The following is a 144,179-nucleotide window of genomic DNA, read 5'->3' as shown; positions in this document are numbered from 1 at the left end:
AACTACCATACACTGAGTGGCTTAAACAACAGAAATTTACTTCTCAGTTCTGGAGGCTAAAATTAGTCTCAGATCAAAGGGATGGCCAATCTGGTTCCTTGGTGAAGAGCTTCTCGTTGCCTTGCAGATGGCCACCTACTCATGGTCCTCACGTGGTGGTGAGAAAGAGCTCTGGTCTCTCTGTCTCTTAGAAGGCTTCCTCTGAAGATGTTACTTCCACCATGTAGGCTTCGCCCTTAAGACCTCATCTACTGTGAAGTGTGTAAACCTGGCGATTCACAGATTTATCCCCTGGGGATAAAAATATATGTTTATAAAAAATTAAAAAATTTTAAAAAAAGAAAGATAAAAACAAAACAAAAAAAAAAACAAAAAAAGACCTCATCTAAATCTAGTTACTTCCCAAAGGCCCCACCTCCAAATACCATCACACTGGGCAGGGATGTTTCACCGCGTGAAGGGGGTGGGGCAGGTGATCTAAGCCAGGTGATCTGACTTCTTCCCAAGTGTTCTTTCCATTGTTGCTCCTCACTCTCACTAGTCAAGGTTAAGAAGGAGCTGGTCTCCCTTGGAATCCTACCCTTACTTGCCCACATCTTTCCTGCCTTTCTTTTCTATCCCTTTTTTTCTCATTTTGCAAAACAAGAGGCTCAAGAGTCCAATGAAACAATTTCATCCATTTATTTTAACACGTATTCATTAGACACCTAGGGTCTGGGCTAGGGTCTAGAAGCACAGTGGTGAACAAAATAGGCAGGGCCGCCACCCTCATGGGCGAGGGAGATGAACAGTTTTAAAGTAGAATACACACATACAGGTAATTACTAACTGCAACAGTGGCAGAAATGAAAAGAACAAAGGAGAACGTAATTTAGAATTGGGGCACCAGGGAATACCTCTGAGAGGAAGTAACATTTAAGATGGTGCCTAAAGGCCACTAAGAGTGAAGAGGAATACAGCTGAACAAAGACCCGAAGTAGGAAGCACTGGGAAAGACCTGTGTGGAGAGAATACCATCACATAATAATGAGCACAGAGTAGTTTAGAGACAATGCTTGATGACTGAGAGGGATACAAGGTCTTGCTGGCCACAGGAAGGAGTCTGGATTTTATTCCAAAAGTAATAGGGAACCACGAAAGATTTTGAGCAGAGAATTAACATGATCTAATTTGTGTTTTAAATTTTTTTTTAAAGATTTTATTTATTTATTTGACAGAGATCACAAGCAGGCAGACAGGCAGGCAGAGAGAGAGGAGGAAGCAGACTCCCTGCGGAGAAGAGAACCAGACTCAGGGCTCGATCCCAGGACCCTGGGATCATGACCTGAGCCGAAGGCAGAGGTCTCAACCCACTGAGCCACCCAGGTGCCTCTGTGTTTTAAATTTTTAAAGATCAGGGCACCTGGGTGGCCCTGTCAGTTAAGCAGCCGACTCCTAGTTTCAATTCAGGTCATGATCTCAAGGTCCTGAGATGGGCTCTGCTCTAGCTCAGAAATCAAGGGGGAGTCTGCTTGAGAATTCTCTCTCCCTCTCCTGCTGTCCCTCCCCCTGCTTGCGTGTATGTGTGTGTGTGACATGCACACGTGCACGCTCTCTCTCATCAATCAATCAATTTTTAAATTTTTCAAAATCTGGGGTGCCTAGATGGCTCAGTTAGAAGAGCATGCGGCTCTTGATCTCAGGGTCAGCTGTTCTAGCCCCACATTGCCTGTAGTGAATACTTAAATAAATAAATAAAGTTTAAAAACAAATAAAATTTAAAAGATCACTGTGAAAGGGTACATGATGTGAGATTCCATTTCAGTGAAGTTCAAGAACAGGGGAAACTGATCTAGGATAATAAAAGTCAGAAGGGCTGTTCCTTATGGGGAGAGTAGTAAGACTGTGAGGGGCATAAAGAAACTTCTGGGGTCGTGGCTGCACAGGTGTATTCATTTATCAAAACTCACCAGAGGGGCATCTGGGTGGCTCAGTGGGTTAAAGCCTCTGCCTTCAGCTCAGGGCATGATCCCAGGGTCCTGGGATCGAGCCCCATGTTGGGCTCTCTGCTCCGCGGGGAGCCGCCTTCCTCCTTTCTCTGTCTGCCTCTCTGCCTACTTGTGATTTCTCTCTCTCTGTCAAATAAATAAAATCTTTGGGAAAAAAAAAAAAAACACAAAAAAAAACCCCTCACCAGAATGTTAGTATTTGTGTATTTCACTGCATGTACATGTTACCTTGATTAAAAAAATAAAGATCATTCTGGTTGCAGTTGCTTAAGTGAAGCAGTTGGGTCAAGGGCAAGTCCCTTCCCTGGCCTCAGTTCTTGAATTCAACCAAGAAAGAATTCAGAGCCAAACTCTTAAGCAAGCGTTTAATAGCAGTTTAAAGGAAGGTGCCCTCTGGAGATGGAAGAGCAGCAGGCCCAGAGGAGCGGCAGGACGGTTGGGGGGGTTCACTAAGTGGGGGGTCCAGATTGTCTTTCCTTTTTTTAAAGCAATCTCTCTATGCCCAACCTGGCCTTGACCTCACAATCTCTCAATATCAATATCAAGAGTCTTATTCTCTACAGACTCAGCCCGCCAGGCACACTTCTTTTTATGTTTAAATACATATGTCATAGCTAGGGCAATTCCTGACCAAGGTTGCAGCCAGTCATCTAAGGGACTCCTCCTACCACTCAGAAGTGGTAGTTTGGGGCCCTTATATGATCCTCCTCAGAAGCCTTCCCCTCCACCTCACTGTGAAGGGGTCAAAACAACAATCTAAACATATTATAATGAAGCTATAGGTTACTGTCAGAGCACTGGTCCTAGGGAAGACTGCATGCGTATCCCCTGGGGTCTGTGCCAGCTGTTTGGAACTTGGTTTCTGTCCTTTTATCAGTGGGATAGCACTTGTTCCCTGCCTACATCTAATTGCCTACTGTGTCACTGTCGGGGTCCAAACTACATAAAATTGAGGTTACAGACATTTTTTTTTTTTTTAAACCTGAGGCCTTGGGGCGTCTCGGTGGCTCAGTCCTTAAGCATCTGCCTTCAGCTCAGGTTATGATTCCAGGGTCCTGGGACTGAGCCCCACATGGAGCTCCCTGCTCATGGGGGAGCCCGCTTCTTCCTCTTGCTCTGCCCCTCCCCCCTGCTTATGTGCTGTCTCTCTCACCGTCTCCTCTGTCAAATAAATAAATCTTTAAAAAAATAAAAACTGAGGCCCAGAAAGATTGATAAATTAGTCTCCCAGGCCTCAAAGTACCATTTAGTTCTTTTAACACTACTGTGCTTGAAAAGCAAAAAGGAAGAGGGGTAAGTCAACTAATAAATATAAAGAAATGCCTTCTACATGGTTCCTGTGGAATATTTGCTCAATTATCAGGTATGCCCTAGTATCATATGTACTCTTGAGATTTTATTGCAGACTAAATCAAACATTTTGGCTTCTAAACAGAATATGTTAAGGTAAATTCAATGAGCGCCCGCCTGGAAGGTAAGGGCTGGGCTTCCCAGCTCTCTACCAAAGTGCCCATCAGTGGGGCTTCACAGCACATTAGAATCAGCTGGGCAGCTTTACAAATATTAACGTCTGGGGGGTGCCTGGATGGCTCAGTGGGTTAAAGCCTCTGCCTTCAGCTCAGGTCATGATCCCGGGATCCTGGGATCGAGCCCCAAGTCGGGCTCTCTGCTCAGCAGGGAGCTTGCTTCCTCCTCACTCTCTCTCTCTGCCTGCCTCTCTGCCTACTTGTGATCTCTCTCTGTCAAATAAATAAATAATCTTTAAAAAAAAAAACAAACAAATATTAACATCTGGATCCCACCCCCAGCCCCAGAGATTCCAATGTAATTAGTCTGAGGTTCAGCCTCAGCATTCAGATTTGTAACCACTGCAAGGCTGGAAGGTAACCAAGGTTGGAAACCAGTGCCTTCCCAGTTCCAACCTTCTATCTTTAAAATGACTCCCATCAAAAACTGACTGAGCGTTTTTGCATAACAAGGGCTCTAGAAACTGCCATTGCCATGTATTGGATTATGTAAAGAAAACTTTAAGACCTAACATTAAGATTTAGATTTTGGTACCTTCCCAATCCCCAAGTCTCAAATTGTTTCAGTGCTGACCTAGGCGGGGCCAGCTCTCCAGCCATCCACCCCCAGTCTTGGAGCCCTGAGACCAAGATTACATCTACCATCTCTGGATACAATCCTCTATGGTTCAGGACCCTATTCCCCTTGGAATATGGACCCTATTCCCCGCTTCCAGCTTGCTAGGTTAAAGTTTTTTGTCTCCCTTTTCCAGCTCTCTTAGGTCTAAGAGGGAAGGAATTAGTGAGGGAAGAACAAACCCTTCCTCCTCCCCCCCTTCTGACCTGGAAAGCTGGACGGCAGGGTAGGGGAACTGCAAATCCCAATGGAGGCAGTATAGACCAATCACATTCCACCCTCAGGCAAAGCAAAATCACCTCCTTTCTTCCTGGCGTGCGTGTGAGTGTGTGTGTGTGTGTGTGTTTGGTGTTTTAAGGTACATTAATGTTTGCCCCTACGTTCCACCCCCCACCCCAATCTCCCTCAACTTGTTCAGGATTTCTGAAATTGCCTCCTTTCCACCGTGTATGTACAGTGTCATTGCAAAACTCATTTTTTGATCACCTACTAAGTGCCAGGTGAAACATCTCCAAGTCCCGATGTTTAATTTAGAGCAAAGTGCTCTCTGTAAAACACGTTCAACTGTGCAACAGTACTTTTCTTCACTGGACAGTTTGAGAATTTGTATTATAAAATGGTGAGATCCTGGGTGGCTCAGTCCATTAAGCATCTGCCTTCACCTCAGGTCATGATTTTGGGGTCCTGGGATGGAGCCGGAAGTCGGGTTCCTTGCTCAGCGGGGGTCTGCTTCTTTCCCTCCCTTGTCCCTTCCCCGCTTGTTCTCTCTCTCAAAATCTTTTTAATATTCCTGCGACATAGGAATATTAAATGTTCTTTTGAATGTGTAAATATGGAGATAATGCAAACTTCCTAAATTAAAAAATTCAAGAATTACATGATTTCAGAGCTGGGGAGCTGAGTCAATTGCAAATATAATTGATACTTTAGCAGCTAAACAAAAATCACTTCACCGCAGGCCTTCGTTCTAATTAGTCTTGAAAAACGTGATGTTTGAATTGATGTGAGAGCTTCAGGAGCATAGATACTGTTTAAAACAAAATGAGCCTACGTTTGAATTTTCTGTACATGCGTCCACTTCCCCAACTGAACAGTGAGGACCTAAAACTCTGGAACCTGCCTCTCAGCACCCTCTTCCCCTCCCATCGCAGCACAGACCTTTTACGAGGTCCATGTTCAACAAACCTGTGTTGGATTTATAGTGCTTAGAGGAGACTGGTTCACTTCACATGGAAATTTATGAAGTCATGCGGTGGTTAAAAGAGGGCCTCTGGGAAATATATATGTAAGGGAAAATTATGAAGCGAGAATCAAACTGGTTATGCTGCCTGCTCTAGGCGGAGGGACACTATTTCTGGCAGACCGGGGTCCCCTGTGCCCAATGAGAGGCCATTGTCCCCTTTTCTTTCTTTCTTTCTTTCTTTCTTTTTTTTTTTAAAGATGTTATTTATTTATTTCACAGAGAAAGAGATCACAAGTAGGCAGAGAGGCAGGCAGAGAGAGGAGGAAGCACGCTTTCCGCTGAGCAGAGAGCCTGATGCGGGGCTGGATCCCAGGACCCTGAGATCATGACCTGAGCCGAAGGCAGAGGCTTTAACCCACTGAGCCACCCAGGCACCCCAATTGTCCCCTTTTCTATTACTTGCCTCGCCCAGTGCTAAGGGAGGGGAGGCCTGGAGGGAATAAAGATCATAATATACAGTCACCGACCAGGATTAATATTCTATAATGTTATATTATAGAATAATTATTATATTTAATATTATATAATAAATTATATTTACTATAACTATATAATTATATATTATATGTGACACATATTTATATATTATACTTATTATAATTAAAAGAATTATAATATTAGATAATATTAATATTCTATAATATAATATTCTATAATATTAATATTCTAGGGCCAAGGTCTTCAAACTGGAGGACTAGAAGATTTGTCAGGGGATATGTAGATCCATATGATCTAAGGAGATTGTATTCCATACCCTCAACTATAACCTTCGGTAGCCTAATTCAGGCTATCCTTACCTGTTTCCCTTTCATGACTGCATTTCTCTTACCTTACAAAGAAAAGTCACTGCCCACCTCTGTCCTGAGTACTACTGCCCTGTAACAATGTTCCCAGTGTATAGCTTCTAAAATGACACAGAAATGGACAATGAGAAATGACCCAATTTAATGTTTAACCAGGATGCCATAAGCCCTTCTTAGCCTCCTGCCTTTCCCAGACTTAAACATATTTCCGTTAAGAGTGGAACACTGATTTTTAAGTGGGGTGTCCTGGCCTTGGGATGTTCTGAAATCAGCGTGGACAATGGGAGCAGTGGCAATTCTTGTTTTGAAAGACCCGCGGATCCCCTTACCCAAGAATCCAACACTGCCACTGGATGCAATCAGCAAGAGGTTCTTTATTGTTACGCAGGCGCCTGCGGGTGGTCAGCAGCTCCTGCTAGCTGAGCACACCCGGCTGGGGTGGTGCCGGGTTTTTATAGACAGGTACAAACAAGTTTTGGGTGGAGCGCAACTGATTGGTTGACAGTTAGAACTTTTGAAAAAGGCATACGTGGAGTTTGCTGATTGGCTCTAAGGACCCACGCGCAGGAAGAGAGAGGCGGGAAGGGGGAACAAGCTGATTGGTTCTGAGGGCCTGCGCGCAGGAGGAGAGAGGCGGGAAAGGGGGAACAAGAAGGGGGAAGGTAGGAATGCCATCATGGCGTCTTCTATTATTTCTATAAGCCAAGTGGTTACAGAAGGGCAAAAGAGCAATTAATAACCTAATTTACGCCTAAAAGCCAGCGGTTCACAGAAAAGGAAACAAGCGGTTAGTTATCCTATCTTCTAGGGGAGGGGTCTTTCAGTTTAACCTAATTTCTTTCATCCTTCAACTGTTGTCCAAGAATGTACTGTTCATGAAGGAAAGTCTGGGAAAAGCAAAGAGAACTTCAGTTCTAGAATACTCTGGAACTATTGAAAGGCTTAAAATAGCTTTTATTATGAATTTAAGTTTTGTTTTGTTTTGTTTTGGGGGGCTTTTCTTTAAAAGAGGGAGAGAGAGGTGGGGGAAGGGGCAGAGAGTGAGAATCTTAAGCAGAGCCTGAGAAGTGGGGCTTGATCTTACAAGCCTGAGATCAGGACCTAAGGGGAAATCTAGAATCAGATGCTTAACCATCTAGAATCAGATGCTTAATCAACTGAGCCATCCAAGTGCACCTGAATTTAAGTTTTAAAAATGATCTTCGCCTATTACAGCATTAATCCCCAGGAAGAGTCATTACCTGGAAAGAAAATACCACTGAGTAGTATAGATTATTAAGGCCTATTCTTTTCTTTTATTTTTTTTAAGATTTTATTTACTCATTTGAGAGAGCATGAGCAGGGGAAGAGGCAGAGGGAGAAGCAGACTCCCCACTGAGCTAGGAGTCCACCTGTAGGGCTCGATCTCAAGACCTGGGGATCTTGACCTGAACCAAGGCAGCCGTTTACGGCTGAGCCATCCAGGTGCCCCAGGCTGATTCTTTTAAATATAAAACTAGGAAGTTTCTTTGAAGTACTGATTTTCTTTTTTATGTAAATACTCCACCCAATAACCCAGAGATCAAGAGTCACATGTTTTATTGACTGAACCAGACAGGTGCCCCTGGAATGCCAAATTTTTCAGGTTTTTGACGCTAGGTAAAATCCATAGACGAACATTTTATGTAATTTATTTGCAATTCCATGTGGATTATTAAATGCCATAGTTACCACATGTTTTATTAAATCAAATTAAAAATATTTCTTCCCTTACTACAGATCATCTGTCTAAGTTTCCTGTGTTGCATAAAAAGTCACTGTGAACCATGAACTTCATAGCTCTAAACAGCACACATTCATTATTGCAGTTTCTATGGGTCAGGAGTCCTGGAAGGGGTTAACTGAGTCTGCTACTCAGGGTCTTACAGCTGGCAGTCAAGGTGTAATTAGGGGCGTTGATCTCATTTGAGGCTTGGGGTCCTATTCCAAGCTTGCTGATTGTTGGCAGAATTGAGTTTGGCCTTTGTAGGACAGAGGTCCTAGCTTTCTTGCCGATGTCAGCTGCTCCTAAAGACCCCTGCAGTTCCCCGTCAGGGGACAAGCTCACAAACTCCCTCACCTCAAGAGAATCTCTCCAGTGCGCTAAACCAGCTTATAGAAGGTGACTAATCAAATAAGCAATTATTGCATTGTGTTCACAGGCAGGTGGGGGGGTAGGGATGACAGATACAGCAGGGCAGGAATAGTAGGGGATATCTTAGAATGTTCTGCCCACCCCACCATCTTTATCTCATCACCATTTTCTAAATGTTTAAATTTTCTGCCTTCTATTACCAAAAAACAAAATTATGTTTTACTGGCTAGAGCAGCTGATTAATTTCTAATATTATATCACTTCCTCTTTTTGCTAAAATACACAGGGAAAACGTGATGATGTGTCCAGAAATGATGTATCCACCCATCTGTAATTAATGGAATTGTTTCACAATCCTTACTTAACTATTCCTTAAAAACAATATCAGAAATCAAGATGTACACATAGATTTGCTGAGGAATGCCACGTCTTGATAAATAATATGATTTTAGGGGATGCCTAGGTGGCTCAATTAGTTAAGCGTCTGCCTTTGGCTTAGGTCCATGATCCCTGGGTCCTAAGATCAAGTCCCACGCCGAGCTCCTTGCTTAGCTGGTTAGCCTGCTTCTCCCTCTGCCTGCTGCGCCCCCTGCTTCTGCTCTCTCTCTCTGACAAATAAATAAAAATAAAATCTTATATATAACATAATTTAGCTGTACATATTGCATTATTGTAAATTAAGTAATAAAATCCTTAAATTAAGATCATGTTTTACCATTATAATAAAAATAGATTAATTTGTATTACATCAAAGTTGATTTAGTCTTTTTTTTTTAAGTTTATTCTTTTTTTTTTCTTTTTTAAGATTTTATTTATTTATTTGACAGAGATCACAAGCAGGCAGAGAAGCAGACAGAGAGAGAGGAAGGGAAGCAGGCTCCCTGCTGAGCAGAGAGACTGATGTGGGGCTCGATCCGAGGACCCTGAAATCATGACCTGAGCCAAAGGCAGAGGCTTCAACCCACTGAGCCACCCAGGCGCCCCTGATTTAGTATTATTTGCTTGCTTTTAATAACCTATTTAAATGATACATCCTTAGAAAATATTTTTCTTGATCAAATTTATCATTTCTGATTCAACATCTGACTTAAACCCACAAAGTTCAAGGGAGAATATCCTCTTTCAGAGAGTGATGTGTGTCCTAGAACAGATTTTGGCCACCTAGGTATTTTGCCAGTTACCTGCAGATGAAATTTAATCTTCATGTTAATTCTTCTTTTGTTAGAATATGGTAGATCAACTGCAATTTTAATTATCTACCTTATTTCTTTCCTTTACCGTTATCATCGAAATTTAAGTGACTTGTTAATTTAATTATTTAGTGAACTTGCAGTCCAACTAGTTTATATATTTTAAGATTTATTTATTTATTTTAGGGGAGGGAGGGAAAGGAAGAGAATCCTCAACAAGACTCCTGGCTGACTAGGGAGCTCAGTGCCGGGTTTGATCCCAGGACCTTGAGAACTCAACTTGGGCCAAAACCAAGAGCCAGAAGCTTAACTCACTGAGCCTCCCAGGTGTCCCTGTATATACACACACACACACACATATATATTTTTTTTATATACACACATATTTTTAAGTAATTGCTACACCCAATGTGAAGCTTGAACTCAGACCAGGAGATCGAGTCTCAATGCTCTTGTGACTGAGCTAGTCAGGTGCCCCAAACTAGCTTATATTTTAATTATAATTCCAACAGATGCTGTTAAGAGTTAGTCAGATGATTAGGTAGTCAGAGCCAGGGTTCCCGACGAGAAAATATGGAGTCAGGACAGCGAAAATAAAACAGCACTAATATCCTGTTTTGCAGCTCAGACAGGACAGCTCTAGCATTCTGCTTTGTAGGCTTTGCAGAAATGACTTCTGCAAAATGTCCTAAAATAAGGCAATTAATTACAAAGCATTTCCAATATCATGAGAAAGGGGCACCTGCCCCCTTGCTCCCTAAGACCCTAAATGTCAGCCAAAAAAAAAGACCGAGAGCCTGTTGACATTAACCTAATAGGTAGGCAGATATGTGACCAAAGCCCTGATTGACAGGTCTCTGCACACCCCAATTGCTTAAGATAGTTCTGCAAAAGAGCTCATAAAAACCCCTAAACTTAGAAACTTCAGGGGCAACTGTCTCAGGCCCCCCTCCCTCTCTGGGAGCTTTATACTATTGCTCAATAAACTTTGCTTTGCTGCCCACCATCCTTCACCTGGTCTATCTCTTCAAACTCCGAAGCTGCCTGACAACCAGGAGCATTAAAGGCAGAGAAATCCTGCAACAATGCTAGATTTCAAAATCCCACCTACCACAAAAAGTTTTCTCATGCTTTCCACATATATTTATTGAATGTCTTCTATTTGATGGATAAGTGATATATTCCCCATGTTCTCTGTGATCAGGAATTAAGTATTTCTTGTCCATGTTCACATCCTATTATGTATCATTATGTACTTGGTTGCTTTTATTTTTATTTATTTATTTAAGGAAGGCTCCATACCCAGAATGGAGCCCAATCCAGGGTTTGAACTCATGACCCTGAAATCAAGACCTGAGCTGAGATCAAGAGTCAAATACTTGGGTGCCTGGGTGGCTCAGTGGGTTAAGCTGCTGCCTTCGGCTCAGGTCATGATCTCAGGGTCCTGGGATCGAGGCCCGCATTGGGCTCTCTGCTCAGCAGGGAACCTGCTTCCCTTTCTCTCTGCCTGCTTCTCTGCCTGCTTGTGATCTCTGTCTGTCAAATAAATAAATAAAATCTTAAAAAAAAAAAAAAAAAAGATGGGGTGGGCGCCTGGATGACTCAGTTGGTTAAGCGTTTGACTCTTTTTTTTTTTTTTTAAGATTTTATTTATTTATTTGACAGACAGAGATCACAAGCAGGCAGAGAAGCAGGCAGAGAGAGGAGGGAGCAGGCTCTCCGCTGAGCAGAGAATCCGATGCGGGGCTCGATTCCAGGACCCTGGGATCATGACCTGAGCCCAAGGCAGAGGCTTTAGCCCACTGAGTCAGCCAGGCGCCCCTCAACCCATCTTTTTTAAAGTAAGTTCTATGCCCAATGTGAGGCCTGAACTCAGGACCCCAAGATCAAAAGTCACATGCTCTACCAACTGAGACAGCCAGGCATTCTGTGTCACATTATGTGTATAGTAGATACTTTGTAATCTTAATGAAATGATTAACTGAAGACCTAATACAAAAATAACCTTAACATCCTTAAAAAGCTTATCACCAAATAGGTAAGAAAATACAAATGCATGAGCAACTATTATAATGTTGGATGTGTAAAATATGAAATATTGCACCATTTCTATAGAAAGAGAAATATTCAAAAATGAAAATAAATGAAGATTTAAAAAAATATTTTATTTATTTATTTGTGAGAGAGAGAGAGAGAACATAAGCAGGGGGAGCAGCAGGCTCCCTACTGAGCAAGGACTCCGATGCAGGATTTGATACCAGGACATTGGGATCATGACCTGAGCTGAAGGCAGACACTTAATTGAAAATCCCTAAGTGAATATTTCAAGGCAGAATTAATATTAGTGCTTTCAGAGGGGATGGAGTAGCTGGGTGATGGGTAATAGGGAGAGCACGTTTTTGTGCTGAGCCTAGGTGTTATATGCAACTAATGAATCATTGAACACTACATCAAAAAATGATAGGGGAATGCTCCTACACTGTTGGTGGGAATGCAAGCTGGTGCAGCCACTCCAGAAAACAGTGTGGAGGTCCCTCAAAGAGTTGAATATAGACCAACCCTAGAACTTAGCAATTGTACTACTGGGTATTTACCCCAAAAATACAAATGTAGTAATACAAAGAGACACCTGCACCCCAATGTTTATAGCAGCAATGACCACAATACACAAACTATTGGAAAGAGCCCAGATGTCCACTGACAGATGAATGGATAAAGAAGGTGTAGTGTGTGTGTGTGTGTATATATATATATATATATATACACATATATATGAATATTATGTAGCCATCAAAAATTGAAATCTTGCCATTTGCAATGATGTGGAAAGAACTAGAGGGTATTATGCTAAGCAAAATAAGTCAGTCAGAAAAAGACAATTATCATATGATCTCACTAATATGTGGAATTTGAGAAACCAGGCAGAGGATCATAGCGGAAGAGAGGAAAAAATGAAATAAGATGAATCCAGAGAGGGAGACAAACCATAAGAGACTCTTAATCCCAGGAAACAAACAAGGTTGCTGGAGTGGAGGAGAGTGAAGGATTGGTGTGACTGGGTGATGGATAATGGGGCGGGTATGTGTTGTGGTGAGCACTGTGAATTATATAAGACTGATGAATCACAGACCTGTACCCCTGAATCAAATAATACATTATATGTTAATAATAAATTAATAGTAAAAATAAATTTAAAAATTTAACAAACTGGGCGCCTGGGTGGCTCAGTGGGTTAAAGCCTCTGCCTTCGGCTCAGGTCATGATCTCAGGGCCCTGGGATCAAGTCCCACATCGGGCTCTCTGCTCAGCAGGGAGCCTGCTTCCTCCTCTCTCAGCCTGTCTCTCTGCCTACTTGTGATCTGTCTCTGTCAAAGAAATAAATAAAATAAAAAAAAAATTTTTTAAATTTAACAAACTATAATAATAATAATAAAATGAACTAGTATTAGTGGCAAAGTAGATTTTAAAAATAGGGTCCAACAGGGACGCCTGGGTGGCTCAGTGGGTTAAGCCGCTGCCTTCGGCTCAGGTCATGATTCCAGGGTCCTGGGATCGAGTCCCACATCGGGTTCTCTGCTCAGCAGGGGGCCTGCTTCCCTTCCTCTCTCTCTGCCTGCCTCTCTGCCTACTTGTGATTTCTCTCTGTCAAATAAATAAATAAAATCTTTAAAAAAAAATAGGGTCCAACAAAGTTTCACATCAGACATATTTGATATCACATGAACTAATAAAATTAGGTAGAAATATCAAAGGGCTCCATACAAGAGGTGTAAGTGGTAAAGATATTTCCAAAAAAGATCACCTGGATTTCTGTCCATTTCTCAGTTCTTCAAGAGCTGGCCTAATAATTATGGCATCCCTTGATTTTACCTGGAGGACTTTTCTATGTCTTTGAGGTGAGCCTGTGCCCTCTTTGGAAACCTATAAGGCAAGTACAAAACTCCTTCACCAGTTCTTCCTCAAAGGGTTTATGCTATTAGCATAGAACCTCACTTACTAGTCTGAAGTTAGCTTGTTTTATTTACCACCTAACCCCTAAGAACTTTCTGCCACATGAAGCCCAGGACACATCATTAGACAAAAGCAGATCATTTTGATCTATACCATTATCTCTCAAGTATGGGCTAATAGTTGAGTGAATAAATACCAGTCAAGAGGCTTCCCATCATTAGGAATTGGGAATAACAGAAGAGAATACTACTCATCTTAGTCTCCCCTGTTGGGTTTCTGCCTCTTCCTTTGAGGCACTAGTACCATGACTTACTTGGCTATATGAAGTTATACAGTATTAATGATTATGAACTGTATGGTTCATTTAAAAAAAAAAATAGCCCGGGGCACCTGGGTGGCTCAGTGGGTTAAAGCCTCCACCTTCGGCTCAGGTCGTGATCTCAGAATTCTAGGATCGAGCCCCGCATTGGGCTCTCTGCTCAGCGGGGAGCCTGCATCCCCCCTCTCTCTTTCTGCCTGCCTCTCTGCCTACTTGTGATCTCTGTCAGTCAAAGATATAAATAAAATCTTAAAAAAAAAAAAATAGCCCAAGGGCACCTGGATGGCTCAGTCGTTAAGGATCTGCCTCCAGATCAGGTCATGATCCCAGGGTCTTGGAATTGAGTCCCACATCTGTCTCCATGCTCTGCAGCCTGCTTCTCCCTCTCTCATTCCCCCTCCTTGTGTTCCTTCTCTTTCTGTCAAATAAATAAATTAAAAAATCTTAAAAGAAAATAGCCCAGGGGCACCTGGGTGGCTCAGTGGGTTAAGCCTCTGCCTTGGGCTTAGGTCTTGATCTCAGGGTCCTGGAATCGAGCCCCGAATCAGGCTCTCTGCTCAGCAGGGAGCCTGCTTCCTCCCCTCTCTCTGTCTGCCTCTCTGCCTACTTGTGATCTCTCTCTCTTTCTCTGTCAAATAAATAAATAAATAAAACTAAAATTAAAAAAAAAAAAAAGAAATAAAGAAAATAGCCCAAGCAGTTTTCAATAAGAACAAAGCTGGAGGACTGCTACCATGATTTTAAAATTTACTATAAAATTACACAATAATATTCCATAGTATTGGTGAGAGACATATACATCCATGGAACAGAATAGAGTCCTGAAAGTAACCCACACAAAACCCACAATTGATTTTTGACAAAAGTGATGAATTAATTAACAGAGAAAGAGAATATTTTTAAAAGATTTTATTTATTTATTTGACAGAGAGAGAGGGAACACAAGCAGGGACAGTGAGAGAAGGAGAATCAGTCTTCCCACCAGCAGGGAGCCCAATGTGGGGCTCCATCCCAGGACCCTGGGATCATGACCTGACCTGAAGACAGACGCTTAAAGACGAGTCACCCAGGCGCCCCAAGATAGTATTTTCAAGAAGTGGTGATGGGGGCACCTGGGTGGTGCAGTTGGTAAAGTGTCTGCCTTCAACTCAGGTCATGACTTCGGGGTCCTGGGATTGAGCTGGCGATGAAGCCAGCGATGAAGCCCAAGATTAAGCTCCACATCAGGCTTCCTACTCAGCAGGGAGTCTGCTTCTCCCTCTGCCTGTGCCCCCACCCCATGCACATGTTCTCTTTCTCAAATAAATAAATAAATAAAGTGGTGATGTAGGGGTTCCTGGGTGGCTCAGTGGGTTAAGCCTCTGCCTTTGGCTCAGGTCATAATCCTAGAGTCTTGGGATTGAGCCCCACATGGGCTCTCTGCTCAGCAGGGAGCCTGCATCCTCCTCTCTCTCTGCCTGCCTCTCTGCCTACTTGTGATCTCTGTCTGTCAAGTAAATAAATAAAATCTTTTTAAAAAAATGTGGTGATGGAACAAATAGATACCCATAGGCCAAAAAATAGCAAAAGAAAAACAAAAAGCACCTTGACCCATACTTCATATACTTTTATACAAAAGCTAGTGCAAATGAAGTGGATTTAGTGTACACTTAAATTTAAAGTGTACAACTAAAAATCTTCAGGAAAAAAATGTAAGAAAATATTTGTGGCCTCAGGTTAAGCAAAGATTTCTTAGATATAATACCAACAACAAAATCCATAAAAGAAAAAAATGATAAATTGATCTTTAGTAACATTAAAAAGTTTTGCTCCATAAAGGGATCCAGTTAAAACCCCAAAAAACAACAACAAAAAAACCAAGAATATATAGCACGGATGGTGTTGGGAATAATAAATGGTGTTGGGAAAACTGGACAGCCACATGCAAAAGAATAAAAGTGGACCACTATTTTTTACCATATACAATTATCAATTCAAAATAGATTAACGACTTAAACGTAAAACATAAAACCATAAACTCCCTAGAAGAAAACATAGGGAGTAAGCTCCTAGACATCAGTCTTAGAGACGATTTTTTAGATTTGACACCAAAAGCTAACACAACTAAAGCAAAAATAAGCAAGTAGGACTATATCAAGCTAAAAACCTTCTGTATAGCAAAGAAAACCATCAATGAGATGAAAAGGTAATCTGTGGAATAGGAAAAAGTATTTGCAAATCACATAATCTGATAAGAGTTTAGTATCTGAAATATGTATTTTAAAAAATAAAAAAATGACACAATTCAAAAGAAAACAACCCTATTAAAAACTGGGCAGACGGGCAACTGGGTGGCTCAGTGGGTTAAGCCTCTGCCTTCGGCTTAGGTCATGATCTCAGGGTCCTGGGATCGAGCCCTGAATCAGGCTCTCTGCTCGGCAGGGAGCCTGCTTCCCCCTCTCTCTCTCTGCCTGCCTCTATGACTACTTATAATCTCTGTAAAATAAATACATAAAATCTTAAAAAAAAAAAACTGGGAAGAGGATCTGAATAGACATTTTTCCAAAAAAGACATACAGGTGGCCAAGAGGTACACGAAAAGGTGTTCAACATCACTAATCAACAGGGAAATGCAAATCAAAACCGCAATGAAATATTACCTCATACCTGTTAGAATGACAGTCATCAAAAAGCCATAAAAATTGTCGACAAGAATGTGGAGAAAAGGAATGCCTGGTTGGCTCAGTCAGTTAACGGTCTGCCTTCTGCTCTGGTCATGATCTCAAGGTCCTGAGATCAGTTCTGCATTGGGCTCCTTGCTCAGACTGCTCCTCCTTTTGCCTGGTGCTCCCCCTGCTTGTACTCTCTCTCTGACAAATAAATAAATACAATCTTTAAAAAAAAATGTGGAGAAAAGGAACCTTTGTGTACATTGTGGAAATGCAGCTATAATGGAACACATAATGGATGTTCCTCAAAAAAGTAAAAGTAGAACTAACAAATAATCCAGCAATTCTACTTCTGGATATTTATCCCAGAAAATGAAATCACTTTTTTGAAAGATATCTGCACACCTGTATTCATTACATCATTATTTACAGCAGCCAAGACATGGAAACAACCTAAGTGTCCATGGATGAATAAAATGTGAATATATCATATATGTGGACTATTACTCAGCCATAAAAAGGAAAGAAATTCTGCCATTTGCAACAACATGGCTGGACTTTGAGGCCATTGTGCTAAATGAAATAAGTCACATAAAAAAGATTAATATTGTATGATTTCACTTATATGTAGAATCTAAAATCCAACGAAACCCATAAAAACAGGGAACTGATTCATGGTTGCCAGAAGCAGGGGGTAGGTAATCAAAAGGCATAAACTTTCAGCTATAAGTTATGAGTTCTGGGGATGTAATATACAGCATGGAGACTATAGTTTAAAAAAAACTGTATTATAAAAAAAACTGTATTATATATTTGAAAATTGCTAGGAAAGTAAATCTAATAACTCATCACACATCATGAGAAATTTTATAACTATATGTGGTGAAATGTTAACTTATTCTGGTAATCATTTTGCAATATATGCATATATCAAATCCTTATGTTGAACACCTAAAACTGATACAATGTTATATGTCAATTATAGCTCAGTAGAAAAAAAGGGAAGAAAACAACCCAATACAAAGAACAAGACTGATAAATTAGTCTACATTAAAATTAAAGATTCATTAATGGTTTATCAAAAGACACTGTAAAAGAGGTGGACACATTCTGTGAAAGACTAGTTGGAAACTTTTTTTTTTTTTAAGATTTTATTTGTTTATTTGACAGAGAGAGATCACAAGTAGGCAGAGAGGCAGGCAGAGAGAGAGAGAGAGAAAGGAGGAAGCAGGCTCCCTGCTGAGCAGAGAGCCGGATTCAGGACTCGATTCCAGGACCCTGAGATCATGACCTGAGCCGATGGCAGAGGCTTAACCCACTGAGCCACCCATGTGCCCTCTTTTTTTTTTTTTTTAAGATTTATTTATTCATTTTGTTTTTTTTGTTTTTTTTTTTTTTTAAAGATTTTATTTATTTATTTATTTGACAGAGAGAAATCACAAGTACACTGAGAGGCAGGCAGAGAGAGAGAGAAGGAAGCAGGCTCCCTGCTGAGCAGAGAGCCCGATGCGGGACTCGATCCCAGGATCCTGAGATCATGACCTGAGCCGAAGGCAGCGGCCCAACCCACTGAGCCACCCAGGCACCCTATTTATTCATTTTGAAAGAGAGAGTTGGTGGTGGGTTCGGGGGGCTTGGGCAGAAGGAGAGAGAGAGGCAGAACCTTGAACAGACTTCCTGCTGAGGGTAGAGCCAGTGCAGGCCTTCATCTCCCAATCAAGATCATGACCTGAGTTGAAATCGAGTCAGACACTTAGGGGCACCTGGGTGGCTCAGTTAGTTGAGCGGCTGCCTTTAGCTCAGGTCATGATCCTGGGGTCCTAGGATTGAGCCCCATATGGGGCTCCCTCCTTGGCGGGGAGCCTGCTTCTCCCCTCTCCCTCTGCTACTCCTCCTGCTTGTGCTCTCCCTCTCTTAATCAAATAAATAAATAAAATCTTTAAAAAAAAAAAAAAAGAAGTTGGGCGCCTGGGTGGCTCAGTGGGTTAAGCTGCTGCCTTGGCTCAGGTCATGATCTCAGGGTCCTGGGATCGAGTCCCGAATCGGGCTCTCTGCTCAGCAGCGAGCCTGCTTCCTCCTCTCTCTCTCTGCCTGCCTCTCTGCCTACTTGTAATCTCTCTGTCAAATAAATAAATAAAATCTTTAAAAAAAAAAAAGTTGTGCTCTGATAAGTTAATTTGTATGTAGTAGTATATACTCTGATACAAATACTGACCTGTGCTTTAAAATATAACGCTTTATTACAGACCTAAGCTGTCCGTTTCTCTGATGGGTTTGAATAAAGTATTTCATTTTTTAAATGAGGGGGGAAAAAGAGGTTATTATGACTGGATGCTGGTCATTGTCTTCTGTTTGTCCTCCACTCCATTCTGTCACCTTGAATAAAATTTCCCAGGTTTCCAGGTGTGTAGCCACTTGTCTGTGTCTAGACAGTTGAATGGGAGAAATAGTAGTGTCATTTCCAGGACTGGCCTCTAAAAACTTTCAATAAATGTTACCTAATTTCCTTTGGTGTCCAAAAGCAGAGCTACAAGGCAGAAGGAATGAGGGACAGAAGGAAAGCTGATCCCCAAATCCATCTGATGAAGAGCAGCCACATAGAATGAAAAGTAAGTTTTGTTGCATTTGGCTGTTGAGATCTACAGATTACTATTACAGTAGTTAGTCTACCCTAACACAACTCTGACAGTGACTTTTTTACTGTGTTCTTTTAGGACCTTAAATCTTCTTAGTGTTGTCTTGAGGGATGCTGTTGTGGAAACTTGGGGAGTCTACTTCAATGAGAACAGCCTTCCTTTTATATATTTAAGATATGTAATGTATGACATACTAACACACACATTATATGATATGTAACACACATGATGAAGATTTCAAAGGGCACGAGAGATTTTATAGTTAAAAAAAAAATCCTTTATGTCTTTCAGTCTCCCATTTGCCCTCCCTAGGAGCAATTTCTGTTATCTATTTCCTGAGTGTAAGTGATAATTTATATACATATAAACATATGTACTGGTAAAATGTTTAACCAATTCCTCATTAATGGAAAATTGGTGCATTTCCAACCTTTTATCAATTTATAATAAGCAAGTATATCTACAAAATGGATTTCTAGAACTGGAATTGCCAGATTAGAAGGCATACGTATTTTACATTTTGATAAATAGGGCCCAACCACCTTCCATGGAGTTGTACCAACTTACATTTTTACTATTACTATACAAATGGGCCTGGCTTTTCGGATCCTTTCCAATGTAACATATGGTCAAATTTTAGTTCCTTACTACCTTGATATGTGAAAAATAGCATTTCATTGTAAATTCACGAATGAGGTTTTACATATTTCACGGGTTTTTTTCTTTCTTCCTTTCTCTTTCACATGTTTAAAAGCTATTTGCTTTCTTTTTTCAGTGAACTGAACTCTTCATTTTCAACTGGACTATCAGTCTTTTTGTTGTTGATTAGTGGGAATCCTTTAAATATTAAAGGAAATGTATCTATATTATATAATAGAGTTAAGATCATTCAATAGATAAATTCTGCTGCTAGAAACCAAAATTTGAAAATCACTATGCTACTTTTTTTTTGTTTAAAGATTTTATTTTTAAATCTCTACAGCCAACATGGAGCTTTGAACTCACAACCCCAAGACCGAGAGTTATATGTTGTATCAACTGTGCCAGCCAGGTGGCCTACTTTTTAACCTGGCTTTGCTAATATAAGCTTGCCCCCTCATCCTCTTGGGAATCTTTGTCACTTTGAGTCCCAACCAGTACTTGTGGTTGAAACTCTAGGACAGAGTTTCTCAACTGTGGCACTGCTGACAGTTTGGCTGGAAAATTCTTTGTTGTTGGGGGCTGCCCTCTATATTATAGAATGTTTAGCCGCATCACGGGCCTCTATCTGCTGGATGTCAGTAGTCCACCCTCCCGCCTCCACTGGGTTATGACAACCAAAAGATGTATTCAGATTGTCAAAAATCCTCTGGAGGATAGGCAGCAAAATTGCCCCAGTTGAGATCCTCTGGTCTAGGTCTTTATATTGCTGGTGGAAGGCAGTCTTACTGCCATTACTATTTGCTTTAGTCTGGACATCGACACATCCACCCCCATGGTGTTTGATAATGTATAGAACACTATGTTTGTATGGAAATACAACACTTGTGTGATAAACTAACCAAAAAGACAAAAAAAATATGCATGAAACCATGAAAGAATAACATCTACTAAACTTATGATTATACCTAGGACATTTTTTTAAAAAGAAGCAATGTATGGCAGGAAAGATGGCCACCACTTAGGCCTCACAGGGTGGCAGGAGCTTGATGAGATCTCCAGAACCCAGAGTGTAGCACTCAGGTTGCAGTTTCAAAAAATGATTCCTCTTACCTTTTAAAATTATTATTATTATTATTAATTTTAAATCATCATTATTACATTTATTAGTATATATTCTATAATTATTATTATATATTACATATATTATTATATGTTATATGTTTATTACTATATATTACTGTTTTATATATTATACTTATTAAATTAAATTATTTCCTTTTAATAATTAATTAAATAATTAATACATATAAATGCTCATCTTTTTCTTTTTTCTTTTTTTAAGGATTTTATTTATTTATTTGATAGACAGAGATTACAAGTAGGCAGAGAGTCAGGCAGAGAGAGAGGAAGGGAAGCAGGCTCCCTGCTGAGCAGAGAGCCCGATGAGATGAGATGCAGGGATGGATCCCAGGACCCTGGGATCATGACCTGAGCTGAAGGCAGAGGCTTTAATCCACTGAGCCATCCAGGTGCCCCAATGCTCATCTTTTTTTTTTTTTTTTAAAGATTTTATTTATTTGCCAGAGAGAGATCACAAGTAGGCAGAGAGGCAAGCAGAGAGAGAGGAAGGAGGCAGCAGGCTCCCTGCCGAGTAGAGAGCCCAATGCGGGACTCGATCCCAGAACCCTGAGATCATGACCCGAGCTGAAGGCAGATGCTCAACCCACTGAGCCACCCAGGCGCTCCCCAATGCTCATCTTTTTTTAAAAAAAGATTTTATTTATTTATTTGAGAGCAAGAGCACAAGAAGGGGGAGGGTCAGAGACAGAAGCAGATTCCCTGCTGAGCAGGGAGCCCAACTCAGGCACCCCGAGATCATGACCTGAGCCGAAGGCAGATGTTTACCTGACTAAGCCACCCAGGAGCCAAAAATGCTCATTTTAATACATGAAATTTTAGCAAAAGATATTTATTGATGCGTCCTCAACCCTTCCATCTATGCCTACCCCCTCTATCAGGGATGTTAAATTGTTAACATTTTGACATGTAACTTTCTATACCTTTTCCAAGCCTCTATAGCCCTATTTATCTATAATTTGTATATAGAAATATAGGGGTTTTAAAACTAATAAATAAGGGATCTTTATTAAACAATAAAAAGATCATAATGTACACATTTCTGTGCAACTGGTTTTGTCACAGCATGTCATAAACATTTCTCAAGATCAGTTATAGATCTCTTCAATGATTGCATAATATGCCATACTAGGTATACAACATAATTTGATCAACAGTTTTCCTAATGAAGACATCTGGATTGTTTTTTACTTTTTTTCCTGCAACATCAGTAACATAATAAACATTCTAGCATTCATAGTCTTATACTTTTATTTCATTAAGATAAATGGGATTTTGGATTGAAATGTATATGTTGGAGCACCTGGATGGCTCAGCCAGTTGAGCATTTTACTCTTGGTTTCTGCTCAGGTCATGAGATCAAGCCCTGCATCTGGCTCTGTGCTCATCTACTTCAGATTCTTTCTCCCTCTCCCTCCAGCTCTCTCTCTCTCTGTCTCAAATAAATAAATAAAATCTTTTAAAAAATGTATGTGTGTATTTATAATTTTAATAAATAATCCAGATTACTTTTCAAAACTATGATAGCAATGCATGTGTATGAGAGTTTATCAGTTTTCCTATAGGGTGGTAAGCAATAGATGGTAACAATAAAATATATTCTGTGTTTACCTACTAAGAGGTGGAAAATGGTACCTCATTGTTTTACATGCATATCTCTGACAACTGATAAATTTGAATATATTTAAATTTTTAGGTAGTCAAATGTATATATATATATATATATATATATATATATATATATTTAAAGATTTTGTTTATTTGACAGACAGAGATCACAAGTAGGCAAAGAGGCAGGCAGAGAAAGAGGAGGGGAAGCAGGCTCCTGCTGAGCAGAGAGCCCAATGTGGGGCTAGATCCCAGAACCCTGGGATCATGACCAAGTCAAAGCCAGAGGCTTTAACCCACTGAGCTACCCAAGCACCCCAATTTTTTTCTTTTTTAATTTAATTTTATTAAAAAAATTTTTTTTAAGGTTTTATTTATTTATTTGACAAAGAGAGGCAGTGAGAGAGGGAACACAAGCAGGGGGAAGCTGGAGAGGGAGAAGCAGGCTCACTGCTGAGCAGGGAGCCTGAAATGGGACTTAATCCTAGGATGCCAGATCATGACCTAAGCCCAAGGCAGATGCTTAACCGACTGAGCCACCCAGGTGCCCCAATTTTGTTTTTTTACTTAATTTTTTTGGTGGCTCATTCAGGGAAATATATACTTTATTTATTATTTTTTTTAAAGATCTATTTATTTATTTTAGAGAGAGGAAGTGTGAGTGGGAGGAGGGGCAGAGGAAGAGGGATAGAGAAACTTTAAGCAGAGTCCTCACTGAGTAAGGAGCCTGACTCAGGGCTCAATCTCAGGGCCCTAAGATCGTGATCTAAGCCAAAATCAAGAGTTAGATGCTTAACCAACTGAACCACCCAGGGGCCACTCTTATTGTATTTTTAATTTGGATCCTCAGTCCACCTATAATTTATTTTTTAATTCACTGTGAGGCAGGATTCTGTATTTTTCCACATTAATAAATAGTTTTGTCAATACTATTTTTGGGGGATGCCAGTTGCACAAGTGGGTTGAGCCTCTGCCCTCGGCTTGGGTCGTGATTTCAGGGTCCTGGGATCGAGCCCCACCTTGGGCTCCCTGTTCAGTAGGAAGCCTGCTTCCCCCGCCACCCGCTTTCTCTGCCTGCCTCTCTGCCTGCTTGTGATCTCTGTCTGTCAAATAAATAAATAAAATCTTTTTTCAAAAATATTTTAAAGGGGCGCCTGGGTGGCTCAGTGGGTTAAGCCTCTGCCTTCGGCTCAGGTCATGATCTCAGGGTCCTGGGATCGAGCCCCGCATCGGGTTCTCTGCTCAGCGGGAAGCCTGCTTCTACCTCTCTCTCTGCCTACTTGTGATCTCTATCTGTCAAATGAATAAATAAAATCTTTAAAAAAAAATATTTTAAAAAGACTCCTTTAAAAAAAAAAGATTTTATTTATTTAATTGACAGAGAGGTGGGGGGAACACAAGCAGGGGGAGTGGGAGAAGGTGAAACAGGTTTCCCGCTGAGGAGGGAGCCCGATGGGGGATTGGATCCCAGGACCCTGGGATCATGACATGAGCCAAAGGTAGACACTTAATAACTGAGCCACTTATGCGCCCCTGTCAATACCATCTTTTTAGAAGACACAGAGTTGGTACGAACTCCCCTAACAAATTGTAGTCATATGAGATTGATATTAAGGCTATAAAGCCAATTTATTTATTTATATAAATAGAACTGAACTCTTCAAACATTTTTTTCCCTAGTAGGAAATCCTATATTGGAAATGAAGTTACTGTTGAAGGCCGCTTAGGGGGCTTAGCACTAGAAAGCAAGTAAAGAATCTTAGTGACTAGCACTAGAAGTCTATGACAGCCTTTGGTAAAATAAACAATGTTTTGTCTTTGTCCCCTATTCCTGACGCAGAACACCCTTGTAATTGCCTGAGTGATAGGAGCTTCTTTTATTATTCATAATAAGCCCCTTTCTGTAACTTCTGAGTTCATTCTAATGAGGTAGCTCTTGGGGGGGCAGGGCAGTTCTGGGGGGATGGGACAGATAGCCTCAAGATGGGGCTTGTCACCACAGATACGAGTGATTAGCCTGTGGGAAATTTCAGTGCCACTTTAGGCCTCCGAAGACTGGGTCTGGGTGTGCTGGGGATTGAGCTCTATAAAAACTCTTGAACAGGGCACCTGGGTGGCTCAGTGGGTTAAGCTGCTGCCTTTGACTCAGGTAATGATCTTGGGGTCCTGGGATGGAGTCCCGCATTGGGTTCTCTGCCCAACAGGGAGCCTGCTTCCCTCTCTCTCTCTGCCTGCCTCTCTGTCTACTTGTGATCTCTCTCTGTCAAATAAATAAATCTTTAAAACAAAAACAAAAACAAAAAAAAACCCTCTTGAACAATTAGGAGACTGCTGAATTGGTGACCAGATTCACATCCTGAGAGGGTGGTGTCCTTCAGTTCCATAGGGGCAGGACCTCTGGTGCTCAGGACCTTTCCTCACCCTACCTTAAGTATCTCTTCACCTGGCTGTTCACTGATATTCTTTGTAAGGATACAGAGAAAATGTGTACTTTGTAAATGTAAGTAATGTGTCTTCCCCAGTTCTGTGAGCCATTCTAGCAAATTCTTGAACTTTAGGAGGGTACCATATGAACTCCCCACTTACAGTCAGTCAGTCAGAAGTACAGGACTTCTAAGACTTGTGTTTGGCATCTGATTGGGGGGCAGTCCTGTGAGACTGACTCCCGAAGCTGTGAGGTCTTTACTAACTCTGGATAGTTAGTGTCAGGATTGAGTTGAATTACTGAACACCCATGTGGTGCCTGAGGAATCAGAGAACTGGTTGTTGGTGCTGGAAAACACCCCACAGGCCAGTGCATCTGTGTCCTTCCTGTCAGACCAGGAGCCATCAACCTCATGTCATGTTCCACAAACTTTCTCACCTGAACTATGCTGGGGACAAACTGAATTTTCTTGCCTTGTTTCTTTCCCGTTTTATTTTTTCTTTTCGTTGCCTATATGGAAATAATATTTATTTACATTCTTAGTTTATTCTTTCATTCAATAAATATGTGTGCTAGTTACTCTCATAGAAAGTTGATGATACAGAGTGAACTGAATGAATAAAATTCCTGCTCTAGCTGGGGGAAACCATCTATAAAACATAGAGAAAAATAAGCTAACAAAGAAATAGAGGAATGTGCTTTATAATGTATTAAATAAGGAGTAGAGAGGACTTGTTTTAGGGAAGGAGGCACATGCAAAAATGTATGACATATGTGGCAGACATTTATGCACTTAAGTGCTTTCAGAGTTCTTTTCTTTCTTTCTTTTTTTTTTTTTTTAAGAGTTTATTTATTTATTTGACAGACCGAGATCACAAGTAGGCAGAGAGACAGGCAGAGAGAGGGCGGGAAGCAGGCTCCCTGCTGAGCAGAGAGACCAACGTGGGGCTCAATCCCAGGACCCTGTGATCATGACCTGAGCCGAAGGCAATGGCTTAACTCACTGAGCCACCCAGGCGCCCAGCCTCTCTAATTTTTCAACACACCAGTGATCATATTGATCACATAGCATTTCATAAATACCAGCAAGTGTCCTTGATGAACAATATATGTAAATGAATCAATAAGTAACAGATAGCCCATAAGCTTACAAATGTCTTTCTCAAAAAAGGCTAGGAATTTTTTCTCTATTTTGTTTAAAGGTAAACTGTTCTCTTTATTTTGTAGGGTTTTGTTGTTGTTGTCATTGTTAAGTAATCTCTACACCCAAGATGGGGCTCGGTGGCTCCCTTCGTTAAGCTGCTGCCTTCAGCTCAGGTCATGATCCCAGAGTCCTGGGATCCAGTCCCCATATTGGACTCCTTGCTCAGTGGGGAGCCTGCTTCTCCCTCTGCCTGCTGCTTCCTCATGCCTGTGCTGTCTCTCTCTCTCTAACAAATAAATAATACAAATCTTAAAAAAAAAAAAAAAGTCACATGCTTTGTTGACTGAACCACTCAGGTCCCGAAAATTTTTTCTCAATTTTGATGGGATAGTGACTCTCAACATTTCATATATTACTCCCACCAGTGTGGTTGAGAATCAATATATGAAATATTTTGTTGGTTAAGGAAGAGAAAGTGGGGGAGAGAATAGGGGCAAGATTGTCAGCCAGGAAAGGTGAGGTGCCTATATGATTAGGAATTGGGGAGAGTGTAGGAGGGAAGGAATGACCAGGATTCAGGTACCAAATGGTTAGAAGGCCTCAGTCTGAAGGAACATCTCAAATATGATTCCAAGGCTTCAAGAACAAAAGAGATAGTTTTCAGATATGAAAAGTGACTAGGAAGGAAAGTTTCTCAGTTTAATCTGAAATGCAACAACTTTTGGATCTAAAGATTTATTTTTATTTTTATTTATTTAATTTTTAAGATTCATTTAATTTGGGGGAGGAGAGTGGGGAGAGAGAGGGAGACAGAGAGGGAGGGGAATGGGAAGAGAGAGTGCACCAGGGGCCAGTGAGAACCAGTGCCAGTGAGCTACGGAGGGCCAGAGGAAGATAATCTCAGGCAGACTCCAGTTTAGTGGGGAACCCCAGGCAGGGCTCTGTCTCATGACCCTGAGATCATGACTGAGCAGAAACCAAGAGCCAGAGGCTTAACCAACTGAGCCACCCAGGCACCCCCAACTTTGGTTTTAGAGATACATTTTTATTTTCAACCTTTTTTTTTTTTTAAAGAATGAAGAAACAGGGGTCCTGGGGGGGCTCAGTTCTTAAGCATCTGCCCTCAGCTCACATCATGATCCCAGGGTCCTGGGATTGAGCCCCATGCTACCCCTTCTCCGTTCACAACTCCCCCTGCTCATGCTCTCTCTCTCTCTCAAATAAATAAAATTAAAAACAAAAAAACAAAAAAACAAAAAAAAAAACCCCAACAAGTTGCTTGCCAAAACTTTCACAGTTGGCTCAGTATAGGCAGGCCCCCATGGTTAAGGTATGGTTTACTATAAGCTTGGAGAAGTCCTTGAAGCCATTCTCATGCTGCACGCAGAGGCAGTTCTACCAAACATTGGCTCTAGATCAGTCATGTGTTACAGGAGTCCTAAGTTACGGCTAGATACGGAGTGACAGTGTTCTGGAATTTCAGGTAAAGTGTAAAGCAGAGGGGTTTCTAGTATGCAAGGAATTACTCTATTTTTTTATTCATTTATTTATGGGACTGCTATTTTGAGCTACTAGGTACTCCTCACTCCTCACTTTACATGTATCTCATTCAATTCTTACAACGCTAAAAACATGACCATTTTAGAGATGAGAATCTTGCATTTAGAAAGGCTAAACTGCTCAAGTTTGCAGGCAAGAATCTCAAATCCCAGGCCAAAGTCAGAAGAAGTATATATACCGGCGAAGTCAGGTTCATTCTGCTTCTTCGCATATCGCCCTCTTGACCCAATACACTCAGAGAAGGTAATTCACACACCTTTGGAGCCAAGGTGGGGCCAGAAAGCCGATAGGCTGATCTCCAACCCCGGTCAGAGGTTTTTCAGCGCGGATACAGGCCTTTAAGGCTTCGACCATTTACACCACCCTGCAAGTGATGGGGGTGGGGAGCAGTCAGCTAAAAACTGGAGCACGAGGAAAAAGGAGCAAAGAGGAGCTGTCAGAACCGCGTGAAGAGGGTGAGGAGTGAACTGTGTCTTTTATTCTCTACTCATGCTGTTAACAAGACTATCCAGCGTTATTTCACGAAGCTAATCCTTGGCCAGCTTCAGTCCTCATCGCCTCTCAGGAACTGTTTTAACCTCTTAGTTTAAACCTGGAAAAGCCCAAGGCAAGCAAGGTGTGCACTTCCGACTTCAGTGGAGACTCACAGTGTGAACCAAAACTTAAGCCATCCGGGCGACAGCGATTTGACGCCAGTTTTGAAAAGAAGTTGGGGAAATGGGCGGGTTTGGCTGCTAGACGCGCCTGCCGCAGAGGGGTGGGGCCGCGTTTCCTCCCAGCCCACGCCGCCTCCGCCCGCCACGTGACCCGCCGTGTTGTGGTCCGGCCCGCGTGGGTGGCGGGAGCGGCGGGAGGGCGGGGGCGAAGAGGACCGGGTCACGTGACGGGGTTTAAATCTCCCGCAGCCGGAGCCGCGGGGGCGCCACTGCCGCGAGTCGAGCGGGAGCAGAGGAGGCGAGGGAGGAGGGCCAGAGAGGCAGTTGGAAGATGGCGGACGAGGCGGCGCTCGCCCTTCAGCCCGGCGGCTCCCCCTCGGCGGTGGCGGCCGAGAGGGAGGCCGCGTCGCCGCCCGTCGGGGAGCCACTTCGCAAGAGACCACGGAAAGACTGTCCCGGCCTGGGGCGGAGCCCGGGCGAGCCCGGTGGGGCGGCCCCTGAACGTGAGGTGCCGGCGGCGACCGGGGGCTGCCCCGCGGCGGCGGCGGCTCTGTGGCGGGAGGCGGCGGCGTCGGCGGCGGCGGCGGGCGGGGAGCGGGAGGCCCAGGCGGCGACGGCCGGAGAAGGAGACAATGGGCCGGGCCTACAGGGCCTATCCCGGGAGCCGCCGCCGGCCGACGACTTCTACGACGACGACGACGACGACGACGAGGGCGAAGAGGAGGAAGAGGCGGCGGCGGCAGCGATTGGGTACCGAGGTGCGCAGGGCGCGGGCGGCAGGGACTGCGCATCCCCTCCTCCCTCTCTTGGGGCCCCTTCTGGTATGGGGTTGGGGGCGTTCTCTGAGGCGGGCTGGGGGCTCAGGTCTGGTTCTGTGGCGTCCCTTTCCCCACCACTGGCCTCGACTGTGCACCTCTCCGGCTGATGGCCGGGCTGCTCGAGCGGCTCGAGTACTCCCTCCTTCTGCTCCTTCTTTCCCTCCCTCCGCGGCCCGCCTGGGCGGCCTCGCGCTTTGCGCAGCCGCCGGGCGGCTAAGCTCCCGCAGTTGGTTTTAAAGTAAGTTTCCCTCTCCTCCTACTCTCTTTAGCATATTGCCTTTGTTTAACATCTTTCGCTTTTCCACACCCCTACCTGCACTGTTAAATCTGCAACTTTTGCTGGTCCTTTGCAGCAGCCTTAGTTGTCTTTGCAAACTGACACACCTGTGCAGTTCGTTTTTTTGTTTTTGTTTTTTTTTTCTTTTGTTTTTTTAGGATCTTTATTTTTAAACTTGGTTTAAATTTTAGGGAGCAGAGCTGTTTCTAAAGTCATAGTCTGCAAAATTTGAAAAGCATAGCTTTTTCTAAAAGACATTACCGTTCTTTGGTGCAGTTAATGCTGGGTTTGGAGCATGATGGTACTTTAAGACTATTTAATATAAATAGTACTTTTCCCCCTGATTATATACTTAGAATTTTTTAGATTAGGTGTAATTTTGTATGTTCATGTATATCCGTAACCCCGAAACATGAGTTGACATTTTTCTGGTATGCTAAAACACGTGTGTGTTGTGTATGTCATGTCCTGTCATCTTTGAGGGTTTTCATATTTTCAGTCTGAGGAGTTTCTGTCCTGGATGGGTGTTCGTCTTTATCAATAAATCCAGTCAGCAGGCCATTTGACTATACGTGTGCATTAAGGTCTAGGTTAGTAAATCGATCCTTGATTTCAGTAAACAGTTTAATATGGGAAACCACACAAAAATATCTTTGTACATCTAGTATTATATGAGAAGGGCATAGTCATAGGTTTGAATGACTTGTGAAGTTTTTGACAAGTTTCATGAATTCCTGTTTTGATCAGTAAATTCAGTGTAACTAGAACTTTTGTGTTTTTTGAATTATTTATTTGCTTTTTTAAATGATTTTATTTATTTATTTGACAGAGATCACAAGTGAGCAGAGAGCCCGATGTGGGGCTTGATCCCAGGACCCTGAGACCATGACCTGAGCCAAAAGTTAGAGGCTTTAACCCACTGAACCACCCAGGGACCCCAAGAACTTTTGTGGTTTTTTTTTTTTTTTTTTTTAAAGATTTTATTTATTTATTTGACAGACAGAGATCACAAGTAGGCAGAGAGGCAGGCAGAGAGAGAGGAGGAAGCAGGCTCCCTGCTGAGCAGAGAGCCCGATGCGGGACTCAATCCCAGACCCTGAGATCATGACCCGAGCGGAAGGCAGCGGCTCAACCCACTGAGCCACCCAGGCGCCCCAACTTTTGTGTTTTGATTAAGTATAATTATTTCTAGATTTTGATGAACTTAAAGTTTTATGATTGTGCACAGAATCTGTAAAGATGTGTATATACTGCTCCTTTGAATGGTGCAGGCTGACCCAGGAGGCATTTTTTAACCTAGGCACTATGAATGAATGTTCAGTGGTTTATTCAATCACTGCATCATAACTGTTACAGATCTTCATACATTTTAGATGCAGCTTGTTTAAGCAACCTCGAGTTACTTTGGGTTCTTTTGCAGATGACCTTCTTTTTGATGATGAAATAATCACCAATGGTTTTCATTCCTGTGAAAGTGATGAGGATGATAGAGCCTCACATGCAAGCTCTAGTGACTGGACTCCAAGGCCACGGATAGGTATGGTTTCAGAGCTTTAGAGAATGTACTCTGTGTATTTTTTAAAGTCAACTAAAAATAAAGTTTTCTGTACCCTTAAAACCTGGTGATGAGGTTTTTAGGTGTTTCCTGAGATTTAGTGTCCGCTTATGTTTCCGGGGAAAAGTCTAGTGCTTTGTTCCGTTTTTGTTTTTGAACAGCTAAATAAGCCCATGAAAGCTGGCATCTGGTATTTCTCAGGTTCTTCGCTCTCCTCCAGTTCTTCACTTGTACCCGCTCTGTGTGGGGTGTTTTTCTCCAGTTAGAGTATCTTGCTCTTTCTCAATTCAAATCTGTCCTTTTTTCTTTTTTTCATTAGTACTTACCACTTCTTTTTTTTTTTTTAAAGATTCCATTTATTTATTTGACAGAAATCACAAGTAGACAGAGAGGCAGGCAGAGAGAGAGAGAGGGAAGCAGGCTCCCTGCTGAGCAGAGAGCCCGATGCGGGACTCGATCCCAGGACCCTGAGATCATGACCCGAGCCGAAGGCAGCGGCTTAACCCACTGAGCCACCCAGGCGCCCCAGTACTTACCACTTCTTAATAGGCTCTGTATCTAACTTTTTTGTTTTAGTTCCTGTATATAGAATATAAGCTCCGTGGGAGCAGAGATTTTTGACTGTATGGTATAGCATTTTGTTGCTGTCTAGAAAAGTACCTGGCACACAGTTTGTGCTCAGTAAATGTTAAGTATGGATAAAATAGGAAGGTATTTTGATGGAGAGAACACTATCAAGATTTTTTTTAACTTTTTTTTTTTTAAAGATTTTATTTATTTATTTATTTGACGGAGATCACAAGTAGGCAGAGAGGCAGGTAGAGAGGGGGAAGCAGGCTCCTTGCTGAGCAGAGAGCCCAATGCAGGGCTCAATCCCAGGACCCGAGGAGCCGAAGGCAGAGGCCTAATCTACTGAGCCACCCAGGCGCCCCTACAGTATCAGATTTTTATACCAAAATATAACATGACCATCTTAATATGCTCTCAGTCTTTGAAAAAGTGTCTTGACTCTTTAAACGGTGGTACTTAGTTCCTCTTTAGTATCTGTAATACTCACTCTATTTTTGTTTTTTTCAAACTGGAAAACTGATCTAAGAAATTACAGGGTAAATTACTATCCAAAGCATCAGTATTGTGTCATTTTGGGAGATTGGTTAAGATCGAATTGAAGATTATTACTGGTGCCTTTCCTTTATTGAGTTGTAGAACTCTTTTGTACTTCTGTTATTAATTATTGTGTATTCTTCTAGATTTTAGCCATAGACATTTAATCCTGGTAGTTTTTTTTTTTTTTAATTCCATATTGTCCTAGAGGTTCTAGCCACTATAATAGATAAGAAAAATAAAGGACTCTGTATTAGAAAGACAGATAAAAGCTGTTACTGTTTGCAGTAGACAAGATCATCTAAGTAAAAATTGGATGGAAATGTCAAAAAAAAGCTACCAGAATTAAATGATTAGACCGAAGTTATAGGTTACGTGATCATTTAAAACTCAACTGTATTTCTTTATATTAGCAACAATCAGAATTTGAAATTTAAAAGTTGATATCATTGACCCTCTTATCATATAATGACCTTCTTTTTCTCTTAAAATCACGTTTTCTCTTAAAAGATCATTTAAAAAAAAATCTGTACTGTGTATATAGGTTGACTTCAAAGGGGCAAAGGTTCATTGGAGATGATTATAGTATTTACGGTATAAGACATGATTTTAGGTTAAACCAGGATGATAGTAATAAATAGAGAAAAAGTTGTTTTAAAATTAAATTTTGAGATAGAATTGGCAAATTTATTGGAAATGCCAGTCATCTCTTTTTATATCTTATCGAACTGTGATTTTTAATGTCTTCTTAATTAATTAATTTTATTTTTAAAAAAGATTTTATTTATTTATTTGACAGACAGAGATCACAAGTAGGCAGAGAGGCAGGAAGAGACAGAGTAGGAAGCGGGCTACCCGCTGAGCAGAGCTCTGATGCTGGGCTCCATCCCAGGACCCTGAGATCATGACCTGAGCCGAAGGCAGAGGCTTAACCCACTGAGCCACCCAGGCGTCCCTCTATTAAACATATTTTAAGGAAGACTTACGTGATTTAGTAACTGACAGTTCCTGACATTAAATAACTACTCAGTAAATGAAGGTAATTATTATCAGCATTTGAATAATTCTGAAAGTTTTTTGACCCAAATCAGGTTAACATACTAAATTTTTAAGTCTTACATGACAGATATTTATTTGAAAGAACATAATGATCTGAAGAGTGAATTTTGGTTTTATTTTTAAAAATAGGAGAAGAGAGTTTGGATTTAAGAGCTGTAAGAGCTGGCACATCTTTTAATTTGATCTCCTTAATTCTCATTGGGAGAGAGCACTAGCTCTAAAGAATGAATACCTATATGTTGCTTTCTTTTCTTATCTTGAAAAAAACTTTGAAGGTTGCTAATTCATTATTTTAGAAAATGAGATTTTTGAATTACTTGGCGGTGGATTATTTCTAATTCTTTTCCTTCTTGATGTAGGTCCATATACTTTCGTTCAGCAACATCTCATGATTGGCACAGATCCTCGTACAATTCTTAAAGATTTGCTACCAGAAACAATTCCTCCACCTGAACTGGATGATATGACACTGTGGCAGATTGTTATTAATATCCTTTCAGAACCACCAAAAAGAAAAAAAAGAAAAGATATTAATACAATTGAAGATGCTGTGAAATTACTGCAAGAATGCAAAAAAATAATAGTTCTGACAGGAGCTGGGGTATGTAAGATGTATAAAAAACACTAGTAAAAGAGGGATGTGTGATTTTTTTTCTTAGGCTTTTTTCAATTATAAGAAACATTTTTTTGTGTAGAAGAAATATAAAAAAATGTTATAGCAGTTGTTAAACTGGTTCATTTCTTTAAAAACCTCCAGCAACCATAGAAAAGACTTCTGTTTGTTAATACAGTAAGTGGAGTTAAGGCAAGGTTTTTACTTATTATTATACTACAGCTCCTAAAGGAGAGGCAGGGAATACTTTTGCGTTGCAGTGTGTTAGCCTCTGTCTGATGGAAAAATTGGGGCTTTTGTTCCATTTTTATGGGGAAATTAGGAACCAAATTGGTATCCATAAATAAGTAACTTAGTGTTGGGAAGGCAACAGGTTTCTACCTCCCCTTCATTTTAATTTATTTTTTTAAAAGATTTTATTTATTTATTAGACACAGAGAGAGAGATCACAAGTAGACAGACAGGCAGAGAGAGAGGGGGAAGCAGGCTCCCTGCTGAGCAGAGAGCCCTATGTGGGACTCGATCCCAGGATCCTGAGATCATGACCTGAGCAGAAGGCAGAGTCTTAACCCACTGAGCCACCCAGGCGCCCCCCTTCATTTTAATTTAAGGAGATATGATTGTGGTGGCATTAGCCCCACTTTGGGTTCACACTTAACTAGCTACCTAATGCTAGTGTGTGTTGAGAACGGAATATCTTACATGACCTAGGGCAAGCAACTAACTGTTGGAGTAAGATTTAGTCTTTTTGCCATTTTGAGTTAAGGAAGAGTGCTATTTTTTTTTTTTTTTTTTTAAAGATTTTATTTATTTATTTGACAGAGAGAAATCACAAGTAGATGGAGAGGCAGGCAGAGAGAGAGAGGGAAGCAGGCTTCTCCGCTGAGCAGAGAGCCCGATGCGGGACTCGATCCCAGGACTCTGAGATCATGACCTGAGCCGAAGGCAACGGCTTAACCCACTGAGCCACCCAGGCGCCCGGAAGAGTGCTATTTAATCATAAATAATTATCAAGAATAGTTCTACTTTGTTCCCAGATGTGATTTAGACAAGCTTATTTTACTCTGAGGTTAGAGTGGGGTCAATTGATAAAATTGTGAAACAAAAAATTAACTTTTGAAATTCCAATTTGAAATGTCAGTTAAGATTTAAAATATTATATGACCGAATTTTTAAAGAAAATATAGGAATTTAATATTGAAATAGTAGAACCTTGACCAGATGACAATTTTTATTTTTTCAAATACCTGACTGTGATAGAAAATCATGCCTGCTTTGTAGTTAAAATAATTTGAAATGGTTTACTCTGTCCTCAAATTGCAGTTGCTTTATGTCTTTAAACATAAACCTTTAAGTTTAAAATTTAGCCTGAAAAAAAAAATTAGCCTGATTTAAAATTCCTTACCCCATTATGAATGGAAAATGTGATGGATTTCATTATACTGGTTTTTTTGGTGTTTGTTTTATTTGAATTTGAAATTGTTCCCCAAAATAAATTTTAAAGTAAAATATTTTTCAGCTCTTACCTAATTATATGATGAACTAGCAATTATAAACATAAAGATAGAAGATTGAATTGTGCAAATTATGCCATGCATATTCCAGGTTTCTGTTTCTTGTGGAATACCTGACTTCAGGTCAAGAGATGGTATTTATGCTCGCCTTGCAATAGACTTCCCAGACCTTCCAGATCCTCAAGCAATGTTTGATATTGAATATTTCAGAAAAGATCCAAGACCATTCTTCAAGTTTGCAAAGGTACTATGAAGTTTTCTAGTTCTTTGACCTTTTCTCATGAAAATGTATTTTATTCACATTTAGGCTTCTTAAGTTTACCATTCATTGTCTAGTAAATTGGGTCCTAGGACTGGTGTAGAGTAAGGTCACTGAAATAAAATCATTTCAATCAGAATTTTCTTCTTCCCAGAAGGAGGGACTATCGTTTACTTTTCATTTTAGGATTGAGCTTATTTTTAAAGAGACTATTTCATATTTTTCAAGTTTGTGTTTTAGTAATGGCCTTTACATTGTTCAGGCTAATTTTAGAGGTCAGTAGAGTAGACCTATGAAAGTAAAATCACTGTTTTGATTTTTAATATTTTTTTATGGGTTATAAAGATTGTAATCTCTTGTATTTTTATGGTAGCCAAGTTTAACACATGAGGATGTGCCTCAAAAGTCTCTTTTTAGGGATGAAGATTCTTAGGTTGCATTTTAGTCAAGTTTGTTTTATTTTGCTCTAGAGTCTCTAGAGCTGCACTAATTCAGAATCCTTCATCTGTATGGGGTTGTTGAGTATACAAGTGTACTGAGATGTGACGTAAGTGTGGAAGATGTACCAGATTTTGGAAATACGTGGAAAAAAATAGAAAATAATATATATTTATATACACTGATTATATGTAGAAATGATAATGCTTTTGATATTGGGTCAAACATTATAATTTCATGTTTTTAATATGGTTACTAGGAAATTTTAAATTTTATACATGGCTCACGTATTTCTATTGGGGAGCTGTCCTGTAAAGTTTAAGTTTAAGTTATACCATGTCCAGGAGATTTTAGTCTGTAGAAAACTTTTATTTTTTATTCTATAGTGGTTTTATGGAAAGAAATTTTAGAATATTTAGAATTTAGAATAAATATTCTAAATTTAGAATTTAGAATATTTCTAAACTTCAGTATATTTGATAAGGGTCTTTTGTATTATTGACTAGTTTTTCATAAATCTAGAAATTAAATGAACCTGATTTTTAATTAAAGAGCACTTCTTTCAGACTTTCAAGGACTATTTATATAACTCAGAAAAGCTCTTATATTCCACTGCTAGTAGTAGGTACTACATGATTTTTGAAGAAGTGAAGTATCATTTAATTATAGGCTTCTTGAGTTGGACTTAGACACTCACATTATAATAGCTCTAGTTATTAAGAGATTAACACTTAGAGGGCCAGCAAGTAAATAGAAATTATCTTATATTTTATGATAAAAGTTGATTGACTGGTACATTTATATAATGCTCACTAGATTTTTGCTGTAAATTCTGTGTTCTGAGAAGAAACACGTTGCCCAAACTAACTTAAGTATATATTAAATGGCCTAGTAAAGTAGTAACCTGACACTTGGAAAAATGTGGTAACTGAGAATTGAAATAGCAAGGGTAAGAAACTTTAGTTGTCTGATGTACAGACTGGATACTCAGTTTGAGCTTAAACTAGCTTTGATAGGTAAGAATCTGTAGAAGCAATTCAGAATTACTCTGCTAAGGACAAATTATAGGAATTTTTAAAAATGAGCTTAACAGAAATCTAGACCATGCATAAGAGAAAGTAAGTGAGTTGTGGTAAAAATGGCAGCTGTTAATGTGTTATAATGTTTTTAATCACTTGTGTACATCTTTCATACCCCTGGGAGAAGAAAAGTTGTTGTTTTTTTTTTTTTAAAGATTTTATTTATTTATTTGACAGAGAGAGAGATCCCAAGTAGGCAGAGAGGCAGGCAGAGAGAGAGGGAGAAGCAGACTCCCTGCTGAGCTGAGAGCCTGATGTGGGGCTCGATCCCAGAACCCTGAGATCATGTCCTGAGCCGAAGGCAGAGGCTTAACCCACTGAGCCACCCAGGTGCCCCTGGGAGAAGAAAAATTTTGAGGGGCAGCATTTTTTTCTTCTATAAAAGTTTTAAGATTTTATATTTTTTTAGTTAATAAAGTGAAAAAAATTAAGTTTAGTCATTTATAAAGTGCATCCTTTCGCAGTTTTGTTTATATAAATTTAATTCTGCATGATTGCTTTGAGTTTTCATTTAAGTTACGGTAAGAGCCAAATACATTAATCTTTGTAACTGCTACTTGTATAGGATTATTATACTTTAATTCTCACACTGCCTAAATGAATGCTTTTAGTTGCTGAAGTAGCACTTAAAATTGATAGTAATGGTAATAGACTGAGTTAATTTTGGTCTAAAAAATGAATAGGAAAAAGCTTAAGCAGGAAATAAGGACAAAGAATGAAAGATCATATACAGAAATGGAGGGTGGGAAGGATATGTAAAACTTACACAGTATTTTACTAGATTCTCAAAATAGTACATAAATAAAATATTCATAACCTGAAGTTTTTTATCAGTTTCTCTAACTGGCCAGAAAGTTCATAAAGATGGCTGATGATTTTAGTTTGTTATGAGAAAGTAAATTTAATATGATACCATCAAAAAATATTACTGGTGAAATTTAGACATTTTGGAAGGAAGGAATTTCTACACATAAATTGAGGCAGTGATTATATATAATTATTGAGAAGGAAACATTTCATTTAGATGGGAAATTCCGACTGGCTCAGTAGAAAAGTTTCTCAATCTGTTGACATTTTGGGGTGGATAATTATTTGCTATCAGGAACTGTCCTATGCATTGTAGGCTGTCTAGCAGCATCCATGGCTTTCTCCCACTAAATGCTATTAATAACACTCTCCCTCCCAGTCATGGCAGTCAGAAAGCCTGCAAACATTATCAAGTGTCGCCTGTAAAATTGCTACCTGTTTGAGCACCATTGTATTACAGTGTGCCTACCTGTAGGTATCTCTTTGAATTCTTGTATATAAGAAAAATAGAGCCCAACATTAAAGCTGTGTAGCAGTGTTCTGAACCATTAGCCTCGTGCATAGTAAAGGTTAGGATTGATAATGAGTTGTGGTCATGGTTTTCAGGGGTCTAAAATAATTGACTGATAATTGTTTAAAAACGAGGGGTTATATTAAGAGTCAGGGTGAAACTGAGGATCTATAAATAACTTTCTGTTGTCAGAAAAGACTGTTCAGAGGGTGTAGATGCTATCCCAGGTGTAGATGCTACCCCATATTGAATTCAGTGAATATCCTTTACCCTAAAGTGATTAAAAGTCAAATAGTAGAGGGGGAAATATGAACTGAATTTTTAGGAACTTAATTCCAAACATCTTTGTATATATTCAAAAAATGATCACTTTGTTAATGTGCAAACATACCAGATTCTGTAGTTAGAAACTTAATCTCTTAAAACCAGCCCATCACCTTGCATCAAAAAATGTAAGCCCAAAAAAAAAAAAAAGCCAGAGTGCCATTTATCTGAAGATAATGTTAGTACTTAGGCTTTTGTAGGTCACTTATGTATAAACGCACCTATAGTTTTATACCCAAATGTATTTTTTAAAAATTTATTTATTGAATGCATATTTTTGTTATAAAACTGAGCTGTTTTGTCTGCTGCTCTGGATTTGTAGTCTTTTGCATTTAATTTTTTCTTTCAGATATTTGAATACTTTCTAATGGTCATAATGTTCATCCACTGGTGTACTATAATTCCACAAGTGTACATTTCGGGTGTTTCCTATTTTTCTTTTATTGTAAATAGTGTTGCTGTGATTGTCCTTCTTGGTATGTTCCCAGTGTTTCTAGGATAAATTCCTGAAACTGCAATTGCTGAAAGTCATGGTATGTTTTTTCTCACTGCTACCTGGAAAGGTGGAATAAAATATACTCCTATCAGAAGTGTATTAGAAGGCTGATTTAGCATGCCCCTGCCCCCTACATACCTAAGAAACCCTCCACAGTGCACTATTGGTATTAAAATACTTGAAAAAAATCACATGCACATGTGTGTTTGTGTGTGTGTGTTGTATATGTGGTTTAAAAAATTTTAACTGTATAAGACATGTTAGTTGGTTTCCCCAGTCAGTCTTCTCTACCTCCAGTCTCTTTAAAGTTACCATGGTAAGATATTTTCTTGGGTATCCTTCCAGGAAAAAAAGAGTAAACTTGGATGTGTATATAGAAGACATTATGATAAGTTTTCAATATTTTAAAAATAATTACTAACAGAATCACACATCCTCTTCTCTACCTTGCTTTTTTTCCTACTTAATATTCTTGGAAATAGTTTCATGATGGCACTTAACAGATATACATCATTTTTAAGAAAAGGCTGCATAGTATTATAATTGTACTACAATATACTTAATCAGTCTCCTATTAATGGATATCTAGAGTTGTTTTTAAGGCAATTAAAAATCTCAGTAGATAAAAATTAGCATCTTCTCATACTAGTGTTTTTGTGTATTAGTGTGGATGACTGCTTTTTACTCTTGGCCATGTGTATAACTTTGAATTGCCTATTTATTCTTAGCTGTTTTTTTCCATTGGGATGCTTTTCTTTCTCATACTTGTGGAGACGTCATGCATTCTTGAAGCGTGTTTTTAAGTTAGATAGTGATTGGAATTCAAGCTTGCAGCAGTTCCTTGAAGAGATGCAAAATACAGTACCTAGTAGTGGTGCTTATTAGCCTAAAAGAGAAATAAGCTTGATGTTGAGGGATCAAAATTGAAAAGGCAGCATGCATAATGATTAAGAACCACACTTTGTTTTCAGAACTTATTTGAATGACAGCTCTGCTACTTGTTCTTGTGACTTTTGGCAAGTTACTTGTGTGCTTTAGTTTGTTCATCTGCAAAATGGGGAATATATATGTCTATAATAGAGTCAGCAAACCTTTTCAGTATAGGGCCAGATAGTAAATGTGCTTTTCTTTGTGGACCATATAGAAACGCTGCTGTATTTCGTTTGCCTTTCCAACTGTTAAATTTTTTTTTTTTTGAGGATTTTATTTATTTATTTATTGGCGAGAGAGAGAGAGAGAGAGAGAGAGAAAGAAAGAAAGAGGGGGCCACGCTCACAAGTAGGGGGAGTGGCAGGCGGAGGGAGTAGCAGGCTCCCTGGCAGACTCAGTTCCATGTCCTGGGATCATGACCTGAGCCAAAGGCAGATGCTTAACTGACTGAGCTACCTAGGCATCCCACCTTTTCAGTGGGTTTTTACCTCTTCTATAGCATTATAATAAATAAAGGACTTCTGTTATGCCTGGTACATGCTAAAAATTCATAAAGTGGTAACTAATAGCTTAACTGATTGAAATTCTCTTGTGCTTGTTACTGGGTACATCTGCATGGAAGCAATGCATCTTTTTAATAGCATTTCAGCATTTGGTCCCAGTTCTTTCATTCTAATCTATAAGTACCCCTGTGGCAGTAACAGAGTGGCCTAGTTCACATGATTATTTTCCTAATAATGCTTCAGGATGTTGAGATTTGGGATGGTCTGTCTGAGAACAGACAGTTCCAACAAAGTTCACAGTTCCAACAAAGAAGATCAATTCATACTTTTGTGACTTTTTTTTTTTTTTTTTTAAGATCTATATATTTGAGAGAGGGATAGCAGAGGGAGAGGGAAAAGCAGACTCTCCACTGACCAGGGAGCCCAGGACCCCAAGATAATGACCTGAGCTGAAGTCACATGCGTAACTGATTTAGCCACCAAGGCCTCCCAGTCCGTACTTTTATCTGAAAGTTTTAGCCTCAGCCATTTGGCTTTTAGCAGACTTGATGTTAAGAATCTGTCCTAGGAGTAGTGTCCATTAAAAGCCCTCCCATGGTAATTTTTTTTTTCATTATTTCAGATTATATCCTTTAGTTCGAACACAGTATTTAATTTTTTTTTTTTTTAAGGATTTTATATATTTGACAGAGATCACAAGTAGTCAGAGGCAGGCAGAGAGAGAGAAAGGGAAGCAGGCTCCTTGCTGAGCAGAGCACCTGATGCAGGACTCCAGGACCCTGAGATCATGACCTGAGCCAAAGGCAGAGGCTTAACCCACTGAGCCACCCAGGCGCCCCTGAACACAGTATTTAAATCTTATGGTTCAGACATGGTCCACTATATATTCGGAAGAAAAGAGTTAAGAGTCAAGTCATTTAGGTCCTCACATAATAAAATGTAGGCTTATAATATTCGTAAGTTATCCCCAAATACAGAAATTGATTTGTAACTTTAAGGGCTAAACTACCCTGAACTCTCGTGGATTGGACATGAAGGGAAACTGTGGAGTGTAGAACTGAATCTGATGTCCTGCACATCTTTGTGCTTCTTACCTTCCTCTTTAAAAAGGGAATAGGGAGGGCACCTGGCGGGCTTAGTCAGTAGAGCATGATGAGTTCAAGTCACATGTTGGGCATGGATCCTACTTTAAAAGAAAAAAGAAAACACACACAAACACATATACATACATATATATAAATAGAGGAATAGGGGATGATAAGACACAGAAAAGTTCATTCCAGGAGGGTAAAGTCTTGGTACTCTTGCTCCCCAAACCTGCTCTCTAGGTAGTCATTTGTTCATGTTATGAGTTTGGCATGTTCTCATGTTCCTTATTAGAATCCATTTTTCTGTAGCCTCACATATCGTAATATTTGTTGTAAAAAAGTATATATTACATATATTAATATGTATATTTATATATATAAATTAGAATCCATTTTTCTGTAGCCTCACATATCGTAATATTTGTTGTAAAAAAGTATATATTACATATATTAATATGTATATTTATATATATAAGTATATATAAATAAGTTTTTAAGATTTTACTTATTTATCTGACACCAAGAGACAGTGAGACCAGGAACACGAGCAGGGGGAGTGGGAGAGGGAAAGTAGGTTTCCTGCCAAGCAAGGAGCCTGATGTGGGGCTTGAGCCCAGGACCCTGGCCTGGGATCATGACCCGAGCTGAAGGCAGATGCTTAATGACTATATATCTATATATCTATATATTTTATATATCTATATCTATATATATCTATATATTTTAAGATTTTACTTATTTATTTGACAGACTGAGATCACAAGCAGGCAGAGTCAGGCAGAGAGAGTGGGGAAGCAGGCCTTCTGCTGAGCAGAGAGCTGGATTCGGAGCTCTATCCCAGGACCCTGGGATCATGACCTGAGCTGAAGGCAGAAGCTTTAACCCTCTGAGCCACCCAGGTGTCCCCCTAAAAATATTTTTTAAAAAAATACTTTTAATAGCCATTTCCAGAGAGCTTAGTAAATAATTATGATGATTAATCCTTTAAATGTACTAGAACAAAGCATTCTGGGGAGAAAACAGTAGTTAGTATAGCATGTTGTAGTGGTTCAAAACATAATGTTAGCTTTCAGTTTTCTATAAACATAGCTTTAATAAGCCCTTCACCTGTTACTTCTTTCTATATGCATTGTCTGTTTCTTAAATTGCAAAGTTGTCAGTGAAATTCATGATAAAAATTTGGATGTGAGGCTGAATTTTGGGGTTTTGGTATAATATTTTCAGTAACATAGGAATATGTATATGGCGGTGGTTAGGAGATTTGCTTATTATTTTTGCCTAAAAGGTATCCCTGTAGAGAGTTTCTTAAGATTTGAAATACTAAGTAGGTGAAAAGTAAAGTCATCTATAATCTTATTAAAGTTTTTTGTATAACGTCAGAAGTTGAACATTTCCCCACCTCTGGTAATAGCTTCGTTGTATCCTTGACTTGGTGTTTGTGTGAATGTATCTATAGACATGTGCATATTAATTTCTATTTTTGCTTAATAACAAAACAACAAAACCAAAACTCTACACACTGGTGACTAACTTGCTTTTTTTCACATGTCATTGGACCATTTTCCAGGTCAGTACATCTAGACCTCTCACATTCATTTTAATGGCTGCATACTCCACTATTATGGATGTAATATATTTCTACAACCGGTCCCCTATTGACAGACCTACGGTTGTGTCTGATTTTTTGCTAGCATTGTAATAGGTTAGAGGCTGTAATGAATGGTAAGGAAGTAGGTAGCATTACTACTTTAAAGAAGAAAGTAGAGAAGAAACTTCCTTTGCCATAGTCACTTACTAAATGAAATTTAATAAAAACACTGTCAAAAGTTGAGAGGACCAAAATTGATACTTTTTCTCTGATCTTTTTGCCATGTGTATATCTGAATTCTTTGTTTTTAAAGAAGAAACAGCATTGAAGCATTATTTGGGGGGAAAAACACACACACAAAATCCAGCAACTCAGCATTCATGAGCAACTCTATACTATACCAGTATGTGCCTGTGCAGTGGAAGGAAAACAATTTTGGTAAGGAATTAAAACTTTAGCTTTAAACTTCCAACAGGTTGATATTTATAATGAATGATGAATAAACAACTTTTAATATTGTGTTGACAGTGCCTTTTAGTTTTTAAAAGAAGTCACCATATCTTTGATAGCTTTAATTTCAACTTAAACTTTTCTTTTTCCTTAAAAAAAAAAAAACAAAACCCTGAATTTGCAGCCAACAAAAAATTAGATAAATTCTCAGGTGTGTATTTCTTCTGACTTTTATTAAGATATCTGTTAACATTTATTAGAGATGCTTATGGGTTGACTTTTTTCTTCAAGGGGAAAGTTCACTAATAGCTGAGTTTTATACATATTACAGCAGCAATCCTTTTGTTGGTGTGTGTTGCAACCATCTAGATGCTTTGAGATGCTCATGTATTTTTAAATTTATTTATACATGGGGACTATCGTTGGTAGTTTTTTGGTTAAACCTAAACATGACAGGTGTTATACTTATTTCTTTACTGTAATCATTTTTTTGCCTTTTGCATTATATAGGAAATATATCCTGGACAGTTCCAACCATCTCTCTGTCACAAATTCATAGCCTTGTCAGATAAAGAAGGAAAACTACTTCGGAACTATACTCAGAACATAGATACACTGGAACAGGTTGCGGGAATCCAGAGGATAATTCAGTGTCATGGTTAGTAAACTTTAGAATGCTTTCTGTTATTTAATTAGTTTCATAGGAAAAAATAGGATTAGAAAGTAGGTTGCCATCCAGAAATAGATTAAGCTTTTTTATTAGTCATGTTATCAGTTTAGATAAATTTTAAAAAGTAGAATACAAAAAAATTTAACCAGAACTATTGGCCTTGATACTTAATTGTACAAATTAATTGTACAGATTAATGTCCTAATGTGTTTCAAAAGGTATAGCAGTTATATTCCATTAAATTCTTCTAAATAACCTCCTTTGATTATAAAAGTAATATTGACATATAAGAAAAACATGACCTCTTTAGTTTATGAAACTAAACAAATGGTTAGTTCAGATGTATAGAATTTAGAAATTAGAAGACTTTCATTTAATTGCGGGATAATTAAAGTAGGCGCAGTCCATTTTCTTATGTATCTAAACTGTTTTTGGGGTGCGTGGGTAGCTCAGTCGGTTAAGTGTCTGCTTTCAGCTCAGGTTGTGATAGCAGGGTGCTAGGATGGAGCCCTGCATGGGGCTCCCTGCTCAGCGGGGAGTCTATTTCTCTCCCTGCTTGTGCTCTCTCCCTCTTTCTGTCAAATGGATGAATAAAATCTTTAAAAAACAAAAACAAAAAACTTGTTTTTAATGTATAACTATTAATTAAGCTAACGTCAGACAATTATAGCCTTCCAACTCTAGAGTTTTAGCTCTGGAGGAATTGGTTTATTTTATTGAAAAGAATAGCTTTAGAAGGTATTACTATGTCAGCATCTCAATTGAGGACTGGATTGTCTGTATTTATTATGTGTAAGTATTTTAATTATTCATCCCTGAGAGTCCCCTGTGGAATCTTTTTTTTTTTTTTTTTTTAAAGATTTTATTTATTTATTTGACAGAGAGAAATCACAAGTAGATGGAGAGGCAGGCAGAGAGAGAGAGGGAAGCAGGCTCCCTGCCGAGCAGAGAGCCCGATGCGGGACTCGATCCCAGGACCCTGAGATCATGACCTGAGCCGAAGGCAGCGGCTTAACCCACTGAGCCACCCAGGCGCCCTCCCCTGTGGAATCTTAATTCTCTTTTCTGGGGTCAGACTTTATAATCTTTGTGGTATGTTTAAATAAATAGAAATGTAATTTACTAATGCATGTGTGTATTGGTTTTTAGGATCCTTTGCAACAGCATCTTGTCTGATTTGTAAATACAAAGTAGACTGTGAAGCTGTACGAGGAGATATTTTTAATCAGGTAATTTATCACCCATATTTTAGGAATTGTGCATATCTTTGGTCTCTTTTTTTGCCTCCACATTATTATTTTTTTCTTTTTTTCTGAAAGTGTGTAGTACAGAAAGATGCCAGGAAGATAATATCACCATTGGAAATGCTGATGAAATAAATATATAAGACCCTTTTAATCCCTTAAGTTGAAAACACTGCTCTATAATGTCTCTAAAATGATGAAATTGGTTGATTATCCAAGTTAAAATTAAAAACCCAAATCATACATGAGGTGTTGCTATATTAGAGTTTCTCTTACTTTCCCTTTTAGTGCCTGTCGTATTTTGAATTTTAAATTAGTTCATTAGTTCTTGGTATTCCTTTAAAACATTTTAAAACATTTAAAAAGTTACTCTACAAGCTATTTCATGTATGATTGCTGTCCTCCAAAAAAGAAGTACGGGAAAATAATGGCAGAGAAAACCATCAGACAAATTTTATGTGCTTAGCCACATATATAGTTAATCAGACATAATTATGAGTGGAGAAGAGCACATTAAAATGGAATCTCTGTCTTAAATTTTTTGAGAGGATTAAGTCATGTGTACATATATACAAGTGTTGGTTTTTCTTAATCTGTGGTGGACTCTTAAATATCAAATGTAGGTCTTCAAGGATATTACAATAGCTACATACTTAGACAGTAAGACCATTGTATTTCATTGTATGTTGGTAAAGTCATTGATGGGTGACATTGCCATTGAGGGTTGTATTCAGTTTTCCCTACTATTTATCCATAGTTTTTCCTCTTTGATAATTCCCCCCCGCCCCGGACTTAAACACATGGCTTATTTCATATGCTTCTACACTTCAGTTCGAAAATAAAAATGGGAATTTTATTCTTTAAGTTTTAAATTTTAATTCTGGTATAATTAATAGTATTTATATTAGTTTCACTACAATATAGTGATTCAGCTTTGATAATTTGGAAATGCATTCTTGGGAAGTGTGTAAGTGTAGATTATTTCTAACTTGAGTGCTTTTCCTTTTCCTGTCTCAACCAAAATCTGGAACCTGTAGGTGGTTCCTCGTTGTCCTAGATGCCCAGCAGATGAGCCACTTGCTATCATGAAACCAGAGATTGTCTTTTTTGGTGAAAATTTACCAGAGCAGTTTCATAGAGCCATGAAGTACGACAAAGATGAAGTTGATCTCCTCATTGTTATTGGGTCTTCCCTGAAAGTAAGACCAGTAGCACTTATTCCAAGTAAGTTGGTGATGACTTTTACAGCATATTTCTGTACAGACTGCCATAGGTTGTGGGTCTCTACAGTGGACCCCAATGATCTTATTCTCTCTGTGGGTTAAAGAGTGGTGAAGAGCCAAACTTTATTTCTTGGTGTTGTTCATATTTGTGGAGATTGGTTAATTTTTTGCTGCAGGGTTTGGGAAAGGGAAAAACTAAAACAAGGGGAAATAGCTTTTTCAGTGGAGTGTGTTTCTATTATGATAGGAGTTAGCTTCAGCTAATTTACATACACTTAGGAAACAGTCCTTAATCTGTGTGTTTCTAGTCTTAATTTGATTATAGTTGTTGATCGTTCAAATGTAGTTGATTTTTAGTTCCAATAAGTTTGTATGTTTAGTTAGAATTAAATGTAATCTAGAAGTGTAATATACTCCAGAGTATTTGGGGGCTCGATATTATTGGTCTGTTTTTATGAAAGTAACAGTCATGCCTTGGGGTATAGGAGTGGCTCAGTCAGTTGGGTGTCTGAACTGGGGTCCTAATGTCAGGGTCATATGGTCCTATGCTGGGCATGGTGCCTGCTAGGGATTCCCTCTCTCTCTCAAAAAAAAAAAAGTAACAGTCATGCCTTGTCATAATCATTGTATGTGGATCAACTTTACCCATAAGGGATTTTGTGTGTTTGAGAAAGCTCAAATATAATTTAAGTCCCTTTTACTCTCAGGAATATTTAACATTTGCTCTCATATTATCTCTTTTCTCCCTCTAACGAGGAAGCAAGGGGAGAGGAAGATAGAGTGACTAAATTCAGTCGCATGAGGTGTGCCCTAAAAGGTGAGGGGAAAAGAATATCAAACTTTTTTTTAAGATTTTAAAAAATTACTTATTTATTTGAGAGAGAGCAAATGCATGGACGTCTCCTCAGGGGTACCTAACACAGGCCTCAATCCTAGGACCCTGGAATGATGACCTTAGCCGAAGGCAGATGTTTAACCAACTGAGCCCCCTAGAAGCCCCCAGACTTTTTTTTTAGAGGATTTTATTTATTTATTTTAGAGTATATGCATGCAGGAGGAGCAGCAGGGGGAAGGAAGATGGAGGAGGAAAAGACTCCCTACTGTACTCCCACACTGAATGGGGAGCCCAAACATGGGCTGATCTCAGGACCCTGAGATCATGACCTGAGCTGAAACCAAGAGGATGTTTAACAGACTGAGCAACCCGACCGTCCCGAGAATATCAGACTCTTTCAGAGAATTAAATTAGAACTCTACATGAGCAATCATATAGGCAAGCCAGAGCAAACAGTTGGAAGACACTGAACCATGACACTGAACAGGAGTTCAGCTCTATAATTCTGCATTTTTTTCCTACCTGTATGTGATGGCTTTATCAGTTTCAGTCTTCCCAAAATAGCTGTGAAATTCTTTGACAGAATATAGGATAAAAAAAAATTTTTTTTTAAAGATTTTATTTATTTATTTGACAGAGACAGACCACAAGCAGGCAGAGAGACAGGCAGAGAGAGAGAGAGAGAGAGAGGGAAGCAGGCTCCCTGCTGAGCAGAGAGCCCGATGCGGGACTCTGTCCCAGGACCCTGAGATCATGACCTGAGCCGAAGGCAGCGGCTTAACCCACTGAGCCACCCAGATGCCCAGAATATAGGATAAAATTTAATGAATACCTTACTTTATTTTTTAGTTATTTTTTCTCTTTAAAGGTAAGCAGAGACATTCTTAAAAGCTTTCTGTGGGGCAGTATTAATAGTGTGTGGCTGATATCCAGAAGTTATTTTTAAACGATGTAAAACACAGGTATATAATGGTGGAAAATGGATTTGAATGAATTTCCACACGTTGTATCAGGAGCTGTTTTGATAGAGTAACCATCACTATGTGCCGAGAGCTCTTCTATGCACTTGACGAATTCTGACTACAACCTTGTGAGCAAGTACTGTTACCCATTATACAGTCAAGGAAATTGAGGTACACAGTAGAAAAGCCTGAGAAGATTGCTCAAAGTTAATCAGGTGATGGGAAACAGGACCTGAAATTTTACGAAGATGCTTAACTTCTCATCTCTTTATTTGATGGCTTGGTAGGAAATGTGATGGCTTGGCTAAATAGTAGTGGCTGGTTTCTTTTTTGGTAATGGGAGCATGTTAGATTTTGTATAGTGTTTTTATTGTGGCTTTATTAGCTCCCTTCCCTTTTTCTAATGCATTTTTCATCTCATTTTTAGGTTCCATACCCCATGAAGTGCCTCAGATATTAATAAATAGAGAACCTTTGCCTCATCTGCATTTTGATGTAGAGCTTCTTGGAGACTGTGATGTCATAATAAATGAATTATGTCATAGGTTAGGTGGTGAATATGCCAAACTTTGCTGCAACCCTGTAAAGCTTTCAGAAATTACTGAAAAACCTCCACGAACACAGAAAGAATTGGCTCATTTGTCAGAGTTGCCACCCACACCTCTTAATATTTCAGAAGACTCAAGTTCACCAGAAAGAACTTCACCACCACATTCTTCAGTGATTGTTAAACTTTTAGACCAAGCATCTAAGAGTAATGTTGATAATCCTGGTGTGTCCGAGTCAAATGATTGTATGGAAGAAAAATCACAGGAAGGACAGAATTCTACTAAGAACATTGAAAGCGTTACTGAACAGGTGGAAAGTCCAGATGTGAGGAATGTTGGCTCTAATACTGGGGAGAAAAATGAAAGAACTTTAGTTGCTGACTCGGTGAGGAAGTGCTGGCCAGCTAGACTTGCAAAGGAGCAGATTAGCAAACGGCTTGATGGTAAGGAAATGCTGTTGGAGGTATAATTATTTTATTTACCATTTTTTTTTTTAAGATTTTATTTATTTATTTGACAGATATCACAAGGCAGAGAGTCAGGCAGAGAGAGGGGGAAGCAGGCTCCCTGCTGAGCAGAGAGCCCGATGCGGGACCCCATCCCAGGACCCTGAGATCATGACCTGAGCCGAAGGCAGAGGCTTAACCCACTGAGCCACCTAGGCGCCCCTTATTTTTACCATTTTGAAGGTGTAATTATTTTAACAAAATATTTGCAAGAGATAAGCAATTTTGGCAGGTTAGTTGATAGAGGGTAGCTTTAGGCAGCTGGATATAACAGTTGTGTTTAGAGAAACTGTAAAGTTGAGAATTTAACCTAGAAAAAGGTTTAAACAGTGGTATCTTACAGTAGGGGAAGACAGTGTATTAATTAAAGTGTTCTCTGTATCTTGTGTTCCTCCAGGGAATGAGAAGGTAAGCATTGAATTGAGAAGAAAATTGGAAAATAAATTGTACTCTGCCATTGTCTGGTGAGCTTTAGCTGGTAGAACAGATGACTCAGATTTGGGTGGTTACCATAGGGCAGCTGCTTTATTTATATACATTATTTGATTTTAATATCATGAGGCAGGAACTATTACTATTTCTCTGCTTTTGGTGGGGAAACTGAGGACTATAGAGGTGTAAGGACCTTGTGCAATAACAGGACATGGAAGAGCCAGTTTGGATTCCAGGTCTGTCCTCAGAGCCTGTCCTCTGAATCACTATGCTGTATTGTCTCAGATCTGCAAAACATCTGATCCTTCTCCACAGAATATTAGGAATAGCATCTACCCAGTTTTTTGTTTTATATTGGTGACACAAAATAATTCGTTTCAGGTGTTTCACATGGTGATTATATACCTTGGGAAATGCTTACCATGATTAAGTGTAGAACTGCCACCATACAAAGTTAGTATGACACTCCACCCTCCCTTCTCTGGCAACCACAAGTTCTGTTTTTATGAGTCTTGCTTTTTAGATTCCACATGTAAGTGAAACTGTATGGTATTTGTCTTTTCTCTGACATACTTTACTTTGCACGATACCCTTTAGGTCTTCCAGGTCCATCTGTGTCGCAAATGGCAGGATTTTATTCTTCTTTATAGCTGAGTAATATTTCATTGTAACATCTACAACACATTTTCTTTCTTTCTTTTTTAAGATTTTATTTATTTATTTGACACAGAGATCACAAGTAGGCAGAGAGGCAGAGAGAGAGGAGGAAGCAGGCTCTCTGCTGAGCTCGATCCCAGGACCCTGGGATCATGACCTGAGCCAAAGGCAGAGGCTTTAACCCACTGAGCCACCCAGGCACCCCTACAACACATTTTCTTTATCTGTTTATCCACTTATCTGTTGATGGATATTTAGGTTGCTCCTGTATCTTGACTATTGTAAGTATTGCAGTGAATATAAGGGTACATATATCTTTTCAAATTAGTGTTTTTGCTTTTTTAAAGGAAAATACTCAGAAATTTTTATATCTAGTTTATTTTTTTTTTAAGGATCCTCTGTACTGTGTTCCGTAGTGGCTACACCAGTTACATTCCCACTAGCAGTTTGTGAGTTCCTTTTTCTTCATATTTGTGCCAGCAGTTTTCTTCTTTTTGATAATAGCCATTTTGACAGGTATTAGGTAATCTCATTGAGGGTTCAGTTTGTATTTTCCTGATGGTTAGTGATGTGTTTAGCACTTCATGTCTTTGGGAAAATGTCTGCTTGGGGCCTCTACCCATTTTTTTTTTTTTTAATTTTATTTTTAAGTAATCCCTTCACCCAGTGTGGGGCTCAGATTAACAACTCTGAGCTTAAGAGTCATGTTCTCCATGGACTGAGCTAGCCAGGCACCTCTATTTAGCACCTCTGCTGGTTTTTTTCATCCAGTGTTTCTGCTGCTGTTACAGGAGTTTTTTGTATAATCTGGATGTTAACCCTTTTGGGACACATCATTTGCTAAGTATCTTCTCTCAGTCCATAGGTTGTCCTTTTATTCCTTTGGTTTCCTTCACATGTAAAATTTTAGTTTGATATAGTCCCAATTACTTTTAGGTCTTTAATCCATTTTGTGTTTATTTTTGTATGTGGGGTGGGAAAGTGGTTGAGTTTATTTCTTTGTGTAGCTGTCTAGTTTTCCTAATAGCATTGATGGAATAGACTGTCTTTTCCCCATGGCATATTTTTGCCTTCTTTGTCACAGATTAATTGACCATATAAGTCTGGGCTTATTTCTGGACACTCTGTTCCATAGATTCGTGTCTTATTTTTGTGCTAAATTTGTACTGTTTTGATTACTGTATACCTTCATAGTACAGTTTGAAATCAGGGAGCATGATCCCCTCCAGTTTTTTCTTTGTCAAGGTTGCTTTGGCTATTCGGGGTCTTTGTAGTTCCATAAACACTTTAGGATTATTTGTTCCAGTTCTGAAAAATGCTGTTGGTGTTTTGATAGGAATTGGATTGAAATCAGAGATTTTTTTGGATAATGTGGACATTTTAATAATACTAATACCAATCCATGAACATAGTAGGTCTTTTACCTCCTTGGTTAAACTTATTTCTAGATCTTTTAAGTCTTTGATGCAGTTTTAAGTAGGATTGCTTAATTTCCCTTTCTGCTACTTTATTAGTGCATAGAAACATAACATATCTGTCCTGTTTTGACACATAAGACCTCTTTATCAAGTAGTATGTGAAAAATCCTAAAGTAAAAAAATATATATATTCTAACTTCAATGAAACAATCTTGTATAACTTTTTTTTTTTTTAAGGTTTTATTTATTCATTTGACAGCAAGAGAGAGACAACCAGAGCAGGAACACACAAGCAGAGGTAGTGGGAGAGGAGGGAGCAGAGATTTATTTAGGGCTTGATCCAGGATGCTGGGATCATGACCTGAGCCAAAGGCAAAGGCCCAATCCACTGAGCCCCGCAGGCACCTCAAATAAAATCTTTAAACAAAAATTTCAGGTTCACACCAAGGGGTGCTATTAACCTGGAACCCATAACGTAGGGGAGAGAGGAATTGTCTTCACCATCACAGGTCATATCTTAAAACTATGAATGCAAATTTGGGAGGAGGTTGGAAAAGAAAGATTAACGTCCAATGCTAGATCAGTGTTTCTCATACTTTGTCTAGGACTTAGGTAAAAATTGATTCAGTATGTGGGTGGTGGGGCTTGAGAATCTAAACTTTCTAATAAACTCTCAGGTGATGCCATTGCCTGCAAACTACACTTCTGAATAGGTGGTGAGGCCATTATGGAATTAAAGGTATTTGAAAATAATGAAGGTGCTTTGAAGGCATACCATGTGCTTTAGAGAAGTTCTTTTCAGTGAACACGAACTGAGGAATGTCGGCAGGCCTGGATATTTCATGTGATGAATTCTTGTTCAAAGGAGTTGGTTAAGTAACCTTTTTTGAATATGGTTCTGTGTAGTTATTCATACTTAGTTGATAGAGTTGTGAAAATTAATTTTCCAGATGAGGAAATGGAGGCAGAGAGATTGCCCAAATATGCAAAACAGAACTAAGATTTGCAGCCGGGAGTGAGTGCTTAGTTTTTGAAGAACACTATAGTAATAGCCTCTAGTATGGATATTCAGGTAAAAGGCAGAGCTGGAATCTATAATCGGACCAAATTAGTCTTAGAAAACTGGGAATAACTTCTCTTTTATTACTGTATTTCAGGTAACCAATATCTGTTCTTACCACCAAACCGTTATATTTTTCATGGCGCTGAGGTATATTCAGACTCTGAAGATGACATCTTATCCTCTAGTTCTTGTGGCAGTAACAGTGATAGTGGAACATGCCAGAGTCCAAGTTTAGAAGAACACTTGGAGGATGAAAGTGAGATTGAAGAATTTTACAATGGTTTGGAAGATGAAGTTGATGTTAATGACAGAGCTGGAGGAACTGGATTTGGAATTGGTGGCGGTGATCAAGAGGCAGTCAGTGAAGCTCTATCCATGAAACAGGAAGCAACAGACATTAACTATCCATCAAACAAATCATAATGTAATAATTGTCCAGGTACAGGAATTGTTCCACCAGCATTAGGAACTTTAGCATGTCAAAATGAATGTTTACTTGTGAATTCAACAGAGCAAGGAAACCAGAAAGGTGTAATATTTATAGACTGGTAAAATGGATTTTTTTTTTCCCATGGGTAATTTTTAACTTCTTATTTCTGTACTTGTACACTCAACACTAACTTTTTTTAAAAGAAGGGTACTAAGTATCTTTAATCACCTGTTGGTCAAAACTTTCTTTTAAAGGTTCATTTGTATGATACATCCATATGTATATATAATTTTGTTCTTGCCTAGTGAGTTTCAACATTTTAAAGTTTTCAAAAGCCATTGGAATGTTAAATTAAAGGGAACAGCTTATCTAGACCAAAGAACGGTATTTTCACACTTTTCTTTATAACATTGAATGGTTTGAACTCCTTAAATGTCTGTTCTGCTAAACTTTTGATTCTTTATTAGCATAATTACCTATTTTTAAACACTGGCATTTTCCAAAACTTGTGGCAGCTAACTTTTTAAAAATCTCATGACATGCAGTGTGTAGAAGGAAGTCAACAGTATGTGGGAGAGCACTCTGTTGTCTTTGCTTTTTAAAGTAAGACTTGGTGCTAGGAGTTTCAGGAATATTGTTTGTTGAAATGAAGATGGCTTTTGTACTTCCTGTGGACATGTGAAATGTCTATATTGGCTCCTAAAACTAACCTGAAAAAAATAAATGCTTTGGAAATGTTTTCAATTGCTTTAGAAACAGTAGTGCCTGCCTGGGTACCCTTCGATTCAAGAATATTTGCCCTTGTTTAAATACCTGTCACTGTGGTAAAATGTGCATCAGTTCTTTCCCACAAGTATTAAACTGCCAAGATGTGAATATGCAAAGCCTTTATGAATCTATAATAATGGTACTTCATCTGGGGAGAGTGTAATATTTTGGACCGCTGCTTTTCTTTTCCATTAATGAGGGGAGCAACAGGCCCCTGATTACGGTTCCAAAGTACTAAGATGTTAATTATAACTCAGCCAGTAAGTACAGGTCTTCTGTTGGGAGGATTTGGTGTAATAGACACCAAACTGCTAGCCTAGTATTACAGAGATCAACATGATGTAACTTGCAATAGAATAGTTAATGAATGAAATTAGTTTCTGTAACACCTTTATTTAAAAAGCTTAGTCTGCCTTAAAACTAGAGATCAAACTTTTCCAGCTGCAGAAGCTTCTTAGCCTTTCCAAAAAAAGTTCATACTTTATAAAATTGCACTGAGCAATTTATTTTCCAGACCTTTACCCCACATTACCCCCAAATTATAAAGTATTCCTATGTTGCTTTAGTATTTATTACAGTTTTTAAAAAGGGTTTGAAATATAGCTGTTCTTTAAATACCCAGCTAGGACCATTACTGCCAGAGAGAAAAATTTTGTTGAATGGCCACTTCCCTACCTAAAAGATGTTTAAATCTGAATTAAATTTGGCTACACTAAAGAATGCAGTTTATTTAGTTTTCCATTTGCATGATGTGTGTTTGTGCTATAGATGATATTTTAAATTGAAAAATTTGTTTTAAATTATTTTTACAGTGAAGACTGTTTTCAGCTCTTTTTATATTGTACATAGTCTTTTATGTAATCTACTGGCATATGTTTTGTAGACTGTTTAATGACTGGATATCTTCCTCCAATTTTTGAAATACAAAACCAGTGTTTTATACTTGTACACTGTTTTAAAGTCTATTAAAATTGTCATTTGACTTTTTTCCTGTTAAATTACATTGTTCAAGGTATAAAATTTTAAAGATAACTTGGCACAGCTTTGAGGGCCCTAGTAAGATGCTTTCTTCTGACATTTCTTCATTCAACTGGAGTCTAAACAGAATAGTAAGCAAACACTGGTTTTAGCAGTTGGTGCTTCACTAAAAGTTTCAAAACTAATAGTTCAATTCTAGGCCCAGAAACCTTTGTAGGTGAAAAGTGGGGAGAGGCAAGGCAGGGCTCAAGAACTTGATATACAGAAGATCTGACACAAGTTCAGGACTTTGGTAGTAAGAATACAAAAGAGTAGTGTAAATATGGTGAACTCAGGAGTATTTGGAGCCTCACAGATACCACAAGTCTGAACACACAGGAAGGTCTGGACAAAAAATGACTGCAGACCACATCTGGTATGAACTTTTGAAGGCTGCCCTGCAAACCTTAAGTCCCTTCAAGTTCTTGAGTGACATACTACTGTTCAAGAAGCCAGGAACATGCCCCTTGCCTTCCTCACCAGCAAATTTTTGAAGTGAATTTTAAAACAGTGCTCTTATACATCTAGGTTATTTATAAAATGTAAAAACAAAACGGTACTCTGCCCTGGTATGTCCTGTTTTCACTAGAGAAATTACCTGTAAAAATTTCATCTTCAGGTATTATAGAAAGAACAGAGACTGCATTCACTATATGCACCAAAATGGAAAGGTTCACACCTTAAAAGGTGGTGGTCAGTTTAAGTAGTTAAACGAAATACATGTTTTGACAACAGCTAATTTTTTGTTTTGTTTTTTTAAAGATTTTATTCATTTATTTGACAGAGATCACAAGTAGGCAGAGATGCAGGCAGAGAGAGAGGAGGAAGCAGGCTCCCTGCTGAGCAGAGAGCCCGATGTGGGGCTCAATCCCAGGACCCTGGGATCATGACCTGAGCTGAAGGCAGAGGCTTTAACCCACTGAGCCACTCAGCCGCCCCTGACAACAGCTAATTTTAAGCCTTGTATTCAGTCTCCTTGGTTAATGCAGTATATATTTCACTGGTTGTAATCCCCTAATTAACGATACATGATGGTTTAGTTAGCACTGCTCCTCGTGGTATTGGGAATAATAGTGTGCTTTCAATCAGTGGTGGGTTTACATCATCCACCAATGAAGCAACTATTTGGTAAGTTTCGTTTGAAAGAAGTCTCAACTCCTAGACTTGTAACCTAGAAAGGCAGTGTGTGTATGTACACAATAACAAAGTCTGAAGCCTTAAGCTAGGATGTGATCAGAAATACGAAGAAATGGTCTAATGACCTCTCCTCCCCACTTCTGAGTGCCTCTCAACTCTATTTAATTGTCTGGGAAATTTTTTTTAAAACAAAGTATAACTTGGGCATCACTCCTTAGAGATAACATTTAATTGGCATAAGGAGACCCATCCATAGTATTAAAGAAGGTACCTCCAGAGGTTTGAGAAAGGAAAAGAACAGGGGAGTTCCCTTCTGCATTTGACTCTCCATTCCAGAGGGGGTTGGTCTCACAGGGAAGGCAGACTTCCATGAAACAAGGGGACTAGTCTCAATTTATCTCTAGGAGTGGTTCAGCAATTAGCAAACACTGGCAAAAATAGGGGGTTATTGGGGCACCTGGGTGGCTCAGTCGGTTAAGAGACTGCCTTTGGCTCAGGTCATGATCTCACGGTCCTGGGATCAAGTCGAGCTCTCTGCTCAGTGGGGTTTCTCCATCTCTCTCTGCAACTCACCCTGCTTGTGTTGTCAAATAAAATCTTGAAAAAGAAAATAGGGAGCTATTATACCAGGAAGAATTCCTTGGTAAAGGAAACTACCACAAAGAGTATGGATGGCCAAAGTACAAAAAACGCTGGGGAGTAAAGAAGTGGCTAACAGGAATACATGCCCTTGCTCTCAGCTCACCATATGCTGCTCCTTCAGGGGAAGACTGCCGTGTTACACTTTGAGGACTTTTTGTTAAACAAAAAACTAAATGTAAAAACCAAATGTAAGAAAGGCTAGGGCTTTTTACTGTAATTCTCTAGTTTTAAAAAACTGCATTCTGGTTTTGTTGCATGCAATGTATGTCCTGGTTCTACCATTTCAGTCAGTTTGAACAATGGCTATTGATTAAAATCACTACTGAACCAGACAGGAGCTACAAACAGCTAACTGCTCTTACTAGATTTGTACAGAAGCCAAATATTTTCAAGTTTAGTCCACTCCATAATCACAGTCTATAATTTAGTGAACTCAGTATTTGCTTACTTTCTACACTAATATACAAAGCTCAAGATATTTTTCTTGCCTTTTTAAAAAAAAAATAGGCTACATACTCAGTGTACAGCCCAATTCACAGCTCAAACTCATGACCCTGAGAACAAGACCTGAGCTGAGATCAAGAGTCAGATGCTTAACCAGCGACTGAACCACCCAGGCGCTATTTTTTAAAAGGAGCAAACAGCAGTTTGAAAAATCTTCAATGGCATTTTAATTTTCTACTATTAATCTCTTTTCTGTGAATGCTACTTACTGTATGTCAGCAGCAACAGAGGGAGAAGAGTATAAGAATCACCCAAATTAAGCCTTGTACTGTTGTGCTCCTAGATAAGATGTGCCAGGTCCTTGTTAAAATATTTGTTCAGGGTGCCTGGGTGGCTCAGTTGGTTAAGCAGCTGCCTTCGGCTCAGGTCAAGATCCTGGAGTCCCTGGATCGAGTCCCACATCAGGCTCCCTGCTTGGCAGGGAGTCTGCTTCGGCCCTCCCCCGTCTCATGCTCTCTCTTCTCATTCTCTCTCTCTCAAATGAATAAATAAAATCTTAAAAAAAAAATGTTTGTTCAATGAAATCCATCTGTATTAATCCAAAGTGACTGCTATTTCACAGATCAGCTACATATAGCATAAAGGTTACTAAAGAAAAAAAATAATCTGGTACATACACATGAGTTTTTGATGTGAACAATCACTACCCTCAAGAAATGGATGCACAGGGAAACAATACAAAGTGAAGAATTTTCAGAGGGAGAGTGCTACTTTGAAAGCTGAATTACTATATGTGAGAATACTGCTTAAGTGCTTCCATCTATATAAAAAGACACAGATGGCTTACCAGTGGCAGTTTTTAAGTTAAACTGGAAAATAGAGGTCCACAATCCCTTCTCCAAAACCCTTGGGCTCATTTGCATTTTTGAATTCTGAATGTTAACAGATTTTTTAAAGCACCCCAAGGGGTCTGAGGCAGCACTTAAGATCAAACACACTAAAGTAAACCTATTAACACTGCCACAGTAAAATGTACAAATAGTCCCATTTAATACCATAAAAACCTCAACAATTCAAATCAAGTTCTGCTGCAAAATGAGTTAAGACAAAATTTTTTCAGAGTTGTTTCAGATTTGGGAACTATAATAGCTAAGAAAATTTGAGACCTCTGTAAAACAGTTTTGAATGGCAAAGGTAATAATCCAAAATCTCAAAGACCTTCCCTGAGACACTGAGGAATTTTGAATCTTCTATGAGAATCACTGAAAGGGTAAATATTAAACCAATAAATCTTTATTACTTAAACAATTTTCACGGCATTTTAAAAAATAAATTTAAAAAATAAATATTTGCATTATAGCAGAAAGTCACATGTGTTGCATTAACTCACTGTTACAGTTAATCACAGGAGATAACTAAGCATCAGCACCATAAAAACTGTGTTAAGATTTGTTTCTAAAAATTCAAGGAAATAGTCTAAAGCACTGAAAATTCTGACTAAATACCAACCTGCAGCATCAGTAGTTTTTGGAAGCTATAAGCCAGTGGTTGGTGCTCATAGTAGCCAGTTTCTATTCCTGGCAGCTGTAGGACAAAGTTCTTCCAGTACTGAATATTAAGCTTTCTGATAGCATCTCCAGGTTCACAAAAGGAAAGAACCACAAGTTATTTAGGTAATTCCTATCTCTAATTTAGATTTGCACAAGGATACTTATTCTCGTAAAAAAGCAAAGACTGTGTTTCATCATGCTAATTTCTTGCTTTTATAGATTCTCAGAATAAGATTTAATCATAATTGTTAATTCTTTTAGCTCAGTTGAATTACAACCATAGAAACTGCACTGGTATCAGAACATAACTATTTTATTACAAAACTTAACATTATTTACAAAATGAAAAAATAATCGAATGACTATTGCAGGCCAAAGATAAAGGTTTTTCACTCAGTGATTGAAAATTAAGCAACATTTCCATGCACTCACACACCAGATCATTTGTGAAATATGCAAACTCTTAAAATTCATGTTAGTAAAACTTCAATGTATTCACAATGCTTGTATGTTTATTGGAAGATGGCAAAAAAAAAAAAAATCCATGGTTCTGTACAATAAGCTTAATATTAACACAGTTTGTTCATTTTCCTTTAATATTTTTTGGCTTTCATGAATACTCAGAGCATTGAACATTTTGCAAGTAAGAATTATAACAGTACCTCTGTCACCTTGCTGAATTCATCACCACAAGAAAAACACAAATAATTAGTTTAATGCTTTTGCAATAAACTGATTAGTTAATATTTCCAAAGTTATATTAAACTGAAGCCTTCATTATGATCGATTGCTTGAATCAATTTAGAGCGTAGAGTTTCTTTATCTTTGTACTTTGGAAGATCCAGAAGATTAAAACAGGTATGAGAAACTGGGAGATATTCCTCACCACCTCCTGTTGACTGGATGACTAGTTTTAGACTCTTCATACCAAGAATAGGAATGCGATCACTACCTGTCAAAAATACTAACAAGAAAAAAAATCATTCAGCCAACCACTTTTATCAAAACATAGAGTACCGGGGCGCCTGGGTGGCTCAGTGGGTTAAAGCCTCTGCCTTCGGCTCAGGTCATGGTCCCAGGGTTCTGGGAGCGAGCCCCGCATCAGGCTCTCTGCTCAGCAGGGACCCTGCTTCCTCCTCTCTCTTTCTGCCTGCTTCTCGGCCTACTTGTAATCTCTATCAAATAAATAAATAAAATCTTAAAAACAAAAAAACAAAAACCATAGAGTACCAAGTTATTTAGTACAGTCACCATGGCAAACCTTTATATTAACGTTTACTCTAATGCGGAAGCATGATTTTGGAGACATACTAATTATAAATCCAGACAATATTTTTCCTTTAGAAGTATAATCTTAATGTTAGCACACAAAATATGCTTAATAAATATTTGATGAATAAGTGACTATCCCTGACAAAACATTTGAGAGCCATTCTTTTGGGAATAGCCATTTAGTCTATACATCAAATATAAAATGCAGTTTTTTCAAACTGCAGTTATGATTATGATTCCTTTTTCAATGTTTCTAACATTTTTTTAAAGATTCTATTTATTTATTTGACAGAGAAAGACACAGCGAGAGAGGGAGCACAAGCAGGGGGAGTGGGAGAGGGAGAAGGTGGCTTTCTGCCGAGCAGACAGCCCAATGTGGGGGCTCAATCCCAAAACCCTGGGATCAGGACCTGAGCTGAAGGTAGATGCTTAACGACTAAGCCACCCAGGTGCCCCAGTTTCCAACATTTCTGAATACAAATTTATAATGGACAGCTAAAACTCAAATCACTTAAAAAAGACTTGTCATCCTTAAAATATACAAATTCAGCCAAGCTTATTTCAGCTGTCAGAAAAAGATTAACAAAAATATTCTTGACAATAGGAGGAATATCAAAGGGAGTGTCATTTTCTGATCAATGGATATGTAAGATGTGAGACAGACACACACACAATGGAATATTATTCAGCCATCAAAAAGAATGAAATCTTGCCATTTGCAAAAAATGTGGATGGAGCTGGAGTATATGAGGCTAAGCGAAGTAAGTCAGTCAGAGAAAGACAAACACCATATGATCCCACACGTACGTGGAATTTAAGAAAGAAAACAGATAGACATATGGGAAGGGGGAAAAGAAAAAAAAAGGAGAGAGGGAAATAAGCCACAGTGAGTTTAAATGACAGAGAACAAACTAAAAGTGGAAGGGAGGTGGGTGAGGGATGCACTAGATGGGGGAAGGGTATGAAGGACCTCACTTACGAGCACTGGCTGCTGTATTTAACTAACAAAATCACTGAATTCTATGCCAGAAACCAATATTGTGCTCTATGTTAACAAAATTTAAATTAAAAATAGTAACGAAATACAAACATAGGGAGTGTCATTTCAATGAGAATATACATTTAACAGATTAAAGACACACTAATTAGGTTATAAATGAGTACAAAGTCCTACAAAAGTTCTATCTTCCACAGAAATTCCCAAAGTTTTGATGAAAAGGAAAAAGAAAAAAAAAGTCAAAAGAAAAAAAAAAAAGAAAAAGCTATCCTCTAGAAATCTTTTTAGAAATTCTAAAAGAAACTACAACTCTAGTTGATTGTAGTCAATATTAGAGTTTGTTTTCATTTGAAAGAACCAATTCTATTTGAGGCAAACTGAATGCAGCTTTCAAAATAAGAATGCAGATAAAAAATTTACTCTAACTGAAAATTAGAAACAGTACCTTGGAATGATAACATCTTATCCAACAAAGTGGTCAATTAATCTATGAAAATAAGTTTAATAGTTAATTCCATTTCCCATAAAACATACAGGACTAGTTAGAAATACTTACACAGAAATTGTTTTTTCTTTTCCAGTGGTAATTCATGAAATACTTCCCAAAAAATTTTTATCGTTGGATGTTCTGCCCAATACTCCCCTTTGTATTCTGTATTCTAAAAACAACATAATCTTTTATTAATATTAAGTGATCCTAGTTTTGTCTTGAACCTGACAAGTTTTATGTGGTAGTCAATTTCCACAATGGCCCCTAATAATCTCTGCCTCCTATTATTGCTCATGCCCTTCCTTATGCAGCCCCTCCCACAGCATATAGGCCTGACTCTGTAATCATCAGGATAGAGCAGGTTTGAGAAATACATGACTTTTGAGGCTAACTCATAACAAACTCTGTGGCTTCAACCTCTTTGATCATTCACTCTGGGGAGAACCAGGTGCCATTTCAAGAGGACACTCAAAAGAACTGTATAGGGAGGTCATCTTGGTGAAACACTAGGCTTTTAGCCAACAGTCTTTTGAGTGAGCCATCTTGGAAGGTAATCTATCCTTAATGAAGTCTTCAGATGACTAAAGCACCAACCAGTATCCTGACTGCAATCTCATGAGAGACCCCTAAGCTAAAAACACCCAGCATTAGCTGGGTAGGAAGAAGCAACAGACAGTGAAGACAATTGAGTAAAATTTATGTTAAGTCAAATTCTAAGAGAAAATAAAGCAGGGAAAGCAGAGAGAGAGAGAAATGCTTGCCCGCAGAAAAGTGGGAAAATAAATGTTCACTGTTTACTTTAAACACTAAATTTTGGGATAACCTGCAGCAGTGGAGCTAGCGTACTTCTCTTTTAAAAAAATGCCAGCACTAAGAAAAGGTGAGGAAAGAGGAGAGAGGGAGAGCAAATCTTACACTGTAAAGTATTCTTTAAAATCTAGGTACAGTTGGCCTTAAATTTTAGTTCTCAGAAGAACCCTCCAACATCAGGGCCTTTAGACACACTGTTCTCTCAGCCTAGACCTCTTAGCCACATCCTCCTCCTTCCTTTGTTCATCAGGCCAATTTCTATTTATACTTTAAGACTCAGACTAAAGGTCACCAAATTCATTCACTGATTCATTCAACAGATACACAGAAAGTTTTAGTCAAAATGTGGAGCCCTGGGTAAACTGCAGTCAACCAAGTCCTTCCTTACCTTGTAGAGACTACCATCTACTGAGATGCTTTCCCAGATTTGTGTAGCCTAGGTTAAGATCCTCTTGACATACTATTCAGTAAACACTCTTTCTTTGTATTCATCAGAGTTAAATTATTTAATGTCTACCTTCCTTATTATAGGGCAAAGATCATGTTTCAGTCTTATTTACTGATGTCTCCCTTCTCCTGCACAGTACTCACTATCCACAGGGGCTCAATAAGTATTTGCTAATGGGCTGCTTAAAATTTTGGGCTCTGTCTATAGCCATGATTATCTCAATGACTGATATCTTGAAATCTACAAAATACTTGCTATTTGTAAACAGTTTTGGAGAAAAAGGGCTGAAATTCTATCAATTAAGGAATTAATGAATATGTATTATAGTCTGTGAGCATGTTAGTGGGGAATGAAAGGAGGATGACTAAGGGTTTTTTTCTTTTTTTTCAAAACCTCTCAATAGTTCTGGGGAAATGTGTACACAGTCCTGATGAAAGAAAGAGCATTTAAAAGTCACAAATCATAATCACTGAAATTATAATGCATCACATACACAATGAAAGAAACCAAAGTAGACTAAGTACACTAAAGTATGCTAAACTATCAATTTCTATCAATTATATCTTCAAGAGAGGTTTTAAGTACTTACTGAGTGCTCTTCTAGGCTCTGGGAATATAGCAGTGAAGAAAGAGACAAAATCCTGCCTTCATAATGCTTACATTGGCGGGGGGAGGCGGGTAGGAAGAAGCAACAGACAGTGAAGACAATTGAGTAAAATTTATGTTAAGTCAAATTCTAAGAGAAAATAAAGCAGGGAAAAAAGAGAGAGAGAGAGAGAGAGTGTGTGTGTGTGCGTGTGTACACGCTCAAGTTTAGATGTTAGCCAGTAAAGGTCTCTGAGAAGGTGTAAGGACATAAAAGGAAGTAAAAAGCAAGAGCCCTTTCAGACTTTTCAAGGTGAAAAGAGTTCCAGGCATAGGGAAATAGAAAGGTCCCAGACTGGCTCAGCAAAGATGCTGTTAAGGCTGAAGTAGCGGAAGTGAGAAAAAGAATAATAGGAGAGGAGGCAAAAAGGACAAATTGTGTAGGAGGTAAGGTGTGATGAGAGGCCACTGTATCATTTTTCATTTTAGGGTGACTGGAGGTGGAATCCATTTCCACTAGGGTCTCCTTAAGGTCAGTACAGCTTTCTTCTCGTGAGCAGATCAATTTGACCAAAAAAAGAAATCTTCAATCTCCTTCTTGGAGGATGTAAGCTTGCCTATCAGCTTTCCTCAGTTCTTCCTGGTTTCCCAGATTCTGTGGCTCTCCCTACAGTTGTCTTTTGCTGTGTAAGAGAGGGAACCTGAGTAGTCTAACAATCCCTTAAATTAGCTCGGAAGTAATTCTACTTTTAGCCTAACCATTCATCCTGCCACCACAATAACATGATGTACCAATTTCTGAGCCTTTTAGAAATTTTAGGGTGTGAAATGGGTTGCCTCTTAAAAACCCTGCCCCTCAAGAGGCTTAGAATTCAATTTTCTTTGCTCTAGTCACTCATCAACTCATTATCCATGCATTTTCTGTCTTCAAAAACTTTTTTTTCTCTTGTTAATGGTATTTTTATATTTTCTCTGTGTATTTCTACTTTTATTCCTTTATTGTCATTCTAATGAGATTCTGGAAAGGAGCAGAGAAAAAACATGTTTATTCTAGTACGTTTAACTAACTAGAAGTCCTAATTATTTTTGAATTTAAAAAATGTATTCCCTGAATTATTAAAGGGTAAAACTGGCCTTTTCTGGTGTGTGTCTAGTTCTGTGAGTTTTAAGCACATGTAACTCGTGTACCTATCACCACAATCAGGACACGGAACACTCATCACCCCAAAGAACTCTTTAGTGCTACCCTCTCCTGTCACATACCTATTCCTGCCAGCCCACTTCACCATATTTTTGTCTCTTCACAAATGTCATGTACATGGAATCATACAGCATATAATCCTTCTTCACACTGCGTAAGGACTCTGAGTCATCCAAATGTCGCATGTATCAGGAATGTATCCCTATTTATTGCTTAGTATTCTACTGTATGGATATACCCTAGGCTGGTTTATCCATTCACTCACTGAAGGACATCTGGGGTTGTTTACAGTTTTTGACATGTTTGCAGATTTTTAAAAACACAATTAAAAAAAAAATTGTGGTAAAACACCTGTAACGAAGTTCACCATCTTAACCCTTTTTAAGTGTACAGTTTGGTGGTAGTAAGTACATTCGCGCTGTTATGCAACCATCACCACCATCCATCTCCAGAACTCTTCATCTGGCTAAACAAACTCAATACCCATTAAACAATAATGCTCCGTACCCTCTTGTTTATAGATTTTGTATGAACATAACATAATACCTTTGAGAACTGCTAGCTCATGTGGTAAGTGCATATTTAACTTTATAAAAAAATGCCAAACTGTTTCCAAAGTGGCCATACCATTTGTATTCCCACCAGCAATGTATGAAAGTTCCCAATGCTCTGTATCCTTGTTAGACTTACTGTATTTTGTGATGTTAGCTAATTTAATAGGTGTTGTTATGTATCAAACTTTTTAAAAATTATTTGAGAGAGTGAGTGAGTGAGAGAGAAAGAGACAGAACAGGAGCAGGGGCACAGGGTGAGAGAGTGGGAGAAGCAGTAGGGAGCCCAATGTGGGGATCAATCCCAGGACCCCAGGATTATGACCCTGAGCCAAAGGCGGGAAGCCTAACTGACTGAGCCACCCAGGTGCCCCATATCAAACTCTTACTGCAAGAACTGTATCAGGTGTTTTCTAGATTACAGATAAGAAAAAAATTATTTTTGTGTGTGTGTTGAATTTTTAAAAATTCACATATAATGTATTATTTGCTTCAGGGGTTCAGAACAAAGATGGAAAAACTTGTAAGTCAAATTGCATACATCTTTCTCAAAGCTGATCTAGCCTAGCACTTTTTATTCAATGTTAATCTGAAGAAGTATCTGAGAATTCTTCGTACAAAGAAGGAAAAGAAAAAATGTTGTTTAAAAATTCCTAATCTTCTTCCTAAAGATCCCTTTATTGGTTAAGACACTAGTGATGAAGATCATGAATATTATTTACTCTCTGCTAAAAAATTTAACATTGAGAATAATCAGGAAAAAAAGAACGATCTTAAGCAATGTGAGTGCTTTTCAAAATGGTTTTCCTGTGACTGGGCAGAATGAAAACTCAGTTTAGCTGGACTTCCATCTGACCTCTGTCATAAATGACATTTTTCCATACAAAAACTATCACTACCCCAAATACAAAAATGCTATCTAATTCAATTACAAGTAAAATTCATTAATTGTGGAGGAAGAAGGGTACAGTGTTTTCCTGTAAACAGGACAGTAATAGTGTAAAATGGAAAACAATGAGAGGGCGATTTTTCCACCAATAGATCATATTTTCCTTTTGCTTTTCTGTTAAAACAATTCATTGATTTGTTTTCCCCTACCTTTTCCAGTTCCTTCCAATCATAATTTGTATTTCCAATAACCATTGCTTGTAGTTCATTTGGCTGGAAGAGTTGAAGAACTTTTCCTCCACAGACCTTATGAAAGCCCGCATGAAAAGCATCAAACAAGGAAGCCACTGATTTATTGAATATGTAATCCACATAAGCATCAACAAACTCCTGCCTAGAAATGAAAAGGCACACATGGCAAAGAATATAAAAATCTTTTTTTATAGAGAATAGATACGTAGTCTCATTAAAAGTTTGCGTGCTCCTATACAGTTGTTACTTATATTTAAACTGAAAAAGTATGACTAGGATTCTAAGGGGACAAAGTCTTTGCAGAGGAGTTAATTATTCTTTCTATACAAAAATCCAGTAGTATCTAGGATGCATGTAGACTTAATCTATCATTCATAGCCTAATGTAAATGAGGCTATTCCGAGGTAAAATGTTATTTCCTAATGGGAAAAATGATGACACAAATGTCTATCAAAATATATATATATTTTTAAGATTTTATTTATTTATTTATTTGACAGAAAGAGACAAAGTGAGAGAGGGAACACAAGCAAGGGGAGTTTGAGAGGGGGAAGCAAGCTTCCCACTGAGCAAGGAACCTGATGTGGGGCTTGATTCCAGGACTCTGGGATCATGACCTGAGCCAAAGGCAGTCACTTAATGACTGACCCACCCAGGCGCCCCCAAAATAATTTTTCAGTACTCACAAACTGTTGAGATTTATATGCCACCACTCCACATGTATCTCTAAAAAGATTCATCTGTTAAAAATATCAGGTGAGGGACGCCTGGGTGGCTCAGTTGGTTAAGCAGCTGCCTTAGGCTCAGGTCATGATCCCAGCGTCCTGGGATCGAGTCCTGCATCGGGCTCCTTGCTCCACAGCGAGCCTGCTTCTCCCTCTGACTCTTCCTTCCACTCTGTCTGCCTGTGCTCGCTCTCACTCACTCTCTCTCTGACAAATAAATAAATAAAATCTTAAAAAAAAAAAAAAATGTATCAGGTGATTTAAAAAAATGAGAGCTTTGGGATTCAGACTATTAGCAAACAACAGTCTGCTTTTCTTCAAGGTTCAAGGATCTGAAAACAAAATTTTTTTTTTTTTTTTTTAAAGTAGGCTCTATGTCTGATGTGGGGCTTAAATTCATGAGCCAGAGACTAAGAGTCACGTGCTCTCCTTACTAGGCAAGCCAGATGTCCCAATAAAATTTATTTTAAAAACTAAATACCAAAAGGGTTATTAAGCACTCTTTTAGGATTACAAGCACAGTTTTCTCTTCAAAACTATGTGCATATACATACATGTACCCATACACACATAAACACTTCTGATGCTTTTTCCTGCAAGGAAACTATTAAAAAAAAAAGTCCTCTTTACCTAATAATTAGCACTGCAGTTTATTCAATTTGTTCTGTTAGCCACAAATATTTAAGCAACTATCTAATCAAACAAATAATGAGAAGGGGTACCAGATGATTTCAGTATTTTTTACTCCTGTCTTCCAAATTAAAAAGGATAATTCTACAAATGGGAATACTGGCAAATTCAGTTATCTTAGCAAGTTATAAAATTATTATAAAATAGTTCCAAAGTGAATTTATTTATTTTTACTTATTTGAGAGAGAGAGAGCATGAGAAGGGGAGGGTTAAAGGGAGAAAGCAGGGAGCCCAATGCAGGACTCGATCCCAGGATTCCAGAATCATGACCTGAGCTGAAGGCAGTTGCTTAACCAACTGAGACACCCAGGTGCGCCAAAGTGAATTTAAAAAGAGGAAAAAAAGTTAAAGGAGGCCACTGTAATATAAAATTGGGCGGGCCTAAGGAAAAATCAATAGCATATGTTATCTGGCTCTGATGAAAAGCAGCAGATAATTTTGTAATGCATAATTTTATAATTCATCTAATTGGAAAGTGAAATTTATCTGTACCAGTTAAGGGCCTTAAACACAAAAGGCTAAATTATTTTATGTGCTAACATTTTTATCTTCAACACTTTTATTATCTAAGTAGGAATGGTAATACAAAGATAAAATTCTTTAAATTGTTTCTAAACTAGATTTAAAAAACTGAACAAGATCTTTAAAATCAGGAATAAATCTATCTAAATCACAAAGTTTTTCAAAACCATTTTTTAAAAAGAAAGGTTAGAAAAACCTAAAATTTTCACATTATTTTAAAAACAGCTTTATTTTTAATCAAAGTAAGACATATGCACAGTTTAAAATTTCAAATAGTAATACTCCTAACAGCCAACATTTACTGAGCACGTACATGTGCTAGGCACTACTCTAAACATCTTAGAATTACTGCCTCATTTAATCCTCAAAATAGCCTCATGAAATAGGTACAGTTTAACATCACATTCTACAGAAAAGGAGACTGAGGCATGGAGACATTCCTATAGTTAAGACAGCTTCGAAGTAGCAGAACCAGGATTATCACCCTTTGGATCAAGTCCCTTGCACAGCCAATAAGCTAGCTCTAAGGAATTGTAACACAGTAGAGAATGAACCAATTTTGTCCTGCACATTTAGAAATTTCAGATACTCGAAGGCAAGTTCTTAACTTTTTGCTATCCCTTCTGATATTTACCTTCAAACTTCAACAACCTAATTTTATTGTTATTCCTTAATTTTCAATTTAAAATATAACCTAATGAACTGATTATCTACTGTTGGAAGGTGAAGATTTACATTTACTTGGCCCATTCTCACTTTGTTTCCCCCAAAGCTCCCATTATAACAATTTTGGTTCATTATTCACTAAAGTTAACATTTTTATGATTATAAATATTGTTCAGAATTAAGCTAGAGTAAAGGCAGGGTTACCTGCCTTTTCTTAAAAAGAACTTCTGCTTCCCTAATTTGCTACTTCATCTCTAACTTCAACAGAAATGTTAACCTCCCTTAGACTCATTTAACTCTAGGAAGCATCACATAAGGAAGCATCAGTTTTATTTTTCTTCTGGAGCCTTCCATCCTCTTGATTTCACCAACTTTGGTTGCTCTTCCTAAACCTACACATTGCTGTTCCTGCAGAAGGAATCCTCTTTGCCTCTCTTCTATATTGGATCCTATGTGTGTATGGGGGATTGATCATTTGTCTTTCTCTTTCTTGGTTTAATTCCTTGTTTGGTAGAACATTCTCCTGTAACTTCTTGTGAAAACTGCACTGGAAGTAGGTATCTGAGACTCTGGATGCAGGAAGATGTTTTAATATACACTGACATACTTAACAGATACAGAATTCGAAGTTAAAAAGTAATTTTTTCCCAGAATTTTGATCTCGTAGCTTCAGTGTCATTCTTTAGACATTTGATGTTATTCTGATTCTTTTTTTTTTTTTAAAGATTTTATTTATTTATTTGACAGAGATCACAAGTAGGAGGAGAGGCAGGAAGAGAGAGAGAGAGAGAGGGAGGGGGAAGCAGGCTCCCCGCTGAGCAGAGAGCCCGATGCAGGGCTCAATCCCAGGACCTTGAGATCATGACCCGAGCTGAAGGCAGAGGCTTTAGCCCACTGATCCACCCAGGTGCCCCTGTTATTCTGATTCTTAATTCTTTGTATATGGCATACTTTTTTTTTTTCCTGGTAGGTTTTAGGATCCTTTTTCCCCCTGGGGATTTTGAAATTCTATTTTGCCTTGGTATGTCTCCCCCCCAACTCTTTTGATGCCTTCAATTTTTTTTTAAGATTTTATTTATATGGGGGCACCTGGGTGGCTCAGTGGGTTAAGCTGCTGCCTTCGGCTCAGGTCATGATCTCAGGGTCCTGGGATCGAGTCCCACATCGGGCTCTCTGCTCAGCAGGGAGCCTACTTCCTCCTCTCTCTCTCTGCCTGCCTCTCTGCCTACTCGTGATCTCTCTCTGTCAAATAAATAAATAAAATCTTTTTTTTTTTTTAAAGATTTATTTATTTATTTGACAGAGAGATTACAAATAGGCAGAGAGGCAGGCAGAGAGAGAGAGGAGGAAGCAGGCTCCCTGCTGAGCAGATAGCCCGATGCGGGACTCGATCCCAGGACCCTGAGATCATGACCTGAGCCGAAGGCAGCGGCTTAACCCACTGAGCCACCCAGGCGCCCAATAAATAAAATCTTTAAAAAAAAAAGATTTTATTTATTTGACACAGAGAAAAGAATCACAAGCAAGCAGACAGGCTGGCGGGGGTGGGTGGGTGGGGGAAGCAAGCTCCCTGCCAAGCAGAGAGCCCGATGCAGGGCTCAATCCCAGGATCCTGAAATCATGACCTGAGCCGAAGGCAGAGACTTATTAACCCACTGAGCTACCCAGGCACCCCTTGATGCTTTCAATTTTAAAGGCATGTCTTTTAAGGTATGTCATTCGATTCTGCAAGTTTTTTGATACCATTTCTTCAACAAATTTCTTTCAGTGATCTTTTTTTCCAATTTTTAATTGAATTTTTGATACTTAAAGGTGAATAATTTTTAATCCATATAGATAAGAATACTGATTTCAGTTTCTTTTGAAGTTTTGTTCTTCATCCTGCATTGTTTCTCTTTCCTTGGCATTCTTCTCAACTGTTTTGGTTTTTCCTTAAAGGGCTATCAATCTTTGGCTATTCATTCATATTTAAAAGTGAGGCAGTTTATTTAAAAAATCCTCCAATATACAGTGCCAAGGGGGGAGTATAAATCAATCTACTTGTTTTCAGTTCTGTCTTTTAACCACCCTGTGCCTAACTGTACGCAAATCCAAAGTCGTCTCCCCGCCCACCCACCAGCATATCCAAAGTCCCTTTAATTCAATCTCCCCAGAAGATAAATTGTCAACCATCTGCCCAGACTGGAAAGGTGAAGTTGCCAGGCTACTGTACTAATTAAAATGGATTTTTGTTTTTTACAACATCAATCTTTCTGTCTCCAGCATTCCCCTAAACTCCATATACCTTCTAACATCTTTTATTCTCAATGCCCAAGACTTTGGCAACATAAACTGGCTGTCTTCTTGGCTCCTCCCAGTACATCTTATGTTGCAGCTTTCTCTGGTTGGCTGAAGTTAGTTACCCTGTTTTCTAGATTTCAAAAATGAGTTTGTGGTTGTCCCCTCTCCCTTCTCTTTGTTTTGCTTGTTTATGATCTTTTTATCCCAAACTTCAGTAATGTCTTAAAGGGATTTCAGAAGCAAAAGGCAATTACTTCCTTACTAACCATTCAAAAAGTAAGTTTTATCTGAGTAAAAACTTAAGGTTGTGACATGTTTCTATATACAGAAGAAAAATGCCTATGGAATCTTATTACTAGCACTGATGCTGCTATAAGTCACTTACCGATTTTGTTTGTTAACAGCTGTGTCTGCACCATTTAGAACCAGCTCTTTCACTTCTGTTGCACCAAAGTTTTCAACTGTGATCTATTAATTTAAATTTTTAAAAAAAGTCAATGTCAGACTCAAAACTTATTAGATTTTAATAACCTATTATTATATTCTACCTTTCTCTCATTAAATATAAGAATAAAGCTCAGGTAAAATTCTGCTGCTACCATAAGCTTATTTGTGAATTCTGCATGAAGTCGTAACTAGAAATTTTCATCCTCTGTAGTAGTGTGAAATCCTACTGTGACTAATTAATTACAAATTACCAAGTGTTTGGTAAGTTAACAACAGAAAACTGAGTATTTATTATATGCAAAACTTTTTTTTAGAACAATCACTGTATTAGAAAGGATGTTTTCTTTGTACACATGACAGAATATAAGTGTCAAAATGTATGTAGCCCAGACCAGCTTTGCATTCTTCTCACATGACAACCACTACTATGTACGTATTCCTAATATCTACCTTGTTTGCATTCTTCATCACAGGTGATTTTTCTAGTATGCTATTAATTGGATTTATAAAGACAGTCAATTATTTTGAAACTTTTTATTTCCCTTACTAGTCTGCTAATTTTCCTTTTAATATTACCATTCCCACCTTTGCATTTTTTCTTTCTAGTCCCTCTTTTTGAAATATTGCCCTCTTCTATTAGAACATTTTTTTTTAAGTACCTGCTATCTAGAAAACACTGTGGTGGTAGTGGGATGATAAAGAGATGAACAAATCCCTGCTGTGGAGTATATTATCCAGTTAAAGAGTAGAAATGTGTTATGTAAACAACTTTGTATAATAAAATAAATGCCATAATAGAGACATGAACAAATCGCTATCAGACCACAGAAGAAAGCACACTCACTTCTAGGTGGAGGAAGTATGAAAGACCTCAAGGAGGAAATGTCATCTGAAAAGAACCTAGAAAGATGAGTCAGCTCTCAAGAGATTGAGAGGGGAAAGGATTTCTGACTGAGCACAGAAACTGGATAAGATACAAGTAAATATCAAGTTCTAAAAATGTATGGCCCTAAAAAATAGGAGGATAAGGGATGCGAGAGAATATGTGTCATGTGAAAAAACTCAGCATGAACAGAGGGACAACATAGGTTAGAAAGAAAGTCGTATTTACAAATTTTTTTGAAGCCCATTACAGAGCTATTACTATACAAGCAATGAAGAGCCACTAAAAATTTCTGGGGAAGAAATGGCAGTGAGAAGAAATGTTTAAATTACCATAGTTCTTGAATATACTAACCATTCACAAACATGGTGACTGATAAATTATAAATTATATTGTTTGGAACCCAATCTATCAGCCCACTGAGATAATCAAAAAAGGTTTAAAGATAATTGATACTGCTATAAGTGAAACTGAGTTGAAGAAGTAAACTAATGGAAAACCAACCATTCAGTTGAAATGGGGAACTAAAAATTTCATAGTAAACAGAAAAAGTCCAAAGAGGACCTTTATCCTTGGGGAAAAAAAACTCTTAAAATAAATTCACCTATTTCATCTTAAATTTACCAAATTTTCTTCCAACCGTACTATGTGTCAGTTCTTAAAATGATGAAAAAATGGGTAAACTTTTTGAGGGGGCACATATTATTTTTGGTAAAATTGTGTGATAGCAGAATCCAGTATCTGGCAGACTGAACCTCAATATCATAAAGACGACTATTTGGGGGAGAAAACAAATATACTAAGCTTTTAAAATGAAAAGAAAAAGAAAGAAAACCAAAGGTTTTACCATTTTCCCAAGAGTTTAATTTTAATATTCAGATCATTTCATTCTGAAGTCCCTTCTCATAATCCTTGCTTATTTTTTCTTCTTTGTCAACTGTCTACATCTGCCAGATCCTTGTTTGTCAATGGCTTTGCATTTGGATGGGTAAGTTATTCACCATCCCTTTCACTGAATTAACAAAATTCTGTATCTTTGATTTGCAATTTCATTTTTCAAATAACATTCCAACATATTTGCATTTTTACTGTGGTATGTTATTTCAAAAGTAAGACAAATGGTAAAGGACAAATACTAGTGTGAAGCAGAAAGGGATGTCTGAGCAGGAATTAATCTTTTAAGTGGTAAGTTTATTACTGAATATTCTATATATAATAACCTTTGCTTCTCTAAACACTCTTATAATTGTAGACTCAAAAATGAATACTTGAATAAAGAGGTCCTCTTTTATTTGTAAAGGATCTTTAGTGTAATGATAGAGCACTAGGCTCTGAAGTCACAGGCTTGGGTATAAATATTATTTCTGACATGTAATGATTGTTTTCAGTTTTCTTCATCTGTAAAATAAGGATAATACTACTAATCTCATAGGACTGTTATGAGGATTAAATGAAATAATGTACATACTGTGACTAGCATAGAGTTAATGCTCAATAAATGTTAGCTAAAATGCGTTAAGAATTCCACCCATCAAAGAAAAAAAAAAAAAAAAAAAGAAAGAAAAGACAACCCAAAACCTGTAAGGCACAGCTATTAAATAAAAGGGATGATGAATAATCAGGCTATTCTGTCTTTCCATCTTACCGTAAAATTAAGACAAAATGTTTCCTCAACATCATCTTCTGGGTAATCCAGTAACTGCTGCATGCTTCTGCAAAATAATACACGTGTTTCTTTGACGTGAAACATTATTGGGTATTTTGACTACTTTGGTTATGAATAAATACATATTTCTCATTCATTCTTGATAAAATCCTTTTATTAATCTGTACTTTTATATTTGTTCAGATGGTAGATATACAATGGCTACCTAATGAACAATTCCGAAAGAAAAAAAAAATCACTCTAAGGTCTTTATCTCTTCTTCTGAATACAAAGGCCATTTATCCACCCATTTTCAACATTTGTTCTTACTTATATACAATTTTTTTCCATTTTATGCAATAAATATTTTTATTTACATATTCCAGCTAGGAATGAAGATAATCAAAAGTCCACATAAATCATTTAACTACTCTCAGCAAACATTACCTTCCTAAGTTTATTATCTGATATTTGCAAAACACTGTTCAATGACTAAAAATTTAGCAAATGGTTTTATACATACAAGTCTTTCAGTAGAAAATTTTGGATCTGGGTAACACAAAGAGTTCTCCAATATCAGAAGGGCTTTTGTTTGTTTTAGAAATTGAACAAGAACAAAATACAATTATTCCTAAAAGGAAAGCTTTCTGTACATTTCCCGTTCCCTATTAAAACCCTTGTCACATTTTGTAACTAACCTTCCAACATCAGGTACTAGTTCCTTCAAATCATCCAAGGATGGCTTCTTTTTTAGCAGTTTCTTATACAAAGCCAAAGGAAAATGGAGGTCCACAATAGTAAAATTATAAATTGCCAATCCACAGATAACACCAATCAAGTGGAACAAATCACTGTCTTCAAATGTCTAAAGATAACAGAAAAAAAAGGGGAAAGATGTGTTTTCTCCAAGTTTTAAAATACTAAATTCTTCTGATGACAAAAACACATATTTATAATAGAAAAATTTGAAGATATAGGAATAAGTACTGAATAATAACAAGGGAAAAGCTCATTTTCAATCACATCTCCATGGGATAGTATCACGATTAGCATTTCTGCACATTTCCATCCAATATATTTCCTTTTTAAAAAATATTTTATTTATTCACTTGAGAGGGAGGGAGAGAGAGAGAGAGAGAGAGAGCAGGAGCAAGGGGAGCAGCAGATGCAGAGGGAGAAGCAGATTCCCTGCTAAGCAAGGAGCCCAACCTGAGGCTTGATCTCAGGACCTTGAGATGGTGACCTGAGCCAAAGGCAGACACTTAACCATCTGAGCCATCTACGTGCCCCCCAACCCAATATATTTCCACAAAATAAAGATCTAGCTAAAACCAGACTACATGTATAACTTCACAAGTGGCCTTTTCCCCAGAAATACAAGCATTTCCACATCATTAAGCATTAAATTAATAAATGAAATGACTACTAGAACATTTAATCTGATTTAAATTACACACTTTTAAAATTTGGAAAATAAAAAGCATAAGAAATTGTAATCACTTAGAAACAAGAATTTAAACAATATTATGTATTTCCATTCACTGTAAGTTTAAAAACTAGATTAAAAATATAGTGAAATTTTCTCCTTTGTCTAATCACAAGTATTTTCTTGTATCATTAAATATTCTTCTAGAACATGATTTTTACTTTTGTACTTTTATTTTATTATTTTTTAAAGTAGGCGCCACAGCCATGGAGCCCAGAGTGGGGCTTGAACTCATGACCTAAGTGAGATCAAGAGCTGAACACCCAACTGAGTCACCCAGCAGCCCACATAGTACATGATTTATTTTTTAGAACATTATTTTTTAATGACTGCATATTGCTCTTACAAAAGTACCAAGGTCTGCTAAATTAGCTATTTTACTGTAGTTGGATATTTGGATTTTTAAATCAATGAATCATTATTTACCCCAATCTTTATTCAGTGAGCATGACAGTTAAGAGAAAAACATTTTTTATGAGATTTGGAGCTCGACTTAGCTCATTCGTTATCTAGCCTCAGATAAAAAACAGTATTTATATTTATAAGGTTGTTGTGAGGATGAAATGGTATTAATGCATGCAAAATACTTTCAACTCAGTTCCTGCAGCACATGGTAAAGGCATAATAAATGTTAGTTATCCCATAATATTCAAAATAAGATGGTATCATTTCTGCACACACACACATACACATTTTTAAGACTTTATTACTTTAGAGAGAGTGACTGTGCACAAGGGGGTGGCATGTGTGAGCAGAGTGGGGGGGAGGGGCAGAGGAAGAGGCAGAGAATCTCAAGTGGACTCAGTGCGAAGCATGGAGCTCACAACCCTGAGATCATGATCTGAGCCATAACCAAGAGTCAGATGCTTAACCGACTAAGCCACCCAGGCGCCCCCTTTGTCCACAGTTTGGAATATTTGCTTAAGAAAAATTCTGCTTTGGGGGAGCCTGGGTGGCTCAGTGGGTTAAAGCCTCTGCCTTCGGCTCAGGTCATAATCCCAGGGTCCTGGGATCGAGCCCCGCATCGGGCTCTCTGCTCCGCGAGGAGCCTGCTTCCTCCTCTTTCTCTGCCTGCCCCTCTGCCTACTTGTGATCTCTGTCTGTCAAATAAATAAATAAAATCTTAAAAAAAAAATTCTGCTTTGTAAGAAGATTTTAGAAGTAAAATGACAGTTAAGCATACCTCAAAACTTTTTGTTCACACCTATTCCAATTTACTCTGACATTTGTAGTCTAGGAAAATGTCTATCTTTCCACATTTTCATCTGTATACAAACAAACACGCATTTCTACTTGAGTTAAAAAAATGAAAACTTGGGGCGCCTGGGTGTCTCAGTCACTTAAGCATCCAACTCCTGATTTCAGTTCAGATCAAGATCTTAGGGTTCTGATAGTGAGTCCCCCCTCCATCAGGCTCCACGCTGGATGGGAAGACTGCTTAAGATTCTTTCTCTCACTCTGTCCCTTCCCAAACACCCCCCAAAAAGAAAAAAAGAAAAAAACTTGTTTTAGTATATACTTTTGTCTACTAGTGATACTGAAAATGAGGGATTTGTGTGTAATTGTGAAATGCCTCTTTGTATTCTTGGCCCATTTACCTTTCAGGAGCCAGTGTTATCTTTCTTTGGCGCAAAAAAGACGATTTTATTACAGCACGGATCCGTGGGCAGAAAGAGCTGCTGTCGCTAGTATTTTCTTATATATATTTATATTTGAATTCTTCATATACCAGGAGTTAATATTACCCTATGTCATATTTGTTAAATATATTCCAGACTACTATATGCTTTTAATAATCTTGATTTTGTTATGCATAACTGTCACATTTTTCCCCAGTGATCAAATCTTTTTCCTCTGTGATGTCCTATAACTGTGTTTAAGTTTAGAAAGTCCTTTTTTTAAATAGGGCAGATTGAATAATGTGTTAGTTAATCTCTCTTCCTCCTGAAATCCCTGTAAATGAGAATAAAGGAATAAAAATGATATACACCCATAAGCAAAAAAGAATAGGGATGGTTTTAATATCATTAAAGAGATGTTAATATTTTAAAATATGAAAAGTAAGACAGATGGCTGGTACCTGATTCAGTAAAGCAGAAGAAACTTAAACAGTAGATTGCTAAGAGAAAAGCCAATGAGAAGCTAATTTGTACTTCACGCTGAAGAACTGGAAGTACCAAAGAAATAACTTTAAAGTCAAGTAGCTAAGCTAGCTCAGTTGGTAAAACACAAGACTCTGAAAGTCAGAGGTACTCAGGTAGGCTGAAAACTCGTACAAGTGGTACTTGCTTTTCTGGAAAGGATGAGCCAAAGTGGCTCTGGATTCTCAAACAAGTGATACCTTTAAAACAAAGGGATCAAAGGGTTCAAGGGGATAAAGAGGTACAAACCTCTAGTTATAAAATAAGTCACAGGGATATAAACTGCAGCACACAGAACATAGTCAATAATGTTTAAAATAACTTTGTATAGTGACAGATGATAACTACACTTACCACAATGAGCACTCCATACTGTACATACATGCCAAATCACTATGTTATATACCTGAAACTAAAGTCAATTATTCTTCAATTAAAAATGTAATTTAGGGGCGCCTGGGTGGCTCAGTGGTTTTTAAAGCCTCTGCCTTCAGCTCAGGTCCTGATCAGGATTTAGCCCTGCATCAGGCTCTCTGCTCAGCCTTCTCTCTCTTGCCTGCCTCTCAGCCTACTTGTAATCTCTGCCTGTCAAATAAATTAATAAAATCTTAAAAAAATAAAAATAAAAAATAAAAATGTAATTTAAAAGATTAAAATGTAAAATACACACACAAAAAACAAGATGATCAAATGAAGGTATGTATAGTTAACAATGAGAATCCTAGCCTCCCTTTCCAGTGTTCAGAACACTACCAGAACACTGGTAAAAAAAAGTCTAGTCAAAGAGTAAAAAACACAAAGAGTGAAAAATTATGTATGTTGACATTTGAGGGTTTCCTCTTCAAATGCCCATATCTAATCACTCTATGAATGGGGACTTTAAATCATAATGTGTATGCCCACAGGCACTGGGTGGCTCAGTTAATTAAACGTCTGTGACTCTTGATCTCAGGGTTTTGAGTTCAAACATGGTGTTGGGTTCCATGCTGGGCATTGAGGGGTTCCATGCTGGGCACTGAGCCTACTTGGGGAAAAAAGAAAAAAATATATATGCACATCTAAGTAGCTTTTCAGTGTCACATTCTTAAAAATTTGAATAAAAAGTCAAGGGTCAGGGGCGCCTGAGTGTCTCAGTGAGTTAAAGCCTCTGCTTTCGGCTTGGGTCATAATCTTGGGGTCCTGGGATCAAGCCCCACATCGGGCTCTCTGCTTGTCGGGAAGTCTGCTTCCCCCTCTCTCTGCCTGCTTGTGATCTCTGTCAAATAAATAAATAAAATCTTAAAAAAAAAAAATCAAGGGTCAGAAGTAAAAGACAAAAGAAATAAAAGAAACCTGGAGGTTATAATTGTTTTGGTGGGGGGAAAAAACCAAAAAATTGTCAAACAACAATAAAAATATGCCCCAAATTCAACAAAACTTATGAGGCATGAAAAAAAAAGATACACGGCCCATTCATAGGAAAAAAAGAAATCCCATAAATGTTGAGACATTGAATTTACTAGATGAAGATTTTAAATAAACTGTTTCATTTTTTAAAAAAAGATTTTATTTATTTGAGAGAGAAGGAGAGAGCATAAGCAGGGGGAACCACAGAGAGAGGAAAAGCAGGCTCCCACTGATCAGGGAGTCCTGATGGTGGGCTTGATCCCAGGACCCTGAGATCATGACCTGAGCGGAAGGCAGACACTTAACTGACTGAGCCACCCAGGTGCCCCTAAATCAACTCTTTTAAATATGCTCAAATAGCTAAAGGAGACCACGGGGGCAGGGGGTGGAGGAAGAGAACAGAACAGTACTGTCTTATCAAACAGAGACTATAATAAAGAGATAGAAATTATGGAAAAGAAGCAAGCAAAAATTCTGGAGCTGAAAAGTACAATAACTGAAACAATTCACTGGAGGGGTTTAAGAGATTTGAGCAGGCAGAAAAAAGAATCCACAAACTTGAAAATATGTCAGTTGAGATTATCTACTTTGTAGAACAGCAGCAAGAAAAAGGAATGAAGAAATATGAAGAAAGTCTATGATACCTGTGAGATACCACCAAGTGTACCATTATACAAGCAGCAAAGGGCCACAAAGAGAGGGAAAAAAAGAGACAGAAAGAATCTTTGAAGAAATGGTTGAAAACTTCCTAATTCTGATAAAAGACACAAGTCTAACACCCAAGCAGCTCAACAAACTCCAACTATGACAAACTTTACATCCACATTAAGACACATTTAAATCTAAGAGTTGAAAGTTAATTATGACAAGTACTGAAAGCAGGCAAAGAGAAGCAACTCACTACACAGTAGGGCTCTTCAATGAGACTAAGAGCTGATTTCTTTTTTTTTTTTTTTTTAAAGATTTTATTTATTTACTTGACAGAGACAGAGAGATCACAAGTAGTCAGAGAGGCAGGCAGAGAGAGAGGAAGAAGCAGGCTCCCTGCTGAACAGGGGCTCGAACCCAGGACCCTGAGATCATGACCTGAGCCGAAGGCAGAGGCTTTAACCCACTGAGCCACCCAGGTGCCCCAAGAGCTGATTTCTAATTAGAAACGATGCATGCCAAAAGGCAGTGGGGATGACATATTTAAAGGGCTGAAAGAGAAAACTTCCAATCAAGAATTTTATATCCAGGAACTCTCATATTAAAAAAACAAACTGAGTTTGTCGCTACTAGACCTTCCTTACAAGAAATGCTCAAGTCCATCAGCTGAAAGGAAAGGATGCTACACAGTAACTTAAAGTCATACAAAGAAATAAAGAACTCTGCTAAAGGTAGCTACACAGGTAAATATACAAGTTAAAATTACAGTATTTTTGATTTATAACTTTTTTCCTGTATAAGGTTCAAAACTCAAATGTATAAAATAATTACAAATCTACATTAACGGGCACACAATGTATAAAGCTGTAAAGTGTGACAATAACAAAGAGAAAGGAACAGAGCTGTTCTAGGAACAGTTTCTGTACACTACTAAAGTTGATATTAATTCAAACTAGACTGTTGTAAATTTAAGGTGTTAACTGTAACCCTCAGGGCAAGAACTAAGGAAATAATAGATCTCTCTCTTGCTCTCTCTCAAATAAATAAAATTAAAAAAAATATATTTTATTTATTTGACAGACAAAGATCACAAGTAGGCAGAGAGGTGCTTAGCAGGGAGCCCAATGTAGGGCTTGATCCCAGGACCCTGAGACATGACCTGAGCCGAAGGCAGAGGCTTTAACCTACTGAGCCACCCAGGCACCCCTCAAATTAAGAAAATCTTTAAAAACAAACACACAAACAAGCAAACAGCTTGAAATGTAAATGAATTAAATTCCATAATCAAAAGGCAGAGACTGGCAGAAAGGATTTTTAAAAAACAAAGCCCTGTTCAATGATAGCTGGTCCCTAATTTACAATGTTTGACATGATTTTTTGGTTTTACAGTGGTGCAAAAGAGATCTGTACCAGGAGAAATCATACTTCAAGTTTTAAATTTTGCTCTTCTCCTGGGCTAGCAATATGCAGTATGATAATCTTGTGATGTTGAGCAGAGACAGTAAGCCACAGCTCCCAGTCAGCCATGCAATCATGAGGGTAAACAAATAATACACTTAAAATCCTTGTGCTTATACAACCATTTTATTTTTTCACTTTCAGTACAGTATTCAATAAATTAGGTGTGATATTCAACACTTGGTTATAAAATAGGCTTAGTGTTAGATGATTTTACCCAATTGTAGGCTAATATAAATGTTCTAAGCATTTTTTTAAAGATTATATTTATTTGAGAGACAGAGAGAGCATGACTAGGAGGAAAGGGGCAGAAGGAGAGGGAGAAGCAGACTCCCCACTGAGCAGGGAGCCCAACGCAGGGCTCAATCCCAAGACCCTGGGATCATGACCTGAGCCAAAGGCAGACACTTAAACCAACTGAGGCACCCAAGTGCCTCTGTACTGAGCATATTTAATGTAGGCTAGGCTAAGATACAATGTTCAACAGGTTAGGTGTATTCAATGCCATGCTGAACTATAAAATTTCCAACTTACAATGGGTTTACTGGAACACAACCCCATTGTAAGTCTAGGAAGATCTGCATATGCTGTCTATAAACCTCACTCCAAATCCAAAGACACTAGATTGAAAGTGAAAGTTTGAAGAAATGATATGCCTAGTAAATAATAACCAAAACAGAACTGAGTGGCTATACTAATATGAGACAAAAATAGACTAAAATAAAAAAGCGTCAATTTTCAAGAAGATAATAACATTTAAAAACGTCTACATACCTAACAAAATAGCTTCAAAATATATGAAGTAAAAACTGACACAATTAAAGGGAAAAATACAGTTCTAAAATAACAGGTGGAAGTTTCAATATCCCACTTTCAATAAAAGATATGACAATCAGACAGATGATCAATAAGGAAATAGAGAACTTGAAAAATACTATAAGGGACGCCTGGGTGGCTCAGTTGGTTAAGCAGCTGCCTTCGGCTCAGGTCATGATCCCAGCGTCCTGGGATCGAGTCCCACATCCGGCTCCTTGCTCTGCGGGGAGCCTGCTTCTCCCTCTGACTCTGCCTGCCACTCTGTCTGCCTATGCTCGCTCTTGCTCGCGCTCTCTCTCTGACAAATAAATAAATAAAATCTTTAAAAAAAAAAAAAAAAAGAAAAATACTATAAAACAACCATACCTAATTGTTGTAGAACATTCCATTCCACAACAGAATACACGCTTCTTAAGTGCATGTGGAACATTTTCCAGGAGAGAACATATGTTAGGTCAAAAACTAAGTCTCAATAAATTTAAAGAGACTAAAATCATAAAAGGTGTATTTTCAGACCCCAAGAATAAAACTAGAAATCAACAGTAAGTTGATTGGCTCAGTGGCTCAATGGTTTAGCTTTTGCCGTTGGCTCAGGTCATGATCCCAGGGTCCCGGGATCGAGCCCTGCATTGGGCTCTCTGCTCAGTAGGGAGCCTGCTTCCCCCGCAATCCCGCCTGTCTTGTGATCCATCCCCGACCCCTGTCATATAAATAAATAAAATCTTAAAAAAAAAAAAAGAATAGACAAGTCCATAAGACAGATAGTAGAGTAGTGGTTGTCAGGGGCTGGAGGGAGACAAAATGGAGAGTAATCACTTAATGTGTACAAGTTTCCTGTTGAGGTGATGAAATGTTCTGGAACTATCTGTGGTGATAGTTGCACAACAATGTGTGAATATACTAAATGCCACTGAATTGTACATTAAAAAAACTCCTAAAATGGTCAATTTTTGTTTTATGAGTTTTACCTCATTAAGAAATATTTATAAGAACATACGGCCCTCTGCATTCTCCCTCTCCTTGTCAGTCAGGACTGAGCTTTTAAAAGATTTATTTATCTGACAGACGGAGATCACAAGTAGGCAGAGAGGCAGGCAGAGAGAGAGGGGGAAGCAGGCTCTCTGCCGAACAGAGAGCCCGATGCAGGGCTCGATCCCAGGACCCTGAGATCATGACCTGAGCAGAAGGCAGAGGCTCAACCCCCTGAGCCACCAGGCGCCCAGGAGCTGAGCTTTTAGCCAGAATAGGAAGAAGACTGACTATTATGCAGGGTCAACTGAGTAAATATCTTGAAGATGCTAGCTATGAACTTTCTGTTTTAAGTCCCGTAAAATAGAAAAGGAGGCTAGAGTAAGTTCAATGACGTTTGCACAGTTAGAAGTATCAAGGGGTGCGCGTGGGTGGCTCAGTCAGTTAAGCGCATGCGTTCAGCTCTGGTCATGATCTCAGGGTCCTGGGATAGAGCCCTGCATCAGGCTCCCTGCTTAGCAGGGGGTCGCTTCTCCTACTCCCTCTCCCTCTGCTCCTCCCCTCACTCATGCACACTTTCTCTCAAATAAATAAAATCATAAAAAAAAATAATTAGAGGTATCACTATGATCTTGTGTCTGAAAACCATATATATGTTGGACACCATGAGATATGTACATGTGTGTATACATATTTACAGCTCCTAGTTCTGTCTGCTGAGAATCTGAAAGCAATGACTCCCTGGTAGTAGTGAGTATACTTAGCATCCAGAGCGTGATTTCTAAATACCACTTCCACCTGAAGAAGTCAGGGCTTTTAAGGAGAAATGTATGCTAAGGCTGGAGTAAACACAAGAATTTGGAACATTTGTTGTACTAAATGTAAAGAATTAATTAAGGAAAAATAGGGACATGTCAAAAGTACACAAGAGAGGAACCAGTTCAACAGGACTTCCATTGGTCAAAACAAGATATAACTGAAAAGTCTCACAAAGATCCGTGATAAAGCTTGCTAAGACTGCTGCTCCTCTGGTTTCAAAACAATATCCCTCTGTAGAACTGAATAAAGGCCCACAGAACTCTTTGTGTTCCTACCAGGACAGGCCTCCAACTTATGTACCCTCTCAAGTTCTATCTGCCATATCATTAACAAACTACCCTAAGAGACCAAGCCAAGGAGATTGTAATTCAATCAGATTGTCCACCTACTGGGACAATTAGGTGGCTTACTCGGTTAAGTGTCTGCCTTTGGCTCAGGTCATGATCCCAGAGTCCTGGGATTGAGCCCCATGTCAGGTTCCCTGCTCGGCGGGATGTCTGCTTCTCCCTTTGTCTGCGCTGCTCCCCCTAATCCCTGCTTGTGCTCTCTCTCTCTCTCAAATAAATAAATAAAATTTATAAAAACAAAACAAACACTCCAACCTATAGAGCTCTCCCTAGACAAAGATGGGATAATATGAGCATCAATAAAGATAATAACTACAATGGACTAAAAACATCAAAAATATTAATTTATTCATGGGAATAAATAATATTTGAAAACAAAACTAAAAAACACATGGTCACCACTGAATTATGCCAATGAACAGATTTATTCTTCTGCAAAATTAGCAACTGAAGTAAGAGAATCCTTCCCCATATGAATTACACTACTAAAGAACCAAATAGTAGATGCAGGTATATTTCTCAATATAGAAGTATCCAAGCCAATAAAATAAAAAGAAATTAAAGAGTAGCACCATTTTTACAACCTAATAAATTAATGAATGTAAGCATTGATCATCAATGACTGCTAACATCACAAAGGACAGTGAGCCTCCTGAAACAATAAATAACACAACAAGGTTTTTAGAACCAATAGTAAATATTCTATTAAAATTTCTTTCAACTCATTCTATAACTGAACCATCTCCCAAGGGTAGCAAATTTGCTCTATAAGGGAATAGAGGGTAAATATTCTAGGCTCTGTTGATCATAGGGTCTTTGTCTTAACTATTCAACTCTGCCTCTTCCAGTTGTAGCTAGAAAGCAGCCATGAACAACAGGCAAATGAGTGGAAATGACTTTCTCTACAAGAACATGTATGGAGAAGAACTTATCTTATGGACTATAATTTGCTGAGTAGTTACCTCTGCCCTAAATGATAAGGTAGAGAAATCAATGACTGCTAATAATAAATTAATTTTTCCCAGAAGAAAAGTTTATCTGGTAATTATTACTTAATCCTCAAATCTCAATCAGCAGAAGGAAAGGTCACTGTCACTCTCAGGCTGACTACTCCTTTAACTTATTTTGCTAATCTGAAATGTGTCAGAAGTATTAAGGTGTTCTGATGACTCTGAGTCCAAAAGTTTGTAATATTTCAAACTGTAATAAAGCAAATCTCTGAATGTTAGGAATCTAGTAATTTTTATTTACTGAGTCAACTTGACACATGTAGGTATACATACACAGGAATATACACAGAAATAATTTAGACAGTTAGACCTCACCTTATCAGAAAACCAAATGAGCCTGGAATCTTCGTAATATCTAAACATGCCATACTTAGGATCCAACAATTCCCTCATGATGAGCAAGAAAAATTCTTTGCGTACTCCTCCTGCATCAACAGCATCTTCTCCAACAAATATAACCTGAAACAGCATAATGTAAACACTGAATGTAAAGAAATGGAAGTATATTCTGAAGAGCTGAGAGACCGTAACATGTAATTTATTAACAATAAATGCTCAGCAATTAACAGTTTTAAAAAATTTAGAAGTTTTATTAAGTTTCAAAGATACTTATAAAACTTAATTTTTTAAAACTATTAACTGCTGAGCATATATTGTAATATATATGTAGTAGAAAACGTCAAATTACCTTGAGTGGCTTTTTGTAGTCTATATTCTTTGTTTTCCTAAGGACTTCCATTGCATCTCCTACAATATTTTCTCTACGCACGACCAGAATTAAGCAGGGATTCACAGATTCAATCACTGGGAGAAAAAGAGAGGAGACATTCTGTCTGTGGGCCTGGTCAATAGCCATCTAGAAAACAAAAGATTAAAATTTTAATAGCGATGCTACAAAGAAACTAATGTGACTGGGTAAGCTAACTTCTACCTATTGATTATAATCCTATATGTATAATTCCTACAATAGTAGCTACACTACTGAATACACAGACCACCTAACACAGTTACTTAGTAAAGCATAAGAGCTTAATAAAACTGTATTCTCAGCATAAAGTGTCCTTTTGAATGTGTTTATACTGAAGTATAACTAATGATACCATTAAGCAAACACGGAAATACAGTATGGTATATCTGAACACTGCTATTTCTCAAAAAATAACTGGGATGAAGAGTGAGAAGAAAAATAAAACAGCATTAAAACAACCTCCAATGATTTTAAGGAATAGCTTGGCTAAGTAGTATTACAGAGATTCATCTAGAAGAGTGACCGCCACATGTGCTCACAAACCAAGCATCTGGCCTTCACCATCTAAAACTAAAACCATCTAAAAAAACCTTGTTTTTTTCCCTATGTTTTTTCCTGTGTTCTTGTTCTAACATGGAATATACTATATATTAGAAGCACGAAGCAATTATTGTTTTAACAATAACCATCAAAAAACTGCTTTGCCAGCTGTTAGTATAAACCCTACAAAAATATTTATTTCTTGTGTTGATGAAAATGGACAAGCACATCTCTAAAATTCCCCCAGTATTTACGATTTAAATATCTGGAGGCATTTAAAGTACTAAATGCATTTATTTTAAGGAATGAAAATAATTATCAAAATTGGGCAGGGCAATAATTTTTCAAAGCATTTTTAGAATATTAAGTGCTCAAGGTTTCTTCCCAATCTTCTCTTAGTCCTTAGCTTCTACAGTCTGATACTCTATACCAGAAAACAGAACTCAAAAACTTTTTAATTTACAGGCTCAAAAGATAAAGCAAATCTACTGTAGCTCTCAAAGTCATATATACATCAGTTATAAAAATTCTCATTATAAATGAAAAAATGTTCAACATAAAACAGAGCACATGGGAGGAGAAAGGGGAAGGAGGAGCAGGAGATGACCAATCTTAGGCAAATGCCTTATTTATTACTAAAAACTTCTTCAAGGAAACTTTGTATTCTCCCCTAACAAGTGATCAAATGTCTCTTATTTTACATCATCTCACCTCTAGTTACTCCCATCTTTTTTACCAAGTATATAAATATGGAATATATAATGAAACAAGATTTGAAACAAGTCAATGTTTATCAAGTAAAATAGTAAAACTGTTTACAAAGGTTGCATATTTCTATAACAAAAAAGACTTATACTTGTTAGATATAAAATGATTAAAGGCTAAACTATTCTATTTTCATTTAAATATAAAGAAGTAGCTCTCATAAGAATATTCCTATCACATGCAACAGTCCTCTTTAGAAGGTACCAAAGGTACTTTGCAAAAAGCCAGACAGAATGTTCCCAAGGATTACTGACTGTAGGCAAACTTGAAATATTTACTTTTAAAAATCTTATAGAAACAATTCAAAAACCATTCTTAATCAAAATACAGTATTAAACTATATTTTACCTGCATCTGTAACACTGCATCTGTTTGTAACAGAGTAGTTTTTGCTTGGGCATCAAATACAAATGGATATGTGCAGATTGTAACAGGGATATCTGCCAACTGGAAATAAAAAATTAACATATTAGTACAAACTGATTTGTGATATATTTTTTTGTAGGTCATTTCTTTTAAAGCTGATCACATTCTTGGTTTATTCACTTAATTGCTGCTCAGGAATTATAAATAAAACATACTTCTTACTTCCAAATATGGAAAGTTTACTGATAATCAGATGAGGCACTGGAATAACCCCAATTCCCAACCAATAACCCTGATTTTAGGAGGGAACTGTATACTTAAAAGTCCATACAATTGTAAATTACAAGTATCTCCTGTTTAGCATATATTAACTCCGAGATTCAGTGAGTTAGGTTACAAACATATTCTAAAACTGGGGACTTCTAGGGCATCTAGGTGGGTTAGTTGGTTAGATGTCTGACTCTTGATTTCAGCTCAGGTCATGACCTTAGGATTTTGAGATGCAGCCCCCTATCAGGCTCCATGCTGGTATGGAGCCTGCTTAAAATTCGCTCTCTCCTCCTTTTCCTCTCGCTCTCTCCTCCACCCTCTTAAAAATAAAAATAAAATAAAATTAGGGGCTCCTATGTTAACCCAGTTCTTCTATTTTAGGTCTACTCTAGCAACTGAGGCCAGTAATAAGCAATCTGATTGTCCATTTAACAGATATTTACTGTATTTCATTAGTGTGCCAACAAGTTCAAGAATCTTTCATTCATTCAACCTACAAAGCACAAGTATTATTTTCTCTCAACCTTTAACGTTAAGAAAACTGACCTATTATTGCCATTATCACACATTAATCACTTTACAATTATTCATCCTAGCAAGTAATACAGTGATTGACTGACTGCTAAGTATTTTAACAATGCAGAAAAATACAAAGAGCTATGAATTTCCAGTCACAGATTCTTACAATTGGAGAAGGATGTATTCCTACCATGTACCCAACAAGACCATGATTTTGTGTCAGCCCTGAAACAAAGTCCCTTGCTGTAAGGTTTCTGTGAAGACAACATACCATGATACAACCCACTTCTTAAGTGTTTAGGAAGTTCTCTTTATTCTGAATTCACATTTCTATACATTACTATGCATTACTTCCTTTTGTATTTTAGTCTTCAAACCTATTCTGAAAATAATACGGTTTCCAGCCCTTCTCCTAAATGCCTTTTTAAAAATGTATTTTATCTAAGTCTCTCTTAACAAAAACAAACAAAATAATCCAATAGGCCCCAATCAGTATAGAATATGATGAGACTATCAGCTTTTTGTTGTCAACATATAAGACAGCAGGCTGAGTTATATTAACATTAAATCATCATTCTTCACTGGTTGTCACATGACATTTTCACCTTGATCCTGTATTGTGTCACTTCCTACTGATGGCAGAAAGTGATTTCACTACTCTGAAACTTAAAAACTACTGAGATGATTTCTAAGATCCCTTCTGGTTCCAAGTCTATGATTTCATAATCTTATGTGCTACTTCTGTGTGAAGATGAGGAAGCAAACAATATGAGGCCTATGATATAAAGTTAATTCTAAACGTTTCACTGGTTCAAGTGCTGGGAAAAAAACAAAACAAACCCCCCCCCCACAGACATATGAAAGTATAAAAGAAACATAAAAACAGAAGTATAAAAGTACAAAAGTATATAAAAGAAGTATAAAAAAAGTATAGAAATATAAAAGTGTTAAAAAAAAAAAGGTGGTTAAGGTTTGTTGATAATGTAAACTAAAGTGCTAGAACTTTATATATTAAGATAGTATGTTATACAAAGTGAGGAAGAAGACCATAATGGGTTTATTTAACTTTATAATCATTTTGAGTATCAGTTATAGTTTAAAAACTGAAAATCATTTTAGTTCTGTAATATAAAATATTTTCTACCTTACTGGGTAAGCATTCGTCAGAATTTAAAAGTCTGCTTTTCTTATTACAAAGGACACATATTAATTTTATACTGGAAGACTTTAGGAGGGTAGAAACTATTTTTACACAAATACTGTTGAAATGCATCATATAGAGATGTAATGTTAACTAAAACAGAGGTTTTACTTTTCTTCAGGAAATTCCTCTGAAATGTTTAATAAGGACAATTCTTATATACTTACTAAAAAATAAAAGCCACACAAAACAGGAACCTTTCGTTCTCCTATTACTTAAGACAAAACATAGTATTTCCTACTCTGAACATGAGACTACATTATACCAAACTTACCTCAGTTAATCCATGGTTGACATCCTAAGACAGCAGTGCAGAATATAACAGTAATGAGGAAAGAGCAATGTTAGTGTCCAAATTTAACTATTTCTATTCAAAGTAGCATTTCATATATTTTTGCTACAGCAGAATACTAAATTAACGAAGTAGAATAAAATACACCTACAACAAAACTTACCCTTTGCACGTGCACCTTATGTATCTATTATCTATAAAAGTAAGAACTTTGTTTCATATATCTTGTGGTCATAAACCCATTTGTAGAATTTAGGTAGAACAGGGAAAATAAACCTAAACTTGGTCTTAAAGATGTAATTTTATGTCTCAGTTACTCCACCTGGAAAATGGAGACCTCAGGACTTGATTAATTTTGACAAAATGTTTGAAAAGTCCTTAGTAGATTAAAATGTTACATGTAAACAAAGTGAAGAAAATTAAGCCATAACTTATTTCAACTAATTCATTTTAGTTTGTGTGATTCCCCTATAATAAACTGTAAACTTTGGTTTAAATTTGTCAGTGAGCTCTGTGAGAACTTGCAGCCAATTATCGAACCTACGGATGGGTTTTGGGACCCTCCCCCCATCAAATTGCAATTGGTGCCAGAAGTGAGGGCAGTGTGGACTATTCCTTCTAGCTTTGCAGTTTGCTAAATGCTCACATGCCTCGGGGGTACCTTTGGAGACTTTAAGATATGAGCAAAGACTTAGTATTCTCTCACTATATTGTGCTAAATAAAACAAAAGCAGTAGGTAATTACTGATTAATATTTTCTTCCAAAAAATTCAGAGTACCAAGGTATCACTAGATAAGTGCCCCTAGTGGCAGCATTAACAAGAACATACTTAGAAGCTGTACTGCAGAGAAAGCCTTTAGATTACACTCAGTTTAATTTGAGACCAACTTGAACATCTGACATTCTATTATAGTTTATTTGCAGGACATTATAACAGTGCTATTATTACTATGAAAGTGTACACAAGCAAAGAAAAACCTTTCAATATTTTCTGACTACCTATAGCCTGTTTGATAACTACACTAGATACCAAGACAGTTTATATCATGGGAGATTAATTTTTTTCTTAAGTAAATAATAAAACAATATATATGCACTTTTTTATTGCTACATGTAAACAGATAAAGGTGCTATGCCTATCATTATGCACTGGAGAAGTCAGTAAGATTATTAGAATTTATGGTGTTACTAAACCACACTAAAGCAGAACCCAAGTTTGACTGTAAGCTGAAAAGGATATAGGAAATAATGAGACATATGGAAAACTGGAGAAAAGAGAGGCTTTTAGATATCAAGTAGAATAACTGTCTAGGAAAGCAGCATCAAAGGGTAAGACAGATTAAGATCATTATTAGAAATTTTAATTTAAGGGTTAAGAATTTTATACAAAAGCTCAAACATTTTTAAAAAGGTAAATGCAAAAAGAAAAAAGGTAAATGCTTCAAAGAGCAATGTATGAACTCTTCTGGGAAATAGGAGTTGCAAGGTAGTTGTTACATTAGTTGCAAACTTGATTCAGTCAAAAGCAGTATTTCAAAGAGAATTTTAAAAGGAAAACAAAGTCAAGTGGGGGTTGGAGACAGGCTATCATAAAACATGTGAGGTCAATTAAAAGTCTATTGCTAAAAATACGACTTATCATTCAGTGTGTGACCTACTATTGGCTCCAAATCTACATCGTCAAGCACTAGTTGTTGGCTGTTTTTAGACGGGAGTCCTAAAAATGGGTCAAGGCTTGCCTAATTTTAGTTACTCAATGTCCTAGAAGCTGGAGAAAGGCTTGAAGCAATGTTCAAAAGTCAGGTTCTCATGGTCTGAAACAGACTTCACTAAGGATGGTTTTAATACCAATGTTTAATGATGGTTCCCATTATAGACAAGAAGATGGAGCTCCTTGGCACATACTAGTTTTGAGAAATTACTAATGGCAAAACATTATACCATTGCTGGTGTCATCTTGATATAATGACAACACAGGATTACTCTAAGAGGGCATAAAGAGGGAATACTGAAGTTAATGAAATTAATTCCAGTAAAAATGAAAGGTCTTGGTAACTAGATAGAAATAGGGTAACTTCTAAAACACGAATGAAGTGGAAATATGTAAACATAATTTGGTAATCCTGTGCATAAGGAGTTAATTGAAGCATTTAGTCAGCAAAATATTAATGCCATTAAAAATAACAAGCAAGGATGACCTTTTGTAGGAAGTATTACAGTTGCAAGGGAGCACAAATGTACTTTTCTTTTTATTAAATGAGAAAAAAACTCAAATCCAGAAAGTACTGATGTATCTTTCCCAAGCTGGTTCTCCCCAATTGTCATATCAGTCTTTCTAGTTTGCTGGTGAACATGTCACCCTGCTAACTCAGCACTGAACATCAGTAAAGTACAACTTTAACACCATAGAACAAATACAGTGATGATTTATAGATACAGCACAGCTAATATCAAATAAATAAGACTTGTGACTTTATATGTAATGTAGCATCAAAGACTAAAAACTTCACCAAGTATTTCCATTAGTATCTACTTATATCTGACATGCCTTACATAGCTATATGGTTCTTGAAATAAACGAGTATGTATTTTTAAAAATGCGTAACATGAAACATATAGTAATTCAAACTAGCAGACCCAGCATATACCTTTCTATATACTTCATTCTAAACCATTCTAAAGTCAATTTCTTCTAATAAATATTGATGATATTTATGTACAGTAACTAGAAGTTTAAGAAAGAGAAGAAAAAAGAGCAGAGTTTAGGAGCAACTACTAAAGTATTTTCAACTTAAGCAAAGTTAAAAGAGGGTAAGGAAATACACAACTAAGAACAGTACCTAGAAAGTGGAGAAAAATCAAACAGCAGAAGAGAAAGAGAACCCATGTGCCATTTTTTAAAAAAAGATTTTATTTATTTATTTGACAGACAAAGATCACAAGTAGGCGGAGAGGCAGGCAGAGAGAGAGAGAGGAGGAAGCAGGCTCCCCAAGGAGCAGAGACCCCGACGCGGGGCTGGATCCCAGGACCCCGGAATCACAACCTGAGCCGAAGGGAGAGGCTTTAACCCACTGAGCCACACAGGCGCCCCCCATGTGCCATTTTACTTTGCCAAGAAATCAACTATAGAGGGGGTAAAAAAAAAAAAAAAAGAGAGAGAAAAGCAAAAGGAATTCAAAAGATTCATACACCAAAATCAGAATTGTGAAAAACAAAAAAGAGAGAAACTTACACAGGATCAAGCAAAAACTTTATAAAAACAAGTAAAAAGAAAGGTAAAAAAGGATGGGAAAATGAAAGGGGATGAAGTAAAGTCAGAAGTATCAGCAGTATAAAAGGACTCTATAAGAAAAGCAAAGAACTTTACAGAATTAGTTTTTAATGCTTAGGGATCAAGGAAGTGTATATCTGCTAGATTCTTAAAATCCTTGACTGGGAAAGAAAAGAAATGGAGGAAAAAAATATCTCAAAAGATTATTGTATGAAGACAAATATAATACAGGTAAAATAATTTCCTTGCAGTATTTAAAACAGGGTAAATAAATAATACTTAAGGACATATATTCCTTGTAATTCATAGTAATTACATTTTATCAAAGAATATTTTAAGCTCCCACAGTGAAGCAATGGATTTCAAGACTATAACTCTTATTTAATAGTGGTATACATGTATGTACATATACATTTATGTGTGTATGTAGGTGTATATACACATGTATATGTATACTTATGTATATACACATACATATCATCACAAAATAGCATGTGACTATTTTTAGGATAGATTCTTTAAAATTTTTAACTTAGAGTGTTAATGTGATAGTTCAGCCTAGCATTAAGACTAGTAATATAAGCATGAATTTTATTAAAAAGACCCAGGAAAAAAAGTCCTTAGAGTTATGTGTAAATGTGAAATGTGAAAGTGCTATGAACTCTGAAAGAAGTTTGTGAAATCCAATGTATAATATAAATATAAACTTGTAAGTTTATATTTATATTATAATATAAACTTATGAACTATAAGTTCATAAACTTATGAACTATGTAAGAGTTGCACAAAGACCTTCTTCAAAGTAAATGACAACTTTCTATTTCCAGAGGTAGATTAGAAGAACCCAAATCACAGGTTCTACATTTTGATTTCTAAGATGTGATATTAAACCCACTATGCAAATTAAATAAAGAACAAGCTTTCACTCATTCTGTCTATAAATGAAGAGAAAAGAAAAGCATATTGTTGAAAGAGTAGACTACCAGAGGGCAATCATCAAGTATAGCAAACATATAATCTGGAGAGAATGAAAAGCAAAGAAGAAAAGCCCGGAAATTGGAAGGTACTCTTCTACTGCCTCCCCCTGAAATAGCTCCTAAGGAAATTCAGTTTGATATCACCACAGCTATATACCAAAAGAAGCTTGGATACAGGCCTGCCAAACTTAAAAGTAAACATTCAAACCACAGCTTTTCCACATAACACCAAGATTACGACAAACTAAAAAATGCTATTAGACTGGCATTTCTCCTACTTGCTCAGAATACAAGTAGTTTATGACCTACATATTAGATATAAATTCAGATGGCAAAACTATCTAATTCATAGTGATATAGGATCAATATGACTCTCTAAGACAATGTTTCTCAAACTAGGCTTGCAGATCCCTGAAGAATAAAATTTTAGGGGTCTATGAGTGCTCTGGGAGAATTTGTAATTTTGGTGTTTTTAATACCAGTATTTTTAAAAATTGATTTAAAAACTCTAAAATTAGGATAATCCATTTATAATCCCAGTATTACAATGAACTCCAAGAGTTGCAATGGTAATAAATGTAATCCCACTGATGCCAAACAGGAAGGATCTCTGTGTCTAGGACTTCATACAAAAATGATAGCTGGGGTGCCTGGGTGGCTCAGTGGGTTAAAGCCTCTGCCTTCGGCTCAGGTCATGATCCCAGGGTCCTGGGATCAAGCCCCACATCAGGCTCTCTGCTCAGTGGAAAGCCTGCTTCCTCCCCTCTCTCTGCCTGCCTCTCTGCCTACTTGTGATCTCTGTCTGTCAAATAAATAAATAAAATCTTAAAAAAAAAAAAAAGAAAGAAATGATGTGCTTTGTAAGTGAGGGCCAAATGAATGACATCTCATTCTAAAAGCAAATGTTTCGCTGTAGTTCAAATAAAGAAAGACAGCAAGATAACATTAGACACCTCAAAATAGAAATGACTGCCAAACAAAGCCTGTGTATAGGCAGCCAGCAACAGCCATTATTTTACCAAGACTTAACTATGTGCCAATCATTGGTATGATCCATATAAAGTGCACTAAGCACTTTATATGCCCTAAGCACTTTATATGGATCATACCAATTAATCTTCTCAGTAACTATAAAAGGTAGGTACTGTTATCCCTAATTTACAGAAAAAGAATTAATCATTTCTCCAAGGACATACAGAGAGTAAATGCTAAGCTTTTATTCTCTGTAAGCTGGGATTTGAATCCAGGTGCTCTTATGTTATACACTACTTTCTCATCATATTTAGGCTGTGAGGTGAGACTCCAGATCATCAAAACAATTATCCTCCACACTAATATTAACTTGATTTTTTAAATCTGTAGTATTACTTATATAAATTTGTTATGGTTTCAGAGTTCTTTTAAAATCTAAGCAGCCAGAGTTTAGTACCAGTACAGTGTTTGTATATATTTAAATAAGAAGATCATAACAATGTAAGTGAATGCTGGACTTCTTAGAAATTGTTTTACTTTAAAAGGGGTCCATATATCACTCCAGTTTCAAAAACACTGCTCAAAGACCTAGGGTCTTTGATCCTACATTGCTTTGTCTGGGCTTATATGCAAAGTCAGGATACTGACACCACACCCCACCCCATGCCATGGCTTACCATAATACTTCAGATAAAATCCAAGTTCTTGATCCTAATTTACTAAACCCTCCATGATTTAGTGCCTGTCCATTTCTCTGATCCTTTCCCAGAACTCTTCCAACTTCCATATTTTAGACATACTGGCCTCTTCTTATCCTTCAAACATGTCAAGCTTGTTCTCACCTAAGATCTTTTACTGGATATTCATTTTTTCTTGAAATCCTCTTTGGTTTGATCTTATGTGGTTGCTCTTTGTCACTTAGATTATAGCTCATATTTCATCAGACAGGACTTCATCAGACAGACTGATTACTCAATTGCAAGAAATCAACCACAGTCTTTCTTTAATTCTTTTATTTTAGTTCTCGATAGACTACAAATTATTAGCTAATGTATTTACTTTACTGGACTACTGTCCATCTTTCCCACCAGATTATGAACTACATAAGAACATGGCCCTTATCCGTCTGGTTTCTCATGTATTTCCAATACCTAAATTGATGCCTGTCACTGGAGGTTCTCAATATTCTCAGTATTTGTTGAATGAGCAAATGAGTAGACCTAAATCTATCGAAAGGCTACAAATTTGACCTAAACTCAAAGATTCTTGGGGTGAGGGGGATCCACAAGTCTCTCCTCTAATCAAGATGCATATACCTAGGGAAGCAAAAGATGTTCTAGAAGTGACTTGATTTCTACAGATTAGAGTATTCCAAAATGAGCATGCACTAATCACACTGAGATTCTAAAACTACTATATGTGTTTGGTGCCTACTACACTTATTCCAGATACCATTAGAAGTACTGGTGAGTGAAATCATAGAGTGCCTATCCACAAGGAGCTTGCAGCTGGTGCCCAGCAAGCAATGAAAGGCTACTCAGCCTTCTAAAACTGCTACAGACACATTGCTTAAATTACCTACTTCATGGGGGAAAAAGTTGGCCTCAAGTATACTATAATGGTTGGCATCAAATCTGTTTTAGATCTAACTGCCTACCCATTTCTATATTAAAGATCTGTGTATCTAAATGAAGCTTTATAAGACTGCTATTATTTTAATGGGACATTAAGTATCTAGTTATTAGAGACTTAGCCACATGGGAAGGAGTATGTACACATGGGGATTTAGGTCAAAACTCCAAAAATTAAAAACTTAATGAAAGTGGGGAAACTGGAACCAATGGTCTTACAACTCTCTTCTGATAATTCTGAGGCACTAACTTCACAACAGTAATACATTCCTAGAGTTCCAGTATCAGGGACTCCAATATTCTCAACATGAGAGAATTTAGAGGCAACCTCAAGAAAAATAAGTGGAAGTTAAGAATCAGTGTCACATTTGTGTTTTTCTTCCATTTGGCTGGGCTTTGGTATAAGAGCAGAATGTCTACTTATAAATACTGCAGAGTAAGAAGCTATTCCTTCCCAATGTGTTTTTATTTCAAAAATAAGCTTTGAATAAAAGCTCTGAAAAAACTCTGATGTTTCAAAAACAAGCAATTGTTTCTTTTCTGAGAATGATACATAAAGAGGAAATCACAAGATGCAATAGGAAACATACCATTCCATAGGCCTGCTGTTGGACCCAGTTGATATAATCATTCCTTATGTCTATTAATTCTTGTACTTCATGTATGTAAAATTTATCATACTGTATAATCTGTCCCGATTTCTCATTTACCTACAAAAAAAAGTATAATTAAAATTAAGTTTAACCAGTACCTAATAAAGAGATTAAAGAATGTTTAAACAGAAAAAGTCTTGAGATTTCTTAGCTAATTTTGTCTTTCTATAAAAAATTTTTACTGAGTATCTACTATATGCAAAATGTTAAGTGCTATGTGAAACATAAACATGTCTAAGATGGAATATATGCATTTAGTACCTCAAAATCTACTAAAAAAAGAAAGATACTTCTGTAACCACCACATGAGATATGTACCATTAAAGTATACATGGTATATAAAAACTAGAATCTCTTAAGAACTTCTTCTTGGGGAATAGGAATTAATAATAAGAATAGCTAATGCTTATTAAGTGTTACTCTGTACTGACATCTTAATAAAACTAAGAGGTGATATTTGGGTAGGGTACAAAAAAAATGAAGAGAGGGCAAATTACCACCCTAGAAATTACTAATTACAAAGGGGAAAAAGAAAATCCTTGCAGTGAAGAGCACTATCTTAACCAAGTGATCAAATCAATCACCACTGATACCGAGACAAATATAATGTTCCTGGTGATAATGCAAAATAGAAATACAGGCATCATATATGAAGCAGAAAAACGTTTAACCTGAATCTAATCAAGTCTCAATCTAAATTCCAGTTCATAGGTAATACAAGAGATAGAAGAACAAATTAAACATCACAATAAAGAAATAATAAAATACTCTGATTGTAGGACTTTCATAAGAAGACTGGCCAGGAATCTCCAAACAGTTAAGGGAATGCGATAAAAAAGTGGGGGTTGTTGTAAATTAAGAGACATACAGGGGTTCTGGTGCTGGATACAGCAGAGCTCTTAATGTCAGACTAACCTCCTGACAACAATTATAAACTCTGGATAATATATATAACCCCCAAAATCTGAAAACACTGGAGATCAACCAAAAGTAAGCAGGAACAGGAAAGGACACAATCTTTGAAAGAAGCATGGGTGATATACATTTTGGCCCAAGGGAGTACTTCCAAATCAGAGTAAGGGGTAAGGGGGTAAGACCTCAAGCACAAAGCAGCAGTTTTACCAGACAGAAGAGGCAAATGTCACTAAGTGAGGCAGCCAATGAGGAAGAAGAATCCCAGAAAGGAATCCAGAGGGTGAAGCCATAAAACTAGCATGCAAAGTACCCCTCACATCTTTCGCTTTTTTTTAAAAAATGCATTTTTATTTATTTGAGAGAGAGAGAGACCCAGCAAGTGAGCAAGTAAGTGCCAGCAGGAGGAGGGGTAGAGGGAAAGGGAGCTCAACTCCACTTGGGACTTGATCCCAAGACCCTGAGATCATGACTTCAGCCAAAGGCAGTAGCTTAACTGACTGAGCCACCCAGGCGCTCCACTTTGGCTAACCTCTCAAACTCTGAGGGCACAAGGTTGAGACTTGGTGTGTGTGTGTGGGGGGGGGGGCGGAGAATACAACCCTGCAGAAAGCAGCAACTGGGAGGCTACTCTTAAAGCAGACTTCAAGACAAACATTTCTGGAGAAAAAAATGCACATTTGATAGGCATAATGATAAAAGGACTGATTTATCAAGAAGTCATATAACAATTCCAAATTATCAGTGCTTTGAAAATACATGAAGGGAGAACTGACAGAATTTGTTGCTAATTTTAACACCCCTCTCTTGGTAACTGATAGGAAAAAAAAAAAAGGAAAAAGAAAAAACCACTAAGCACCAAAGATCTGAACAATTTCACCATAATAGAATTTTCCACCCAACAACTGTACATAGAATGTTCACTAAAATAGTAAAATAAGATATCCTGGGCCACAAAACAAGTCTTAATAAATACATTTAAAAGAATCCAAGGTATAACGAAGTATATTCTCTGACCACAATGGAATTAAATGAAAAGTCAGTAACTAAGATATTAATTATAAGCATCGACCTTTGTTTCTCTTGCCATCATTTTTTTGTATTGCTGCTTTTTAAAAAAGAAATTTGACTCAACTCTAGTTTTTTAAAAAGCAGCAATACAAAAAAATTTTTGGCACAACAGAATAAATCTGAATATGCCTGGATAGTCAGGTAGATGATATTATAGAATTACAGTTAATTTCCACAAGAAAAATAATAGTATTGCTGTTATATAGGAAAATGCCCAAGAAGAGGAATGCTGAGGTGGCATCAGATTTACTTTCAAACAACAAGAAAAAAGTATATACATACACATATGGAAAAGCAAATGTGACAGCATGTTAATAATTACTGAATCTAGAATGGAGGGTATGTACCTATTTCATTTGTCTTTCAATGTTTCTTTGTATATAAAGATATTCAAAGATATTCAGGATATTCTTCATTGAAGAATAAAGTGAATGAAAAGGATTTCAAAACAAAGGCTGAGGAAGAAAATTTTAGGCAAAGAAAAGAGCACAAGCTAAAAGGAAAAATTTCATAGGGAAATTAGGTTTTAGAGTCAATAAATGATAGACTCAGAATGGTATTTTATTAAAATTTTCTGTTAATGGTGTGAAATATAGTCACAAGTAAGTACAGAGGCTGGTGGAGGGAAATAAATCAAGATATTAAAAATTCAAGATTTCTAGATAGTAAGAAAGAATGCAGAGGCTGTGGTAGCTAACTGATATCGAAAAGAGTGAAAACCAACTTCAAAATTCAAGCATGAGGAACTGAAAACACAAACTGGCAACACAAACACATATAAGTCAGGAAAAGAAGACAGTTTTGGTAGGAGAGGATAGCTGGGAAGGACAAGAAATTTGGTATTAAGTCATTTTTCATTTTAAAATGATGGCAAGAGAAAAGTTTGCCTAAAACACTTAACTGAGAACATTTTCCTTAAAGGAGACAATACTGTGGCAAGAGATGAGAGAGAGGCAGAAAGTAAAACAAAAAGGGCCAAATACAGATGACTAGGAAAGATGGCACATTTAGGAGAAGAAAATAAGACATCAAAAGAAATATGTACATTATCTCATTTAATCTTTTTTTTTTTTTTTAAAGATTCTATTTATTTGACAGAGAGAAATCACAAGTAGACGGAGAGGCAGGCAGAGAGAGAGAGGGAAGCAGGATCCCCGCTGAGCAGAGAGCCCGATGCGGGACTCGATCCCAGGACCCTGAGATCATGACCTGAGCCGAAGGCAGCGGCCCAACCCACCGAGCCACCCAGGTGCCCCATCTCATTTAATCTTTAAAACAACCCTATGACACAGACACTATTATTATCACATAGATGAATATACTAAGGCTTAGAGTTCAAGAATCTTAACCAAGGTCACACAGCTAAGAGCCAGAAATCTAACAAAGACCTCTGTTACACACATGCACTTTTTTTTTTTTTAAGATTTTACTTTTTTATTTGTCAGAGAGAGAGAAAGAGAGAGAGTGCATGTGCACAAGCAGGGGAGTAGCAGGCAGTAGGAAAAACAGGCTTCCCACTGAACAAGAAGCCCAATGTGGGACTTGATCCCAGAACCCTGGAATCATGACCTCAGCTAAAGGAATACACTTAACCAACTTCCCTGCACTCTTTATTTTTTTAATACACATGCATTTTGAGGGCACCTAGGTGGCTCAGTCAGTTAAGCACTGACCATTGATTTCAACTCAGGTCATGATCTCAAGGTTGTGAGATGGGAGCCCATGTGATGCTCCATGGTTAGTGGGGAGTCTGCTTCAAATTCTCTTCCTTTGCCCCTCCCTGTGCACACATGCACACTCTCTCTCTTTAATAAAACCTTAAAAACAAACAAACAAAAAAACACCTTCTTAACTCACTATATGACAATTTTATTCCTCAATTTATGTTCATATATATATATGAATACATATGAATATATGACTACTTGCATAGATAAATGTATGCATCATATATTTAGAATATATACAAAAACATACTTTGTATTAATGTTTCAAATTGTAATCAAGGGGTGCCTGACTGGTTCAGTCAGAAGAGCATATGACTCTTGATCTTGAGGTCATGAGTCTGAGCCCCACATCAGTTGTAGAGATTACTTAAAAATAAATAAATTTCGGGTGCCTGGGTGGCTCAGTGGTTTAAAGCCTCTGCCTTCAGCTCAGGTCATGATCCCAGGGTCCTGGGATCGAGCCCCACATCGGGCTCTCTGCCCCGCTTCCTCCTCTCTCTCTCTCTGCCTGCCTCTCTGCCTACTTGTGATCTCTATCCGTCAAATAAAAAAATAAAATTTTGAAAAATAAATAAATAAACTTTATTTTATTATTTTCTTCTTAAGATTTTATTTATTTATTTGACAAGGGGCAGGGGGGAGAGCACAAGCAGGGACAGTATCAGGCAGAGGGAGAAGCAGGCACCCGCTGAGTAGGAAGCCCAATATGGGGCTCAATCCCAGGACCCTGGGATCATGACCAGACAAAGGCAGCCACTTAACCAACTAAGCCACCCAGGCACCCCAATAAATAAACTAAAAAATTTTTTAAATAAATAAATAGTCACCAAATATAACCAATGCTTGATCCTGTGGCCTCCTCTTAAGGGAACAAATAACCCAGTTTAAGAAGCATATGCTAATAATACTGCATTCACATCTAACTCTTGACTTCAGCTTAGGTCATAATCTTAGGGTCATGGCATCAAGTCCTGCATTGGGCTCCATATTCAGTGGGGAGTCAGCCTGAGATTCTCTTTTTCTTGCTCCCCATGCCCCTGACATGTGCAAGCACGTGCATGTGCACTCTCTCAGATAAATAAACAAATCTTTAAAAGAAAATAATGCTGCTGTCATTTTCAAAGTTGATACTTTTAATCCCTCTATTTGGTGACAAAAGCACTCTGAGTCTTTTTTTCACTGTTTGATTAAATTTATATCTGTGGTTAGGATACACATTTGGGAAAAACTGACCAGAGTAAAACTGCTATTTCTGGCTTTTTCAAACAAAATAAAGATACTTAGTTTATATATGGTGATCAAAACCCTCATCCTAGAGCAGGGGTCAGCAAACTATGTATTGCCTGTGAGCCAAATCCTGCCCTCAGGCTGTTTTTGAAATAAAGTTTTACTGGAAAGGAGCCATGTCCCTCCATTTACATACTATCTGCAGCAGAGTTGAGAACTGGGTTTTTTTTTTTTTTTTTTGAGAGTTGAGTAATTTCAAGAGAAACCATATGGCTTGCAAGGCGTAAAACACTACTATCTCTACAGGTAAAATCTGCAGGCCCTCATCCTAGCATCTTTAGCGAAGCTCTTTCTACTAAAAAATAAAACATACACAATATTTACACAAAAAACTCTGCCTTTTCCCTCTCCAATATTTTTGTTTATAAAAATACACACCAACTTTTAATCACATTGGACCCTAAAATTTAGTGAGTCCTATACAAAATGACTCACATCTCACTGACCAATATATATTTTTATCTTAAATATTTTAGATTTTAAAAGGTAAACTGTAGTTTCCTTCACCAATAGCAACCAATGTTTGCAGTTTGCATATCCTGCAGATAGATGTTTTTGAAAAGAAATGCTATGATAGAATAAAAAACAATTCAGAAACCAGTTTTGGCTCAAAACAGACAAATATCAAATTTACACTGGGGGAAATTATGGCTGGTACTTAATTCAGTCACAATGATTTAACTAAAGAGAAAATCAGTTAATATTGCTCTTAAAAAAAACAGGGAAGTTAAACAAGAAGACTTATCTAAAAGACCTGCATATATTTACGTATAAAATCAACAGTATAAATTTAAAAAAATATACACACACACACACACACACACACATACATACATACACATACACACACACATTTGTATGGCAGATAACATTGACATTATTTTCTCCAGGAAGCCTTCCTTTTTTCTTCAGAATTAGGAGCCCTCTTATGTGTTTTCATAGCACCCTTTATATTCCTCAATCTAGCACTTACCATGCTTTATAACAAATGTTTATTTATTTGTATGTCTATACTGTTCTATATTTATAATCTCAACAAGGGCAGAAATCACATCTTTTCTTTATAACTGCATTCCTAATGTCTAATACAATGATAACATAGTAGGTTCTCGATAAACATTTTTGAAATGAATAAAAAAGAAGAAATCCCAAGTTTAAAACAACCTATATAGTAGTATTATGGCCTAAAATATACCAAATAAAATCTATGTATGTTTCATAATAACACTTCTATTTCACTTTTCATTACTGTTTAGTATTCTGGTTCATTAACCTCAGTTCAGAGGTGGTATATGTTAAGTATATATGTGTGCCTTATCTGTTCGGTTTATTTAAGTGTTCCTTAACAAAAAAATAAAAATTTGAAAATCACTGATTTAGAAGATTACCATGATATGTAGCAATTAGGCTAGAAATGCCAAGTCAGTCTTCTCTTTAGGTATATCAGTATCTCTACAATGTACTGTGTCAAAACTCAAAAACCACTAAATAATGGAATGACTTGCCAATAAACTCATTTATCCGGTAATTATATCCATTCCTGACAGCAAGTACCAGAGCTATCTTTCTTATAATACCATTTGGAACACTGGGAATGATTTTTAACTTAAAAGCTTTTGAAAGGACATGACATAAGGGAGGAACCAGTCATCCACATATCCTGAAATGATTAGTAAACACAGTCCAATTCTCTAGTTCCCGATCTAATTTGTAATCCTTGACCAGTAGGTCAAGAAGGCAACTATTTGAGGAAACTTCTAATTTTCAACCATGGAGCAAAGAGAAGGAATATAAACACAGTTGTCAGACAGAAGGTGTTTTTGAAAATACAAGTTTCTGATAAGCAACTTGGGTTTCACCAAAAATGAAAATGAATCATCCTTGATGATAATATCCACAACTATGTATTTGTGGCAAATTAGGACCAAGGAAAGTTTTCTTCAAAGTGAGGAGGAGGAGAAAGATAAGTGATTGCCCTAAGGACTCCCAGTAAGAGCTGCTTCAAACATTAATGCTTCAGACATGATGTTTTAGACATTAATACCATTATCATTCTGCTTTTGAGTGTAACAACTTAACAACCACCCAGTTTCCTCATAACCCAATAAATCAAACTGAAAGTAGCTGTTTCCCAAATGGTGGTGGTGGTGGTGGTAGTAACAAAATCAGTGCCTTATGAAAGTAGAATAATTACATATATTATATAATTTGAATAATACATTAATCATGGGAAGCTTTCAAGGCTAGTATTTTAATCCTTATTTTATAGATAATTCTCCATTTACATATATGATAAAGGAAAAGGCTTGTTCAAAACCACACCAAAAGGAAGCAGCAAAAACAGTCTTTTAACAATAAAATGCTAACTGCGATTATGTAAGTATGAACCTCTAAATGTAGGGGCATAAAAATAAAAGCAAATCCCTTTCTAAACATGTTCTATTACCATACCTGCTAATAGAGAAGTATAGAAACAGCAGGGACTTTGGAAGCAGATTTGCATTTGTATTTCGACTCTCTTATTTATTGGTTTATGACCTTTGACATTTAGATTAAGGGGTTTTATAAACTACAGAGTTTAAAAAGTTAAATGAAGAATATATGTAAAGTGCTCACATGAATTAATGTAGAAGGGAGGTTCTAATCTTGGCCAGTGTTAAAATTATTTCCTCTTCCCTTTTAGCCAGCAAGAACATAGGATCCTAGTTTCTAGCATGGCTCCATCAAAAAAGTCTCTGGAGATGGAGTCCCATAGGGTTCTACCTCAGTACAAGCTGAGGCTTCTAAACTAGGCAAAGAACTTAAGTTACTTGCTCAAGTTAAGTCCTCAATTATTAAAAAAAAAGTTCAAGCTCTTCTCCTTCTCCCACCTTCCCTTTAACTTGTGGTAAGGAAACAGCTAAGGAAGCCATTTTTTTTTTTAAAGGAGTAATTAATAAACAGATAAAGAAGAGAGTGAATAATTATTTGGCAATAGGGTCCAGCTGACAAAGGATGATTCACTGAAGTTAACAGTAAAACAGAGTCCAGAGGAAAGGAAAAAAAAAATCTAATTAATCTCTTGAATCCTAGACAAAAGGCACACAGTAAAGTAGAAACTCATTCAATGAAGACAGAATTCAATTAACCCTAAATTGCTGCAAGAAAGCCTTATTCTGGGAAACGCAAAAGAAAGAATGACTTGTTTTCCCATGGAAAGAAGTAGCAATCATCTCTTCAGTTATAGTAAGAGAATTACTAGGAATCCTGAACATATTCAATACCAAAGAAAAAAGTGAATTCAAGAAGTTTAACTGAGGAAATACCCAGGAACTTCACTAAAAGAGTAAGAAGGACTATCTCTTTTATCCCTTAATATTTACCTTCACACTAGGCAAGAAGGGTTTGAAAATGCTAAAGAAGCTATTAAGGAGAGGGAACTAAAGATTAAAGGTTCCAGTGGGTTTTTTAGTCATTCTAGAGGTAAGAAACATATGCTTCTCTCCCTTAGGTCATGTCTCCCAAAACAGCTTCTCAAGAATACCAAATGGCATAACAGAGATATACCTACCAGCTGTCAGGGATGTCTCAAATCCATCTTTAATCAAACAGCTGAGACTCTACTTCTTCATGTAACTTTGAACTGCTACAAGTGTAAAGAGTACTATTTCTTACACTGGGAAGAAGGGCAGGAAAGAACAATAGGCAAATTAATGAATTATATATGGTTCCAATTTCAAGTTAGTCATTTGTTTCAAATGGAATATTCTACTTTGATTGAAACCATTAGTACCCAATAACAAAAGAACTTGAGTTTAAATATTCATAATCACAACCAGGATGCGATCTCTCATATAATAACCACTTATAAATGACAAAAATCATATTTAAACTAATTATGTTCTTCACAAAGAAGTGTAAGGAGATTTCTAATTCATTAGTATGCTATTGTTCTGCCCAACTACAGAGAAGTTATCTACAAATGCCTAACAAAGTAAGACCAAAGCTCCAAAGTATGTATTATTTTTTTAAAGAAAAACTTAGTTAACTTTTCTAAATATCTGTAATCTATATCTCTTAAGCTAACCTAAATCTATAATATTAATGTTAAAATAAACATCATCAATCTATTAGGCAGCAGTGAGGAAAGAGGAAAATAAAAGAACTACTGGACATACCCTATGCAGTATTTCTAAAACCTTTAATGCAGTATGAAGAAAATTGTTGAAAATTCTTCTTTCAGAAGGGGGGATGCCGATCTTGTAGAGTTTCAAAAGATGTACCACGACTTCCTTAAAAAGTTCTACAATCTTGAGGAATAGCGGAGGTTCAAGTACTGACCACCAGTTTTCTGTTATTAAAGGATGAACATACAAAGAAAATGAATTTTTTAAAAAAGAATCACAATTTTCAAAATCATACAAGACTTTTCTTCTAAAAGCAGTACTCTTAACCCTCTCAAAATCCCAGAAAGATCCATATAATACAGTATTTTATGTAACATTTCTAGAGTTTACAGACATCATTCTACTCTCAAAGAATACTGTTCTGAAAGCTCTCAGAAGCAAAAAAAAGTATGAAATGTCTTCTGAATTCATTTCGTGGCTTCCTAAATTATATTAAAAACTCAATACTATACCTAATATTAAAATCAGTTATTAAAAAGTGCTTTCAGGGTGGGTACCTGGCTAGCTCAACAGGAGGAGCACGGGACTCTTGATCTCAGGGTCAGGAGTTTGAGACCCATTTTGGATGTACAGATCACTAAAAATAATAAACTTAAAAAAAAAACCCACACCACACCTTTAAAAAAAAGTGCTTTGAAAATCAGATGCTAAAGACCCAATATTTAGGGATCTTTTCAAGTTTTATCTTTCAACCTAACATAAAGTTGAAATATTGTGAAGCACCACACCTTTAAAATGCAAGGTAATCCTGAAAATTGGATACTGAGAACTATGTAAAGTATTAACATGTTTGTTCTTCCCCACATACTTGTTTATAGTTGTTAATTACAAACATCATAATCTTATGAGGCAGACAGAAATACAAAAACTTTTGACAACATGGAAGGAAATACTCTTGTGAGTCCTTGCTTCACTGAGGATTCTACACTTTGCTTAGCTACTTCCTCTGCTCACTCTCAGCCTAAAACTTTCTGTACTGATTTTATGACTTCTATATATCTTAGCTTCATAAATCAATAAATTTTATCAGCAAAGGAAGTACTGGTTAAATGTAGCAAGCAAACTATAATGGCTAGGAGACAGATGGAAATCTACACAAATTGAGAAATTAAGTTGAGAAAAGTTTAGGCCAAAACTTACAGTAGATAGAGACAGAACAACAAGATCAGATTAGTAGTAGACAGAGAAATAAAATCAACTATGGGGAAATTAGCAGGTAAGAGATATACAAGGCAAAGAGTTTGTAACAGAGTTCAAGAAGGATTTAATACCCATCTTTGTTCAGTTTTAATTGTTCCTCCACTTTTACTTCTTTAATAGCAAGACCAAGAGGGACAAGGGAGAGGAAATACAGAAAATAGTTGGTTCTCTTCCCTGATACTGTCTCTGCTGTTGTTTGATTAAAATTTTAATATTTAACATACTTTGCCTCTAATAACCAGCATGACTAGAAAAAAGCAATGAAAGGAAAAACAGGTTTATTTTTATGTAAGACAGTGTCAAATAAGCAGGGTAGCAAAATTTCAGACAGCAAAAAAAATTAAAAACTTATTAGCACCTTTAAAGAGAAAAAATTACAAAAGAAAAAAATTCTTACCAAGTACTTTCAGTGGTGCCTTTTCTAGGTTCACAAGAGCTGTACCAAAGGGAATTGCTATTGTTGTAAAATTGTTGGAATCACTCATCAGGGGGCATTCTGGTAGTGTAAGATAAAACCTCAATGCTTCAACATCAGGTAAGGAGCTAGTCAGTTTAGGAATAAGATTCTTTTCCAAACTAGCTGCCACCTGTATTTTGACAAAAAGTAAAACCTACTTTATTTAAAATGAATGTACTTTCCAAAAAGAAGGAGAAAAATCATAAACACAGCAAACATAAAATGGTAAAAAAAAAAAAAAAATGTATCTTACAATGAATCACTGAATGTACTTTGAAACACAGGGAAAATTAATGCCTAAGCATTACTAAGAGCATTTTAAAACTCTGGTGTGTAAATTTCAATTTAAACTCTCTATAGCTATAACTATATAGAAACTTAACATGGTAATGTTAAGTATTAAAGGTCTACTTAAACATCTGGAGAGATTTACAGATATTTGATAGCTAAGCTGTAAATGCTTTAAAATAAAACCTTATTTCTTATATTGGCTTATATAATACAATCATAAACAGCACATCACAATGAAGTCTCTAAAACTACAATGTTGGTTAGGCTATAAATTTACAAAATAATAAAAAAAGTTCAACAGGCTACATCACAAAATGTAAAATACTTCAAGAACAAACCTGCTGAGATATCTGAGGATGATCAGGTTGTATAAGTTTGTGGAATAAAAGCCTAGCAGCATTCATATCAACCCCTGAAAATTTGGTGCCTGTTCTATAGTGATCATCATTGCTACAAAAGAGAAACAAAAAAAAAAGAGAGGGAGAGAAAAAAATAATACACCCTTAAAGTTATTTCGTTTATTTAATATATTACTTAATACAATAAATTTTAAAAATTGTGCATACCAAAGAATTACCACTTACCTAACAGCTAGAAAACTTCCATTTAGACAACCAGAGGAAGAAAATGTTCCATCTATTTCACTAAAAGAAAGTTAAAAAATCCCCAAATCACAAAATGAGAAATCCAGTGTCCACATTTTTTAATCAAAATATTTAATATAACGTTTAATGCCACAGAGCACTCCTCTAACCAATATTCAAGTAGTATAAATCAGAATTTTACAAACTGCTAAATTACTAAAGGTTAACGTAATACCGCTTATCCTAGACTTTCTAAAATGCATCAAACTGATCTGATATTTCTTTCTTTCTTTTTAAAGCCTACAGCACCCACTACTCCCAAGGCAGTCTCCCATCCAAGTACTAACCAGGCCCAATCCTGCTTAGCTTCCAAAATCAAATGAGATTAGGTGCATTCAGGGTGGTATGATCACAGACACAATCGATGTTGTGAAGAAAAATATTTTTTTTACATAAACATATACATTTAATTTTCTTAATTATACTGGATGGTAACTCTAATATCCGATGTTACTATTTTTTCTGAAATCCACTTTTTGGGGCTTTTAAGAAAAATTTTAATTTAGGAAAACAATCTATAATTTAAAACAGCTTATCGGGGCTCCTGGGTGGCTCAGATGGTTAAGCATCTGCCTTCGGCTCAGGTCATGATCCTGGGGTCCTGGGAATGAGTCCCCCATCAGGCTCCCTGCTCACTGGGGAGCCTGCTTCTTCCTCTGCCCCTCTCTCTTTCCCTCTGTCTCTTATGAATAAATAAAATCTTTAAATAATAAATAAATAAATAAATAAAAACAGCTTATCAGATATAGTCTCTCATCCCCAAAACCAACACCACCGGCAACAACAGAAAACTCTAAACAAGTTCATCTATAAGAAGACTATTCAAGAAAGATTTAATACTTAAATCTTTTAAGAAGCATAAAAGTTAAGACAGTGAACAATAAGAAGCTAGAAGTAACATTATTTCAAATCCAATCCTAGTGGTTGTGTTTAATATTTCAAGTTATCATTTAATATTATATATATGAAAGAATTAAAACATATAAATATATTCAAATGAGAGCTCTTAAAATATATTATAGAAATTCCAGACATTTAAACTTATGTGAACTATTTGGTGAACGATTTTTTTTAGGGAGTGATATTAATAAAATACTTATCTAAACAAAAACTTCTAAGTACAAAACTTCTAACTTCTTCTACCATGGAGGTTAGAGGTGTTTGTGTTAGGTGGGCAAAATGTTTTTCTTACTTGGCTATCTCCACAGGCAACCTTCCAGAGGGGTAGCTCAGCCATTTTTGAATAAGAGCTTCATTCACAGTCCAGATTTGTTTTGAAGGATCAGGACATCTAAAGTCATCTGGTGGCCCACAGTTCTAAATTTAAAGTAAGTAGATTAGCCAGAGAGCAGATATATATATAACTTAAACCAAGACTAGTTTCCACTATGTATTTCATTTTTTTTAACCGAGTATATCTCTACTAAATACCAGAAACAGTACTTATCAACTGGATCAGAAAAATTCTACAGACTTGGGGGCAAAAAAGTTTAAGGCAACTACTTTGTAACATACAAAGAACATTAATATGGGCTTTAAAAATTATTCAAAATTATCTGAGTTCAATAATTGTATGACTACTATTACCTGGCGGTTAGAGTAATGTGAAAAGCTTTGATCGCCCCCTGAGAAAATTCTTTTTACACAGAAATATTCTTCAGAATCTGTAATAAAAATAAGATGTAAAGAAATTCAAGATTTATATGACATTTTCAGGCTATCAAATATGCTATCGGATTCTTCCCTTAATAATCTAACTCATTTAGACATCCTATTCAGCATTCAACAGTATAAAATGACTTGAAATATTTTTATTATTGTAGAAAAGCGACTGACCGAGTGACACACACTGAATGATTCTACAAGTATAACGAGCACTTGGTAAGTCTGCAAGTCTTTCTTCCAGCTTGTACAATAAAGCAGTGTTTCTAGTCAATGCCTTTTTTATCTCAATATATTTTAGTTTAAACTGAAGATGATGTAAAAATTGAACGAAGGGTGTAAAAGCTCAGAAGAAAATAAAAATATTAATTTTTAAAAAAGAATGACAACAAACAAGTAAATGTTAAAACTTCTTGAGTAAAATACTTGATAATGCAAAATTTTCTTTTACTATAGCTGTATAAAAGTAAGATGACACACACAGCTCTTCATTGGCAACCTTTTATCAATAAAACCCAATCAACCACCTGGGTGGCAGTCGATTAAGCTCTCTTTGTTTCCATTCAGGTTGAGATCTCAGGGCTTTGAGATCCAGCCCTACCAGGCTGCGTGCTGCTCTCAGTGGGAGTCTCCTTAAGACTCCCCCTTCTGCACCTCCCTCACCTGCAGTGTCTCTCTCTCTCAAAAAAAAAAAAAAATATATATATATATATATATATAAATCTTAAAACAAAAAAACCCAACAAACCAAATCTAGTCCAAAATAATTAATAAGCAAATTTAGTAGCAGTAAAATTAAGACAATAAAGTTCTTTTTCAAAAAGATATTTAATGCCTCATCCTTTCTTCTCTTTTGCTTCTCAAAATGGAAAGAGCATCTATTATCAAAAGTACTGTGGGGGAAGAAAAAAAAAAGGACTGCTGGGCTAGCACTTAGCGGTATCACATACCAAAACATCAAGCCCGATACTAGGCTAATTAAGTCTCATTATTTCCAAATATAATACATTTCTGTCATCCTACTCCTGACCCCCACTAACCCTTTAGTTTGCTAGTTCTTTACCTTGTATTATTTGTAACCATGGCTGCTACAGAATTATAAATTCTTAAGGACCACATCTTAATTTCCTTGATTATTCCCTACTATCAAGCACAATGTTTGATTTGCAAAAGAACTCACTAAATATTTGTTAACATTAATATATAATACAAAGAAATATTTACCTAGCTCAGAACATACTGAGAACTTGAGTTCAAAACATCAACATGACTAAATTTTCCACAAGTACCAAGAATGCTCTATGGCAAATATAACTTCTAAGAACAGATTAAAAGGGTAAATCTAAAATATTAAATAAACCAATGATTCAACTTAAAATCTTTTCTCTACATAATTTTCACAAATCTACTTGGAACTGTTAGCTTCCTTAAAATATTTAGCAGGATGTTATTCATTTATCCCTAAAATGTGATTCTGCTCTCTATAATCAAGTAGAAAGATGAGTACAGTACATGAATAAGTTTCTTGGGGATATGAGGGAGGTACCAAAAATTATTTTTCTTAATTTCCTTGTAATCACTCCTCCAAAAAGTTTATAAAATCTAGTCATCTGTCTTATACAGCTTCTTACAGACTGAATTTTGCTAACTGTATCCTCAAGGTTTCCCCTCACATTTCTCTTGGTCTTCTGTACCTCCTGTAAATTGGTGGTTGGATCTAAAAAGGCTTTAATTAAAGTCTGAATGTTTCAACAAAACTACTGTAAGGTGGTAGCAGGAGCTGTTCTTCCATCAGGAAGCACACGTGGCTGGGTTCCTTTCTGCAATGTTAGGAGCCAATGATGCTCCATGCTTAGACCATTAATTCACTGTGTTTTGAAAAATGATGGTATGCTAACATTACTTCCTCCTCTTGTAGCTGGCCCATTAGCTTCCTTACCTACATAGTTTGTTACCCTGTAATAGAAAAAAGTTAACTTGATCTTTTCCATTTATTTTTTCATCTCTTGCTTTTTAAACTTGTATTTCTTTACTAATAAGGAGGGTAACTTTTTTTTTTTTAAGGATTTTATTTATTTATTTGACAGAGAGAGCACAAGTAGGCAAAGTGGGAGGCAGAGGGAGAGGGAAAAGCAGGCTCTCCGCTGAGCAGGGAGCCCCATGCAGAGCTCAATCCCAGGACCCTGGATCGTAACCTGAGCCAAAGGCAGACACTTAACCCACTGAGCCACCCAGGCACCCTGATAATAATTTTTCTTGAAGATTTCTCTATTTTAGAGAAGAGTACATGAGCAGGGGGAGGGGGAGGGAATCTCAAGCAGACTGCCTGCTGAGCGTGGAGGGATCTCACAACCCTGAGACCATGACCTGAGCCAAAATCAAGACTAAACTGACTGAGCCACCCAGGCACTCCAAGAGGGTAATAATTTTTGCATGGGTTTTAGTAACAAGAATTTCCTCTTTGGGCATTTCCATTAATTTCCTTTATCTATTGAGTGTTAATGTTTGTCTTATTTATTTACTTATTAAGTGTCTCACTGTTTTCCTCACCAATATGTATGAGCACTTTGGATATTCTGGCTAATTAATCTTAGGCTGTATTTGCTACAACCATTTTTCTTTTTTCTTTAAGATTTTATTTATTTATTTGACAGAGATCACAAGTAGGCAGAGAGGCAGGCAGAGAGAGAGGAAGAGAAGCAGGTTCCCTGCCAAGCAGAGAGCCTGATGCAGCACTTGATCCCAGGACCCAGGGATCATGACCTGAGCCGAAGGCAGATGCTTTAACCCACTTAGCCACCCAGTCACCTCTACAACCATTTTTCTTAAATAATAACTTAATTTTGATTCACACAAGATTTGTTTCTCCATTTAATCAAACATATTTCATTGCCATAATGCTGAGAAAGGCTTTCCCATTTCATGTGTTTTTGTTTTTAAGTAATCAATACACCCAACGTGGGGCTCCAATTCACAGCCCTGATATCAAGAGTCCCATACTCTTTTGACTGGGGCAGCGATGAACCCCAAGGCTTTTCCTATGTTTGAATCAGAGAATTATTTTAAGAACTTTCTAACATTTTTTTTTTTAAGATTTTATTTATTTATTTATTTATTTGACAGAGGAGACACAGAAAGAGAGGGAACACAAGCAGGAGGAAAAAGAGAGGCAGGCTTCCTGCCAAGCAGGGAGCCTAATGTAGGGCTGGATCCCAGGACCCAGAGATCAAGAGGTGAGCCCAAGGCAGATGCTTAACGACTGAGCCACCCAGGTGCCCCAGAACTTTTTAACATTTAATTCTTTAATCCCTTTATAACTTAGTATACACTATTAGGTTACCATTTAAACTGACCTTTTCTCCCCAATTTTCATGTGTTGAGTAATTCTCCTCCCTTCTCAGATTAGTGATGCCTTGTTTTAAAAAGTTATGAAAAGGCACTACCTCTTCCACCCATAACCACAATGCTAAAAATCCGACACTCTTCTCCAACAAAGTGTTCTCTCAAGGTCCTTCTCAATATATATCTCCAAGAACCATTACCAACCAACTAGAGTTTGTACTTGAAATAAAACTTACATACAATACCTACATGGAATTCCCCTCTCCCTGGACTTTCCATTAAATTCAATGTATATCTGAATATCTATGTATATACCAATTATCTGATTTGTTAGTTTTATGTAGTATATACTGTCCTATCTAGAAGGGCTATTTCACACTCTTCTTTGCTCTTTACAAAATACTTTTTACATTGTCAGAAAAAATTGTTAAGACTTTGAAACAGGTCTCCCTGCCCACCAATACTAAGCCCTGAGGACCCTTTAGGAATCTCTCCACCTGAAAGGTATTACTGAGCTATTTACTATTCTGTAAATTGTACTTCTATTTAGGAGCAGTACTAACAGAAAGATACAACTATATATGTGCTTTTCTTTTTTTAAGATTTTATTTACTTACCTGAGAGAAAGCGTGAATACAAGCAGGGGGAATGGCAGAGGGAGGCAGGCTCCCCACTGAGCAGGAAGCCCAACATACATTCAATCCCAGGACCCTGAGATCATGATGGGCTCAGAAAGCAGACACTTAATCAACTAAGCCACCCAAGTGCCCATGAATGTGCTTTTGATTTACAAGGAAAAAGGAGTACTTTTTGATGGTCTCTGAATTCTTTTATACTTTTAGGACATTCAGGACCCCAAACAGCTTCTTAAACAGAGTTTAAGAGGTTAAAAAGCACCAATACTATATTAGAATTTAAAGTTAAGGAAAAAAAAAAAAGCTTTCTTTTATCTTTTTAAAGATTTTATCTGCCGAGAGAGACTATGGGCACGCAAGCAGGGGTAGCAGCAGTCAGAGGGAAAAGCAGGCTCTCTGCTGAGCAAGGAGCCTGATGTGAGACTTGATCCCAGAACCCTGGGATCATGACCTGAGCTGAAGGGAGACACTTAACCAACTGAGCCACCCAGGTGTTCCCACCCCCCACCCCCACCCCCCACCCCCGCACTTTTAAAAAAGATTTATTTTAGAGAGAGAGGAAGCACACAGAGCTGGGGGAGATGCAGAGGAGTGAATCTTCAAGCAGATTCCCCTCTAAAGCATGGAACCCATTGCAGGGCTCAATTCCAGGACCCTGAGATCATGACTTGAGCCAAAATCAAGAGTTGGATACTTGATCAACTGAGCCACCCAGCACCTCTAAAACTACGAAAATTAAAAAAAATTTTTTTTCAAAAATTTAAAATACTGATTCAATTTAAAAATGAGCAATAATGAACATAATACATGTTAACAAAGAGAACATAATAATACGAAAGTCATTTTGATTTCATGGACCCTCTGAGACAACACCACTATCCTGATGGAAGTCTGTTTGTTTTAGAACATGAAAGAATATAAATGAAGACAATGTAGCAAGTGAATTTTATTTGTCTTGGTTTATATTTTGTTCTGAAAGAAGCTATAAAATGTATTAACATCTTAGCAAAGTCATTCAATTTTGAAGAGTGTGCTTCCATGGTTTAATGATTAATGCCTTCACCTATGATAAAATATTATTCTTTACTTTTCTATGTAATCTGATAGAGAATATTCTGTGTCTTATTAGAATAATCTTTGATGTTTTATGTTGACTTTGTTTTCATTATTTAAGGAGGGAAAAAAAAAACAAATGGTCCTCAGTTTTGGAAGAACTAAAAGTTCTTTTCAATCTTACTACCCTCCACATTTATTCTGCAATCTTTCACTGTCACTTTGGTAAAATAAGTAACCAAGTATTGTTTCTAACATCAATAGTTGTATCTTAATAAAGTGCTCAAATCTCCTCTCATGATTTCTTTGATTTTTGCCTTCCTATTATGGGTTTCAATTGTTTCCCCAAAATTCACATGTTGAAGTCTTAATCCCCAATAACTTAGAATATAACTGTATTTAGAGACAGGCTTTAAAGAGGAGATGAAGGTAGAATGAACTTGTTAGGGTACTTGGTGGTGTCCTTATTATAAGAGGAAGAGACATCAGCAATGCAAACACACAAAGAAAAAGCCATGTGAGAACACAGAAAAAGGCAACCATCGCAAGCCAAAGAGAGGCCTCAGAAGAAACCAAAACTCCTAACATGACACCTTTATCATGGACTTCTAGCCTCTAGAACGGTGAGAAAATAAATTTCTGTTGTATAAAGGCAGTCAGTCTGTGGTATTTTTTTATGGCAACTCTAGCAAATGAACAACATGATTCGCAAAATCATATCCTAAATATAGGAAAACGAAAATTCTAAAATGCCTTTTACGCATCTGTGAAAATATCTTTGATATTTTCCAGAGAGGCTTGGATAATTATAAAAGTTATTCTTTTAATATGTAAGAAGAGATGCTAGAAATAATTAGCTTTGTTTGATGTGTTACTATTTCAAGAGTTGCATGGGAAGAATTGTCAAATCAGAAGAGACACTTAATCTTCCCTAAGTTAAATGTATATGGTGAAATGTAATTAATACAAACATTTCAAAAATTGTCTGTCTTATGATAAGTCCCTGGAGATTTGTCAATATCCTTGTTTTTCATATTTTTAAATGTGAAGTAAAGCACTACTCAATACTCTTATGAAATTGTTTTTATTTTCCTATACTTATCAAAGTCTAATTGGTTCTAATTTCAGTTATTAACTGTTATTTTAAACGTTTTATGGTATATTCTTACTGCTTTAATTCATATCTAGTATCTTCTTGGTTGCAAATGGGATGTATTTCAGACTTACTATGAAGTCATAAAAAATACTGATTTTTTTGTCAGGTGAAATCTCTTTACTTGATATTCTTAGTGTTATTCCTGGTACATTAGGTCTCAGGATTATCATGTTATATCTTAACAGTTTTTCATCTATAAAGAGTTACAAAAAAAAAAAAAGAGTTACAGTCCTCTGTATTTATGAGTCAGATGTTAAGAGTCACTGTCTTCTATGAAAACAAGCTTAATCATCATTTTTAGAAATGTGTTCTGAATGCCACAGACACATCCAAATATCCCTGTCAGCTGTATTATTCTTATAATGAACCCTCTTCAGATCTTTCCATTTGACAATTATCAGCAATAAACTAGTCACAGTCAGAGACTAGTCTCTGTCATCTATTGATTTTACTCTAATGCTTATTTGAAATCTCTCCTATAAACTCTGGAATAAGCCCGAGTTTGCATTTTCAAAAAAGAAGGACATCTCAGAGGCATGCATAAAGAACTGTACTGTGTATATGAAACCACTTATGCTTCATAGAATAGACACTCAGGCACAGGCCTCTGAGGAAACAGAACTCAGATAAAGAATAACTCACACTGGAATGGATGAACTGATGAAGAAAAATTTATTGTGGTTATTTGTTTAGAATAATGTTTAACTTTGTTTTAATGTTCTGTTTTTTGGATATATAAGGTAACTATCTGTTCTTCTTCTAAAGATATCTAATTCACAACAGTTTGGTAATTCTGCTTTGTTAAGCTGAAATGAAACATTTTATATTGGAACTTCCCTCTGCCTCACTTCAGCTTGTCAGTATCTCCTGGAGAGGAGTTTGTATCCCGGTCTGGCATCCCAGTTTCTGTGGCTGCTGCCTAGGAACACCTCTAGGTCACCCTCTAAGGTCACCTGGCTCTGGGACCCAGTGGGGTTTATGCTCACAGGTCTCACAGAACTTTATTCAACAGAAAGAGTTCTTAAACAGCTACCACCCCTAGGGTATAGCAAGAGACAACCGATAAAGATGTCCAATCTTTCTGTAAAAGTCCCATTAGCTTAGTTCCGTAGCTCTGGTCTGCGAAGCAGGCTTCTAATTGAACACAGGGCTAAGAGCCTACTGTAATCCTCCCCAGAGACCTCAGAGGGAGGGCCTTATCTCTGTGCTTTCCCTCTGCCACAATCTAGAGCACAATTACCTCCCACAGAGGAACCGTATAAACTTCTGGTGTCCTGGTTTTTGTGGCTGCCAAGCAGTGGATACCCCTTGAGTGCCCGGTTCTGATGGACTGCAGGATTTGCATTCCTGGGACAGGGGTCTCATGGGTTGTAACAATTAAAGAGAGTTCTTGGCTGGCTACCACCCCCCAGTCACAGCACAAACAGGAGACTGAATTATACCCCCATTCTTTCTGTGAAAAAGGTCTACTTGCATGTCCTGGAGCTTCAACCTTAGGGGCAGGATTCTGGTTTAGCATACATCTATCGACTTACTAAGGTGATCTCTGGGGACTAAGGCAAACAGATGTCATCTTTGCCCTGTCCCTCTGCATTACTACAAGTCACTGCTATCTCCTGGAATGGAGCTTGGACCATTATTTGATGTCCTGATTTTCATGACTACCACCCAGGGGACCCCTCTAGGCTCTCTGGTGGCTAGTGGGACTTTCACTTGTGGTCCTACAGTACTGTATATATTTGCATACCTTAAAAGCTGCTACCTGAGTGTCTGGCTTCCAATCAACCTGAATCTAAGTGCTGTCTGAGATCCTCCCATTTGGGACTCCCATAGGCCTTGGCACACCCTCAATTACTGGGAGCCACAAAAAATAAAAGACTTCTTGGACAATCACAAAGGTTTGAGAAACAACCAAAACCTAGGGCAGTTAAACTATATTACAAAGCTATAATAATCAAAACAGTATAGTATTGGCATAAAAACAGACACTTAGATCAATGAAACAGAATAGAGAAACCAGAAATAAACCCACAAATACATGGCCAATTTATAACAAAGGAGCCACAAATATATAATGGGAAAAGGACAATCTCTTAATAGATGGTGTTGGAAAACTGGAAGGCCACATGCGAAAGAATGAAACTGGACAACTATCTTACCCCATAAACACAAACGAACTCAAAACGGATTAAAGACTCGAACATTAAGACCTCAATCATAAAACTCCTGGAAGAAAACAAAAGCAGTAGTTGACATCAGTCTTAGAGATGATTTTTTGGGTTTGACACCAAAAGGAAAGACAAGAAAAACTAAAACTCTTCTGCATAGCAAAGGATACCATCAACAAAATGAAAAGGCAACCTGAGGGATGGAAGAAAGTATTTACAAATAATGTATGTGATAAGGGGTTAAATATCCAAAATAAATACAGAATGCATAAAAACAATCTGATTAAAAATGGACAGAAAATCTGAATAAACATTTCTCCAAGGAAGATATACAGATGACCAACAGGAATATGAAAAGGTGCTCAACGTCACTCATCATTAGAGAAAAGCAAATCAAAACCACACAGAGATATCACCTGTAAGACTGGCTACTCTTAAAAACACAAGAAATAACAAGCGCTGGTGAAAATGTGGAGTAAAGGGAACCTTTGTGCACTGTTGGTGAGAATGTAAATTAGTATAGCCAACTACAGAAAATGATATGATGGAGATTCCTTAAAAAGTTAAAAATAGAATTACCATGTGATCCAGCAATTCTACTTCTGTGTATTTATCCAAAGAAAATGAAAAACAAAACAAAAAAACTTGAGACTATATGCACCCCTACATTTCCTGCAGCATTATTTCCAATACCCAAGACATGGAAGCAACCTAAGTATCCACTGATAGATGAATGGTTAAAGAAAATGTGACACACACACGCGCACACACACACACACACACACACACAGGAATATTATTTAGTCATAAAAAAGAATGAAATCTTGCTACTTGTTACAATATGTATGAGCCTTGAGGGTATTAGCTTAAGTGAAATAACTCAGAGATAGGCAAATACTGTATGATCTCATTTACTTCTATGTGGAATCTTAAGGGTGAAAAAAGCTCATAGATATAGGGAACAAATCAGTGGTTGCCAGAGGTAAGGCTTGTGGTAGGGTAGACAAGATGGGTGTAGGGGGTCAAAAGGTATACATCTGGACACAGATCCACACAGAAAGAGAATGCCATGTGAAGATGAAGGCAGTGATCTACTTGCCAGGAAATGCCAAAGACTGCCAGCAAACCACCAGAGGCTAGGAGAGACACATGGAACAGAGGATCCCTTATACCCCTCACAACAAAGTAACCCTGGGATGCCTGGATGGCTCAGGTGCCTAAGTGTTTTTGGCTCAGATCATGATCTCATGTCAGGCTCTCTGCTTCTCTCTCTCCCTCTATGCAACCCCCCGCCAACTGTGCTCCTGCGTGCTTTATCTCAAATAAGTATATAAAATCATTAAAAAGAGAAAGAAGAAGCAGCCCTGCTTTTTCTTGGATTTCTAGCCTCCAGAACTGAGTCAATAAATTTGTGTTGTTCAAGTTACCCAGTCTGTGGTATTTTGTTACAGCTGTCCTAGAACACTAACACAGCTGTCCAAACATTATACCTTCTAAAGAAAGGTCTGCTCTGTGCCAAGCTCCAAGGGCATAATTCCAAAGTCTGGAATAAGAATGTTTTTGTTCACCTGTGATCTTGAGGCCACAACAGACAGATTATGCTAACAATGTGATTTATGGTGGGGGCCATGGACTTCACCTCTGAAGGAACCAAGGAAATTCATATTTAATGGGCTGCCTGGGTGGTTCAGTCAGCTGAACGTATGACTCTCTAGGTTTCGGCTCAGGTCATGATCTCATGAGTTACAAGATCAAGCCCCATGTCAGGCTCTGTCCTCAGTGGGGAGTCTGCTTGAAGACTCTTTCCCTTTGCCTCCTACCCCACTCACTCACTCTCTCTCTCTGAAATAAATCTTAAAAATATATATATTCACATTTAGCTAGTTTTTAATCTACACAGCCTTAGTATAGTGCAAAATAATTATCAACCCTTATATATATGATACACATATATGTAATTTGTGGTAAAATAAACACAAAATTTCCCATTTTAACCATTTAAATTGTATAATTCAGTGGCATTAAGTACATTCAAAATGTCCATCTATCAATTATTCATCTCCAGAAAGTTTTCACTGACACAATCAGAAACTCTGGGGAGGGGTTAAGATGGTGGAGGGGTAGGGTGATGGTAAGTTTGTCTCCTTCCTCAAATACAGCTAGATAAGTACAAATCATTCCGTACACCCAAGAAATCAATGAGAAGCCTTAGAGAACAAAGCTGCACATCTATAAACAGAAAAAATGACCAATGGAAGGTAGAACTGTGGAGAGCTGATTCATGGGAGAAAAAAGGCACCACCACTGCACAGGGGAGGGAGCCCTAGTGGTGGAGTGGGTAGTAAGAGAAAAGGGGAGAGGGAAAGAGTTTGTTGGTGGGGGGTAGGGAGCAGTGAACACACACACATAGGACTGTACAAGAAAACTGTTCCCCAAAACCACTGACTGGAAAAAAGGAAAGAGTTTCAATACTGCCAGTTGTTTTTGTTTTTTTTTAAAGATTTATTTATTTGGCAGAAATCACAAGTAGGCAGAGAAGCAGGCAGAGAGAGAGGAGGAAGCAGGCTCCACGCCGAGCTGAGAGCCCAGTGCGGGGCTCGATCCCAAGACCCCGGGATCATAACCTGAGCTGAAGGCACAGGCTTTAACCCACTGAGCCACCCAGGTGCCCCTTCCTTTATTTTTTAAATCAAAAAAATTTTATTTTATTTTGCTTTATTTATATTTATTTATTTATTATTATTATTTTTAAAGATTTTATTTATCTATTTGACAGAGAGAGAGAGATCACAAGTAGGCAGAGAGGCAGGCAGAGAGAAAGGGGGAAGCAGCTCCCTGCCTAGCAGAGCGCCTGATGCAGGGCCCGATCCAGGACCCTGAGATCATGACCTGAGCTGAAGGCAGGGGCCCAACCCACTGAGCCACCCAGGCGCCCCTATTTTTATTTATTTTATTTATTTATCCCAAAAGAACAAACAGGAAGAAGTGATGGCCAGGGATTTAAGCAATACAGAGAGAAGTAAGATGTCTGAACCAGAATTTAAAACAATTATAAGGATACTAGCTGGACTTGAAAAAAGCATAGAAGACACTAGAGAATCCCTTACTACAGAGATAAAAAAGCTAAAACCTAGTCAAGCTGAAATTAAAAATGCTACAGCTGACAGCAAACCCAAATGGATGCCATAACAATGAAGATATATAAAGCAAAGGAATGAATCAGTGATGCTGAAGATAAAATTACAGAAAACAATGAAGCTGAGGAGGAAAACAAAGATGATGGATCATAAAGGTAGACTTAGGGAACTCTGACTTATTAAAACATAGTTAACATTCATATCATAGGAGTCCCAGAATGATGAAAAGATAGAAGGGGCAGAAAGTTTATTTGAGCAAATTACAGCTGAACACTTCCCCTTAAGTAATCTGGTGAAGGACACAGACCTCAAAATCCAAGAAGCATGGAGAAATCCCATTAAATTCAACAAAAGCCAGCCATCGCCAGGGGTACCATAATCAAACTCACAAAATACACAAACAAGGAAAGAATTCTGAAAGCAGCTAGGGGGAAAAGAAAGTCCTTAAGCTACAAGGGAAGACAGATCAGGATCACAGATCTGTCACAGTAACTTGGCAGGCCGGAAGAGAATGCCAGGATTTATTCATTTATTTATTTATTTATTTTTAAATTTTTATTTATTTATTTGAGAGAGAGAGTGAGTGAGAGAGAACGTGAGAGGGGAGAGGGTGAGAGGGAGAAGCAGACTCCCTACTGAGCAGGGAGCCCCATGTGGGACTCCATACTGGGACCCTGGGATCATGACCTGAGCCGAAGGCAAAGGCTCAACAAATAAGCCACGCAGGCAGCCGACAGGATATATTTAAAGTGTTGAAAGGGAAAAAAAGTGCAGCCAAGAATATTTTATCCTGAAAGGTTATATCATTCAGAAAAGAAGGAAAGATGAAGAGTTTCCCAGACAAACAAAAACTAAAGGAATTCATGACCACTTAACTAACCATGCAAGAATATTAAGGTGGGGGCGGAGGCCTGGTTGGCTCAGTGGGTTAAAGCCTCTGCCTTCGGCTCAGGTCATGATCCCAGGGTCCTAGGATCAAGCCCCACGTCGGGCTCTCTGCTCAGTGGGGAGCCTGCTTCCTCCTCTCTCTCTCTGCCTGCCTCTCTGCCTACTTGTGATCTGTCTGTCAAATAAATAAATAAAAATCTTAAAAAAAAAGAAAGAAAGAAAGAAATATTAAGGGGGACTCTCCAGGGGGAAAAAACCACCAAAAGCAACAAAAAAGAAAGGAACACAGAACATCATCAGAAACACCAACATTACAGGTAACACAATGACACAAAATTTGTATTTTTTAATAATGACTCTGAATGTAAATAACTAAATGCTCTAATCAGAAGACACAGGGTATCAGAATGCATTAAAAAAACCAATACCCATCTATATGCTGCCTATAAGAGTCTCATTTTAGACCTAAAGATGCAATCAGAAATTCTGTTCCCATTAAACAATCCCTCTGTTCTCCCCTCCCCTGCCAAGGCCCTGGTAACCACTATTCTACTTTCTGTCTCTATACATTTGACTGTTCCAGGTACCTCACATAAGACCAGTCATATGATATATTGTCCTTTTGTGAGTAGCTCTTTTGACTTACCATATTATTTGCAAGGTTCATCCATGTTGTATCACATATCAAAATTTTACTCCTTTTTATGGCTAATTTTCAACTACATGCACATACCACATTTTTTTTCCATCTACTCATCTGCTGATGGACACTTGAGTTGTTCACACTTTTGGCTACTGTGAATCTACAAATTTCTGATGAAACTAAACTTCAGCAACACAACTAATTTTAAAATTCCATTTCCTAAATGAAACAAGAGGAAACCAGAGAGGGAGACAAACCGTAAGAGAGGAATAATGTCAGGAAACAAACTGAGGGTTCCTGGAGTGGAGGAGGGTGGGATGGATGGGGCAGCTGGGTGATGAACACTGGGGAGGGTATATGTTGTGTACACTGTATACTGTGTAAGACTTTTGAATCACAGACCTATACTCCTGAAACAAATAACACACTATATGTTAATTTAAAAATTCCATTTCCTTTCTCATTTGAATGCAAATAATCTCAAGGTACAGTTTCAAGGGTAACAAAATGCACCCCTAACTGACTAAACTTCACAAACAAAAATACATGATTCCCTACAATATTCATGCTCCTTTAAGAAACTATATGAAAGAAACTAATATAATAAATCACCAACATGCCACTAAGGACACAAGAACAGTATTACTAAAATAAATGCATGTTCTAAAGTTAAGAGTGACTGGAAGAAAATGAAGGCATATACTAAATACAAAATGAAACAAAAGCAAGACAAAATAGTATCACAGGCTGACCTTTGCTATATAAAAGCAGAACTGAAATAGCCTTTTAGTTACCAAAAAAAAAAAAATCTTCAAGGTCATTCATAAAAAGTTATGGATCTTTTCAAATATCAATCTTCACTGTATGCTCATCACTAAATAAAATCTTGACAGAATACACAATTCAAAGAAAAATCTCTAAGGAAATCAGACATAGTAAAATGAACAGGAAGAAAATTCTGAGAATTAGTTTAGGATGATAAAGGAAATATACATATTTGGAAATATATGTATTTTTTAAAAGCATATTTTATCTTTTTAAAAAATATTTTACTTATTTGAGAGACAGTGAAAGAGAGCACGAGCGGGGTGAGGGGCAGAAGGAGAAGCAGGCTCTCTGCTAAGCAGGGAGCTCATTGCAGGGCTCAATCCTGGGACTCCAGGATCCTGATCTGAGCCAAAGGCAGACATTTAACTGACCGAGCCACCCAGGCACCCTTACCCCCTTATATTGCAGCCTGTTAAAAAAGTAAATGAGAAAACCACATTCAAATGTTTCAAACTCTTTAGGAAATTAATACCAATTAAAAAATAACCAGATCTACTGAAAATAATAGAAAATAAAAATAAATAAATCACAGATGGGGCTAAAGCAGTAGGGATAGGAAAACAAATTTTAAAAATTTCATACCTTAAGTAGGGAATATATTCACATGATTCAAATTTCAAAAAAAAAAAAAATAACTGTCATGTATCTTAAAGTCCTGTATATACTCAAATAAATTGAAAGCAGGGTCTTCAAGGGATATCTGTATGCCCATGTTTACATGATTCACAACAGTCACAAAAGGTGAAAACAATCCAATGTCCACAAGAAGTTAGGAGACAAACAAAATATGGTATATAAGTACAATAAAATGTTATGTAGCCTTTTTTAAAGAGAAAGGAAATCCTGACACATGCTACAGAATGGATAAACCGAAAGGACATTATGCTAAATTTATGAAGTCAGTCACAAAAAGACAAATACTGTATGATTCCACTTACATGAGGTACCTAGAGCCAAGTCAAATACATAGACACCAAATGTAGAATGGTATTTGCCTGCCAGTGGGAGGAGTGAATGCAGAGTTGCTGTTTAATGAATACAAAGTTCTAGTTTTGTAAGATGAAAAGAGTTCTGGAGACTAGGGTTGTTCAACAATGTGAATGTTCTGAACACTACTGAACTATACACCTTAAATGGTTAAGTTCATAAATTTTATGTTATGTGTATCCTACACAAGACAAAAATACTTCTGCCCAATGGCATCTAGCCACAGTCCAGTTCCCATGTGCCCAGCCCTCTGAAACCAATTTTACTACTTTATCATGAGTTTTCTTATGCATAAATAAGCAAGTATAGACAAATGAAGCAAATGCATACACTATTCTGTATCTTGGTATTTTCATTAAACAATGTAGTTTGGAACTGTTTCCTGTCAAACACAGAAAACTTCATCATTTAAGAGCAACATTTTACTAACTTTAACTTGTACAGCAAAGCTTTAATATAACAAAACTTACCAGTATCTGGTGGACACTGCCCATTATAAGGGAACCAATTTCCTTTCACAGTGAAAGGACTTTTCCTGTTGCTTGTTGAACCAGTTCCTAGCTGCCCGTTACCACCAAGTCCAAAAGAATAAATTCGTCCTGATGAAGGAACAAAAGCAGAAGTGTGCTGCCTAGAGTAAAATGATAGAAAATCTGACTTAATGTTACCTTCCAAACAATTTACATTTAGAAAAGCATACAATAATTAACTGATGTAATTTTTTCTCTTCAAAAATACATTAACAAAACCTTTACAGTTCTAAAATTTTCTGTATAAACTAGTTATTAAAAGTCTTACTCTACACTGAATAAATTTTCTACTACAAAGGCAGGCTGCATAAGCATGACCCCAAAATTTTCTACAACTGTTCAAATTTAAAAAGGCTCAGACCTATAGTGGAATTCCTAATAAGAGATAATTCAGTACAAGGGGTAGCATCTAACTATATTGTCCAAGTTCTCCCCTTTCCTTCCCTATAAAATTCTAGCTTAAAGCATCTATAAGGATCCACCTCTGGACACCAATCATAAGTTTTATAGTAAGAAGTGGGCAAGTAATCCAGTACCAATCAGAAGACTGAGGGGTGTGTGTGTGTATATAATAAAACAATGCATAAATATATAAAATAAAACAATGTTTCCTTTTTCTTTTCTTTTCTTTTTTTTTTAAAGATTTTATTTATTTATTTGTCATAGAGAGAGAAGCGAGAGCAAGCACAGGCAGACAGAGTGGCAGGCAGAGGCAGAGGGAGAAGCAGGCTCCCTGCCAAGCAAGGAGCCCGATGTGGGACTCGATCCCAGGACGCCGGGATCATGACCTGAGCCTAAGGCAGCCGCTTAACCAACTGAGCCACCCAGGCGTCCCCAGTGTTTCCTTTTTCTAAAGGAACTGTTTAAAGCCACTAAGTTTTAGGGTGGTTTGATAATGTATTACCTACACTGGCAAATTCTTTCAGGGCACCTTCAAAGTCAGTTCAAACAAATACAAATAGTTTTGAAAACAAATAGTTTTCAGATTTCTTTGCTTTTCCCTGTGGCATTCCCTTCAGTTCCTGGCAAACTAACCTGTTATTTAAAAGGGGTTTTGAGTCAAAGGGGTCTTTAAGTTATCTAGTCTGCCATGTTACTGAAAATCTAAGTAGAATCTAAGAACTGTCCCAAGTCCCCTCTAAAGAGATTTCCAGAGGTTAAAGGGCTGATGCTTTTTCCCCTTTTAATGTCTTTTTTCCCCTTCTGAGAGTCAGAAATTTAAGATCTAGAATATTCAAAAGTAATTCTATATACAAAGGAATTTAAAAAGTCACTGTGCATGCCCAAGAAGAGGTGCGGGCTCAGAAAAGATAGGTGCCTAGGTGGCTTAGTTGTTTAAGTGTCTTGCCTTTGGCTCTGGAATCAAGCTCCTCATTGGGCTCCCTGCTCAGCAGGGAGCCTGCTTCTCCCTTTCCTGCTCCCCTTGCTTGTGCATGCTCTCTTTCTCCTTATCAAATAAATAATCTTAAAAAAAAAAAAAAAGAAAGAAAGAAAGAAAGAAAAGAAAAGACCCAAGAAGACCTTATGTTTACACCTCAAAGGCTTATGTGTCCCTGCCACAGAGATAACCTATGACAATCAGGAAAAGAAAATCAGCAACCCTGGAAAAAGTATCTGATGTCCAGAGCTATACATTATTAGAGTCAAATGTCCAGTTTAAAAGAAAAAAAAATCATAGGACTTACAAAGAAATTGGGATGTCTGGCTTATTTAAAGGAAAACAAAATTAACCAACACAGGTAAACAAATGATACAGCCACTTTAAAAGGCAATTTGATGGTTTCTTACAAAACTAAACATACTCCTACAATAAGATCTGCAAATCATGCTCCTTGTTATTTATCCAAAAAGTCAAAAAGTTGTGACCCACGAAAAACTGCACACAGACATTTTTAGTTGTTTTATTCATAATTGCCAAGCCTAGGAAACAAACAACATATTCTTCAGAAGGGAAATGCTTACATCCATACAATAAAATACTATTCGGTGCTAAAAAGAAATCAGTGATTAAGCCATCAAAAATGAAGGGACCATAAGTGCAAATTACCAAGCAAAAGAAGCCAATCGGCAAAGGCTACATACTTTATGATATTCCAACTTTATAGTATTCTGGAGAAGGCAAAACTAAGAGTATAAAGATCAGTGATAGCCACAGGTTAGGTAGGTGGAAAGGATGAACAGGAGGATCACAGAGGAATTTTATAGCAATGAAATTACTCTATGTAATACTATGATGGTAGATACATGTCATTATACATTTCTCTGAACCCACAGAATGTACAACACCAAGAGTGAACCCTAATGTAAACTATGTTTATCTGATAATGATTTGACAATGTAAATTCATTAACTGGAACAAATACACCACTTTGGTGGAGAATGTTGATAATAGAAGAGCCTATGCATATGTAGGTGCAAGTACAATGGAAATCTCTGTATCTTCTACTTAATTTTGCTGTGAACCTAAAACTTCCATAAAAAATAAAGTCTATTAAAAAAAAAAAAAACCCAAACTGGGCACCTGGGTGGCTCAACCGGTTAAGCATCCAACTCTTGGTTTTAGCTCAGGCTATGGTCTCAGGGTCGTGAGATCAATGCCATGTTGGGCTCTGTGCTCAGCTCAGAGTCTGCTTAACATTCTCTCTCTCCCTCTGCCCCTGCTCCCACTCTCTCTCTCAAATAAATAAAATCTTTGAAAAACGAAAACAAAAAACCAACAGAAACTATCCCCAAGAAAGACCAGAGGGAAAATCTTAACAGGTAAAAACTAAAATAATTATCTTAAAAATGTTCAAATAACTAAAGGAAGACAAGAAAGTCAAGAAAACAATATATAAACAAAACGGAAATATCAATAAAGGAACAGAAAGCCTAAAAACAAATAAAAAGAGAAACTGTGGAGATGAAAAGTACAGTAATTAAAATGAAAAACTCACTAGAGAGATTCAAAAGCAGATCTGAGCAGGCAGAAAAAGAAATGAGGGAATTAGAAGTCTCAGAAAGAAAAAAGATTGAAGAAAAGTTGAAGAGAACCTAAGGGACCTACAGGATATCAAATGGACCAATACAGGTAGGTACCGTGGGAATGCCAAAATGTAAAAAAAAAATAAAGGGAAAGATCAAAGATATAATGGCCCCAAACTTCCCAAATTTGAAGAAAGACATAAGCATCCAAGAAACTCAATGAATTTCAACAGGATGAACTAAAGAGACCTGCACCTAGATATATTACACTCTGTCCAAAGATAAAGAAAGAAATCTGATAGCATCAAGGGAGAAGTGACTTGTCACACACCTAAAGGATCCTTAATAAGATTATGAGATTTCTCACCAGAAACTCTGGAGGTCAGAATGGACTAGACTAACACAATCAAAGTGCTTAAAGAAATAAACTATCAACCAAGAATCGAATGTCTGGCAAACTATCCTTTCAAAGTGAGGGAGGAATTAAGATTTTATTATAATTAAGACTTATAATTAAGATTTATATATAAACAAAAGCTAAGGGAGTTGGTTATCTATATACTAATAATGAATAATCCAAAAAGAAATTTAAAAGACATGATGAAAACTACAAGAAAATTACTGAAACAAATTAAAGACATAAATGAAAAGATAGCTCCTATTCTATGGCTTGGAAGACTTAATATTGTTAAGATGTCAATACTTCCCAAAGTGATCTACAGATTTAATTCAATCTGTCTCAAATCATGGAAACAAATTCAAATCATGATTAAGTAACACTATTTACCCAGGAGATCAGTACCCAAAAACCTGGCAGTAACAGGATGAGTTAAATAATTATATATGCACATAACTGAATAAAACACAGCAATGAGATCTAATGAAGGCAAACCACAGCTTCACAGATACAGATAATCAATCAAACAAGTTAACATGTTATAAGAAAGTCACCGAAGACTACCTACAGTATGATTTCAAGTATCTGAAGTTAACAGCTGGCAAAACTGAACCATATATATATATCTATATATATATATACATACACACATACACATACACACACACACACACATACATACATACAATTTTGGGGGGGGCATATTATATAGGGATATCTACTACATAGAAAAAACTAAGCCCCCAGAAATGAAACCCGTGAGGTCACATTCCATGTCTGTTTCAAACTGAATATGTTCTTAAAAAAATAAAATATTTTTTTCCTATGAAAAAAACAAAAAACTAAGCTAAGTGGTCAAAACTTAGTCAAAGTACATTTTGTTTTTTGGAAGTCTATCTAATTTAGTCCACCAAAGGTGAAGCTCAATTTCAACATTGTGACTCCTATTTACTCTCAAGAACTGGGAACCAGTATTCCAATTCAATTTTTACCAATAACTAATTTTATGTGTTAAATAATTAACTGCTCAATTTTCTCATTCTTTACACTAAAAATAGGTGGATGGAACACCTGGGTGGCTCAGTGATTAAGCGTCTGCCTTCAGCTCAGGTCATGATCCTGAGGATCGAGCCCTACTGGGCTCCCTGCTCTGCGGGAAGCCTGCTTCTCCGTCTCCCACTCCCCCTGCTCGTGCTCCCTCTCTGGCTGTCTCTCTCACTCTGTCAAATAAATGAAAATCTTAAAAAAAAAAAAAAAAAAAAAGAAATGGAAAAGAAAAAGAAAAAAAAGATGATCTGTACTTGCTCTTCAAGTGTGATGCTATATACAATGTACTACTACATATTCATTATTAATATCTTGCCCCACCCAGTTAAATTTGTTTCAAATATAGAAAAGTAAAATAATCAGTAGAAAAGGTATTTCTCCTGCTAACTATTACTCCTCAGGAGCAAATTAGGCATTTAGAGAAGAAAGTTTGTATCTTAGATTCCTTAATTGCTAACAATTAAAAAAAAATCCCTACTTCCAGCTAGGAACTAGTTATCTTCCAGTAATCTGAAAAATGACCGACAGAAAGGGAAAAAGGAAAGACACCCCATTATGTTCTTCAGGCTTTCTGGAAACAAGGAATTATTCCTTTGGCCATATTTATGCAAATCCACAAGAAAGGTTAAACTGTAGACATCAAGGGGACAGGCCCTATTCAAATAGGAATGCCCCGCAAATGTTACCATGGCAAAATGAAGTCTACAATGTTACCAAGCATGCTGCTGGCATTGCTGTAAATAAACTAAGGCAAGATTCTTTTTGTTAGAAAATTTCTGTGCATGCTGAAAACATTAAACGCTCTGAGAGCCAAGACAGAGCTTCCTGAAACATGTAAAGGCAAACGATCAGACAAAAAGGAAGCCAAAGAAAAAAGTACCTGAATTCAACTGAAGTACCAGCCTGCTCCACCCAAAGAAGTACACTTTGTGAGAACCAAACTAGAACCTGCTCCCTATAAATTTATGACCAGGTAAGTGTAAAAAAAAAAAAATAAAAGACCTCTGGACTGTTAAAAAAAAAAAAATCCTAAATAATTGTGTTATGGAGACTAAGATACTCTCTTATATAACAGTTTACCTTCCACAAGCAATCTGAGTGACAATGCTTCCCATAAGTTCAAAAACTTTCCTTGGGTTTATTTCATGACTGGTAGAGTTATGACCCAATTGACCATACCCTCCAGCTCCAAAAGTAAACACTCCACCTTCCTAAAAAAAAAAAAGAGAGAGAAAAGACAAAACCCTTTATCATTAGAAGGCCTTATCAAAGAAAATAATCTTTAAGAAAACAGGTTAATCTTAATATATGCAGTCAATTTTTCTCTTCTATTGTCTCTGCAATTTAACAGACAACAGCTGACTTTTCAGGGTAGAATCCCTTAAACCTAAGAGAAGTGCAGGCTATTTTCACATATTTTAAAAGCACTTATGTTCTTATCATTATATTTAGTTGAAGCCATCATTAAAGAGACACTAATCATTTTCTGCACTGCCTTTCATGGTCATTATATTCATGATCTTATTGAATCCCAAGTACATAACCTGTTATGTATCACAAAACCTAAAACTGGTTATCGTCTTCAGTTTTCAAACTAGTTATGCTTTTATACAAAGCTCTGCAGAAAGAGTGCAATTAAACCAGAATGCACAAATATAGCTCTTTTTAACACACAGTTGCTACAACGCAGGGGTTGGGGCGTCAAACCCTTGTGCAGTCAAAAATCCACATACAACTTTTGCCTCTGCCAAACTTTACTAATAGCCTACACTCCTGCCTAAAAACCTTACTGTTTACATAAACAATACCTAACTTAACTTTTTTGGTATTTCTAGGCTACACAGTTTACCTATAAGTTTTTTCAAATTGTTGCAATCTCTAAAATCTTTACCAATATATTTGTTTTAAAAGATCTGTGTATAAGTGGACCCATTCAGTTCAAACCTGTGTTATTCAAGGGTCAACTATATATAGTCTTTAAAAAATTTATGGTAAAATATAAAACTGGGTTAGGTTAAATATATAAAAAAGTAATTTGTCATAACAGCTTAACACAAGCACAATTGGTTTTTCAGTTTAACTACTTTTCTTCAGAATTATAGCTGTATATACAATTTTATATTCTGCTTTTAACATTTAGTAGTGTAAGTGTATATATGACTATGTAAGGAAATTGATTTTTCTTTTTAAAACATTTTATCATGAAAATTCCAAACTACACAAAAGTAAACACATGTATATATAAATAAAAATATATATACATACACACACTATCATATAACCATCACTTGGCTTTAACAAGGAGCAAAAGTTAAATAACCTTGTTTCGTCAATGCCCCTCCCATTTTTCTTCTTCAGGGTGCTTTTAAGCAAAAAAGAAAAAAGAAGTACTAGAGTACTTTAAAGCAAACGGTGGACATCAAATCCTTTCACCTATGAATGTGTATATATCTTTAATGACATAAACCTTGCACATATATAAATACAAAACACAGTAATATTATATTTACAAAATTAATATTAATTTCCTTTTTTGGATAGAAATGGCAGTGTTTATTTTTTTATTTATGGTTTTTGTAACTGGTATCTTTTTTTCCCAGTTTTATTTAGGTATGATGAATTGATGAATAAAACTGTATATATTTGAAGTATACAATGTGATTTCGCATACGAATACACTGTGAAATAACGACCACAAAGAAGTTGTTAAACACACCCATTGTCTCACATTTTTTTTTTTTTTTTTTAAGAATGCTTCAGATCTACTCTCCTGGCAAATTTCAGGCATAGAATACAGTATTGTTAACTAGTCACTATGCTGTACATCTTATAACAGAAAGTTTGTACTCCTGACCAATTTCCCCCCATTTCCACTACCCCAACTCGAGACCCCAGGAAAGAACATTCTATCCTCCATTTCTACAAATTTGACTTTTCTTAAGATTCCCCACATAAATAACATGATAATGGTATTTCTCTTTCTCTGGCTTATTTCACTTAGAATAATGTCCTCCTCCAGGTTCATCCATGTTGTTGCAAATGCAAGTATTTCCCTCTTTTTTGTGGTTTAATATTGTTCTTCCGTGTGTGTGTGTGTATGTGTGCATATACATATACATCACACATTTTCTCATCTGGTAATGGACACTTAGGTTTTTTCTTGGCTATTGTTAAAAATGCTACAGGGTCACCTGGGTGGCTGTCGTTGGGCATCTGCCTTCAGCTCAGGTCATGATCCCAGGGTCCCCTGGGATCCAACCCCACATCGGGCTCCCTACTTGGTGGGAAGCCTGCTTCTCCCCCTCCCATTCCCCCTACTTGTGTTCCTCTCTCGCTGTCCCTGTCAAATAAATAAAATCTTTAAAAAAAAAAAAAAGCTACAATGAACATGGGAGTGCAGTTAACTCTTCAACAACCTGTTGTTTCCTTCAGGTATATACTCAGAAGTGGAATTTGCTGGGCCATATAGCTCCATTTGTAATTTTTTGAGGAACCTCCCTCCATATTGTTTTCTATTTGCACCAGTTTACATTTCCACCAGCAGTGGGAACAAGGATTCCCCTTTTCTTCACTTCCTCACCAGTATCTGTCCTTTTTTTTTTTGGTAATAATCATCCTAACAGATGGAGGGTGTTATCTCACTGTGTCTTTGATGTGTGTTTCCCTGATGACTGTGAGGTTAACATTAAGCACCTTTTCACGAACCTGTTGGCCATTTGTTATATTCTTTGGAAAAGCATCTATTCAAGGTCCTTTGCCCATTTTTAAACTAAATTCTTCATTTTTTTTAGCCACTGAGTTATAGGAGTTCCTTTTATATTTTGGATATTGAGCCCTTACCAGATAAACGGTCTGCTAATATTTTCTCATTCCATAGGGCTGCCTTTTCATTTCACTGACTGTGTCCTCTGCTGTGCAAAATCTTCATTTGTAGTTCATAATTTATTTTTGCTCTTGTTACTTGTGCTTTTAGTGTCATATCCAAAAATGATGACCAAGACCAATGTTTTTCACCCCATGTTTTCATCTAGGAGTTTTAGTTTCAAGCCTTACATTAGGTCTTTAGTTCATTTTGAGTTACATTTTGTTAACGGCAAAAACAGGGGTTCAATTTCTTTCTTCTGCATATAGACATCCAGTTTTCCCCACACCGGTTATTGAAGAGACCAAACTTTCCCACTGTGTGTTGTTGGTGCCTTACCACTGATTAGTTAACTGTATAGATGTGGGTTTATTTCTGGGCTATCCATGGTTTGACTGGTTTATGTGTCTGTTTATGCCAGTACTATACTGTTCTGATTACTAGAGCTTTGTAATCTAGCTTGAAATCAGGAGCTTGATGCTCCAGCTTTGCTGTTCTTTCTCAAGATTGCTTGGTTATTCCTGGTCTTTTGTGGTTCCATATGAATTTCAGGATTTTCTATTTCAGTGAAAAATGCCACTGGAATTTTGATAGGGGCTACACTGAATCTGTGGATCACTTTCAGTAGTACAGACATATTAACAAAATTAATTCTTCTAATCCAAGAACATGTACTATCTTTAGATTTATTTGTATCTTCAATTTTTCTCACGGATGCCTTACATAGTTTTCAGCGCAGAGGTCTTTCACTCCTTAGTTAAAATTCATTCCTCAGTAGTTTATTGTTTTTGATGATACTGTAGATGGGACGGACTACTTTATTAATTTCTCTTTCAGAGTTTGCTTAGTGTATAGAGATACAACTGATTTTTGTATGTTGACTTTGTATCCTGCAACTTTACTGAAGTCAATTTTTGGTTCAAACAGAGTTTTGGGTGAGTCCTGTATATAGGGTTTTGTATATATAATATTATGTCATCTGCAAACAGACAACTTTAGTTTTTTCCTTTCTAATTTGGATGCCTTTTACTTCTTTTTCTCTACTAAAATAACTCTGGCTAAGACATTCAGTACTACACTGAACAGAGGTGATGAGGGTGGGCATCTTCATCTTATTTTTGATCTTACAGGAAGAACTTTCAGCTTCTCACCACTAAATATATTAGCTGTGGGCCTATCATTTATGGCCAATGTTACAGATTCCTCCTATACTTTACTGAGAATTTTTATCATGAAAGGATGTTGAATTTCACCAAATGCTTTTCCTCCATCTACTAGGATGATCATATGATTTTTATGACAACTAATGTGTATTGACTGGTTTGCAGATGTTGAACCATTCTTACCTCCCAGGGATAAATCTCACTTGATTATGGTATGTGATTAAATTTGGTTTGCTGGTATTTTTTAAGGAGTTTTGCATCAATGCCCATCAAGGATATTGGCCTGTAATTTTATTTTTTCTGTACTATCTTTGTTTGGCTTTGGTATGAGCATAATGGTGGCCTCATTTGAAAGTGTTTCCTCCTATTTTTTTTGAAAAGTTTGAGATGGACTGGCATTATTATTAAATGGGAGAATTCACCAGTGAAGCCATCTGGTCCTGGGGTTTCTCTCCCCAGATTCAATTTCCTTACTAATTAAAGCTCTGTTTAGATTTGCTATTTCTTCATGATTCACTCTTTGTAGCTTGGATGTTTCTAGGAATTTATCCATTTCATCTACGTTATCCAATTTGTTGGCATGTAATTGTTCACAATAGGTTCTTAAAATCTTTTATTTGTACAGTATCAGTTGTAATATCCCTTCTCCATTTTTGACTTTGAGTCTTTTTTTTTTTTTAGTTTCCCTAAAGATCTGTCGATTTTTCCCCCCCTCTTTTCAGGAAAACAGTTCTTGGTTTTGTCATCTTTTGTAATGTACTTTTTGTCTATTTTTACTCTGACCTTTTTAATATTCTTCCTTCTGCTAACTCTGGGCTCAGTTTGGTTTTCTTTTTCCCTAGTTCCTGGACGTATAAAGACTGTCTCTTTGAGAGCTTGCTTTTTCTTCTTTCTTAATGTAGCTATTTATTGCTACAGATACTTTACTGGATATGCAGTGACAGTATTATCACTATCTATCCCTCTTAGAGTTGTTTTTGTGGCATCCCGTAAGTTTCGGTATGTGTGTTTCCATTTTCACTTGTCTCAATATATTTAATTTCTCTTTTACTTATTTCTTGACCCACTGATTGTTCAGGAGGGTGCTTTTAAATATCCACATATCTGCAAATTTTCTGGCTCTCCTATTATTGATTTATACCACTGTCACTGGAAAAGATACCTGATACGATTTCAATCTTCTTAAATTTGTTAAGACTTGTTTTATGACCTAACATATAATCTCTCCTGCAGAATATTCTGTTTTGTCCTTGAGGAGAATGTGTATGTGCTGCTGTTGAATGGAGTGCTCTGTGTATCTGTTAAGTCCATTTGATATAAAGTAGTTCAAGTCCTTTATTTCCTTATAGACTTTCCACATGGATGACCTATCTGTTGTTTAAAGTGGGGGTATTGGGAGTCTCCTACTATTACTGCTGTGTCTACAGCTCTGTTACTGTTTGTTTAATATAACTTAGATGCTCTCGTGTTGAGTGCATATATAAGTATAGTTGTTATATTCTCTTCATGAACTGACCCCTTTAATTTTAATATCTTAATATCGGATACTGAGGCCATGTTAAAAATTTTCCTGATTACTTTATTAAATCACACCAAAGTACATGTCTCCTTGGTAATGTTAAAAATAAGTAGGGACGCCTGGGTGGCTCAGTTGGTTGGACGACTGCCTTCGGCTTAGGTCATGATCCCTGAGTCCCGGGATCGAGTCCCACATCAGGCTCCCGGCTCCATGGGGAGTCTGCTTCTCCCTCTGACCTTCTCCTTGCTCATGCTCTCTCTCTGTCTCTCTCTCAAATAAATAAATAAAATCATCAAAAAAAATAAATAAATAAATAATAAGTAGGTTGGGGCGCCTGGGCGGCTCAGTGGTTTAATGCCTCTGCCTTAGGCTCAGGTCATGATCCCAGGGTCCTGGGATCAAGCCCCACATTGGGCTCTCTGCTCAGCAGGAAGCCTGCTTCTTCCTCTCTCTCTGCCTACTTGTGATCTCTCTCTGTCACATAAATAAATAAAATCTTTAAAAAAAAATAAGTAGGTTAACAAGTTTCACAGCTTAATCTATCCACATTAAGCTTAATGTTTCAATCCTTGTCTTTATCCACTATTAGGGAGATTAGATTAGATTAGAGATTTTTCTAATCTTATTATTTCTTCTAGGTTTATTAGTTGGAATTCTACAAAAAACTTAACTCATCAACTACTAAAATTACTCCCAAATACAATCTGCAAATAGGAGGCAGGGGAAATGCATCTTTCTTATTTACTAATTTTTTAAAACATGAGCTGTCCTAGCAACCTCAAAATATAATACTGTTATAAGCAATTAAGTTTGCTTTGTATTGACTTGAGGATGAAAAGTATCATAATGAAATCATGGGTTTTTATATGCTTGGTGTATTTCCATTTATTGCCATTATTATTTCTTTTTGTGAAAACTCCTGGATGCTGTCCCTCTGACATGACCTTATAACACCTAATAGCCAAGGCTATTCTGAGACGTCCCAACTCCCCCACCTCCGGATATGAAATCAGGCTCTTCTCCAAAAAGCCCTGGTTATTGTTCATATAGAGTCTACAATAATCATGGGATGCCCACTGTTTCCAGATTGTACATGGCTAATTACTTCCAGGACCATTCAATGATCACGGCAAAAAAATTTTTAGAAGGAAAACAATAAGAGTTTGTAATGATACTCTTAGAGGTGATTAAAAGATCACAGGATCTTAATTTAATTCCTATTGTTTTCTATCTCTTTTAAGCTGAAGGTCATAGTTTCTAATGATAGTAAAGTACTTATTTGCTTTATCCTATCCTGTACGTAATATATTGAGAGTAAGTATCAATTTTACTACTAACAATTAAGACTACAGAGGGCAGTTTAAAATTTTTGGGTAAATTCAGTTTATGTTTAGGCTACTTCCTACTAGTGATATACAACAAAATACTATATTTTAAAAGGACTTGATTAAAAGAATTCTCCTTCTGTAGTTGTGCCACTAGTATATTTTATTTTTAAGTACTTTTTAACAAGTACTTAAAAACATCTATGTTAGGGGCGCCTGGGTGGCTCAGTGGATTAAAGCCTCTGCCTTCAGCTCAGGTCATGTTCCCCAGGTCCCGGGATTGAGACCCACACTGCACTCTCTGCTCAGCAGGGAGCCTGCTTCCTCCTGTCTCTCTCTGCCTGCCTCTCTGCCTACTTGTGATCTCTATCTGTCAAATAAATAAAATCTTAAAAAAAAAAAGTATGTTTGCTTTTTAATTATGTGTAATAGTTTCTAGGTTCTAAAAACAAAACTGTAAACCAAAGTACATCTATTAAATTTTTTAAAATACAAATACCATGTAACATGTTCATCTTTTATCCCTGCTTATACAAAAGTCAACTATTCTGTACCTTTTTACTTAACAATATATATCCTAAAGATATTCCACAGCATAATATAGAGATCTACTTCATTCTATTTTACAAGACTTGTAAATACTGTTTTACAAGTTCTGGGTGGTTACTACAGTTTATTTAACTAGAGTCCTACAGAAAAGACATCTGCATTCTTTCATTCGTTTGCTATTAAAATAATGCTGCAATTAAACTGCTTTGTGCACATACAACTTCCTATCTTTGGGAAAGATTCTTAAAAGTAGGGTTGCTAAGTTAAAATATATAAGTTAAAAAATATATATATGCTAAGTTAAAATATAAAAAATATATATAGCATATATATATGCTAAGTAAAAAAAACATAAAATATATATGCTAAGTTAAAATATATATAAAATAATATATAAAATATATATGTGCTAAGTAAATATATATAATATATATGATAAGTAAAAATAAATATATAAAATATATAAATATATTATATATAAAATATATGCTAAGTTAAAATATATATTATAAAAATATAATTAAAATATATAAAATATATGTGATATGCATAATGAATTTGTAAATGAACTTGAAAAAAATCTGACATCTTTATGATAGTGTGTTCACACCCATTAACATGTATGTCTTTACATTTATTGTTTTTTTAAAGTCTGTTTTTAAATTGCTAAGATAGGTTTTGCATAAGGAAACTGCTTCATAAAGCAATCCTAATTTATTTGCAAAAAGTTCTTCCAGAAAAACAAAAGATATATGGATACAGAACTGTATTCTAACTTAAATCAAGGGAAAATAAAATATTTTTCTATTAGGATATTTAAAACTATCTTATTTTGTTAGAAATAATATATACCAGTGCTCGCTTCGGCAGCACATATACTAGAAATAATATATACCAAAAATGCCAGTGAACAAGTACCACCGGCTACTATCTTAAGAGGAATACAGAATAATAAAATTAAAAAAAAAAAAAATCAACAGATGTAAGCAGTTACATATCCTGGGAAAATAAGATTGAGTGGTTATTTGAAGGGCTGAATTTGATAAGCATTAACACTGTAAGTCTTTCTACCACAAAGCTAAGGAATAATATATAATATTATATATTATAGCCCTAAGGGATAATATGTAAAATATTTTTTACTATTATTTCAATATAGCCTTATTTCTTCTAACCACCCATGACAGAAGAGAATGACGATTTTTAACTTGCCAACGTAAGTTATTAAAACTATAGTGACTCGGGACGCCTGGGTGGCTCAGTTGGTTAAGCAGCTGCCTTCGGCTCAGGTCATGATCCCAACGTCCTGGGATCGAGTCCCACATCGGGCTCCTTGCTGAGCAGGGAGCCTGCTTCTCCCTCTGCCTCTGCCTGCCATTCTGTCTGCCTGTGCTCGCTCTCTCTCTCTCTGATAAATAAATAAAATCTTAAAAAAAAAAAAAAAAACTATAAAACTATAGTGACTAATTTGTAATTTGAATGATAAAAATCAATAAAATATAAGATAAGCAGATAAAACTTTCTTACTAAAAGGCAAGTAATATAAATTTTTAAAAAACAACTTTTATAATTAGTCATATTTTTAAAAGTACTCTGAGAACATTATACTTGATAAGGACTAAGAATAATTCTTATTAAAAAATTTCCAATGTGGGAGTGTGTACAATTTTATGTATGCAGAAGTCTGACTAGAAGTTAATTTTTTCTTGCTAATATTATCTACTATGCAGAATGAAGAAAGATAAAGCAGCAAAAAATTTCATTTCTAATTCAGCTAATAAAAAATGTGTCAGTTCCTTTAACATGACTATAAATAATATTCCTGGCAAAGGTTAGTTTAACGTGATTATTTTCATTCTACTTCTAATCACTAGAGGACTACACAGTCCTGGTAATGAAATGGGACATACCCAAGAAAGTTACAGGACAGAGTTAAAACCATTAACAAGACTGTGATGAAAGCTCATTATAACTACTTGCGTAATACTTAGCCTGTGGTTAACAGGCAGATTCATTCTCCTCCATTACTTGTTGTACAGTATTTATAAGCCAAACAGGAGTTAAAATCAGGCAGTTACGCAATATAAATGGGATTGATACATAGAGGATGGCAAGTCTGACAAACTAAAAAGGAATTTTTTCATTCAAAATATTAAACAGTATTTCACATAAAGCTGAGAAATTCATTAATACATACTATCACATTTAATAGATCATAACTCACATTTCATAACAATAAAAATTGAAAATTAAGGTAAATTGTTTTTGACAATAATAATCTAGTTCTTGTCTTCAAGAAATTACTTTTTAGACATCAATAACACTCGAATTTTAATGTAAATATCATGAAAACATTCAATAATTATAAATTACTACCATGAGTAATAATAAAGAAGTTTTATAGGAATACAATACCTTGGTTAGTGCAGCAGTATGATCTTCTCCACAACAAACATAAACTATTTTCTGAGTTCTTAGTGACTTTAGTAAATTAGGAACATACCTATCTGAAAATTCCAACAAGAGACGTTAACGGTATTTTTTAAGTTAAAACTCTTCTAAAATGTGTTTCCTCTACAGCTTCCCAAGCTCAGTAGACAGTGATAAATAATTTTAACTGTGATTCAATGATTTACTAGTACAAACCTACTTAGTTCCCAGATCTTTCTATTCATGCTGCTATAAGAAAGGAGGGTTTTAAATAGTAATTTAAGTGTTAAACTCCCTTAATGCCGATCTTTACAGAACTAGAAATCAAGGAATTTCAAAGCTATTTGCTTCTAATATCATTCTTTATATTCACCTCATGATAATTAAGCTCACAGGATTCTATTTAAATACTTGAAAATTATACTTTCTATTTTGTAGCAGAAAAGAAGTATGTCCTAATCTGACATTTTTCTCTATGCAAAACAAAATATTTTAAAGTTCTGAGTATTATTTCTTTATCATTACCAGTTGTTACTAGACCAACAACTCACTTTTGTCTACTTAAGTCATGACAATTATGTTGAATTTTATGAAATTAGTTCCTGTATTTCAGATACTGGCATCTGAATTAATGTGGTTATGAAAAATCAGCTCCAAGATCCTGACTTGTTTCAAGTAATTATAATGCTTAAAATTCAAATTGTTTATTTTCAACTCTAGAATCAATGTTAAAAGTGAAACTTCAAAATAAAGTTTTAATGACTCTGATTATTTTAATAGTTCCCTGAAAAACTCAAATACATTAACGCTTCATGTTACTTTCCACAATAATTTTACCACCTCTTTCCACCAATGGTAGCCAATAATGTGATTACCAATTGAAGTAATGTTTTTCACAACTTTCTTTTAATGAATATCTAACAATAAAGATTTTTCCAGATATACTTTCTAGAGTTTATTTTGTGATAAAATGGCATTCATTGGCACTCCCACCATCCCTTCAAAATATTATTAAATGGAATTTTTAAATAAACTTCTCATCCCCTTCTCCGTATCAGGGAAGACTTGGGTACATTTCTTTCTGACATTAAGAATCACTGATCCATCTCAAAAGATCATTTCTTTTAATGTACATTTATCTATAAATAATGAGAACCTACCATTTTCATCATTAAGACCTAGTTGACCAAATTTGTTGCGTCCCCATCCAAAAATAGCTCCAGAAAGGGTGAGTACAAAACTATGGGCTCCTCCTGCTGCAACTTGCATGAAAGGGATTCCAAGCAAAGACTTAATCAGCTGTGGCGAAGCTTGCTTTTTACAGTCAATGCCTAAACCCAACTGGCCATATTTATTTTGTCCCCAACTGAAGACTTCACTTGCTGTAAAAGAAAAATTATAAAATTAACTATTTTCCTCACACACCCAAAAATTTCATTTGAAGATCATCAGTTACTTGGGGACATTCTTCGTCTCATCAAATGGAAGTACATATTCACCTTTATTAAGTTTATTTCTTATCTGGAAACATAATAGAAGAACATTCAAAGAAACATCAAGAACAACATTTTGTATTAGTACAGAATAAGTTTTACTCACTTTACTAATTAGTACAGAATAAGTTTGACTCACTTTACTAATGAATGGGTAAGGCACATAACTCATTTCCTTATGTTTCTTAAGAAAGAACTATTCCTCAAGCCTCACTTTCATTCTGTGATTTATCTCAAAAGGCACTCAACCAGGCTCAAGACCTCAGTTATTATATATTGATCACATTCAAAATTTTATCACTAGACCAGACCTCTCTTATTAGCAATAATCCCATGTATCTAATTGTTTACCTGACCTCGACACGTGGATAATTACAAAGGTACCTCTCGAGCTCAGTGTGTTTCAAACAATTTATGACCCCCAACTTCACCTCCCATATCTGGACCTGTGCTCAGTGTTCTCCATCTCAATAAATGATTCTGTAACTGACTCAGTAGCACAAGCCATAAACATAAAGAGACATGCTTAAAGAAGACATACTCTTCTCTCTTCTTTCACCTTATACACAGACTGGTATCACTCTATTCTATATCAACACATAATATACAGTTTTGCTTCTAAAGAAAAATATGGCAAATAGATGCACTCTTCATCATTTCTGCTTGTCACTTTTGCTCCCTCAACTATCACCATGTCTTGCAACTTTAGACATCTTTTTATTTTATTAAATGGCACTAACAACTGACACACTAATAATTGTTTTTAAAATTCATAGTATAAAATAGTACACACTTAAAAGTAAGTTTCCCTCTAAAATTAGATGTTGGGTCCTCTCCCAAGAG

The 144,179-nt window shown here is 37.0% G+C and overlaps 2 protein-coding genes and 1 pseudogene across 5 annotated transcripts; 1 reads left to right on the top strand and 2 right to left on the bottom strand.

Moving 5' to 3' along the window:
* Nucleotides 1–28,442: 28,442 nt before the first annotated feature.
* SIRT1 (sirtuin 1) lies at nucleotides 28,443–55,372 on the top strand. Of its 3 annotated transcripts, XM_045069913.1 has the most exons (10): nucleotides 28,443–28,963; nucleotides 30,721–30,837; nucleotides 33,378–33,619; nucleotides 35,237–35,389; nucleotides 44,129–44,276; nucleotides 45,438–45,517; nucleotides 46,570–46,756; nucleotides 48,980–49,543; nucleotides 50,004–50,014; nucleotides 53,271–53,571. In XM_045069913.1, exons 1-10 carry the CDS (start codon nucleotides 28,537–28,539, stop codon nucleotides 53,409–53,411), a joined length of 2,070 nt encoding a protein of 689 aa, XP_044925848.1. In that variant the 5' UTR covers nucleotides 28,443–28,536; the 3' UTR covers nucleotides 53,412–53,571. The 3 variants fall into 3 exon arrangements, with proteins under 3 accessions (XP_044925848.1, XP_044925847.1, XP_044925849.1); XM_045069912.1 differs by lacking the exon at nucleotides 50,004–50,014 and having other exon boundaries at nucleotides 28,444–28,963; nucleotides 53,271–55,372; XM_045069914.1 differs by lacking the exons at nucleotides 28,443–28,963; nucleotides 30,721–30,837; nucleotides 33,378–33,619; nucleotides 50,004–50,014 and adding an exon at nucleotides 43,482–43,606 and having other exon boundaries at nucleotides 35,251–35,389; nucleotides 53,271–55,372.
* Nucleotides 55,373–59,461: 4,089 nt separating this feature from the next.
* LOC101685888 (probable E3 ubiquitin-protein ligase HERC4) lies at nucleotides 59,462–143,225 on the bottom strand (the record flags this gene model as incomplete). 2 transcript variants are annotated; one of them, XM_045069910.1, is given in 21 exon segments in its annotated part: nucleotides 59,462–60,128; nucleotides 61,990–62,092; nucleotides 66,617–66,800; nucleotides 71,927–72,009; nucleotides 74,517–74,583; nucleotides 75,215–75,381; nucleotides 85,912–86,055; nucleotides 86,285–86,452; nucleotides 87,998–88,096; nucleotides 90,280–90,303; nucleotides 97,741–97,860; nucleotides 106,958–107,130; nucleotides 108,564–108,753; nucleotides 109,253–109,364; nucleotides 109,499–109,558; nucleotides 110,751–110,875; nucleotides 111,146–111,222; nucleotides 126,528–126,688; nucleotides 132,076–132,206; nucleotides 141,829–141,920; nucleotides 143,004–143,225. In XM_045069910.1, coding segments are annotated over 21 exon segments (2,711 nt in total), but the record flags the coding sequence as incomplete, so codon positions are not given.
* On the bottom strand, nucleotides 109,796–109,915 carry LOC123389126 (annotated as a pseudogene).
* Nucleotides 143,226–144,179: the final 954 nt, after the last annotated feature.

Source organism: Mustela putorius, unplaced genomic scaffold (assembly GCF_011764305.1).
Source record: "Mustela putorius furo isolate JIRA1106 unplaced genomic scaffold, ASM1176430v1.1 tig00003949_pilon_pilon_pilon, whole genome shotgun sequence".
Classification (NCBI taxonomy): Eukaryota; Metazoa; Chordata; class Mammalia; order Carnivora; family Mustelidae; genus Mustela; species Mustela putorius.
Note: the sequence above shows the minus strand (reverse complement) of the source record. Positions and strands in the feature narration are given on the sequence as shown.

Bases quoted from the DNA above. Each gene is read 5' to 3' on its own strand.
- SIRT1 (XM_045069912.1), top strand. From the start codon at position 28,537: ATGGCGGACGAGGCGGCGCTCGCCCTTCAGCCCGGCGGCTCCCCCTCG. The intron at 30,838-33,377 runs GTATGGTTTCAG...TTCTTGATGTAG, and splicing joins GACTCCAAGGCCACGGATAG to GTCCATATACTTTCGTTCAG. The intron at 49,544-53,270 runs GTAAGGAAATGC...ACTGTATTTCAG, and splicing joins GATTAGCAAACGGCTTGATG to GTAACCAATATCTGTTCTTA.